This window comes from Cricetulus griseus, chromosome 2 (assembly GCF_003668045.3).
Source record: "Cricetulus griseus strain 17A/GY chromosome 2, alternate assembly CriGri-PICRH-1.0, whole genome shotgun sequence".
Classification (NCBI taxonomy): Eukaryota; Metazoa; Chordata; class Mammalia; order Rodentia; family Cricetidae; genus Cricetulus; species Cricetulus griseus.
The window spans coordinates 443,909,198-444,047,957 of record NC_048595.1 but is presented as its reverse complement, the minus strand read 5'-3'; the positions used below and the strand labels follow the sequence as shown (position 1 = coordinate 444,047,957).

The 138,760-nt window shown below is 45.7% G+C and overlaps 4 protein-coding genes and 1 long non-coding RNA gene across 6 annotated transcripts; all 5 read left to right on the top strand.

Annotated features, from left to right (window-relative positions):
* The first annotated feature begins 53,389 nt into the window (after nt 1-53,389).
* LOC100768038 (olfactory receptor 6B2) lies at nt 53,390-54,328 on the top strand. The gene has a single exon (XM_027396090.1). It carries the CDS (start codon nt 53,390-53,392, stop codon nt 54,326-54,328), a length of 939 nt encoding a protein of 312 aa, XP_027251891.1.
* Nucleotides 54,329-66,086: 11,758 nt separating this feature from the next.
* On the top strand, nt 66,087-67,025 carry LOC100775036 (olfactory receptor 6B2-like). The gene has a single exon (XM_027396089.1). The coding sequence runs from the start codon at nt 66,087-66,089 to the stop codon at nt 67,023-67,025; it is 939 nt and encodes a 312-aa protein (XP_027251890.1).
* A 7,928-nt stretch (nt 67,026-74,953) lies between these two features.
* On the top strand, nt 74,954-75,892 carry LOC100767747 (olfactory receptor 6B2). The gene has a single exon (XM_027396088.1). It carries the CDS (start codon nt 74,954-74,956, stop codon nt 75,890-75,892), a length of 939 nt encoding a protein of 312 aa, XP_027251889.1.
* A 4,982-nt stretch (nt 75,893-80,874) lies between these two features.
* Ndufa10 (NADH:ubiquinone oxidoreductase subunit A10) lies at nt 80,875-113,951 on the top strand. 2 transcript variants are annotated; one of them, XM_027397623.2, is made up of 10 exons: nt 80,875-81,034; nt 83,522-83,690; nt 84,444-84,659; nt 86,298-86,384; nt 89,136-89,257; nt 90,761-90,840; nt 91,603-91,657; nt 93,566-93,651; nt 103,687-103,795; nt 104,066-104,248. In XM_027397623.2, the coding sequence occupies exons 1-10, from the start codon at nt 80,960-80,962 to the stop codon at nt 104,231-104,233; spliced, it is 1,167 nt and encodes a 388-aa protein (XP_027253424.1). In that variant the 5' UTR covers nt 80,875-80,959; the 3' UTR covers nt 104,234-104,248. The 2 variants fall into 2 exon arrangements, with proteins under 2 accessions (XP_027253424.1, XP_027253425.1); XM_027397624.2 differs by lacking the exon at nt 104,066-104,248 and adding an exon at nt 113,532-113,951 and having other exon boundaries at nt 80,878-81,034.
* A 5,727-nt stretch (nt 113,952-119,678) lies between these two features.
* Nucleotides 119,679-121,280, top strand: LOC118238434. The gene is made up of 2 exons (XR_004768748.1): nt 119,679-120,509; nt 120,751-121,280. It is a non-coding gene; the product is annotated as an uncharacterized LOC118238434 (long non-coding RNA).
* Nucleotides 121,281-138,760: the final 17,480 nt, after the last annotated feature.

Genomic DNA, 138,760 nt, shown 5'->3' with positions numbered 1-138,760 from the left:
TGGAATCTGGGCTGAAAATGTGTGCTCCCTGGTGCAGGTGTCAACTCCTGGGTGTGGATATGTGATCCTAGGTACAGATGTGAGCTTCCAAGCCCTGGGCTAGATCCAGGGTGCAAGACTGAACTGCTGGATACTGGTGTAAATTCCTGGTGCAGGTGTGAGTTCCTGGTTACAAGCTGAGTTCCTCAGTGTGAGCTACTGTGTTTAGGTGTGAGCTCTTCTTGAGTGCATATGTGAGCTCCTAAGTGCAAGCATGGAATCCTGAGAGCAGATGTGAGCCCCTATTGCAGGCATGGACTCCCGAGTGCAGATGCGAGCTCCTGTGTACAGTCATGAACTCCTGAGAGCAGATGTGAGCTCCTGTGTGCAAGCATGAACTCCCGAGTGCAGAGATGAGCTCTTTGATCTTCTCTTATGGTATATGTTGGCTTATTTTTCCCTGGCATTAACAGCATGGCAAAGTGTGTCTCTTGGCAGTAACTGCATAGGCTAGCAATTATGCCCATTCTCTCTTTGCACTGCACATGGCCTTTGAGAGTCCTCCGCTCTTTGCCATGTGCACTTGTGCATCGTAGCACTGCTCAATGCCATCATTTTTGAGATGTCCATGTACCTAATGTGGGGTGATAGGTAGTTTCATGTGTTGGCATGACTAGGACTTCGGGTGTTTGTACCCAAATTGGTCAGATATTATTCTGGGTGTTTCTTTGAAGATACCAAGGATATGTTTGTCACTGCAGCCATGGATGGGGTAAAGAGAACTTCCTCTTTAATGTGGGTGGTCTCTGCTTCACCAGTTACCAGCCTGGATAGCACTAAAGAACTGGCTTTCTCTAACTATGAGGGAGCATATGCTGCCTGCTTGTCTCGGAGCCAATACAATAGTTTCCTTCCTTCCTATCACTTGCAAACTCCAGTTGTCCAGTGTCTCCTGTTTGACTTCTGCAGATCTTGAGACTTGTTGGCCACTGTAGCCAAGGGAGTACATTCCCTATGGTCCCACCGCCAGCACACATACTTCCGTTTAGTGACTGACTTTGCTGCTATGGTTGGTGGTTCCTGCACACATTTGTCATCCACCTCAGCTCCTTTATACTACATGCCCCAGGCAAAGGCGATGCAGTTCTTCTAGGGCGTGGCTACTTTAGCAGATGTGGCCCCTGAGCCACAATAGGAGTATTTATTGCCTTTCCAGCAGACCATGTCCCCAAGCCTAATATCCCATGTTACCAGGTCAGCACCCCACAGTGCTGCTCCTGTGACCCAAGACACAGCTGTTGCCATTCACTTCAGATCCTTCCCAACTGCACCCGGGCTGGGTTTAGTCCCCTGACGGAAAGACAGTACTCAGAAGTCACTATTCCCTCTCTACCTGTTCTCTCTCACTAGCGGTTCATTTTCCCGCTCAATTGCTGAGCCTTTTCTTGTTGGGTTTTGTGAACCCATTATGTATTATAGACCTTTACATCTTTTTTTTATGCAAACTGCACGAGGCTTTATTATAGTTGTTTACCAAGCTAACCCCATGTTAGCTCGGGTCTTCCATCCATCCACCATGGCGGATGGCTAGAAAGACAGCTCGAAGCGTCTGCATAGAGATCTTATAGGGCAGCGTAAGGGGAGTGTCTAGGGGTACGCACAGGCTCAGGATTGGTGTGCCTCCAGACTTGGAGGGTTTGCCCTGTGTTGATTGGTCAATTGGTTGTTATGGCCCATAGGCCCTCCCAAGGTGGTTGCTATGCTCTGAGCATCATTGCTGTGCACTTGTCTGTAAAGCACACCCAGAGCTGTAAAGCATAGCACCACCAGCTAACTTTTGATTGGTTCTTTGCTACGAGGCAGGCATCTGTCCTCTTAGTGACTTAGACAAGGTCAGACAAGCACGTGTTAGGCTGTTATGGCTGCCGAAATGGGGAGCTGGTCCCTTCATTCCCCCATTTTCTTTTTTGGAAATTCCAATCATGGAATTGCTGTCTCTCCAGCATCCCAATCAGAGAGTGAGAGGTATTGGCATCCCCTATGTAAGGGAGTTCCTTTTGACTTAGCATTTTAACCAGTGAAAATGGGCGACATATTCATTCCCATGCTACTTCCTGCTGACTCTGGGACAAAGTTAGGGACCCAAGAAGGCTGAAATGCTAGTCAAAAGCAAAAATGGGAATTTAGGCAATGGGGATTCCATCAGGAGTTTATGGTTGGCAGATTCTGTTGCAAAGACAGGGGGTGTCCACATCAGCTGGACTGGTTCACATCCACAGCAAGTCCAGGGCTCGCAGTCTACTTAGGAACAGCCTGTAGTCAGCAACTGATACTCATGTCTGCCAGAAGCAGAAACCTGTTTGAGACATGTTTAAACTGGGAACAGACGTTAAAACTTATTTACTGAAGCCCACAGTGCAGAAAAAGCAGATATCTGGATATCTGTTCAAACAGCAGGAACATATTTATAACTTTGAGTCCTAGCAATAACTGCAGATTTGGGTTAGAAGCATGTACGTTTTTCTTCTGTCCAGAGAGCCAGGTATGGATTGGACAGAGGTGCCTTTGGCCTGATGAAAAGCCCTTTAAGTTTATACCTAGATGACAACCAGAATAAACCTAAAACCTTGAGCTTGTGCCTGAACAGTAGGTAGTCACTACTTTATCAGCTAACATGCTGGCTATAGTCTATAGTGGATCTGACTGCCTGATGCTGTCAAGTTGACAACCATTAATATTTCAGAGATCTGAGTAGGGTATATTTTATACAGTTTCCAAATCTATTAAAAAGCAACAGAAGCCAGTTAGAAGCCAATCCATATACAGTTAGTCATACCCAAGTCTCTCCATTATTGCTGGAGGCAGAAGTCTCAAAGAACAGCAATCTTCACTAGGCCCATAAGGTGAGAGGTTTTTGTCTCTCTGTGGAAGAGGGACGTGGAAAAGACTGACCTTGTTTTGTCTAGGCAAAGGGGTGCAATCAATTTTCCAGTGTCCAGCAGCTTTGTCCACAGTCTCAGCCAGGTCCTGGCAGGCAACAGGTATCACATTTGAGCATCTCGCTCACTGGTCCAGGTGCAGGAACTGGGGTGCCTCATAATCTTCTTTGGAGACTTTGGGTCACTGTCAGGATCTGGTAGTCTGTCTGATATTATAAACTTTTAAAATAACATTTTAAATGCCATATTCTGCAGGTCTCTGAAACATTAGAGGTCTGTTTGTCTGCTTTAGTTACTTGCCTTAAGCACACATTAAGCACACAGGTGGCTAGGTAAGGTCTTCTTTCTGTAATTAATTAATTTTTAGTTTGACTGTAACTGGTTTTAACTTAATAAAATGTTTGAAACTTAGCACAGCTGTATTTAAAACTGCATAGAGTTACCTTATATTCCTTAAACAGTAGCTACATGTACATATTTTAGCTACTTGCTTAAACTTAACTTCTTTCTGAGACAGCGTTTTTCTGTGACTTTGGAGCCTGTCCTGGAATTTGCTCTGCGGACCAGACTGGCCTTGAACTCACAAATATCCACCTGCCTCTCCCTGGCGAGTGCTGGGATTAAAGGCGTGTTCCACCAACGCTCTAAACTTAACTTCTGAAAACATAAACTGTAGCATCTTATAATAGATTAGCAGCTTTTTATAAAACAAGAACTTTACATTGTCAGGCTTTCCTTAAAAATGATTCTAAATTGAAGCTCTTTAAGTACAAACATTAATAAAAAAAAGACATTAAAACACATAAACATTTTAAAAACTGGTTTGAAAAAGAAATTTAAATTCCCTTAATGTCTTTCTGTAATATATAGAAGTATCATTTTAAATCTTAATTGAAAAACTTGTTTCTAAGATGGTACCTCTAATTTCCATGTGGTCATCTTTAGTCAAGATGGCAGTTTAAGTATCTTTTTTCAACCTTAGCAAAATGGCTACCAGTCAACCATGTGAACAGTTTGCCATGTGACTGGCTACAAAATGGCAGTGACCTGCACCATTTGTTTTAGCTCTATGCTTGTAACAGAACTTAGGTTATGCCAGGAAACAGATAGAACATTTTAAAACAAGCATACATAATTTACTTGAGAAATAAACAGAACTTTTAAAACAGAATTAACTTAATATGGTTAAAATATTAACTTATGTTACCAATTTTTAAAATTTACTATTTGTAGACATGAGAAACCATAACAGTTTACATTTTTCTCTGACATTTAACAACCTTTCCTCTGACCTTCTATGACTTGCTTTAGCCCTCTATAACTTTCTATATACCTTTAGTTCATTCCTCTGATTTTTTTAGACATTCTTAGACAAATTTCTTTTTTCCTTTTTCTCTTTATTACTTTAGTCTCCTACATTTTCTCTCATTTCTTAGTCAACATAAAAACTCTTATCAAAATCCTTTTTAAGGTTTTTAAATAACTTTAAGGTAATTTCTTTAGAATGTCCGGATCAGGCCAGATAGTTCATCCACCCCAGCTCCACATGCTCAGGGCAGATTAATCCCAGACCCTCGGCCAATGCAGGGGTGGGAAAAAGACCCCTCAGCAGCTTCCCTGCTCCAATATTCTGCATACCACGTGTGTGGAGCACAGAGAAGACCAGGCAGCCAGGCAAACTGTGGCCTTTCAGCCATGTGCTCGGGGCAGGGAAACTCCTGCCACAAGCCAGGACCCATGGCAGGATGGCAGTTGGGGCAGAGAAAGCCCTACTTCTCATGCCTCACAGACCGGCAGGTGAGGACAGAAAAACAGACTCACCTAAATCAGCCAGGCTCAGCTGTGAGGGCCACAGCAGTGGTTGGAGTTCAGAGTAGCAGCCTCAGGGGACTCTGCCGCAGCACATTATAACCCATGGCTATGGCAGAGGAACTTCTGTACCGCGCCATGTGCTCAGGGCAGCAAGACCCCTGACCCATGCATGCCACGTGTGTGGGCCATAGGGACAGAAAGAGATGCTTAACAAACACACAGCACAAATGTGAAACCTGGACAGACAACACAGTCGGAAGGCTGCTGCCCGAACCTCCGCCCAAAACAATTCTTGTAGGCCTACTTACAGATGCCACCAGTGACCATATTTACAAAATTAACAGAAACAGCAGACCTGAAAACATAAAACTGACACAGCACCGAAAAGCATGCAGGCAGGGTGTGGATTGCAACAGATCAGATAACACAGATAACAAACCTGCTCAACTGCCCAGTCACCCAGCCCGTTCCAACCCTCCAGGCTTTACAGAGACCATACAGAAACAAAGACTGGAAAAGAAAGTTACCTAGTGTGGGGCCACGTGACTCAATGAAAGGGGGTGTCATAACTTTAACTGACTGACTATGGTCCTTAGTGTCCATCCAGTGGTCAAAAGTCAGACCGGGGGTGGGGGGGGTGGGGGGGTGGTTATGGTCGGTCCCATCATCAAAGTCATAAATAAGACAAAATAGAAACCCAAGACACACAGACAAAATCTAACAGATGTCTGTCACCACCTAGACAGACAAAACCACTCCAGAAATACAGATGGCCGGGAGGGCGTATAACTTCCCCAATCCAGGAGAACTACCATAACCTCACCGGCTCCCAGATGGGAATCTCCCAAGCGTCCCTGAGGTTCCCCCAGACTTCCTGGAACGTCTTCCAGGGTGGCAGTCGGTGATCCCCTAGTATGTCTGCTGAACACACTGTCTCCTCCTGAGACCAGAGCTCTCGTCTCTTCCCGAGACGAGAGAGACTACAAAGCATAGAACCAGAGTTCAGCCGGCACAAAAACACAAAGACACAGACAATGCAGGGTACCCCCTTATCTCCAAGATTGACTCCACTCAGGTGAGGGGTGGTCACAAATCCAGGACAAGCCCCCAAATGTAAGGCCCCCGGAAGCTCAGGCCTCCAGGATCTCAGCCCAGGACCGCGGCCAACCCAATTCCTATTCGGAGTCAAAAGCTTGATGCAAACTGCATGAGACTTATTATAGTTGTTTAATGAGCTAATCCCATGTTAGCTCGGGTCTTCCATCCATCCACCATGGCGGATGGCTAGAAAGACCTGGACCCTTACATCTTACATATATTGAAAATAGCTTTTTGAGTCCACTGCTGGTCTCGGGCCATCTCTCTTTGGCTCCTATAGGACTGTCTCTGTGTGGGCTCTGATGTCCCTTGGTAATGGAGTGTCTCTCATGGCTGAGTACACTTGACAGACTACAGATCTAAACAAGCACAACCACAGAAGCCCTCTTTGACAATATGGAAGCCTCTGTGTGATTGGGTGGTTGTACAGAGGCTGCTTCTTTTGGGCCACTAACCAGCTCCCAAATCAGGAGACAGACTTCTATTAGTTTTGAATGCTTGGCCTAGCTTAGCTCTTTTTTGGCCAGCTCTTTTAACTTAAATTAACCCGTTTCTCTTCATCTACCTTTTGCCTTGGGCCTTATTGCTTTTCATTCCTTTTGTATATCTTATTTTCACGTGTCTGCTGGCTAGCAGGATGCCAGACTTCTGGCCCCAGGTGACTCCCTCAATCTTTCCTCCTCTTTCTCTCATTTCTCCTGAGCCTAGATATCTCTTCTATTTATTCTCTCTGCCCACCAGCCCTGGCTATCCTTTCTCCTGCTTAGCTATTGGCCATCCAGTTCTTTATTAGACCAATCAGGTGCCTTAGGCAGGCAAGGTGAAACAGATGCAACACAGCTTTCCATAATTAAGCAAATTTAGCATAATCAAAAGCAACACACTTTTACACAGTTCAAGTAATCTGCAGTACAAACAAATGTAACACATCTTTGCCTAATTTAAATAATATTCCACAACAGAACATGGTAAAACAAATCCTGGAAAGAACATCCTAAGTATTTCCTGTGAGCAGAATACTCTAGGGAAAACCTTTCAAATGAAGGTTGATATTCTCAAGCCCTTGAACCTGGTATGGGCAATGGGCAGCCAGTTCCTGAAATGCTCCGAAGCTTTTTATTGTCATGATCTAAAACAACAGATTGCTTCTCTATTGTGTAAAAGGACTACACTATTCAGTATTCACTAGTTAGTTAATAAACATCTAGGTTGTTTCCATCTCCTGGTTACTGTGAAAAGACCGGCGATGAGCATGGATGGGTGAGAGTGTCTGGAGTAGAATTACTTCCTCTGTGTCTGTGTGCAGGGATGGTATAGTTGGGTTATGAGGTAGATCCATTTCTAGTGTTTTGAGCAACCTGTGAACTGGTCACCACAGTATCTGGTTAACATCCCCACCAAGAGTGCATCAGGGTTCCCCTATCCCGACAACCCAGTAGGTGCTCGCATTAGCTGTCATTTGTGTTTCTGGTGGGGCCCATTCTGACTGAGATGAGATGGAGGCTGCAAATAGCGGTGATTTGCATTTCCCTGATAGCTAAGGATGTTGAAGACATTTTAAGTGATTATTGACCATTTCTCTTTCTTCTTTTGAGAGCTTTCCATCTAGTTCCCATTTTAATTGAATTGTTTATTTTCTTGCTATTTAGATTTTGTTTAGTCTTTCATGTACTTTAGATGTGATCTCCTCAGATGAATATCTGAGAGGGTTTTCTCCCATTCTCTGAGCTGCCTCTTCACTCAGCTGACAGTTTCCTATGATGTGTGGGAGATTTTAAAATTTCATATGAATGCATTTACCTGTGCCTGGGAGTCGAAGTGTACTTCCTACCTTTTCCTATGGAAGGCCGTGACCCATCTGGAGTTGAGTTTTGTGCCTATCATCTGTAAGTGGGGATACATAGACGTCTCTTCCTTTGTATCTTCCTTGTTCGTATCTTTTATTTCTTTCTCTTGTCTTGTTGTTTTAGCTAAGACTCCAAGCATCATATCTGATAGAAGTGGAGAGAGTGGACACCCTTGTCTTAGTCCCAATCTTAGTATGAATGCTGTGGGGTCCCCTTCACTTAGTGTGATATGACGTCCAGCATAGATTTGTTATTGTATATAGGTTTTATTATGTTGAGCTATGCTCCCTCCAGGCCTTTTCATGAAGAAATGCTGGATTTCGCAAGGCCCCATTTTTGTCTATTTCATTAGCCATGGCAAACCTTTCTACAAATTAAACAAAAGGAGTGGGAAAGACCCAGATTAATAAAATTAGAATGAGAAGGGGGAGATTACAGACCACAACGATGAAATAAAGAAAATCATGATTAAAAACCTTTAAAGACCAATATTCCATTAAATTGGAAAATCTTAAGAAATGGGTGAATTTCTAAATGCATATGACTTACCAAAATTAAACCAAGATGAAATATGTAATTTAAACAGATCCAGATCCATAACCAGCAATGAGATTGAAGCAGTGATTTAAAAAAATATATCCAAGTATGGAGGTAAAGGTGGTGGCGGGAAATCAGAGACAATGTGGAGGAGAGGGAGAGGCAGATGGACTTGATCCCGACATATTTTATATATGCAAGACTATTAAATAAAATATATTTTAAATCCCCAACTAAAGGTGCCCAGTATCCGATGGATTCACTGCAGAATTCCCTAAGAACACACAGAAGCACGAACATACTCAAATTATTTCATAAAATAGAAAAGAAAGGAAGGCTTCAAAAATGTTTTTATGAAGTCAATATTACTTTCATACAAAAACCGGATAAAGGCAACACACACACACACACACACACACACACACACACACACACACACACAATTACAGACTGATTTCCCTGATGAACATAGACACAAATGTTCTTAATAAAATTTTTGCAAGACGAATTCAAGATCACATCAAAAAAGTCATTCATTGTGACCAAGCTAACTTCATTCCAGACATGCAGGGATGGTTCTAACATTATTTTTGAACTGCTATAATCAAATTCATATTCTAAAATATAGCAATCAACCTATCTTATGTAATTCTAAATTCAAGCTAAAAAAAAAAAATAACCTCACACAGCCTCAGCTCAACACAGAAGAGTTCAGGGCCAGTGCTGAACCAGAACCCAGCACATATTTTCTGAACACAAAACCCAGCACAGTTTCCACCTGAAAGCCACCTTTGGCTGCTTGCCCTCTGCTCTGCCCCTGTTGGAAATGAGGCATCCATCTCCCTGGGCTGTGCACTAACAACACATAACTTATTTTCCCTCCCCGAAGTAGATGCTCCCCTGGGTTCCACTTTCAGACAACCTCTGCTAATTTGCAGGAGACTCTGCCTGGTTACTGAGTTTCTAATGAGCTCATCAAACATGAATGACTGGGCCAAGGACTGGGTCCCAGAGGATCTGGCTTCTGAGACAGTGAACAAGGGAAGTAGCCTATTAGGATTCAGTCTGTGCACTTTGGGGATCCTAATGAGCAAATCTCACTAACAACGAGCTCTCTCTGAGCAGACATTATCAAACAGAATTACAAGCAGTTTGGACTTCTGACCTGGCCCTCAATGGCAAACTGTTGCTTCTACAGTTTTCAAGCTTTCTGCCACCACCAAGTGAAACCTCACAGTCCACAGGCCCAGGTGAACACCACACTCTTACCTGTATAAGCTGTTTCTAAACATCTTGGTGCACACAGTGTGAGAATCAGGGAACCTGGACAACTTCAAATGTTCATTTAGTCCAATACCCTCAAATAGGGAAGAGGCATTGACAATGTAGAATTTAGTAAGTTTTGTGAGTTGTTTATAGTAATCACAAATTGAAGATGCATAAGTCATAAAACCTTCACAAACAGGGGTTATTACAGGGATTTGGGAGACTCAACACAGTAGCATCACCAAAAATCCCTACTTAGCAAGGGTGATGATTCATGAAAATTGGTCACCTGGAGCTCCATTCATAAATTGTAAGCAGCTCAGGGGTGGGTCCTTGGGGAGTCTCTTCCCCTGTGTAAAATTGTTATTGTTCATATAACCTGGGGGAAGGGCAGTGTGCATCTTGTAAGTTTCAGGAGCTTCCTAAGACTTGTAAGTTGTTTACTTTCTGAGAATTGTAGATTTTGTTTGATTCCTGGGTCTTAACAAGCCTCTCTCTAGGATAAAATGTTTCACCTCACAGGTAAAAGATATACAGAAATACCATAAGTCATGCATTCTATTATAAAAACCAATGCTGTCAGAATGGGAAGAAGAGCGAGAAACCCTATATGTTCAAGCACTTGAAGAAAGCCCATGTGCTTATGATGCACAGCTGCAGAACCAATGTGGTTAAGGGATTTTAGTAAAACACTTGTTGCTTTCAGTAAAAATACCCCAAGTTATTCGGATACAATAGCTAAGACTGAGTGTTAGTAGGGGTCTACAGAGACACATGTAAATGTATATTTCAAATAAGTGAAATTTGGGACAACTGGCATTTTATTTGGAAGAGAAGTTAAATTCTACCTCAATAGAAAAATAAATTCATCCCATTCCGCCAACCTGATCCACAACGAGGTGAGTGACCCTCTGCTTTTGACCAACTCCTGTCCAAAACACCATTCACCCCAATCTCTCTGGGCCTGTGCCTGCTTGGAGTAGACCCGCCCAGGCAGGGAGGAGCTCCCTGAATCGGGAAACACCCCACTCTTCCTTCCCATTCAGCTGACCTGACTCCTACGGAGGCCTAACTCCTTCAGAGTGAGGAGACTACCAGGTGAGGTAAGACCATCCAGAACTGTGGACATTGAATCTTTGGCCCACACACACCACTGGGTCACAAGAGGAGATAGAGAGACCCCGCCTGAACCTACTGGAAGAAGATATGGGAAGAAGACAGAATAAGAACTCACTCAACAACAGAAAGACTAATGTGACACCACCAGAATCTAGGGACTCCACACCAGCAAGGTCTGAAAAGCTCAACACAAAAGATGAAGAAGAAAGGGACCTCAAAAATTATCTCAGCAAGATGATAGAGACCTTTAAAGAGGAAACAAGAAAATTCCTTAAAGAAATAGAAGAAAAAGCAAGCAAAAATTTACACGAAATGGAGGAAAAGACAAAGCAAAAAATTCAAGAAATAAACAAATCTCTTAAAGAATCTAAGGAAACACAAGAAAAAAAAACCAACCAAACAAGTGAAGGAAGCTCTTGAAACAGTTCAAAGCATGAAAGCTAAACTAGACACAATAAAGAAAACACAGAATGAGGCAATGCTAGAAATGGAAAGGCTGGATAAACGATCAGGAACTAAAGATGTAAGTATAACTAATAGAATTCAAGAGATGGAAGAGAGAATCTCAGTTACTGAAAACTCGCTAGAGGATATACATTCATCGACCAAAGAAAACCTCAAGTCCAACAAATCTCTAACACAGAATATCCAGGAAATATGGGACACCGTGAAAAGACCAAACCTAAGAATAATAGGTATAGAAGAAGGCGAAGAAACACTGCTCAAAGGTACAGAAAACATATTCAACAAAATCATAGAAGAAAACTTCCCCAACCTACAGAAGGATATGCCTATGAAAGTACAAAAAGCTTACAGAACACCAAACAGACTGGACCACAAAAAGAAGTCCCCCCGACACATAATAATCAAAACACCAAATCTACAGAATAAAGAGAAAATATTAAGAGCCACAAAGGAAAAAGGGCAAGTAACATACAAGGGCAAACCAATCAGAAACACACCCGACTTCTCAATGGAAACTCTGAAAGCCAGAAGGTCTTGGATAGATACCCTACAAGCACTAAGGGTGCATGGATGTCAACCCAGACTACTGTACCCAGCAAAACTTTCAATCACTATAGAGGGAGAAAACAAGATATTCTATGACAAAAACAGATTTAAACAATACATATCCACAAATCCAGCACTACAGAAGCTTCTGGAAGGAAAACTCCAACCCAACGAACATGGCTACACTCACAAAAACACAGGCAATAGATAATCTAATTTTACCAAACACAAAAAGAAACAGGAGGGCGAAATCCACACACAATGACACCACCAACAATAAATCCAAAACAAACAAGAACCAATGAACAATGGACATTAATATCCCTAAATGTCAATGGTCTTAACCTGCCCATAAAAAGATACAGGCTAACAGAATGGATACAAAGACAGAATCCATCCTTCTGCTGTTTATAAGAAACACACCTCAACTTCAAAGAAAGGCGTTACCTCACAGTAAAAAGATGGGAAAAGATTTTCCAATCAAATGGGCACAAGAAACAAGCTGGTGTAGCAATCCTAATATCTAACAAATTAGACTTCAAACTAAAATCAATCAAAAGAGATGAAGAAGGGCATTTCATACTCATCACAGGAAAAGTCCATCAAGATGAAGTCTCAATCCTGAACATCTATGCCCCAAATACGAAGGCACCCACATTTGTAAAAGAAACATTACTAAAGCTCAAACCACATATAAAACCACACACAGTTATAGCAGGAGACTTCAACACCCCCCTTACACCACTAGACGGGACCACCAGACAGAAACATAACAAAGAAACAAAGGATCTGACAGAAGTTATGACCCAACTGGGTTTAACAGATATCTATAGAACATTCCATCCAAACACAAAAGAATATACCTTCTTCTCAGCACCACATGGAACTGTCTGTAAAATTGGCCACATAGTAGGCAGCAAAGGAAACCTCCACAGTTACAAAAGAATTGAAATAACCCCTGTATCTTTATCAGATCACCATGCTTTAAAGCTAGAATTCAAAGGCAATACAAATTACAGAAAACCTACTTTTTCGTGGAAATTCAATAACACCCAATTGCACCATTCCTGGGTTAAGGAAGGAATAAAAAAAGAAATTAAAGACTTCCTAGAATTTAATGAGAATGTAGACACAACATACTCAAACTTATGGGACACTTTGAAAGCAGTGCTAACAGGAAAGTTCATAGTACTAAGTGCTCATATGAAGAAACTGGAGGAAAGTCACATTAGAGAATTGACAGAACAACTGAAAGCATTAGAGCAAAAAGAAGCAAACTCACCAAGGAGGAGTAGACGCCAGGAAATAATCAACCTGACGGCTGAAATCAACAAAGTAGAAACTAGGAAAATATTACAAAGAATCAATGAAACAAAGAGTTGATTCTTTGAGAAGATCAACAAGATAGACAAACCTCTATCCAAACTAACCAAAAGGCAGAGAGAGAGCATACTAATTAACAAAATCAGAAATGAAAAGGGGATATAACAACGGACACTGAAGAAATCCAGAGAATCTTCAGGTCATACTTTGAAAACCTGTACTCCACAAAATTTGAAAATCTAAAGGAAATGGACAGTTTTCTAGATAGATATCACATACCAAAATTAAACCAAGAACAGATAAGCAGTTCAAATCAACCTATAACCCCTAATGAAATAGAACAGTCATCAAAATCTCCCCAACCAAAAAAAGTCCAGGGCCAGATGGCTTCACTGCAATTCTACCAGAAATTCAAAGTACAGCTAATAACTGTACTCCTCAAACTGTTCCGCACAATAGAAGCAGAAGGGACATTGCCAAACTCTTTCTACAAGGCTATAATCCAAGCCACACAAAGATATGACTAAGAAAGAGAACTACAGACCAATATCCCTCATGAACATGGATGCTAAAATAGTCAATAAAATATTGGCGAACCAAATCCAAGAACATATCAGAAAAATCATCCACCATGATCAAGTAGGCTTCATCCCAGGGATGCAAGGATGGATCAACATACAAAAATCCATCAATGTAATCTACCATATAAACAAACTGAAAAAGAAAAACAACATGATCATCTCACTAGACATTGAAAAAGCCTTTGACAAAATCCAACATCCCTTCATGATAAAGACCTTGGAGAGAACAGGAATAACAGGAACATATCTAAACATGATCAACGCAATATACACCAAACCAACAGCCAACATCAAACTAAATGGAGAGAAATCTCTAAAATCAGGAACAAGACAAGGATGTCCACTCTCTCCATATCTTTTCAATATTGTATTTGAAGTTCTATCTAGAGCAATAAGACAAGAAAAGGGGATCAAAGGGATACAAATTGGAAAGGAAGAAGTCAAACTTCCACTATTTGCAGATGATATGATAGTGTATATTAGTGACCAGAAAAACTCTACCAGGGAACTCATACAGCTGATAAACACCTTCAGCAAGGTAGCAGGATACAAAATTAACTCAAAAAAATCAGTAGACCTACTATATACAGATGATAAATCTAATGAGAAAGAAATCAGGGAAACATCACCTTTCACAATATCCACAAGCAACATAAAATATCTGGGGTAACACTAACCAAAAAAGTGAAAGACCTGTACAATAAGAACTTTGAGACTTTAAAGAAAGAAATTAAAGAAGATACCAGAAAATGGAAAGATCTCCAATGCTCTTGGATAGGTAGAATCAACATAGTAAAAATGGCAACCTTGCCAAAAGCAATCTACAAATTCAGTGCAATCCCCATCAAAATCCCAACACTGTTTTTCACAGATATTGAAAGAACAATACTCAACTTTATATGGAAAAATAAAAAACCCAGGATAGCCAAAACAACTCCTTACAAGAAAGGATCTTCTGGAGGCAGCACCATCCCTGACTTCAAGCTCTATTATAGAGCTATAGTTCTGAAAACAGCTTGGTATTGGCCCAAAAATAGACAGATAGACCAATGGAATCAAATTGAAAACCCTGATATTAACCCACACACCTACGAACACCTTATTTTTGACAAAGGTGCTAAATCTATACAATGGAAAAAAGATAGCATCTTCAACAAATGGTGCTGGCACAACTGGATTCGGACACGCAGAAAATTGCAGACAGATCCATACCTGTCACCATCACGAAACTTAAGTGCAAATGGATCAAAGATCTCAGCATAAATCCAGCCACACTAAATCTTCTAAAAGAGAAAGTGGGAATTACCCTTGAACAAATTGGCACAGGACACTGCTTCCTGAACATTAAGCCAGTAGCACAGACATTGAGGTCTGCAATTAATAAATGGGACCTCCTGAAACTGAGAAGCTTCTGTAAGGCAAAGGACACAATCAGTAAGTCAAAACGACCGACCACAGAATGGGAAAAGATCTTCACCAACCCCACATCTGACAAAGGGCTGATTTCCAAAATATACAAGGATCTCAAGAAGCTAGCCACTAAAACACCAAACAATGAAATTAAAAAGTGGGGTGCAGAACTAAATAGAGAATTCTCAACAGAGGAATCTGAAATGGCTGAAAGACATTTGAGAAAGTGCTCAAAATCCTTGGCCATGAGAGAAATGCAACTCAAAACAACTCTGAGATACCACCTCACACCTGTCAGAATGGCTAAAATCAAAAATACCAATGACAATCTATGCTGGAGAGGATGTGGAGAAAAAGGAACACTCCTCCATTGCTGGTGGGATTGCGAACCTGTAAGACCACTCTGGAAATCACTATGGCAGTTGCTCAGAAAAATAGGAATCAGTTTACCTCAAGATCCAGCCATTCCTCTCTTGGGTATATACCCAAATAGTGCATGTTCATACAACCAGGATATATGTTCAACCATGTTTATAGCAGCATTGTTTGTAATAGCCAGAACCTGGAAACAACCTTGATGCCCCTCAGCTGAAGAATGGATTGAGAAATGTACATTTATACAATGGAGTACTACTCAGCAGAAAAAAGCAATGGAATCTTGAAATTCACAGGCAAATGGATGCAACTAGAAGAAACCATCCTGAGTGAGGTAACCCAGTCACAAAAAGACAAACATGGTATGTACTCACTCATATATGAATTTTAGACATAGAGCAAAGGATTACCAGCCTATAATCCTCTTCACCAAAGAAACTAGGAAACATGAAGGACTCCAAGGGATAAATGGGCCCCAGGAATGGGAAGTGGCATGAATTCCTGAGCTAATTGGGAGCATGAGGGTAGGGGAGAGGGAGCTGCCACAATAAGAGCACAAGAAGAGGAGTGGAGGAGAGGAAATGGAGGAGCAGAAATACTGAGTTGGGGGAAGAATAGAGGAGAGAGAGCAGGATGAAAGATACCATATTAGAGGAAGCCACTATAGGTCTGAGGAGAGATCTGGCACTAGGGAGATTTCCAGAGACCTACAAGGATGACACGATCTGACAATCCAGGCAATGGTGGAGAGGATAACCTAAAAGCCCTTCCCCTAAAATGAGATTGGTGACTACTCTTTATGCCATCCTAGAGCCCTCATCCAGTGGCTGGATATACACTGAGCTGAAATCTGGAATTTAGTTGAAGAGAGGGAGGAATGAAGAGCGAAGGGGTCTGTACCAGGTTGGAGAAACCCACAGGAACATTTGGCCTGAACAAGGTAGAGCACATCGACCCCAGATGCTGTCTTGGAGGCCAGTACAAGACTGATCCAGACCCCTGAACATGGATGTCAATAAGGAGGCCTCTGCACTCCAGGGAGCCTCTGGTAGTGGATTAGTATTTTTCCCTGGTGCAAGAAGGGACTTTGAGAGCCCATCCCACATGAAGGGATGCACTCTGGCCCTGGACACATGGGGAAGGGCCCAGGCCCAGCCCAGGAAGATTTGGTGGACATTGCTGAGCCCCCTTTGAGGGCACTACCCTGCCTGGGGAGTGGAGGGTGGATGGGGTGGGGGGTAGGTCGGGGGTGGGGGAGGAGGGATGGGGGTGAGGGGAGGGAGAGGGAGTAGGGATTTACATGTGAAACAAGCTTGTTCCCAACTTGAACTAATAAAAAAGGAAGAAAAAGAAATACAGATTGATTATAATCAAAACATAAAAATACTAAAAGTTCACATGGAAAATGTTTTATACATGGCTAAGGTTGGTTTTACTGACTTAATATTAGAGATGCTGTCTATATAAAAGTACAAACCTTAGAAGTGACAATGCAACAAAAGACTCCACAGACAAAGTGATGAGCAATGCAAAGCATTGGAAAAGTGTCAAGATGCAAGTGCAAGTTGTAAAAAAAAATGACCCAGCACATACAAAGAGATGATACATGGCAAGGAAAGTATTTCAAGGCTGGGAAATGAAACAGGATTGGGCATGGCACAGAAGATAAAATTCAAATGAACAGTCAACATGAAGAGATTTTAAATCACAACGATTAGTTATTGGTCATCTGTGAAAAACTGGACTGTGATGCTGAGTATTGTTTTTGTTTCCTTGTTGCTGTGGTAAAATACTCTGACAGAGCAAACAAAGGAGGAATAATAACTTGCTCCGGTTCACAGCTCAAGGTGGTTAATCATGGCCTCAGAAGTCCAGGCAGAGGGAGGCTGAAGCAGCCATCACATAACTCCAGATCCAAATTCCAAATGTTGCTTTCAGCCCAAAACACCGTGAAACATTCAGATATGTTAGCTAAACCTTGTGTTGGTGGGGGTTGCACAGACAGCTTGGCACATCCCTCTATGAAGGGGAGCTCCCAGTGAGCAACTGGCCTATTGATGATGTGGTTGCATTGAGTCTCCCATATCCTTGTAATAGCCCTTCTTTGTGAAGGTTTCATGATTCATAGATCTCCTCTCTATAATAAACGGAAAACTTATAAAATTCTGCATTATCTGTGCCTCCTACCTATTTGATGGTATTTGACTTAATGAACATTTGGGGTTGTCCAGGTTCCCTGATTCTGGCCCTGTGTGACACAATCAGGAAGCAGGTGTTGATGACTGCTTGTTGCTGAGAAATCCCTTGTACAGTCTAGACTCTCACCTAGGGAATGGTGCCACCCACAGTGGGCAGGTCATCCCACCTCAATTAATATAATCAAGATAATCTCTATAGATGCTTGAGGCCCATCCCCCAGGGGATTCCAGATCTTGTCAAGCTGACAACACTAACAACCATCAACATGTCTAACCTCAATGAAGAGAAATTCAAATTTCAATGGTTAGTTTAAACATGGATGGATTAAACACTTACATTTTATTGATAATTGTGGCTGCTCTTGGCCACTAAGTCTGAGTATCTGGCGAAATCCTGGAGATTTGGATGAACCACAAGACTCCTGGTCCTTTTCTGAGAGAATGTCTCCCACCTTTATTGTGGAGCAGCCTTATATACAAACTTACAAAAAACCTAGGTCAAAGGGTTCACAACGGGATATTGATCCCAGTAGGGTGAGGTCAGGAAAACAGGAGGTACCTATGGTTATGCTGGAAAACAACTCTTAGAGACCTCATAGGGGCTGGGTTTCAACATCTCCCCCTTCTTTATATATAACAAAACAGTTATCAAGTAAGAACTATAAGATTTTAACCTTTCTATCTTAGTGTGTTACTATAACTATCTATCTTCAACTCCATCAAAGACCATAGAAGGATAATACATAAACTCTAGAACTGACAGAGACACCTTGCTTCCTAGACAGTCACCCAAAGTTTCTTGGTAATCTTGGGGCATCCATCCTTAGCCTACAGGCCACAATGTATCTGGCAGACTTCTCAGCAAAGCAGGAAATTCTAAACTGCCCACCTGCATTGGCAGTTTGTCTGTCATCTTTCTTCTGTGTCCTGTAGAATGTATGGCAGACTCTTTCATGAAGCAGGAAATTCTAAACTGTCCTGCATTGGAAACAGTTTAGGCAAGAGTAGCTTCTTACCCAAATGGCTGGTCTTGCCATGTCAAAGTCAAACTCTGTAAGGATGTAATTGGTGTCCCAGGAGCAGTTGTGTCTCACTGTCAAGAAAAACCCTAAACCATTTAAATGCCATATTTTCTGTAAGTCTTTGAAAGGTTTGAAGAATATCTATATATCTAGAAAACCTAACTAGTATCAACAAATGAAGATCCATTCCAATACAAAGTATCAACAAATGAGGATCCATTCCAATACAAAGTATCATTTCTATATCATATTCCTTTTTCCTTTTAAAAGTGAATGACTGTGACCACTACCATTTCTAACTGACCAAATTTAAATGAAAACAAATATTTGGATCACCTGGGCACTGCTTCAGGGGGTCCTGCTCCATGAAACTATACCATACCAGCCCTTCACCCTCCATGGAAATAAAAGCAGACACCCCCCACCCAGTAACCTGTACTTTAACAACTGTTGCTTCTTCCCCAGCAATTAACTATTTAAAGACAACACAATAGCATTCTTTTGTTAACAGTCACACATTTACGATCACATTTCATACATACATATGTGGCCACACCATACATACAGAACATATATATATATATATATATATATATATATATATATATCAAACTCACAAAGGAGAGGAGGTGTGAGGGAGGGATGGCCATCCTTACCATAGCTTGGCATCTTTGGAGGGTCTTGAGGACTGCCGCATCTTTGTCCATTCCTCTGTGGTCTTTTGTAGGGCCTGGGTCTTTTCTTTATCCACTTGGACATATTCTCCTTTCTCATCTGATGTGTCAGATGATGTGGATGGCTTTCAATGAGGGCTCTGGGAGACTGGCTGAAAGTCCTGGGCTATGTAATTCACATTGCCAGTACTCGGAGAGAAGCTGGCATTCCTTGCATTTTCTGTCCTTTGGCTTATGCATTGGTGCAAGTGTTGATACTCCTGAGGTACACTGCAAGGCAGGCTGGATGTGGCTTGGCACAGGTAGCTGGCTAGAGTGTGAAAGGGCTGAGGACTTTCTTACTCGGAGCAGGTGATGACTGGAGCTGTTAAATTCAGCTGGAGAAGAGCGGAGACTATGACTGACTGAAGAAAGGTTTCTCAGGGCATCAGTGCTCTCTTTAGTCTGACTGAAGCCACAGATCTGGCAGATGCTCTGGACTCATCTATTCATGTCAGCCTCTGTCTCAGCCACCAGGTAGAAGGTACACTCATTGGTCTTGATATCAATCATAAACCTCTTTTGGAGCTCTTTTTTGTTGAAGGTCAGACCTACATCGAACTGCTTACAGAAGTTTAGGTTGATGATCCGAAGGGGTTTCTTGGAGTGTTCATTCTTATAGTGTTCTAGAGCATCAGGCTCACCACTCATTTGACCACTCCGCAGGATAAACCAGCATTTCTTCCAAGCAGAGTGCCCCGACTTTTTCTCAGGAGGCGATTTCTCCAGCCAGCCTGTGCACACCACATTGTTGCTGGCTGACTGGAGCCCGCAGCAGGCTCTACTGGACAAGAGCATGGGCTGCTGGGTCAGCTGGCTGCTGGTGCACAGCTCAAGGGGGAGGGATTTCTCAGTGGGGGATTTCCCGTGTTTCTTTAATGATTTTCTTAGCATTATTACTTGATCCAAAGTTAAAATGAATCTTACCAGTACCTTGTCTCTTGAAACTTTCTGTGTGATTGATTGTGATCTCTATTCCAATCCAACTCTCTTAGGAGTTGAAGCACCCCATTTCAGTGCTTTTACAATCCAACTCTTTCAGGAGTTGAGGTACCTATTTTCTAGTACATTTTGCAATCCACCCTCACAACTCCTTACTTGTCTTACCAGCCTTCTGAGGGTGATCTCTCAGGGTCCCCTTTCTTTCCTGATCTAGGTGGAACCTCCATCTGTGGCTGCTCTTGGCCACTAAGTCTGAGTATTGGAGAAATCTAGGAGATTTGGATGAACCACAAGACTCCTGGTCCTTTTCTGAGAGAATGTCTCCCACCTTTATTGTGGATCAGCCTTATATACAAACTTACAACAACCCCAGGTCAAAGGGTTCACAACAGGATATTGATCCCAGTAGGGTGAGGTCAGGAAAACAGGAGGTACCTGTGGTTATGCTGGAAAACAATTCTTAGAGACTCCATGGGGGCTGGGTTCCAACAGATAATGTAATATTTACAAGATAGGTAGCATCCTGTATGGGACAGGAATGCCATCTTTAACTGGATACCTCACAAGAACACTCAAAACAAAAATATTTAAAAGAAACCCTTTAGTTTTCCCTTCTCAGCCTCCTCTTTCCCCACTTCTGACTTCTCCACTCAAGTCCGGCACTGATTCTCTTCCCTTGAACTTTCTTTTCCATCTCACACAGTCCTCTCACATTTTCCCCATCATTATCTACATCATAGGTACAGGTTTAAGATGGGAACTGATGATATGTGTTAGAATATATAACGAAGTCTTCCTCACTGTTTCCAGAGGACCGCCAGGAATGTTGCTTTGCAGCTCAACAGTGGTCTCTGTAGATCCATAACAGTAGACAAACGTTGTCTGATTTGAGTTGACTTCACTGTTCTTCAAACACAGTCAAGTTGACACTACAGTGCCAAGATGACCCATTTCCCACCCCTGCAAACCCAGGGTCATTGCACTTATTTTTTTTTCCGACTTTAAAATGTAGTAAAATATACATAGATACAATTTATTCTTTTAACTATTTTAGAGTGTCTTTTATGGGATTGTGTGCATTCCATTGTTGTGCATCCACCATTACTAACCATCCCTAGAAATCTCTCTCCTTCCCCACTAAAATTTGTATCCATTGAAAAGAACATGTTTACTCTGTAGCAACCAAAAATCATGGTACTGGAATGAAAGAAGTCACACAGACTAGTGGGATGAAATAGGAAGCCAAGTAATCAACAGAGAGAGAGGGGGAGAGAAAGAGAGAGAGGGAGAGAGAGAGAGGGAGAGAGAGGAAGAGAGAAGGAGAGAGAGGGAGGGAGAGGGAGAAAGAGGGAGAGAGAGAGAGAGAGAGAGAGAGAGAGAGAGAGAGAGAGAGAGAGAGAGAGAGAGAGAGCTCCAAATGATTTTCAACAGCTGCACCAAGAGTCTGTGGGGTGTGGAATGTTCTCATTGGTGAACAGTATGGCAAACTGGATGTCCATATGCAGACAGACACAAAGGCCCATTCACTCACAAGCACACAAGTTGTCTCAGAATGAGGAACGGTGTAAGTGTGAGGGTGACAGCTGTGAAGCTACTAGAGTAAAGCTAAGGAAGAGTCCTCAGGACATGGGCTCCGGCAGAGATGTGCTGGATCCCCAAAGATAAACAACAAAAGCAAAACAGACAAAGAGCTCCAGACAAACTCAATTCCATCAAACTGAGAAGCTTCTGCACAGCCCTGGGAACAATTGGAGAGAGAAGAGGAGGCATGGCGTGGAAAGGGCAGCTTCTTTAGTAAGTGCTGCTGAGAAAACAGGATCTAAGTATAGAGTACTAACACGGGCTCCCACTCTCTGAAGCTTTACAAAAGTCAACGGGAAATGCAATGATGACTCTAACAGGAGACTGGAAACTGAAAACATACTGGAAATCACAGGGTAACGCCTCAAGATCGAGGGAAGAGCAGTGACTCTCTGAATGGGATGCCATTGTCCACAAATAAGGGCAAGAACTGGCAAGTAGAAATGGATCAAATTAAAGCAATAATAATAATAATAATAATAATAATAATAATAATAATAATAACCCCAAAACCAAAACAAGAAGCAGAGTGAAGAGACACCCTACAGAATGGGGGAAAATTTGATGGCATCTGTTCATCTGGCAGGGGATTCATTTCCAGAATGTGTACAGAACTAAAAATATTAAATACCAGGAAAGTCAATAAACCAGGGAGCGAACCAGGCAGACAGTTCTCAAACTAAGAAATCTAAATGGCAATAAATACATGAAAATGATCAACATCTTTGGCCATCGAGGAAGTATAAACCAAATCAAGAGATTCTATTTCAGCCACTACACAATCACTGTTTTCAAGAAAACAAACAAATACCAAGTGCTGACACAGAGGAAGGGCTGCGGGGGCAGACTTAGACACGGTTGGTGGAATGTAAATTAGCCCTGGCGCTATGGAAATCAGTGTGAAGTTTCTTCAAAAACTAAAACTGTAATTTGCAGATAATCCAAATATATCACTGCTGGATACAGAATGAAAATAACCAAAGCCAGCTCACTGGAGACACCTGCACATCCATGTTTATCCAACACTGTTCACAACAGCCAAGTCGTGCAATCGGTGCACAGACACATCAACAGCTTGTGGTATATACACACCAGGGGTTTTAATTATCCACAAAGAAGAATGAAACTATGCTGTTTGCAGGAAAAGGAATTGAATGAGAGGTCACATGGCTAAGTGAAACAAGCCACTCAGTCATATACAGTATATTATGTTTTGTTTTGTTTTTTCTCACAGGTAGATTTGGAGGAGGAATGAAAGTAACAGAGGGGCCCCTGGAAGTGGAGAATCACCGAGGGAGTGAATGTGATCAAAACACGCTTTGTTGTATGGTCATGTTGTAATAAAGCCCGCTTCTTTGTATGGTTAATATGTGCTAAAAGAAAGATGCTTACCCTGAGAGTCTCATCACACAGAACCCTCAAGAGAAGTTACACACACGCTCCAGCCACTGGATCTGCCCAGGATTCAGCTCTGCTTTGTGGAATTGTGAGGACGTTTCAGCTTCCACAGCAGTACTCTACAAATACCCGACAAGATCATCTTAGAAAGAGAGGAGAGTTTGTTTGGATTTTCTCTCTCTCCCTTAAATTTTTAAAGTAAAAGCTTAATTTTTATTTTTACTCTTTATTCTTTTTAATATTTGAAGCTACAAAATTCCCACAAGCAAAGATTTAGTTGAATCCCTTGAACCTTGATACATTGCATTTTCAATTACATTGGTTTTTTTATTAATATCTTTATTTTTGGAAAGTTCCATGCAATATATATAATATATGCAGAGACACTAACCCACTCCAGCAAGTGGCTCTGGCAGGCCTTGCCCTTCTCCGCATTCCCCCTGCCTTGCTAAAAACCATTAGATGACATTCCTGAAGCTAGCCACCAAGGTCTATTCTCTTATTTGGCCACTTCCTCCTCCTGAGGCTGACCACCAAGGTCCAACTATGGAAGTAGGGAAGTCCAGAAATCGGAAGGCCCCTTTGGTTCACTTAATTAACTCGCCCAATTAAAATTAAACACCTCATCTTAATTCGGGGGTTTCCCCTTTACCTTTATAAGCCACCATTTGCCCAAGTGCCTGTCTCCCCTCCATCCAGAGGCAGTCCTTTGTCTCCCCAGGACAGATACCCCTCCCCCTCTCCCTTACCCCTATCTCCTTTCCCACTGCATCCTAGCCCATTCTAACACAGACCTCCCCTTCTGCTCTTAGAAATTGCACCTGCAAGGTCATTTGCTGCTGTTTTCTGCCTGAGTCAGAAAGCAGCCACTTTAACTTTTCTTTCCGGCTTATAAAGGATCTCTCCATGAAAACAGGTGGTTGGGTGTAGTTTGTGCCTAATCCGTGGTCCAGGAGGGACCACTGCTGTGTGCCCGTCCCCTTCAGGGTATACTGATCGTATCTATACACCACTATTCATTCTGACTCCTCTGCTGCCCCATCAGTCTCTGTCTCAGCTTTAAGTCCTCTTTTTATTTTTATTTACTTATCAGGAACCCTCTGAGTCCAATTAGTGCTGCCCCTACACACTTGAATGAATCTCTTTCCCTCGGAGAGTTTAAAAATACTTTCTAAATCCCCCTATAATTTCTTGACAAATACTTTATTTGTAGTTTGTGTAATAATATAAAATTTGTATTGCATTGCTACATCATTGACAAATCTCTGTGAGTTTTCTAACATTTCACCTATTGCTGATTTTTTTGTGATAACCAGAGTAAACCATTCATATGATTTTAAACTTTTAAATATGTTTTATGGCTTAGCATAAGACAAATCCTGAATAATTTTTCATGTGGGCTTGCAAAGGATACTTACCCCTTTGATGTTGGGTCTAGGGTTTTATACAAAGCTGTTAGGACACATTGGGTGTTGTCTTGTTACCTGCGTGTGGGTGCTTTATAAGGACAAGGGATTCATTTCCTGAGCAATTTGAGGAAGTGAAATTCACCCAAGAGCCCCATGTCCAGCTTTTGTTGAGGGTCCTTTAGGCTGGGTCACCACATGACAGAGAGGAAAAGGAGGGAATCACCTCCTGCAGAAGTTGTCAGGGGCAGGGAGTGGCTTCACTTTATAGTAACTTGTTCTTAACAAAATGTGACAGCAAATGCCTTCGATTCTAGAACTTGGCAGGCAGAGGCAGGAAGATTGCTGCAAGTTGTAGGACAGCCTGGATTACATGGAGAGTTTCCAACCAACCATGACTATAAAATGAGACTCTGTCTTAAAATATTAAAACAAAACAAAAGCAAAAACTACTCTCGTGAGAACTACCTCACAAGCTGGGCATAATTCATCCCCAGGGCCACGTCCCACTGGCCCAATCATCTCATACTCAAAAGTCAAGAACAAAAGAACAAAGGGGCCAGAGAGAGTGAACTCCATGGTGGGAAGAGAGCTGTGGACTCTAGCTGAGAAACTGGCCCGCTTTCTCCCACTTCTGGAGGCTCCCATGGTCCTGCATGTTAGAGACTAGTCCATCCTCGTCTCATCTCCACTCTCTGCTTCCCCTTTCATATTTAGTAAATGTCCTCACACAGAGTGGGGGCTTCATTCTGGCACGCCACAGAAGTTTACCATGTATATAGATCAACTCCTATTCTTCAGACCCCTTTCCCTTTCCTGTCCCCATCCTTCCTGCCGGCTCCTGTCCCCTCCTCACACAGGCCCCTTCTACTGCCATGCCTTTGTTATTAAATCTGAGTCTTGCATGTGAAAGAAACACACTTGTTAGTTTTAGTCTGGCTTATTTTGCTCAACAGCTCCAGTTATATCCGTATTTCTGGAAATGATATAACTTCATTATTCTTTATGGTTAAACAAAACTCTGTTATGCTAGAAATGATGAACTTATGGGAGCAGAGAGCAGAATTGTGGCTATTAGGCTTCAATGTGGGTCTTTTAACAATGGGGAAACGATTGGTTTAAGGATATAAAACTGCAGTTGGACAAGAGTTGTACATGGACTCTGTGAAGTCTTGAGGTCTACTGAGAGCATGATAAATATGGTTGATAACAATATGCTATATTTTAAAAGTTGTGAGATAGTATACTTTAAGTGTTCTCAAAACAAAAATGATGAATATGTGTGATATAACATGTTAATTGGTTTAATTTAGCCATGCCATTGTGAACATACTGTATTATGTATCATAATTGTGCATGACTTTATTTATGAGCTAAATAAATGAATGAAAAAAAACTCCGTTATGTACTTATATCACATTTTTAAATTTATCTGTTGATGGACTTCCAAGCCAATCACATAACTTGGCTACTTTGAACAGTGCCACAGTGAACACAGAGCTGCATCTCTGTGGTAAGACTTAGATCCCTTCAGATGGACACCAAGAATAGTTTGTCTAGGTCGCATGGCAGTTGTATCTTTAGTTTTTAGTTATAAGGATTGGTTTTTCTTCACATTCTTATCAGTATTTGTTGTTGTTTGTTTCCTTGATAATGCTGTTCTAACTGTAAGATGGAATAATATTCCTATTTTTATTTCCCCAATGGCTAAGGATGCTAAACATATTTTCACGTATTTATTGGCCATTTGTAATTCACCTTTGGAGGACTATCTATTCAATTAATTTGCCTCTTTATTGGTAGTGCCATTTGGGCTTCGGTATTTTAAGTTCTTTGCATATTCTATTAACCACTGTCACAGGCATAGCTGGTGGCCTTCTTTGTGACTCGAAGCCATCTCTTCACTGTTGGTTGTTCTACATGTTACCCATGAACCCTTGAGTTTTACACAGTCCAAAAGACCAGTCCCTGCTCTTGTCATCTGGACTGTTGGAGCCCTCTTCAGAAAACCTCTGTCTCTGCTATGCCTTGAAGTGTTTTCCTAGAATTTTCAGAATTGTTGGTCTTTCGTTAAGGTCTGATCCACTTTAACTGGTTTTTATAGGAGGTAAGATTCAGGATTGAGGAGCATCCCATACATGTGGATATCCAGGCTCCAGCACCATTGTGGAACACTCTTTCTTCTCCAGTATTTTTGACAACAACATCAAATATCATGTGACTACATCCATATGGTGTTCTTTTTGAGTTCTCTACTCCGTAACCTTGGTCTGTATGTCAGTTTTGTGCCCATAACATGCCAATTTTTGTAACTGTGGATAGGCAGTATAACTTGGAGTCAGACATTGTACCTCTAACATTGCTTTCTTCTTAGAATGTCTTTGGCTATTTGGGTGTTTTGTGTTCCCACCTGAATGTTAGGTTTGTTTTCTCCTAGTTCTCTGAGGCATGTCATTAGAACTTTGAAGGGGCTTCAGTATATCTTAGATTGATTTGGATTGTACATGTCTCCTTTTTCACATGTTGATCGACAGGCATGGGAGGTCTCCCCATGTTCTAGGGTCCTCTTTAGTTTTCTTTTTTTCAATGTTTTAAAGTTTTCATTGTAGAAGTTTTATTCCTATGTACTTTTGTGTTTTTTGTTTTGTTTTGTTTTTGTTTGTCAAGATACGGTTTCTCTGTATTGCTTTTGGAGCCTGTCCTGGAACTCACTCTGCAGACCAGGCTGGCCTCAAACTCACAGAGATCTGCCTGCCTCTGCCTCCTGAGTGCTGGGATTAAAGGTGCGCACCACCATTGCCCAGCCTCTTTTTCTTGTTATTTATGAGATTTTTTTCCCGGTTTCTTTCTCCATAAGTCCATTACTGGTGTATAGAGAAGCTGCTGGATTCTGTGTGCTGATCTGTCTCCTGCTACTTGCAGAAAGTGTTCATCAGGTTTGAAAGGTTTCTGGTAGAGTCTTTAAATATAGGTCATGTTGTCTTAAAAGAGTAATAATTTTACCTCTTCATTTTGTTTGTATCTATTTTCTTTCTTTCTCTTTCGCTTATTACACTGTTAATGATTCAATTATAACAGCTAAGAAAAGGGGAGAGGTGCATACACTTGTCTTGTAAATTTGAGAGGAAATACTTTCAACCTCTCCTCATGGAGAATAGTGACACCTGTATGTTTGTTTATGTCCACTGCTACATTGGTGTGTGTTTCTAATACTCCTAGTCACTTCTAAGGTTTTATTATAAAGGGATGCTGAAGTTTTTCAGACCTTCTCTGCATGTATTCAGATAACCAGCAATTACTTTCTGTAGATCCTTTCATGTAGTATATTCTATTTCTTTACTTGCAAATGTTGATGCATCCTTGCATCCCTAGAATGAAACCAGGCTGGTCATGGTGAGATGCTTTCCATGTGTTGGAGAACTCAGGTTTGATTCTCTTTGCATCATGTTCATTTTAGAAGCTACCCCATAGTTTTCTTTTCTTTTCTCCTTATCTAGTTTAGGTATCTGGTTAGCCCTGCATAGTTTAGCAGTGTTTCTTCCCTTCATGGCTTCATATTTCCTGCAACATTTTGAGAAGGATTGGTGTTAATTTTTTAAAGATGTTGGGAATAAGCTATGATTGCCACAGCCTGGTATCGCAGAATACAAGTGGAATCAGAGAGAGGCTAATAACTGTTAATTTATTAGGGGTATACTCACACAAGGGAACCAGTGAGCAGGTAGGCAGCCTGAGCAGGACGAACCCAGAAATGCTTCCCAGTGTCGGCTCAGCCTAGCGAGAGAACGAGTGCTGGCCTCCCTTGATCTTATACACCCTGCTACACACCTATGACCACTCCCAAACAGGCGTGGTCAGCGGTACCTGTAATCAGGGTCTCTCCCTACAATCCCCCTTTTAGTTTAAAGAGGATTTAAACTCGAGACAAAACTAAATTGTGTACAAAACGTGTTAACACATGTAAGAGCATACATTATCTTAAGTAGAGAGAAGACTTTACAGAGTAAGAGGGTGTGTGTCAAACAAATTATACATAAGTTATATCATACAAGATCTACAACAGTGTAAGTTATCTATAATTAACAATCATAAAGGTGAATCATAAGAAGATATAATAATCTACTTATATCACATCCTAATTATGTCTATTCCAACTAAACCCTAAAGTCATCTGAAAGAGTTGTCCAAGCCTGAACACCTCCTTACAAACCCAACCCTAAACAATGGGAAACTAGCCCTAACTAGGTGTACATTATCCTTAGTGTCAACAGTGGGGAAAGGGGGCGTAGTATTCTCTGAGTTACTTCCTGCTGAAATAGGATGGCGATAGCCTCATGGGGTCCTGTAGGAAGAAAATGTTAGAGTAGTGAAAGTCACATATATCCAGTGCGTGTTTGGTGGGAGATGCTTGATTGCAGGTCTAGGTTGAAGTCCTTATCCTGAGTGAAGTCCCCCTGTTGATTGAAGTTATTATCTGAAGCTCTGGCCAGCGTGTAATTGGGACGTGCATCATCTCAGTCAGATGATCTGGAGTTGTTTAAGCGATGTAGTCTAAACCAAGTTTAGAGTGGAGATTGTCAGTTCAAACACATCCAGTTGGATCCAGTAGACTCGCCCATTTTCTTTCTGGAGAGTTCAAGGATTGCTGTTAGGAAGTTCTTTATTGGCTGTGGAGAACTTAAACATTAATGTCAGCAGAGAAATTTTAACTTTTATATGTATATATAACAGGAAGGGCAAAAATAGGGAAAATAACAATTATAAGGGAATTTATGCTTTCAGAGAAAGAGCCGAGAATTGGCTTCTTGATATAATACAGAAACTTTGAATTTTACTTTAACAACATGCTTGAATTTAGAGGAGGAAAGCCAAATCCAACTCTAAAGCCAGCATTGATTTAATTGAATAGGGACTAGGAAATAAAGAGAAATAGATTTAACTGAGAGACAGCTGTAGAGTTTACCATATGGCAAATTCCTTTTGTTTGATGGTTCCTTTTGGAAAGCTATCCACTCTTCTTTACGTACCCATCCATGCAGTGTCCTTTTGCTTTCTGGATATGAGTTTTCCTGAGAAGACAAAAACAAAACACTTCCCTTTCCTTTGTGAGGTTTCTATACAGTTCAGGAGATATACCTTGGTGGATGACTTGTCATTTCTCCTCATCGACTCGAATCTTGATCACCTTTGATGGTATCCAAAGCTTTTCTTCTCCTGTGGAAACAAAGGCGAAACCTCTTCCCCAATGTAACACATGTCCAGGTCAATACATCTTTGAAGTATACTGGCTGATTCAGTTCAGAAGATTTTTCTGTAGTCCAGTGTCTTTCTGCAGCTGTTTGTCCTTTCTCATTAGCATTAAGAAAGTTCAGTGTTAATAAAGTATTATGTAATGTGTGTTTGGGGTATTTGTTCCCCTGCCTGTTTATGGAGCATTTCCTTTAGTGTGGGATTAGATTTCTCTACTATTGCTTGTCCTGTGGGATTGTGTGGTATACTGGTTACATGCTTTCTGTTATAATATTTGAAAAACTGTTCCAGTTTGGTGGAGACACATGCTGGAGCGTTGTCAGTTTTTATTTGTGCAGGTATACCCATAATGGCCATTACCTCTAACAGGTGTGTTATAACAGGTCCTTTTCAGAGCTAAGGGCAGTAGCCATTGAAACCCCGAAAATGTGTCTACAGTATGATGTACATATTTTAAATTTCCAAATTCTGGAGAGTGAAAGACATCCATCTGCCAGACCCCATTTCTCCTAATGCCCTTTAGATTACAACCTGCTGTTAATTGAGCTTGATTATAGAAAGAACAGGTAGGACAGTTTCTCACTATCTCCTTGGCTTGCTTCCAAGTGATGGAGAAATCTTTTTTTAAACCTTTGCTATTTACATGGTGTTTCTTATGAAATTCTGAGGCTTCTAGTATACTTCCTATTAATATATATATATATATATATATATATATATGTCATCAGATGTGTCCTATTCCTGATTGTTTCTTGTAAATGTATGAACAGCTAAGTTAATTCTGTATCATCAAGAATGAATTCAGCAGTCTCTATGTGTAAAATGACTCACTCTGCATATTGAGAGTCAGTAACTATATTGAGGGCTCTGTAAAATCCATAAGTACCATAAGAATTGCATATAATTCTGCCTTCTGTAGGAGTTATACAGACTTTGTACTACTTTACTTATATCTCCTGATTTATATCCTACCTTACCTGATTTGTTTGCATCAGTGTAGAAGGTAGGGACTCCAGAAATAGGTGTTTTTCTTACAATACGTGGAAGGATCCAAATTGTCTTTTTTATTAATTTAATTCTATCAGTTTTGGGATAATTGTTGCTAATTGATCCCAAAAAGTTAGCACAAGCTGTCTGCCAGTATTCATTGTCCTTCCATAAGGAGGAAATTACTATAATTTCTGCTGGGTCCCTTCCATTCAGTTGACAAAGTCTTAATTTGCCTTTTAGAATCAAATCAGAAATCTTTTCCATGTAAATCTTTAGCTTTTTATTATGTTTGTGTGGCAGAAATGCCAATTCTAATATATCTTCCCTCTGCATCAGAATCCCTGAAGTGTATTCTCTAGATGGTAAAATAACCAGAATACAGTCTAGATTAGGGTCTGCACAATCTATATGTGAATCCAGTATTCTGTTTTCTACCCATTGTAATTATATTTCTGCTTCAGCTGATAATATTCCTGGACTGTTTAAGTCCTTGTCCCCTTTTAGGGCCATTTTCAAATGCTCTAAGTCATGTCCTTCTACTCCAATTATTGTCTGCAGTTGAGAAATTTCCCCTAGCAATTTCTACAGATCATTAAGAGTTTGAAAATGATCTCTTCTAATTTGTACTTTTTGTGGCCTGATTTTTTGTAAGTCTATTTTATAACCTAAATAATAGAATATCCTCTTTGTATCTTTTCTGGGGCAATCTGTAATCCCCAGTGGGGTAGAACTTCCTTTACTGTCTCAAACATCTTTTCTAATGTTCCCTTCTTAGAATCCGACAATAATATGTCATCCATATAATGGTATATTATGGAGTATAGAAATTTCTTACAAATTATTTCCAAGGGTTTTGTGCGAAGTGTTGCCACAGGGTAGGACTATTTAACATTCTCTGTGGCCAAACCTTCCACTGAAATCTCTTAACTGGCTGTGGATTATTATAGGTAGGTACCATGAGTGCAATTTTTTCCCTAGCCTTTCCTTGCAATGGTATAGTAAAGAAGCAATCCTTTAGATCAGTGGCTATGACAGGCCATCCTTTAGGAATCACTACTATCATGTACATGATTATCTATCCCCATATGATCATTATAAAACTGATGGCTCATTTGGTGATATACATTTCCAACAGTTTTCCAACACCTCTTCCTCCTCTTCTACCTCCTCCTCCTCTTGCTCCTCTTTTTTTCCTCCTCCTCTTTCCCCTTCTCCCCTTTCTCTGTGTTGTGTTCCTTTAAGTATTTTCTGCAAAGCTGGAATAGTAGTCATGAATTGCCTTGATTTATGCTTTCCTTGGACGGTCTTTATTTCTCCATCAATTTACAAAGGTAACATTGCTGGCTGTGGCAATCTTGATTGGCAGTTGTCTACTCTCAAGTCATTTCACCCCCTCAGGACTTTTAGCGTTTTTGCTAAGAGGTCTTATGCTTATTATTTGCAATTTTCTTTTGCATGTATTAGTGTTATTTTTTATTTGTAGGCTTAACAATTTAAAATAAGGTACCATGGGCAAGTTCTTTTCTGGTCATGTTCTTGGGATTATAAATGGCTCTTATTCTTGGATGACCAGGTCTTTCCTTGGACTCGAAAGTTTTTCTCCTATAATCTTATTGAATAGACATTTATCTGTCTTTAATTTGTGTCTTGCCTGTGGATTCTTAGCTTTGGATGTTTGTGTCATAGTTTTGGTCATGCTTGCTTCTTTTTTGTAAATTATTTGAATATAGTATTTTCTTCATTATGTTGTTTTGTTCTATCTAGTTTATTAGTGGTGCCTGCCATTGTGTTTTTATTTAGTTGAATTTTTATTTCCAACATTTGTTTGCTTTCAAAATCAACATTTCCTTGCCCATTTTTCATGCATGTTGCTTATTTTCTGGTTCAAGTTCTAAATTAACTTCTTACTTTCTTCATCCGCTGAGCTGAATCCTGTGTGGTGGTATTCATCAGTTTAAAATTAGACTTTTCAGTTCTTTGTTTGGCACTTCAATCATTTTGGTATTTTTGAATTCATTTATACAGTTGTGAAATTTTTGAGGCATTATGTTGCCTTGACTTTTTGTGTTTCTGAATTGTGATTTGTTCATCTTTTGGCATTGCTATATCTTCTGATTTTATCATCTGTAGGATTAATATATCTTCCAATTTTATCATCTTTTGGAATTGATACATCTTCTGATCTTATTTGAGGACTTAGTGAGCAGCTGTCTCATGAGTAGTCCATGCTAAGTACCACTCAGAAGACCAAAGTTTAACAGCAACAATACTAAACCATATAGGACATAAAATACAAATAGAAATCAATTAAATCCAATTCCTACACAACCACAGAAAATAAAATTAAAATATAATGTGGAGGAAGGTGTGTTTAAAAGTAATAAAGTCAAAATTAGAAAATATAAATTAATAAAATAAGAAAGTTAGCAGTGAAGGGAGAAAAAAGAAGAAGCCAATGTTAAATAAGGCAGGAGAGAAAGGGATAAGAATGTGAGAGAGAGAGAGAGAGAGAGAGAGAGAGACAGAGAGAGAGACAGAGAGAGGGGGGGAGGATTACAGCATAGAGGAAAATATGTAAGTAAAAACTGGAGAAATGGAGGAGGACAAATAAAATTCAAAATCTTTTTAAAAATAAAGTAACAAGGCGGCCCTGCTCGGAGGCATCTGACGTCAAGGGTTTGCTCACCGGATCTGAGATCGGCAGCAGGACCTGACACACCCGGACACTGCCGAGGTCCCGGTGGCAGTTCTGCCTCCATCCACGACAAGACGACAGACATCAGAGTATTGGAACTGTTTGCATCTGCCAGAAGGGAACCTTAGCTCCATACCCACCAGGAGAGGAAGAGACTCCTGCTACACCCACCAGAAGAAAGGAGAGAAGAGGACAAGGTAAAAGCACATTCAACAACAGAAAACCCAATATGATACCACCGGAGACTAGGAACCATACACCAGCAAGACCTGAACATCACAATGCAGATGAAACAGAAAAGAATGACATTAAAAACATCCTCATGAAAATGATAGAGGACCTCAAAGAGGACATGAGAAAATCCCTCAAAGAAATGGAAGAAAAAACAAACCAAGAAATACAAGATATCAACATATCTCTCAAGGAAATAGTTCAAGGCCTAAAAACTGAAATAGAGACAATAAAGAAAGCACAATCTGAGGGAATGCTGGAAATAGAAAAGCTGGGTAAATGATCAGGAACTACAGACGTAAGCATAACCAACAGAATACAAGAGATGGAAGAGAGAATCTCAGGAGTTGAAGATACACTAGCAGAAATAGAATCATCAACCAAAGAAAATCTTAAATCCAACAAATCCCTAACACAAAATATCCAGGAAATATGGGACACCATGAAAAGACCAAACCTAAGAATAATAGGTACAGAAGAAGCTGAAGAAATCCAACTCAAAGGTGCAGAAAACATATTCAACAAAATCATAGAAGAAAATTTTCCCAACCTAAAGAAAGACATGCCAATGAAAATACAAGAAGCCCACAGAACGCCAAATAGAGTGGACAACAAAAAAAGTTCTCCTCACCACATAATAATAAAAACCCCAAAAATACAGAATAAAGAGAAAATATTAAGAGCAGCAAAGGAAAAAGGTCAAGTAACTTGTAAAGGCAAACCTATCAGAATTACACCTGACTTTTCCATGGAAACTCTGAAAGCCAGAAGGTCCTGGATAGATATTCTACCTACACTACAAGACCATAGATGCCGTCCCAGACTACAATACCCAGCAAAACTTTCAATCAATATAGATGGAGAAAACAAGATATTCCATGACAAAACCAGATTCAAACAATACATATCTACCAATCCAGCCCTACAGAAAGTTCTGGAAGGAAATCTGCAACCCAAGGAAATTAACTACAACCAGAAAAATATAGGCAACAGATAATCCCACTTTACCAACAGTGAAAAGGAAAAAGGGATAGAATCCCACACATAATTTTGCCACCAACACCAAATCAAAACAAACAAGAATGAACAATCAATTGTCATTAATATCCATCAACATTAATGGTCTTAACTCGCCTATAAAAAGACACAGATTAGCAGAATGGATAAGAAGACAGAATCCATCCTTCTGCTGCATACAAGAAACACACCTCAACTTCAAAGACAGACGGTACCTAAGAATTAAAGGTTGGGGAAAGATTTTCCAATCAAATAGACTGAAGAAACAAGCAGGGGTAGCAATCCTAATATCCAAAAAGTTGGACTTTAAACTAAAATCAATCAAAAGAGATGAAGGAGGTCACTTCCTACTCATCACAGGAGAAATCCATCAGGATGAAGTCTTAATTCTGAACATTTATGCCCCAAATACAAAGGCATCCATGTTTGTAAAAGAAACATTACTAAAACTCAAATCACACATAAAACCGCAAATACTTATAGTAGGAGACTTCAACACCCCACTCTCACCACCGGATAGGAATACCAGACAGAAACTGAACAAAGAAACAAAGGAACTAATCAAACTTATGGCCCAATTGGACTTAACAGATATCTATAGAATATTACATCCAAATACAAAACAATTTACCTTCTTCTCAGCACCACATGGAACCTTCTCTAAAATTGACCACATACTTGGCAACATAGCAAACCTCGACAAGTACAAAAAAATTGAAATAACCCCCTGTATCTTATCAGACCACCATGCTTTAAAGTTAGAGTTCAACAACAACACGAATTACAGAAAACCTACAAACTCATGGAAATTAAGCAACACCCAATCCCACAATTCTTGAGTTGAGGAAGAAATAAAAAAAGACATTAAAGATTTCCTAGAATTCAATGAGAATCCGGACACAACATACCCAAACCTATGGGATACTCTGAAAGCAGTGCTAAGAGGAAAGTTCATAGCACTAGGTGCCCACATGAAGAAACAGGAAATAATCACACTAGAGAAATAACAGCACAACTGAAAGCTTTAGAACACAAAGAAGCCAATACACCCCGGAGGAGCAGACGCCAGGAAATAATCAAATTGAGGGCTGAAATCCAGAAAATGGAAACTAGGAGAACAATACAAAGAATCAATATAATGAAGAGTTGGTTCTTGGAGAAAATCAACAAGATAGACAAACCTTTATCCAAACTTACCAAACAGCAGAGAGTGAACATGCAAATTAATAAAATCAGGAATGAAAAGGGGGACATAACAACGGACACTGAGGAAATCCAGAGAATCATCAGGTCATACTTCCAAAACCTATATTCCTCAAAATTTGAAAATCGAAAGGAAATGGACAATTTTCTGGATAGATATCACTTACCAAAATTAAATCAAGAATGGATAAGCAACTTAAATAGACCTATAACCTCTAATGAAATTGAAGCAGTCATCAGAAGTTTCCCAACCAAAAAAAGCCCAGGGCCAGATGGCTTCAGTGCATAATTCTACCAGAAATTCAAGGTACAGCTAATACCAATTCTCCTCAAAGTATTCCACACAATAGAAGCAGAAGGGTCATTACCAAACTCTTTTTCTGAGGCTTCAATAACCTTGATGCCCAAGCCGCACAAAGACACAACTAAGAAAGAACTACAGACCAATATCCCTCATGAACATTGATGCAAAAATTCTCAATAAAATACTGGCAAATATAATCCAAGAACACATCAGAGAAATCATCCACCATGATCAAGTAGGCTTCATCCCAGGGATGCAAAGATGGTTCAACATACAAAAATCCATCAGTGTAATCCACCATATAAACAGACTGAGGGAAAAAAAAACCCACATGATCATCTCACTAGATGCTGAAAAAGCCTTTGACAAAATCCAACACCCATTCATGATAAAGGTCTTGGAGAAATCAGGGATAACAGGAACATACCTCAACATAATAAAAGCAATATACAGCAAGCCGACAGCAAACATCAAATTAAATGGAGAGAAACTCAATGCAATTCCTCTAAAATCAGGGACAAGACAAGGCTGTCCACTCTCTCATACCTCTTCAATATTGTCCTTGAAGTTCTAGCTAGAGCAATAAGACAACAAAAGGAGATCAAGGGAATACAAATTGGAAAGGAAGCAGTCAAACTCTCACTTTTTGCACATGATATGATAGTCTGCATAGTTGTCGAGACCACCTCGACCAGCAAGGATGACGAAACACCGGAGTTCTTCTTGCAAGCAGTTTATTCAGGACCTTGTTAACAGCGATCTCTCTCTCTGCTTCTTCTATATCTCCCAGCCCCCTGGCAAGCCCTTAAAAGCAAGCTCATCACCCAATTAGCTCATGCCATCTGGCGATCCTGGATAGGTCACAGCTGGAGGAGGCACACCAGATCCACTAAGCGCTTCCATTTAAATAAGGCTTGTTTACAGCTAAGCTCGGTCTCCCTGGCATCCAGCCAGGCGCCATCTTGGGGCTGTGGCTCCCCACAATTAGTGACCAGAAAAACTCTACCAGGGAACTCCTACAGCTGATGAACACCTTCAGCAAAGTGGCAGGATAAAAGATTAACTCAAAAAAATCTGTAGCCCTACTATATACCGATGACACATTGATGGAGAAAGAAATCAGAGAAACATCACCCTTTACAATTGCCATAAACAACATAAAATACGTTGGGGTAACACTAACCAAAAAAGTGAAAGACCTGTACCATAAGAATTTTGATGCTCTAAAGAAAGAAATTAAAGTAGATACCAGAAAATGGAAAGATCACCCATGCTCTTGGATAGGTAGGATCAACATAGTAAAAATGGCAATCTTGCCAAAAGCAATCTACAGATTCAGTGCAATCCCCATCAAAATCCCAACACAATTCTTCACAGACCTTGAAAGAACAATTCTCAACTTTATATGGAGAAACAAAAGACCCAGGATAGCCAAAACAACCCTGTACAATAGAGGAACTTCTGGAGGCATCACCATCCCTGACTTCAAGCTCTATTACAGAGCTATAGTCCTGAAAACAGCTTGGTATTGGCACAAAAATAGACAGGTAGACCAATAGAATAGAGTTGAAAACCCTGATATTAACCCACACACCTACAAACACCTGATTTTTGACAAACAATCCAAATTTATATGCTGGAACAAAGAGAACATCTTCAACAAATGGTGCTGGCATAACTGGATTCAGACATGTAGAAGACTACAGATAGACCCAAGCCTTTCACCCTGTAAAAACTTAAGTCAAAATGGATCAAAGACCTCAACATAAACCCAGCCACACTAACCCTATTAGAAGACAAAGTGGGAAATACCCTTGAATTAATTGGTACAGGAAACTGCTTCCTGAACATTACACCAGTAGCAGAGACACTGAGATCAACAATCGATAAATGGGATCTCCTGAAACTGAGAAGCTTCTGTAAGGCAAAGGACACAGTCAGCAAGACAAAACAGCAGCCCACAGACTGGGAAAAGATATTCACCAACCCCACATCTGACAGAGAACTGATCTCCAAAATATACAAAGAACTCAAGAAGTTAGTCTCCAAAACACCAAAGAATCCAATTAAAAAGTGGGGTACAGAACTAAATAGAGAATTCTCAATAAAGGAATCTAAAATGGCTGAAAGACACATGAGAAAGTGTTCAACACCCTTAGCCATCAGGGAAATGCAAATCAAAACAACTCTGAGATACCATCTTACTCCTGTCAGAATGGCTAAAATCAAAATCACTAATGACAGTTTATGCTGGAGAGGATGTGGAGAAAGGGGAACACTCCTCCACTGCTGGTGGGAGTGCCAACTTGTACAGCCACTTTGGAAATCAGTATGGTGACTCCTCAAGAAAATGGGAATCAGTCTACCACAAGATCCAGCAATTCCACTCTTAGGCATATACCCAAAAGAAGCACATTCATACAACAAGGACATCTGTTCAACCATATTCATAGCAGCATTATTTGTAATAGCCAGAAACTGGAAGCAGCCTAGATGCCCCTCAACCGAAGAATGGATAGAGAAAATGTGGTACATTTATACAATGGAGTACTCCTCAGCGGAAAAAAAACAATGGAATCTTGAAATGTGCAGGAAAATGTATGGAACTAGAAGAAACCATTCTGAGCGAGGTAACCCAATCACAAAAAGACAAACTTGATATGTACTCACTCATATGTGGATTTTAGACATAGAGTAAAGGATTACCAGCCTACAATCCACACTGCCAGAGAAACTAGTAAACAAGGAGGACCCTTCAGAGCATTGGAAGTAGGGGGAGGGAGCTAAGAGAATGAGAAGGGAAGAAGAGAAGGATGCAGAGGTCATGAGGGAGCAGAAAGGTTGAGTCAGGTGAAGAATAGAAGAAAGGATAAGTGATAGGTAGGGTTTTAGTTGGGGGTGGGGTGGTAGGGGAGGGCAGGAGGGAGAAGGGAACTGGGATTGTCATGTAAAACAATCTCGTTTCTAATTCAAATAAAAAATCTGAAAAAATAACGTAAAAACAATATTAGAGATCAAGTAAAAGTGGGGACACAGTGTAGAAAAATGAAAATGTTAGCAAGTAGCCAGTGCTTGGCTGTGGGTCTCTGTGTCTGCCTCCTTCAGTTACTGGATGGAGGCGCTCTGATGACAATTAGCTGGTTACCAATCTGATTCCAGGAGAAGGCTGGTTCAGGCACCCTTTCCACTATTGCTAGGAGTCTGACCTGGGGGGGGCTGGGGGAGGGAACAGGAAGAGAGGAAGTGGGGACACTGTGGTTGGTGTGTAAAACAAGTGAACAAATTAATAAAAAAGAAGTAGCAAAGCATTGGGAGCTTCTTCCTGAGACCCAGAACAGTGCAAGGTTGAGGGGGGGGGGTGGCAGCTGCAGTTGGCGCTTCCTACCTTCCCTGCCATTCATGGTGCTGAGGCTACGCTGGTGCTCTGTCAGTTGTCTGTCAAGGCTTCGATCACCTTAGAGCAGTGGTCCTCAACATCCCTGACCCTGAACCACAACTACAACCTTATTTTCATTGCTACTTTGTAACTGTAATTTGCTACTATTATGAATGCTAACATAAACATCTGTGTTTTCTAATGGTCTTAGGTGACTCCCCCTCTCCACAGGCTGAGAACAGCTGCTTTAGAAGCTTCCCTTCTCTGTACCCCAAGAACTGTTGCTGACTGCACCTCACTTTGTGTGGTCTATAGTCTCAAAAGGTTCGAAACTGTCCCACAGACTGTCTAGAGGGTGTGCCCAGAGCGGTGAATGTTTGTGCTAGGAAGTGTCCCCCAAGTGTGTGGGTGAAGCATGAGAGCACCTGACATCTGCTCTGGAGGGGAAGAATTTAGGGGAGCCCGACCTTGTGCCCGTCAGTCTCAGTGACTTCAGACCCTGTCCAGCAGTGAAGGAAGGAAGGGGCTGTGGAAATCAAATGACCCACCAGACCTGGACTCCAAGTTCTCAGTCCTGTTGGTAACAAAGCACACATAGCAGGAAGGAACTCAGTCCGCTGACCCAGCCTAGCCCTCAGGGCTGTCAGTCTCCAACATGAATCTCAGGTGTGGTTTCCTCATTGCCACGGAAGGGAGGCACTGTGCTACACACAGCCTAAGCTCTCTGCTACCTGAACTTTTCAGCTTGTCCACACCAATCATCCCCCTCTTCCCTGTGTCTCACAGCCACCTCACACCCTGTCAGCATGCCAAGGTGTCCTCAGGCCCCCTAAGTTGTGATATTAGTATGCTATTTGGGGGATGAATGAGAAAGAAAAGGTTCTAGTTTAAAAGTGATGTGTTTGTGTGTCAGCTTCACAGGGGTCCATTGTGATGACTAGTTTTACGTCAGCTTGACACAAGGTAGACACACATGTTGGAAAAAGGAACCTCAGCTGAGAAAACGCCCCCACCAGAATGGCCTGTGGGCAAGCCTGTGGTACATCTTTAAATTGATAATGGGTATGGGGTAGTTCAACAGCAGGCTGAGAGAGACAGACAGATCTCTGTGAGTTCGAGACCAGACTGGTCTACAAGAGCTAGTTCCAGGACAGCCTTCAAAGCCACAGAGAAACCCTGTCTCAAAACACCCCCTCCAAAGAAAAGAAAGCAGGCTGAGCAAACCATGGAAGTAAGCCAGTAAACATCACTTCCCCGTGGCCTCTGCATCAGCTCCTGCCTCCAGATTCTTTCCCTGACTTCCCTGAATAATTAATTACAAGCTGTAAGATGAAATAAACCAGCAATTGAATGCATCACAGCAATAAACATGCGACTAAAACATCCCCTTGATGACTTTTGTTGTTGTTGTTGTTGCTTTCATGTAAGTTTTTCAGAGGAAGCTTCTAATTCATCAATTTATCTTCAAGGCTAGAAAGCATTTCTTCTCCATTTTTTTTTTGTTTTTTTTGAGACAGGGTTTCTCTGTGTAGCTTTGGAGCCTATTCTGGCACTCGCTCTGGAAACCAGGCTGGCCTCAAACTCACAGAGATCCACCTGCCTCTGCCTCCCGGGTGCTGGGATTAAAGGCGTGCGCCACCAATGCCCGACATGCATTTCTTCTCCATTTTTAAAAGATTTATTTATTATACATACAGCATTCTGTCTGCATATATACCTTCAGGCCAGAAGAGGGCATTCAGATCCCATTATAGATGGTTTAGAGCCACCATGTGGATGCTGGGGACTGAACTTAGGACCTCTGGAAGAGCAGCCAGAAGCCTGTGGACTCACTAAGGTAACCCAGGACAGCCTCACTACCTATTAGTCCCATTAATCTCTGCGACTGTCATTTCTTTGTCCCATGGAATGACATTGATAGATCTCAGAGCTCAGGATGTGGACAAGACTGAGAGGACTATTCTGCCCTGCACTCTACCCCCCCCCCCAAATAGCTAAAATATCGATAGAGAACAAAATGAATATTAAAAGCACATAATTCACCCAAAGAGGGAAGGGTGAAGGAAGCATCCCAGGGGAAGTGTTTGGAAACAGAAGGCAATGCAGGGGATTGCACACACCTCATAAGCTATTGTGTGTAAGGGGAATGAATGCTCTAAATAGAAGACAAGGTTGGCTGAGTTTTTTTTTTCTTATGTGTGCTGTGATCTAAAAGCCTATGGTTTGCCTTTTAAAGACAAGTTGCTTTGCAAATGTTGGCTTAGAATCCATGTAGTTGCTTGTCCAAGGATCCTGGAAGGCTGTCTCATTTCCTTCATGGTTTCCTGAGTTGTCAGTAAGAACAAACCCCTTTCTCCTCAGACAAGTGTCCATTGCAAAGGCTGGAAACTGTTAAGTCAGCATCATTCCTCCCCAGGAAGCGGGGCACTGCAAGCCAAGGAAAGCAGAAGTATTTTCCTAACATTCCTGACTGCACAATGGTCCAATACAACTTGAACAATCAAAACAAATTTCACCCTGTGGTTAGCTCCCAAGCTCCAGACCCCACACCTAACCTGAGGCAACCTTTATGATTCCTGTCACCATTGCATTTCTCAGGGAGAAGGCTGTCCAGCAGGACTGTTTCAGCTGAGCACCAAGGACTTCACAAGCATCCAAGGAGCATTTAAAGTTAGCAGAAAACTACCCCAGACATTTGTGGCACTTCCCATATTTCTGTCAGTGTGACTTGGCTGATCTAGAGAGCATCCTGCCCAACATGTGCTTTTAAGAGCATGTTGCTGTCCTACACATACAGAGTTCTCGTTCCTCTTGTTTTGTTAGGGGGAGGCACTGAGCAGAAATGGGGACGGAGCCTCACCTCATCCCCAGGACTTTTAAAAGCTGTAACCAGAGAGGGGACTACTGCAGTGGTGAAGCAGATTGGGAATATGGACATTGCTGGCCACGGAGGACACTGGGAGCATGGACACTGATGGTCATGGAGGGCACTGGGAGCATGGACACTGATGGTCATGGATGACATTGGGAGCATGGACACTGATGGTCATGGAGGGCACTGGGAGCATGGACACTGATGGCCATGGAGGGCACTGGGAGCAAGGACACTACTGGTCATGGATGACATTGGGAGCATGGACACTGTTGGCCATGGATGACATTGGGAGCATGGACACTGTTGGCCATGGAGGACACTGGGAGCATGGACACTGATGGTCATGGAGGACATTGGGAGCATGGACACTGATGGTCATGGAGGGCACTGGGAGCATGGACACTGATGGTCATGGAGGGCACTGGGAGCATGGATACTGATGGTCATGGATGACATTGGGAGCATGGACACTGATGGTCATGGAGGGCACTGGGAGCATGGACACTGATGGCCATGGAGGGCACTGGGAGCAAGGACACTACTGGTCATGGATGACATTGGGAGCATGGACACTGTTGGTCATGGATGACATTAGGAGCATGGACACTGTTGGCCATGGAGGACACTGGGAGCATGGACACTGATGGTCATGGATGACATTGGGAGCATGGACACTGATGGTCATGGATGACATTGGGAGCATGGACACTGTTGGCCATGGAGGACATTGGGAGCATGGACACTGATGGTCATGGAGGGCACTGGGAGCATGGACACTGATGGTCATGGAGGACACTGGGAGCATGTATACTGCTGGCCGTGGGTGTTTGCTGTGTCAGGAAGACCATCTGAGCCAAGAATCCAACAAACAGAGGCAGCAAGCTCAAATGTCCCCAACCTGAGCCCAGGCCACCTACATCTACTCTGCATGTCCTTCCACCAACCCTTTTAGAAAGCCCCCATGGCTGCATGTATGAGGGCTGGAGAGGGCTGGCCCAACTCCAGCTACTATGTGATAAAAAGATAACCAGACTGTACCTTGACCTGAGGCACTCCACTTCCCAAAATGACAGTTTTGACCTGAGTCATTCTAGTTTGAGTACAAGTGACAGGTAGAATGACACGCTACTAACACATGTAAAAGCCGCCACGGTATATGCCAGGAGGCACAGACAGACCAGTTATTGATCTGTGCCAATAAAAAGTGGTACCTGTGAACAGATCAGATTCCATCAGCAATGCTAGCCACGGTCTTTAATCACACCAGAGGCAACCTCACCTGCGACCTTAAAAACAGGAGGAGTCTTTAAAGCATAGCAACACTCTGACCCATCATGTGGCTACTTGTCCTGTCTTCAACCAGGAAAATTGTCCTGTCTTCAACAGTGAAGAACTCTACCCACTCATCTCCAGCTCCAGCTCAAGCATGGCTCTGCCTGCCTGTGGCATGCTGCACTGCTCAAACGCTCGACACTACTTGGACCTTCCCTCGACTGCTCTGCACTGAGCAGCTCTGTGTCCAAGCTCTGTTGTGAATCTCTTATCTGGCCACTGTAAGTGCAGGGACGTTTCTCCACTCTGTTTTAGCTTTGTCCCTTTGGAGCCTCTGTGTCCTGCTCGGGGCCATTCTAGGAGAGCCTCAGTTATATTGCTACAGGGAGTGTAACATGTGATTGAAAGTTCTTAAAATTAGTAATGAAGATTAGGATGGCATAAAAGAACCTGTGCTGGCCAGGTGGCCACAGACACAGAGTGAAATAAAAGTGCTCACGAATAGCAAATTAAACTGACAGCCCATGAAATAAATAAATAGTTGTTAAATAAACTAAAACTGTACAGAGACACAAATGTGTCCCTCTGTTGTTGGCATAGCTTGTCCATGACAGTGACAGCTGAATCACTCTCCCTTCCAAGGAAGAGAACATCTGTTCTTTACTGAAGCGTCTCCACAAGCCTCCCCTGGCATGATTCTTCCCTAGCCTTTAACTGTTCACTGCTCTCCAGCTGGAGCTGAGGTCCCCACTAGGTTTGTCCTGCTGGTGTGATGTCACCTCCTGACTCCAGACTCACAGTCAGCAGTAGCGTCACTCCCCCCCATTTGTAGCTGTTGCTGTGAATCTGGCAATGACAGTTCCATGGGTGTCTCCGGTTGTGGCTGTCATGCAAAGTGGGAACAAGTAAAATGATTTCTGTCCTTGTCAGAGACAACTGTTCTTGGAGACAGCTGTTGCTGTAAGAGTACGCCAGTAAATGCTGCAACTTGTACGTAAGTCTGGATGCTCGAAATTCAGCTCATCAAAGCTGATGCAGGATGTGATGGAAATCTCGAAATCCATGTAATCTGCTGAGTAAATGAGAATTCAAATAAGAATCCCTCAAGGAAAATGCCAAGCTAGCAAACTTCATGGAAGTTGCTATAAAATACAGTAAGAACTAATTTCCATTTAGAGAAACACTGTTTTCTGCAAACAAAGGAGGGGTCCATGTTCCATTTTGTCATTGTAGTAAGACCCTGTTACCAAACACAGAGGACCTTGTAAGAACACAGCTGACAAAGTCCTTGTTAACTAAGATCACAAAGTCTCTAAAACATTAATACACCTGCAATGTAAAAAAAAAAAAAAAAAAGGATACCATATCCTCACCCAGAGAGTGGCGACAAGCCAGGGATGACAGAAAGGGTGTTAACATGCTTGATCACATCGTGAACATCGCACTTGAGGCTCTACCCACAAGTGCAAACACTTGAGGTGGCTGGCTGTTCAGCCTGGAACCCGGAGGATGGGCAGAGTGTGCATTTCAACAAGCATCTTCATCCCTGAGAATATGAGACTCTCCTGTCCAAGAGACCGCCTGTGGGAAGGCCATGTGTGGGATCTGAAAGGAAGCAGGCTACTGCTGACTTCCAGAAGGAAACGCAGTGGCTTCCTCAGGGTTTGGGGTCGCATAAGGAGTATCTGCAGCAGCTGTTTTGCAAATCCAAGTGCCCTGGGTGTTGGTGGCACACCCTTTAATCCCAGCACTCAGGAGGCAGAGGTAGGCGGATCTCTGTGAGCTCGAGGCCAGCCTGGCCTACAGAGTGAGTACCAGAACAGCCAGAGCTGTTACACAGAGAAACCCTATCTCGAAAACCAAAAAAGGAGAAGCAAAACCAAGTGCCCAGCTGAAGCCCGCAAGTGCCACCCAGTGGCAGGGACTGGAATTTGGGACCCCCCCCCCCGAAAAAAAGAAAAAGAAAAATGTGTGATGCTATGACATAGTCTATCGTTCAAGAAACAATATCCAGAGTGCTCTACTATGGGGCAGGGACACTGCCTCTAGTTCTGACCAACATTAAGTGACCCAGGAACCTGAAATCCCCATAATGCCTTGGGCGAACATGTAAAATCCGTGCCTAGAGAGTTCAGACAAATGGGAGTGGCTATCAGGATCCTGGACCAGGGCTCGAGGGAAGAGTTTTTCCTCCAGACCCAAGAAAAGCTACCTGAGAGACTGCAATCTTGTCCTCACGTGGGCAGTGTCCAGGAAGCGGCTCTCAGAAGTTTTCGCCTGTAGCCAGCTGGTGACACTGCCCATGGAAGAAGGGAGCGTCTAGAGGCTGAGCAGAGTGCGGGACAAACAAGAGCCCCATATGGGGATCTGTACTGACACAGGACCAGGGACCGTGGGAATCTGGTCTACCGAAAGGAGGATGCCCACTGAGGGTGCGGTCCTGCTGGGTCTGAGTTCTTCCTCTAGTGGGATTGGGTGGGTGAGTTTGAGAGTGGATGTCAGACAGAGTGGGTGTCAGAGGGTTAGAAGCTGAGCCTGGCTCCACACACACTTGCACACTCTTTCTGCATGCCTGCCGCTTGCCGCCTCAAAAGCACTCTTGTTGAGCAATACGCTTGCCCTCCTTTGCCAGGTAAGATCCCCAATCTTTTAACTCCCTCGACTGGTGTGATATTCTGCTAAGCAATCCCTTTTCTTTATACATTACTCGGTGCCAGGTGTTCTGTTGCAGCACCCGAGAAATGGACTATGACACGATTTTCAGGCCGGGCTGGGAATTTGACCAAAACCACTCTCAGCCTTAATCTGCAAAGCCTCTCTTTCCAGTGAACAGTGGTGAATGCAGACTCGTGGCTGCTCAAGGTACTGGGAATAAATAACGGGTGAGTGACAGGCCCTAAACAAGGCATCGATACCATCCCCTCCACGACTCAGGGAACACTGTAGAAGAAAGGACAGAGAGAACGCTGGAAGATAAAGACAAGGACTGTGAGGTGCCATCTTCTGGGCAAGACAGAGCGGTGGGAATCATGAACTCATACAGCTGTGAATGCCTGCACTGGGTCTGCGTGAGAATGGATGGCAACAGACAGGCATGGGTGGAGGAGGGTCCCAGGGGCTTTATCAACCCCCGACACACATACACACACGCACGCACTCACGCACGCATGCACACACACACAGCTGAACTATTTTATCCTCGTAGATTCAGAGAGAGGAGTGGGGGGAATCACTGTTTCCAGTTGCTCGTGCACTGGTGACCCCACTGGGCTCCAATGGATAGGTCCAATCCAGTGCTCACAAATAGTCTGTGTTAAATGAAATGGGTCACAAAATAAAACATAAAAGCCATGAATCTGGGGACGGGAGTGGTGGAGAGGAGGTGAGCTGATAGGGCTGGACAGGAGATTAGAGGGGGAGAATCAGAGTGCATTATATACATGTGCGAGTTGTCAGTGAACCAAACTAATCAACAAAAGTGATGTCCGGCATCATTTAACAGAGCATCTAAAGGAGGCAAGCAGTGCAGAAGACATGGGTACAGCAAGAGTCTCTCTTGCTGCCGGTGAAGAAGACCTTCCTGCCCGGCGGTGGGCGTGGCCACACAAGCCATTCACCCCTCTCAGGCAATGTCAAGAGCTGGTCTTCTTGACTCTGGGTACTTACGACTTTATGAAGTATAAGGGAGATGTTATAACCATGATTATTTTAGAGTCTTGGGTTGGTCATTTGTTCCCCAGGAGCTGGGAAAGACCATCTAGTTTTGAGTTCACGGACTCTAGAAGGGGCAGGTGCCCAGTGCTTTAGTTCTTTCTAGAAACCTAAGCAGATGCTCACATGGGCAATGAGCACAGGAGAACGTGAGACCCACCCCCACCGTCCTGTGTCCAGACAGCTGAATAGGGAAGGGCTCCAATCAGCTTAGCCAGCAATACATTGCAGGACATCTCACTATTTCCAGCTTTTGAGAGATGGTGAAAGGAACCGACACACACATATGGTGTATGGAGTTGTACATGAATGTGCACCTACTTTTACAGTGCAGTAAGAAACTGCTTCTTTTGCAGAGCGGCTGGACCATCTTGCTCACCCCAGTAGTGTATATGAGAGCCTGGTATTCCTGGACCCGCCATCCTTCGTAGCTGTCTTGTGTTCTGTTTTAATCTCTCTGAGAAGCCTGTAGGCCGACTTGGTCATGATTAATTTGTGTCACCTACTGGCTGATGGTAGGTTGTGACTCTCCTTTGAGGAAGGATTGGTTGCATTATCTGCTCACTTCTAACCTGGGTTGAGCTTTGTCTTCTGGGTCAGCCTTGCTGAAGATGGCTAGGCTGAGCATTTCTTTGCATGCTGGTCTTGCTCTCCTGCCTGGGCTCAGTGGCTCTCATTACTTTGTCTACCTGGCAGGTCTGTTTGCTTTAGACTTACGCTGTGGAACTTGTGCTGGCCATTCACAAGAAAGATGGCACTGCCTATGTCATAGCTCAACCTTCCTTTTCTCCTCATGAGTGACAACACTCACAAATTGTAGGACTGGGTAGGGCTCTACCTCATCCTCTCCTGTGCTAGACCTGGTCATAACTCTCCAGAGTCATGTCCCTCTCTGCCTTGAAGAGCGAAGGTGGCTATGGTCAGGACAGGGCAGGACCACGTGGCCAGAAAATGAGTGAATGGAGAGGAAGGCTCTGCCAAGGGCCTGGAGACTTAGACAGGGTGGGGACAAGCAGCAATGACACTAAAAGGACTGAGTTCCTTGCCAGCCCATGTCATTCAGCACAGGAGACCAGAGCTAATTGGTGGTGTGGGGCAGATCCACTTAGCCAGGGGGTAATTGGGCCCTGGAGTCCCACATCCTTGCTCCCGGGGAAGGAAGCTTCCCTTCTTCCTCGGTGTCTCCTTTAAACCAGCTGAGGCTCAAGCCGGCCAGCTGTGCTCAGGCTTAGTCAGGCTGCAGCAGAGGCCAGTTGTCTGGGGGTGACAGTGGGCAGGGAGGAGTGACTCTTCCGGTTTCAGCAGACTGAAGACAGCTACTCAGACTCGGCAGATCACCAAGGTAGGGGATCATGGCATCCTTCCTTCTAGGTAAAGGGACCGCTGTTCTCGGAACTGATTGTGCCACAGAGGGGCTCCTGGCCCCCCAGACCCCGTTGGTATTTGCAGGCGCTCTCTAGCGCCCCCACACTCTCTGCATGTAGCATACTCTCCAGGTACTATTCCCATTGCCATTCCCACACACACACTCCGTTTGCGTGCCCCTTAGGACACGTCACCTTGAACCTCATGCCAGAAAAAGGGAAGAAACTTCTTGAGCCTCAGCAAGTGCTGACGTCTGCTCCGAACCCCACTTCTTCCTCACCAGAAGATGGCCTGTTCCCTGCATACTCCTCTCCCTCCCTCTGCCTGTGGTCAGCTGGAGGGATTCATGTCCCCTTCCTCGACATACCCCAGGGGCATTTCTCGTCTTTCTGAGCCCATCAGATTCACATCTAGTGCCAATGATTCATCAATTGGTGTCATCCTTGACTCTCAGGGTCTGGGTCAGGGAAATGTGTCAGGCATCATTCATAACCGAACCCCACCACCTCCTCCCAGAGGGACCAGCAGCTTCATACTGGCTTCCTTCCTCCGCTGGGTCTCCCTGCACCAATCATTTGGAATGTGGATCAGCCCTGCCATCACCCTTCAGAATGATGGCCAACCCATCAGCCTCACAGGTCCCTCAATCTCTCTTCCCTTAGCCCACACCATCCTCCAGCTGGACTTCACAGTCCTTAGCCACGTAGTATGTAGTCTCTGCCTTCTTCTTCCCAGGGAGCCACACAGCTGATCCTCACCTCTTGGAAACGTTTCCCAAGTGTCACTTCTTGCTGCTGCTGCCACCCAGCTGTGTCCAGTCCCACCAACCTGCTCCCTCCAGCTCACTAACTATTCCCAGGCTAGGAGCTATACATCTCGACTGCTTCCTACTTTACTAAAATTGACATCCCATGTAGGTGGTGGATCGGGGCTGGCGTTTTCTCCGGATTCATCCAATTGATTGGAATGACTGCTTTATAATGGGTGCTCAGAGAAGCTGGATGGACGATTAAATGGTGAAGATCCGCATCCCAGGTTTGCCATCTGCCTCCTGCCTCCTGGTGAGTCCTGTGTATCGCTGATTACTCCTTGCACGTTTCGTGGTGATCATGGGCGGCAAAACACAGCATGTCTCTGATTTCTAGGTCCTCTTCCACAAGGACATTTCCCAATACCCAAAGCCCCAAGAAGGCAAAAGTCTTCATTTTCAGCCGGGAAGGTCCTAGTTAGCAGGGACATATGAGAAGACTATTTCTTTTTAATTTTGAGGCAGGGTCTCACTGTGAAGTTTAGGCTGGCCTCAGACCCATGGTGATCCTCCTGTTTTATCCTCAAGGAGATGATTTTTTTAGCATCTATTTAGAAATCTCAGTTGCGACCAGTTATGACTCAGTGTTATGGACTGTCTAGATGTAAAGATCACGTCTTCCGGGAAAAAAAAAAAAAGGGACGATTTGTCTATATCTTTATCCCTTTCATAGCAGGTATCACAGGGAGCATTGGTATACAGGGGCCACAGTGAAGAGCCTGCTGTACCTCGCCATGGTGGGGTGGCGGTGACTCTGAAGGCTGCGGTTGCTTTGATCACATTGTGAGAGCCAACTTCCCTGGGTCAGGAGATGTGTTTCAGTGTCAGCATTTTGACAACTGACCATCTAGTCCTGACCTTGGAGGTGAACTGTGCTCCTGTGCAGCTTTTGCTCTAACCAACAGCACAGTTATTTCCTGGGATCTCTCAAGTTCCGAGAGTATAGTATAATATGAGATCAGGGTGCGGGCTTTCCCTCTGCAACCTTTGTTAAGTGTTCCTGTTAGGAACTGGCTACCACTGGCTACCACCAGGAAGTAGAAGAATCTCTCATGCTCAGAATTGTCTTAAATCAGCTCTGTTGTCACCATGTCTGCATTCTCAGAAAAGAGCCCCTCACTTGAGCCTTCTGCTTTTAACACTGTGGGTGACAGGGTGCCTCCTCTCACTTGTGAGGGGAGCTGTAAGAGAACTGGGGTGGTGTACCTGTGCGGTGCTCACTATAAGATGTGTTGACATTTGCTGTAACTGCTTCCCCTTTGCCTCCTTCTCCTAATACTGTTTTTTTTTGTGTGTGTGTATGGGGGGGGAGTAGTTTCTGATACTAAGTTGAACTAATTATTTTTGGTAAAAGGTTATGTAAGTAAAACTGTTTGGGCATGGATTTTACTTGACAAGACTCCTGCCTTCTCTTCACTTTCATGCTCCACTCCAGCAGAGGCTTCAAGTCCGTGTGTGTAGATGTGTGCAGCTGACTATCCACTGGGCAGAAACCTCCTTGCTGGGCGACCCTGTCCTATTTGCATTTTGCCTCACAGCTGGTGTTTTCCTTAATCCAGTACTTGTTCTGCACCACCCTGAGCATTTTCTCGTTTCCTTTATTTCTATACTCTTTTGTTGCTCTCTCCACACTTGAAGGATTCCTGTTAAACCCCGAGTTACCTTGAAAAGATTCAAGAATGTGCTAGTTACAAACTCTAAGGATAAAACAGACTTCTGGCTTTCTCCTGTGATACAAGGCCAAACATGCAGTATGCTTATGACAATCCCAGCCTCACCCAAGTTTCTCTCTAGTATTAAAACATGGCTTGTCATTTTCCCAAAGAAGTGTCCCCTGCGCTGGGTACCTTCTCTGTTGGCAAGGGATGATTTGTGCTGCATTGTCAGTGTGACAGCACCACCTGAAGGACTGAGGGGTCTTTAGAAGGTGTGTTCCCACCACACACCCCTCTCCTGTGGCAGTCCTCTCCTCTGGTGATGCTTTTGGTCCAGGATTATGGTTTTGTCTCTGGTTAATGGTGGTGACGCTTGAGTTTCACACTGAGGGAGGGCGTGTGAGCACCTGTTCAGAATAGGTAGTCAGAAGTCAGGCCACAGTCACACGCAGGCGGCTCCAGGTCTGGGTACAACTGGTCACATACTCTCACCCCTCCATGGACATTGCCCTGTTGTGTTCTTCATTCTCAATGTTTTGGCCTGGAAGCTAAATCTAGCCCAGTTGGTCTTCTGTTTTATAAAATATTTATTGTGTCTGGATGCTTTAGGATTCTTCTGCCTTGAAGATGCATTTGTGGTGTGTGTGTGTGTGTGTGTGTGTGTGTGTGTGTGTGTGTGTGTGTGTGTGTGCTGTTTGTCATTGGAAGCCTTCACTGTGCATCTTGGGGAGTCATAGGCAGACTTTGTTATGTGTATTTTTCCTCAAGTGTCCACCTCATTAGTTACTTTTCTCAAGTGTCCACTGCAATGATCAGACCTGACTGACAGGCCTGCCCTTTCTGGATGACTGAAAAAATATTCCATAGTATAAAGCAGTCAAACTCAGCCAGGCCCTTCCTGAAGGAGCACTGGGTGGTTTGTTCACTCAAATATTTGTTCTAGGCTAATGAACCAGCCTTTTGCCTGTAGCCCTGCATTTCTTCCTCAGAGAGGAGTCTCTGCCTTTCCTTGTGAAACTCCTGCTCACCCTGTGACCTTTGTTTTCATAGTCCACAGTAGGAATGCCAAGCGGTACCAGCCAGTGAATTTCACATCTTAAAATCCCAGATTTCTAGCTGGCATGCATATGGGCCTACTCTTTCTGTTGTTGGTATCTCATGAAGAGAGCAGCAGCCCTGGTGTTAGAAGACCTTGTTTTGCGTCCTGATGCAGCTGTGGCCTCAGGTAAGTGCACAGACTGAAGGTGGAGACATGCCACATTCCCAACTGTGGTGAGGGATGAGGAGATGATCCTTGTTACACTTGGACATGGTAAGAGTAAAGATACTCATCTTGTTGAGTCTGCTTCTGGTGACCTTGGCCGAGGGCAACCGCTAGACTAGTGACTGTAGCTTCTCCCCTGGCTGACTCCTCCATTAACTGTGGGCACCTCCATACTGAGTGGACTTGCTCCACTCAGCTGCCTTTAGACCCAGGTGTGCTGGCTTTCTCTGACCCAAATGGCGCCAAGTTCCTCCATTGTTGATGGCTCATGTGGCCTATAGGGACAGGAATGTAGCCACTGCCCTGTGCCTGAAAGGCAGTCCTGATGGAGGGCCAGATGATAAGGTCTCTGTAATCTGAACCCACCATCCCAGGAGTCCTGCTGATGTCATGTCTGTTTTAAAATCTTTTCTGAAGCCAAGCAAAGGCCCAACCTCGGCTAATATGGATGGAATGCTTAGCTACAAAACAATAACCCTAGATGCCCTAGTCATCATGGGTCACTTGCCTGAAGAGCAGGCACAAGGAGCCCACTACTCCGCCATGTTCAGAGATTTGCCAGAGGGCTCCAGGCTGCAGATTCCAGTCTTGTCATCACCATGGATAGAAGCGAGTATGAAAAATATATTTTTGAGCCCAGTATCAGAGCCAAACCTTCTGGCATTAAGAATTAACTACACTTGTAGTGTTTTCCTCCTTCCCTGGTGTTTGTAATAGACAGGTGTGCCACTGTCTGCAGAACTGGCTGCCTGTTTTCCAGGCCAGCTGCCCTTCGGCCTCTGCCAATGCCTTCTTGATTCTTTCAGGTGCGGAAGGATGAGGGGAGAGAACGTGACCAAGGTCAGCACGTTCATCCTGCTGGGCTTCCCCACGGCCCCCAGGCTGCAGTACCTGCTCTTCCTCCTCTTCCTGCTCATCTACCTCTTTGTGCTGGTGGAGAACCTGGCCATCATCCTCACTGTGTGGAGCAGCGCCTCTCTCCACAGGCCCATGTACTACTTCCTGGGCATCATGTCCACCTTGGAGATCTGGTATGTTTGTGACATCATCCCCAAGATGCTGGACGGCTTCCTCCTGCAGAGGAAACGCATCTCCTTCATTGGATGCATGACCCAGCTCTACTTCTTCAGTTCCCTGGTGTGCACGGAGTGTGTTCTCCTGGCTTCCATGGCCTATGACCGCTACGTGGCCATCTGCCATCCCCTACGCTACCAAGTCATCATGACCACGGGGCTGTGTGTCCAGCTTGTGGTCTTCTCCTTTGCTAGTGGCTTCACTATCTCTGTGATCAAGGTCTACTTCATCTCCAGTGCCACCTTCTGTGGATCCAATGTCTTGAACCACTTCTTCTGTGACATCTCCCCCATCCTCAAGCTGGCCTGCACCGACTTCTCCACTGCAGAGCTCGTGGACTTCATCCTGGCCTTCCTCATTCTGGTGTTCCCTCTCCTGGCCACCATTCTGTCCTATGGGCACATCACCCTGGCTGTGCTTCGCATCCCTTCGGCCACGGGACGGTGGAGGGCCTTCTCCACCTGTGCCTCCCACCTCACTGTGGTCACCATCTTCTATACAGCCTTGCTTTTCATGTATGTGAGGCCCCAGGCCATTGATACCCGGAGTTCAAACAAGCTCATCTCTGTTCTGTATACAGTCCTCACACCCATCTTGAACCCCTTGATCTATTGTTTGAGGAACAAAGAGTTTAAAGATGCCTTAAGAAAGGCTTTGGGCTTGAGTCAAGCTCCATCATAGAAGGGAGGGGACCTTCTGATTCCAGAGCATCTCATGAGCATGCAACCTTGGCGATGAAGAGGTGGGAACACTTGACATTGCTGTAGTACTGAAGGTATTTATAGCATCATTTTTTTTTCTTAGTAGACATAAAGGGCACTGTGTGTTAGTGATGCCATTCTATCACCTTTCGTAGATGAGCAGAGCTGGACCTGGTAAAATTGAATGCATTTCCCATCCCTTTAACATTATCACCCACATTTCAGAAGACAGCAAGCCCTGCTGGGCCAGGATGGTGAGGTCTACAGTCTCAGTTGGTTTCAGTATGTGAAAGTATGGAAATACTGAAACATGGCAAAACGAGCCCCAAGCATCCCCAAAGCGCAGTGTGTTTGGGAACTGTGAGAGTCCACAGACTTGTTATAACTCAGAGGGAATGATTTGTGACAGTTCTGGGGAACTAGCTTTAGCCTTTTCTCTTCACAAAACTCTCCTTGCAGCTCTTCTGCTGCTGAAGAAAAAAAAAACAATAAAGTCTTTCTACTGCTTGAGTTGATTCGAGTAAACTGTTAAATGTGGACTATGTTTCCCTGTTGCTGTTTCTTAAAACGCACCACAGTGCCTGCTGTCTCTTAACCAACCAGGAGACAGACTGGGTGTGACAGCATATGGCATGTGAAGCAGGTCCCTGGGACAAGAAGACAGAAAGGAAACCCATGGGAGTCAGGTTGAGGAGAACCTGGGTGGTGTGGCTTCCACACTTTAAATTAGGAGTTGGTGTGATTTCCATTAAAAGGTAGAGAAGAAGAAAGGGTGTCCAGAGAACCCCGTCAGCAGCAAAGTTCGGAGGCAGGAAGCAGCTGTAAAGGTGCAGAGCACAGAGATGCTGATAGGTGTAGAGTCTGGTGTTTGCAAACGAAGGAGATGCTGGCTTCCCAGCATGCACAAGGCTGGCCACTAAAGTTGGACCATTCCTATGATAAAGGGCCCTCTGCATGGTGGAGAAACTGTGCAGGAGATGTTGGCCTTTTCTAGGAGTGACGAGCAGTGAACACATGGGTGGGATGGGATTGTTGTTGGTTGTTTACTCTTTACTCTTTTGGCTCTCTTGGGGGCCAAAACTCCACTCCCAAATAAATCACACATAGAGGCTTGTTCTTAGTTATGAATGCCCAGCCTTAACTTGGCTTGATTCCTGCCAGCTTCTCTTAACAATTATTCTGACTACCATTTGTCTCTGGGCCTTTTCCTTTTCTTACTTCTGTATATCTTCCCTTCACTCTTACTCCCTGGCAGGCCCCAGTAACCTCCTCTCCTTGTTCTCCTCTTGCTCCTCCCTCTTCTTCCCAGATTTCTCCTTCTATTTCTACTCTCTGCCTGCCAGCCCTGCCTATCCTTTCTGATGCCTTAATATTGACTGTTCAGCACTTTATGAGACCATCACATGTTTTAGACAAAGAATCACAGCTTCACAGAGTTAAACAAATGCAGCATAAACAAAAGAAACACATCTTTACATCATTAAATAAATGTTCTGTAGCATAAACAAATGAAACACACCTTAAAATAATATTGTACAACATGGGGTGGCCAGGGTTCAAGAGAGCATGGGCTTTTGGTGGAGAGAGCACTATGTCTCTTGTAAAATAGTGTCTATTAAATATTTATCCTTTTTGTTGTTACTATGGTAACAAAAGTGCTACAAAGAAGCCCATCTTTTGTGTACACTCTCCTCACACACATCTTCAATAAATCAAAGTTTGTCTATCCTATACATTTTTCTTAGAGTATATGGATTGAAAATATCCCTTCGGCCTCTTCTAGTTGCCTTTTCTATTTCTTGATAAAATATCCAGATAAAAACAACTATCAGGGAGGGTTTATTTGGCTCCCAGTTGAGGGTTATAATCAATCAAGTCCCAGTGGCAGGAACTTGAGGCAGCTGGTCACATTGCACTAGAAATCAAGAAGAAGCAAGCTGATGTAGAGATCCTAATATCTAAGAAATTAGACTTCAAACTAAAATTAATCAAAAGAGATGAAGAAGGTCATTCCATATTCATCATAGGAAAAATCCATCAGGATGAAGTCTCAACTCTGAACATCTATGCCCCAAATACAAAGGCACCCACATTCGTAAAAGAAACATTACTAAAGCTCAAACCACACATAAAACCGCACACACTTATAGTGGGAGACTTCAACACCCAGCTCTCACCACTGGACAGGAACACCAGACAGAAACTTAACAAAGAAACAAAGGAACTAACAGAAGTTATGACCCAGTTGGGTCTAACAGACATCTATAGAGCATTCCATCCAAACACAAAAGAATATACCTTCTTCTCAGCGCCACATGGAGCCTTCTCTAAAATCAACCACATACTTGTCAATAAAGCAAACCTCAACAGATAAAAAAAAATGGAATAACATCCTGTATCGTATCAGACCATCATGGCTTAAAATTAGAATTCAGCAACAACACAAATTGAATAAACCCAAAAAACTCATGGAAATTGAACAGTGCTCAATTGCACCACTCCTGGGTAAAGGAAGAAATAAAGAAAGAAATCAAAGATGTCCTAGAATTCAGTGAAAATGAAGGCACAACATACCCAAACCTATGGGACACTCTGAAAGCAGTTCTAAGAGGAAAGTTCATAGCACTAAGTGCTCACATGAAGAAACTGGAGAATAGCCACACTAGAGAATTAACAGAACACCTGAAAGCTCTAGAAAAAAAAGAAGCAAACTCACTCAAGAAGAGTGGATGCCAATCCCAGTTCCCTGGGATTGTCTTGTAAATCAATCTTGTTTCTAATTCAAATTTTAAAAAAGATAAAAAAGAAGAGTAGATGCCAGGAAATAATCAAATTGAGAGCTGAAATCAATAAAGTAGAAAAATACAAAGGATCAATGAAACAAAGAGTTGGTTCTTTGAGAAAATCAACAAGATAGACAAACCTTTATCCAACCTAACCAAAAGGCAGAGAGTGAACATGCAAATTAAAATCAGAAATGAAGAGGGGGACATAACAAGAGACACTGAGGAAATCCAGAGAGTCATCAGGTCATCCTTTGAAAACCTGTACTCCACAAAATTGGAAAATTTAAAGGAAATGGATGGTTTTCTAGATAGATATCACTTACCAAAATTAAATCAAGAACAGATAAACAATTTAAATAGACCTGTAACCCCTAATGAAATAGAAGCAATCATCAAAAGTCTTCCAACCAAAAAAGGTCCAGGGCCAGATGGTTTCAGTGCAGAATTCTACCAAAAATTCAAAGAAGAGCTAATACTAATACTCTTCAAATTGTTCCATGCCATAGAAGCAGAAGGATCATTGCCAAACGCTTTTTATGAGGCTACAATTAACTTGTTACCCAAACCACACAAAGACACAACTGAGACAGAGAACTACAGACCAATCTCCCTCACGAACCTATTAGAAGAGAAAGTGGGAAGTACCCTTGAATGAATTGGTACAGGAAACTGCTTCCTGAACATAACATCAGTAGCACAGACACTGAGATTGACAATTAATAAATGGGACCTCCTGAAACTGAGAAGCTTCTGTACGGCAAAGGACATAGTCAATAAGACAAAATGGCAGCCCACAGAATGGGAAAAGATATTCACCAATCCCACATCTGATAGAGGGCTGATCTCCAAAATTTACAAAGAACTCAAGAATTTAGTCTCCAAAACAACCAATAATCCAATTAAAAAATGGGGTACTAGATGGGGAATGTACTGTGTATGTTCATCTTATTGATTATTGAATAAAGTACTTGTTTGGCCAATGAGACAGCAAGTTAGACAGGACTAGGAGTCAAAGAGGATTCTGGGAAATGTAGTGGAGAAGTGGTGTTCCAGGCAGGAAGTGACATAGCAAGGAGACTTATATTTAAGCAAGGAGAAACAGGAAATGTCCCCTTTCCCCTTCGCCTCCTCCAGGGGTGGGATGTGAGCCACTGGCAATAGAGGGTGCCTGAGCAAGGCATCCTCTATAAGATAAGTCTTATAAAATATATAGATTTATGATAATTAAGACTGAGCTAACAGATGAGAATCCTAGTCATTGGTCAAGCAGCTTTGTACCTAATATGTCTCTGTATTATTTTGTCCATCCATGTGGTGGGCAGAACTTGGGTGGCTGGCGGAGACCACACACATGGCGGTAGGGCTCAGGTGGCTTTTGGTGGAAAGATTTATTGTAACAGGTACAGAACTAAATAGACAATTCTCAACAGAGGAATCTAAAATGGCTGAAAGACACTTAAGAAAGTGCTCAACATCCTCAGCCATCAGAGAAATGCAAATCAAAACAACTCTGAGATACTATCTTACACCCCTTAGAATGGCTAAAATCAAAAACACCAATGTCAGTTTATGCTGGAGAGGATGTGGAGAAAGGGGAGCACTCCTCCACTGTTGGTGGGAGTGCTAACTTGTACAGACATTTTGGAAATAAGTATGAAGATTCCTCAGGAAAATGGGAATGAGTCTACAAGATCCAGCAATTCCACTCCTAGGCATATACCCAAAAGAAGCACATTCATACAACAAGGACATCTGTTCAATGATGTTCATAGCAGCACTATTGTGTAATAGCCAGAACCTGGAAGCAACCTAGTTGACCCTCAACTGAAGACTGGATAGAGCAAATGTGGTACATTTACACAATGGAGTATTACTCAGCAGGGGAAAAAACAATGGAATCTTGAAATTCGCAGACAATGGACGACACTAGATGAAACCTTCCTGAGTAAGGTAACCCATTCACAAAAAGACAAATACGGAATGCACTCACTCATATATGGATTTGAGACATGGAGCAGGGGATTGCCAGCCTACAATCCCACCACCAGAGAGTCTGGGAAACAGGGAGGACCCTAAGAGAGACATGAATGGTACCCCAGAGAAGGGGAATGGGACAAGATCTCCTGAGCTAATTGGGAGTATGGGGGAGGGGAAAGGGAGCTGGGAGAAAAAGAGGGGGAGAAGAGGAAGGGAAAGGAGGACATGGGGAACAAGAAGGTTGAGTCAGGGGAAGAATAGAGGAGAGTGGGATGAGAGATACCATAACAGAGGGAGCCATTATAGGTTGAGGAGAGATCAGGCACTAGTGAGATTTCCAGAGATCTACAAGGATGACACCAACTGGAAATCTAAGCAATAGTGGAGAGGCTACCTTAAATACCTTCCCGATAATGAGATTGATGACTACCTTATATGCCATCCTAGAGCCTTCATCCAGTGGCTGATTGAAGCAGAGGCATTCACCCACAGCTAAACACTAAACTGAACTCCTAGAACCCAGTTGCAGAGAGGGAGGAGTGATGAACAAAGGAGTCAAGACCGGGCTGGTGAAACCCACAAAAAAAAGCTGACCTGAACAAGGGGGAGCTCATGGACCCCAGACTGATGGCTGAGAGGCCAGCATGGGACTGATCCAGACCCCTTGAACGTGGGTGTCAGTGAGAGGGCCTCAGCAATCTATGGGGCCTCAGGGTAGTAGATCAGTATTTATCCCTGGCATAAGAATGGACTTTGGGAGCCTATTCACATGGAGGGATGGTCTCTCAGGCTGGACATATGGAGGAGGGCCTAGGTCATGCCCCAGATGATATGACAGACTTTGGAGATTTCCCCCATGGAGGGCCTCACCCTCCCTGGCAAGCAAAGGCGGGATGGCTTGGGAGTAGGGAGTGTTGATGGGAGGCAGGGGAGGAGGGGAGGGAGAAGGAAGGAGTTAGGATTGACATGTGAAGCAAGCTTGTTTCTAATTTAAATTTTAAAAAATAGAAAAAAAGACATCAAATGCAAACACTTGTACTCAGCTAGCTTTTTCCTCTTCATACAGTCCAGGACTCATGCCTGGGGAATGGTGCCACCCACTTTTAGTGTGACTCACCTCATTGAACTAATCAACTTAGTCCCTCACATGCATGCACAGAGGCTAAATATCTCCTGACAGCTGTGCTGGAGGCCTGTCCCCCAGACATTCCAGGTCCTTGATGCACTAAACATCACACTATCAAAATCAATCTACAGATTTAATATAATCCTCATCAAAATTGATATACCATTCTTCACAGAGATAGAAAAACAAGAGGTTTTGGATGACCAAAGCAATCCTGAGCATAATGAGTAATGTGAGATGGTTGCCTCCACTGGCTTCAAGTTATACAACAGAGCCATAGTAACAAAAGCAGCATGACACTAGCACAAAAGTGGACACACAAATCCATGGAGCAGAACAGAGAACCCGTGCAAACACACACACACACACACACACACACACACACACACACACACACACACACTGGAGAAAAGACATATTCAACACATGGTTCTGGGGAAAACGGATATTTACTTGTAGAAGAATGTGGTTAGATCTCTATATCTCACCCTACACAAACAGTAACTCCAAGTAGATCAAACATCTTAAGCTAAGATCCAAAACTCTGAAACCATGTAGGTATAGAGAGAACCAAATAACCTAAACAACAAATCAAACAACCCAACAAATAAATCAGCTCCTGAGATGAACAGACAGCTCTCAAAATATTACACATGGCTATAAACATATAAAAATGTGTTCAATGAAGCCAACCGTTATAGAAATGCTAGAAGAGTGATTGCTAATGCCTTTTCCCCAGACTTCCTTGTATCTTGGCATCTCTTTGGAAGTTTCCCCCGCTCTGAGGAACAGACAGTTTGCAGTTCCTATAATTAGCCAGAAATCATCCAACACACGCCCTTGTTCTATCTCTGAAATCTGTGAATGGTACCTCACTTGGAAAAAGGCTGTGGATTATCTGGTTGTCTTCAAATGCAATGACAAGGGTGCTTACAAGGGGATTTAAGTATTTAACATACCAAGAGGAAGAGGTGAGTATATAATAAAACAAGGCTACCAAAGTCCCAGGGTCCAGAAGCCACCAGAGCAGGGAGAGGAAGAGACTGCTAATCCAGAAGATTGTGGGGAGTAAAGAAGGGTAGAAAAATGGAGGAAAAACAAACCACAGGGAAGAGCTTGGCCAAAACCCAGGGAGGATTTAAAATACATAGCGGAGGGAAGGAAGGAAGACAATGGAGAGTTCAGGAAAACTGAGGCCTGGGGGCAGTAAATATGACATATCCATTAGCTCCTTCCCTGAGCATGAGGTCCAAGGGCTCTTGACATGAGTCAAGATCTCCTGTGATACCCAGTACCTCTGATGCTTTATGGTTCCTGGTTCCTGAGGGCTCAGCAGAGTCACCTCTGTGTTTACCCATTTCCCCTTCTCCCACCTTGCTCCGGCACACAGGCCTGGGCTCCCGCTGAAGACCAGCCCTACTCTCAACACTAGCCCTTGCATAATTGTTGAGCCCATGGCCACAGGTGACACATGAACCATCAATACAGTGCTCCTTCATTTGGGAGTGTAGCAGCCAACCAGCCAGACATGTGGGGAGGTAATATATGAAGCCAAGACACTTCTAGGGTTGACAGACATAGGCAGTAGCGGGGGCAGCCTGCCCCAGAGGCTCCGATCCAGCTCATTACCAGTGTGGGCAGGTTCACCAGCTGCAAGGGGGTAATTGGGCCCAGGAGACACTGGGCTCCAGCTAAAAAGCCATAACTGTTGCTTCTCTCACTTGAGGAGCCCATGTCCTAAGAATCTGTCTGAGTCTCATCTGGTCACTGTGGTCAGCCTGGGAGTCACCAGCCAGGAAGAGGCCCCTCCTTGTTCCCAAAGTCTGTCCAAGTGAGGCTTCCAGAGCCCCAGGTAGGATGAGTGCTCCTCAAGCCAGGATGGATCGGGCTTTGTTTTTAGAGTGTGTTGTATAATGTGACCATTGAAGAGCTACGTGTGCAGTGTGACTGAAACTTCTTCATGCGTGTCCACATTGAGGCTGGGGTGGGATTCACGTCCACAGACACAGTGGCCAGTGTGAAGGCTCACAGTACTGTATCAAAGGGTCTTGCATCTGTAAGTGCTATGCTGAGTGGTCATCTTTGGGTACTGCAGTGAGTGTGCATCAATGAGTCCTGTGTTGAGTAAGCATTGATGGGGGTTGTGTTAACTAAGCACCAATGGGTGCTGTGTTGAGTATGGAACTGTGAGAACTGTTCTGAGTGCATATTTGGATGTCGACGCTGCATGCATTGATTGGGGTACTGTGCTATGTCCCCCCTTTAGCAGCACACAGTCTTAGTCAGCATCCTCAGGCACTGAGCACATCAGAACACATCTGCTCCCCACCATGGCTAAGTCCTTGTCCACGGGTTCTCCCAGGTCAGATGGCAGCCTCTGAGGTCACGACTGCAGGCTGACAGGGGTCAGGACCCTCTCACAGACTCCCAGGGCACCTCCAGTCTGCAGAAACCTTCTTTCCTCTCTTGGGTTTTTGCATGGACCTGAATTTGAACTCTACCATGCAAGGGCATTCAATCTGGGGCACCTGGAAGACCTGGCTTGTGATGGGGGAACTCCTGGCTCCTCATCAGAACCCGGGTGCCCCCTCATCCTCCACCAGAACAATGAAATCAGTCAGGAAAATGCAGTCATCCTCAGAGCATCTCACATGTGGGATAACCTGTGTTCTGGTCCACTTCTCTCCTCAAGATCACTGAGGGTCTCAACACAACAGACATCTATTCCCTCACAATTAGGGGACCAGAAGTTCAAAGTTAATGGGGATCTGGGGCAAGAAAGGACATGGGAAACAGGAGGTGGGGGTTGCACAGTGTGGGTGATGCTGTGAGAAATGTGCCTGCCCCACCCTGTCTCGGACTGCTATTAGCCTTAAGGAAGATGAACAAAAGGTCCAAAGGCTTCTGTAAGTCTTTCTAAAATAGAAAGTTTTGTGAAAGTGCACACAACCATGACCAAGGTTCTATTGAATCAAGGATGCAACTCTGAAGGGACTCAGTTTTCAGATCAACCTTTATCCATCCCATTAATCCATTTTTAATTATCCCACCTGCAGTGATGGGGAGCCACGTCCTAATGTGAGCACAGGCTATGGGTCTGTGCTGTCCCGGATGGGGACATGAGGCACAGGACCTCCAGTCTACAGACAGTCCCTGTCTATAGGAAGAGTGTTGATGGCCCTCCACTGAGTGCCTTATGTGTACTTCAAAGCCCTCTGTGACCACTTAGCTGAAAAGGTACACAGATACACCCTGGATCATGTCCAAGACCAGATATTCAGATCCCAAAGGCAGTGGCTATTGCTGAACTGACTTCAACGAGGCTGCACCATGTCCTGGAAGGTTGAAACACACACTAGTGTTTTACAGCAGGAACAGCTGCCTTAATGGCATCATAAACCCCCAAATTCAAACCTGTCTCTGAGAAATTGATTTCTAGAAGTTTCCTTGCAGGCAGCTGCTAGCTGATTCCCTAGTTAGAGGGGATACAGCTTCAGAACCTGCCCACCTTGGTGGGTGTTTCTCTGAGAGGCTGTGAAGATTCAATAGAGCCTTCTTTGATGTCTGTTTAGTTTGTGGACAGCCAGACCTTATGCTGAAACTCACTATCCAACTGTAGGAAACTTGCAAGCCTGCCCTGTGGATATTCATTTGGCCACCTTCATGTCTGTGCCCCACTGGTATGCATGTCTGCTCTAGCCACTCTTGGACCATATCATTCCCCTAGTCTGAGAGCAGTAAGCTCTGCCTACCCTAGAGTCCATGACCAACTAATCAGGGCTTCTAGATCCCCTATCCTATCCCCTGCTCCCTTGTGCCCTCCTTTGGGTCCCTTGAAGTGATTTACTTCACAAATGGCAAGACTCGTCTTTGACCATTCAGCATGTACCGTATGCAAGTTTCTTTAATCCACAGTGCCAGCCTATTCTCACACATGCTATTTAAAATCAGGGCATATGTGTCGCCACACAGTCCTGGATTCACTTTAGTTTCCATCATCAGGACCAATGCAGGTCCCGTGAGTTACTCTGATTCTCTCCCACCTACCTGCCAATATAAAGAGCCAAGGCCAGGAGATAGCACCAGCACTTGCCACATAGGTCGTTGGGTGTACCCCCATCTCACTGTCCCCACAACTCCATCTTTAGACTCACTAAACCCAATGCTCTTGGACACATCCAGCTTTGGGACATCCCTCCCTGAATCTGAAAGGGGTGCTACATCCCATCTCCCTCTCCAGCTCTGGATTCTGTGTTCCTCAAGATTATAATCAAGGTCCTGGAGGAGATCGTTCATCTATTTTGAGACCAACCTTCCCCTCTGTGACTTCAGGAATTACCCTAGACCTCCTCAGGCCTCAGTTTCCAAATGTTCAAGTTAAGCTGGTTTCCCAGCCACCTCTATAGACACAGGCCAAGGGAGGCAGTGATATTATCAACAACATGTGGAATGTGTGTCAAGGAGTGTGAGCAAATATGTCTGTGTCCGTGTCTGTGTCCTGTGTGTGTGTGAGTGTGTGTGTGTGTGTGTGGTGTGTGTGTGTGTGTGTGTGGTGTGTGTGTGTGTGTGTGTGTGTGTGTGTGTGTGTGTGTGTGTGTGTGTGTGTGTGTGTGTGTGAGTGTGTGTGTGTGTGAGTGTGTGTGTGTGAGTGTGTGTGTGTGTGAGTGTGTGTGTGTGTGTGTGTGTGAGTGTGTGTGTGTGTGTGTGTGTGTGTGTGTGTGTGTGTGTGTGTGTGTGTGTGTGTGTGTGTGTGTGTGTGTGTGTGAGTGTGTGTGTGTGTGTGTGTGTGTGTGTGTGTGTGTGAGTGTGTGTGTGTGTGTGTGTGTGTGTGTGTGTGTGTGTGTGTGTGTGTGTGTGTGTGTGTGTGTGTGAGTGTGTGTGTGTGTGTGAGTGTGTGTGTGTGTGTGTGTGTGTGTGTGTGTGTGTGTGTGTGTGTGTGTGTGTGTGTGTGTGTGTGTGTGTGAGTGTGTGTGTGTGTGTGTGTGTGTGTGTGAGTGTGTGTGTGTGTGTGTGTGTGTGTGTGTGTGTGTGTGTGTGTGTGTGTGTGTGTGTGTGTGTGTGAGTGTGTGTGTGTGAGTGTGTGTGTGTGTGTGAGTGTGTGTGTGTGTGTGTGTGTGTGTGTGTGTGTGTGTGTGTGAGTGTGTGTGTGTGTGTGTGTGTGTGTGTGTGAGTGTGTGTGTGTGTGTGTGTGTGTGTGTGTGTGTGTGTGTGTGTGATGTGTGTGTGTGAGTGTGTGTGTGTGTGTGTGTGTGTGTGTGTGTGTGTGTGTGTGTGTTCATGCCAATGTTGGTGGTAACAAAGTAAGCACACCAGCAAGACAACATGGAGATCTCACTTAGTCTCATCAGGCCCCAGGGCCTATGCCGTTATACTCATACCTTCTGGAACATGAGGGCATGATCCCAACTATACTCACCAAAAAGAAGGAAGGCTACATCCTCATCAATACTCACACTTTCAGGATGGGAGCATGGAATAAGGATTGAGGTAAAGCACTTTCTATACTTCTGGATCCAGGGTAGTGGGTAAGGGCCCATCAATAGAGTAGGGGGCATGGACCCCTCAAAACACAGCACTCCAGCCTGGGACCAAGTGGACAACATAGACATCCTGAGCACTTAACCTCAGACTTCCAGTCCCTGTTCCCTCTTCATTATGCCCCCAAACACAAGCGCACAGGCCTTCCCAGTGTGAGACCTGGCAGGAGAATGAACTCCTTTCCCTGATGCTCACAGGACACAGGGGTGTTGTCCATCTTCCAGCTGAGGTGACTGGCTGCTCCCTCTCCTCCCCTCAGCTGACACTTGGCCCTTCCCATTGGCCTGTTGATCTTTTGCAGGTGCGGAAGGATGAGGGGAGAGAACGTGACCAAGGTCAGCACGTTCATCCTGCTGGGCTTCCCCACGGCCCCCAGGCTGCAGTACCTGCTCTTCCTCCTCTTCCTGCTCGCCTACCTCTTTGTGCTGATGGAGAACCTGGCCATCATCCTCACTGTGTGGAGCAGCGCCCCTCTCCACAGGCCCATGTACTACTTCCTGGGCTCCTTGTCTTTCCTGGAGATCTGGTATGTGTCAGACATCATCCCCAAGATGCTGGACGGCTTCCTCCTGCAGAGGAAACGCATCTCTTTTGCTGGATGCATGACCCAGCTCTATTTCTTCATCTCCCTGGTGTGCACGGAGTGTGTTCTCCTGGCTTCCATGGCCTATGACCGCTACGTGGCCATCTGCCATCCCCTACGCTACCAAGTCATCATGACCACGGGGCTGTGTGTCCAGCTTGTGGTCTTCTCCTTTGCTAGTGCATTCACGGTCTCTGTGATCAAGGTCTACTTTATCTCCAGTGCCACCTTCTGTGGATCCAATGTCTTGAACCACTTCTTCTGTGACATCTCCCCCATCCTCAAGCTGGCCTGCACCGACTTCTCCACTGCAGAGCTCGTGGACTTCATCCTGGCCTTCATCATTCTGGTGTTCCCTCTCCTGGCCACCATTCTGTCCTATGGCTACATCACCCTGGCTGTGCTTCGCATCCCTTCGGCCACAGGACGGTGGAGGGCCTTCTCCACCTGTGCCTCCCACCTCACTGTGGTCACCTTCTTCTACGTGGCCATGCTTTTTATATATGTGAGGCCCCAGGCCATTGATACCCGGAGCTCCAACAAGCTCATCTCTGCTGTGTACACTGTCCTCACACCCATCTTAAACCCCTTGATCTATTGCCTGAGGAATAAAGAGTTTAAGGATGCTATGAGAAGGACCCTGGGATTGGGTACCACTTTAAAGTAGAACATTGCGTGTTCTAGAATTTAATTTGTGGTGGAAAAGTCTCCTGTATGACACCCAATGTTCTTTACATTTTTTGTAAAATTTAGTACTAACACAGAGCTAGCTATAATAATGAGCTTTCATCCAAATGTGTTTTTTTCCCTCAGTGTAGGCTCGGGTAACTAGTTCCTAAGTAGACCAGGGATTGGAGTCCACCCTTCATGAGCCTCTGTCTCGGGAGAAGCACTATGACAGTTTCTAGTCCCAGAGTGTAACCTGGGTGTTGGAAGGTTGTATGAGTGCAATCACGAAGCACTTACACTTTGATGTTCTGCCTTGGCTCAGCATCATGTGTTTGAGTCTTCCTGTCTTTGTGTGTAGCAATGATTCATGGGTTGTTGCTCAATAGTATTCACGTATGTATCACCATGCACTCATGTGTTTGTTATTGGCTGGCAGTATTGTGGCTACTCTCTAGTCGGGTAATGCTGCTATGCGCAATCCAGGTAGTATTTTGTGCTGATGTCCATGCAGTTTGGAGAGCTACACAGAACAGTATCTAGGCTAGACCTAGTTACATACAGGAACATGATGAAACACAAGGTCTGTGTATGGCCAGGTTTAGTAGAAACTGAAAAACTGTTTTCTAAACTGTATGTACCAGTTTTACTCCCATTAGTAGTATAGGAAAATCCCAATGGTTTCATACCCTGTCTAAAAGGTAGTGTTGCTCATATGTTTCAGTTTAGGCCTTCCTCTGTGCTCCAAAATTATCTCAATTTGACTTAAATCTTCAAATATCCCTTTGTCCTAGTTTCCTTCCATGTTGCTATGATAAAATACTTTTGAGGAAAATAGGTTTGTCTCTCTCATTATTCCAGGTTACAATCCATCAAGGAGTCTAGGTGGCAGGGACAGGAAGCAGCTAGTCACTCCACTGTCCAGAGCACAAAGAGAAGGATGTGTGTGTGTTTGTATTCATCTCATTTTTCCCTTTTTATAGTTTAGGATCCAAACCTAGAACATGACCACAACTCAACCTGATCAAGAGAACCCCTTATCAAGACTCCCATTAAGTTGATTCAACTTGTGTCAAGTTAGCAGTTGAAACTAACCATTACATTCCTCAAGGGGCAATTCAATAGTTTACATCTGTTGGTGGGCAGATACCCCACAAGAAATGAGGACTGTCTTCCCAGGGTGATGGGTCTCATAAACCTAACGTTTCTTAGGAGCTATGCTAGTATGTTGGGAACAGTCACCTCACCATTTGTTCTATAACCTGGATGATTTTCCTGTTTCCAAGTTTCACAGAGTTGGGCTTTTAACAAAAAGAGCTTCAAGAGCTCTGGAATGACCACTCATTGAGCCCTCTGTGAGGCCATGTTTACACATCCTTTCAGATAGAAATTTTTTTCAAATCAGGGGCACCTGTTCTGCTTATTAAGGAGATGGTTCTTCCTGAGGAGCTTGGAACAGAGCTGTGGAAAGAACCAGGTCACTTCTCATCAATGCCAACACTGGCAGATGCAGCACAACGCCCTGCCTTGATGTTGACTGAAATGTGGAGTTTCATCTCAACGGTGGCAAAGTGACACTGATACAAAGGAAAGTTTGTCGGAACTGTACCAAAGAAGTTCTTTGTTTCCCTTACATATCCAAATTCTTCCACACCTGTAAATGTGTGTGGACATTGATGGTTTGCCCTGAAGGACTATGGCACATGCAGGGCAGGAAGCTCCACAGCTGAGCTGGCGGGGATCCTGAAAGATTTTCTTTTGCTATTAACTTGCTTGGGGCTTGAGCATCTAGTCTGCCTGGTGGTCTTGACACAGGACGCACCACAAGAATATATAGCTGAGAACTGTCCAGTAAAATATCTCACAGAGCAACACTATGGGCCTCCGCTTCCAATCCAACACTTGCTGAGCCAATGGCCTCTCCATCATCAGGCAGCGGTAAGAAGCAGGGTACAGTTGGCTGCTGTGTCTTAGGCAAAGTCTCCTTGGATACTTTCCACTCATGATTTCTTTATGCGTGAGAAATTTTACACGACCTTCAGAACATAGATATTTAAAAATAAGTTCATTTATGCTTTATATCAAGTACTTGGTGGTATAAAGGATAAATGAATTTATTTTTAAGTAATCTTCGAATAGAAGAATCCCCTATTTATTAAAGGTAAAGGAAGACTTGCATATTTAACCACACGAATGTGTTCATTTCTTTTTACATGAGAAGTAAAATATTGGCTGAATATTTGATAATGAAAGACATAGAGAATCTTTAACTTCTTCAGTGGGTTGATATTTTCATTTTAAAATTGCCAATATTGAGAATGCAGCTTCATATAAATAAGTAGTACAAACATACATTTAGCACCATTCCATAAATTGTTGGAAATTCTTGGTCTCAGAACAAAATCAATTCAGCTTTTTCTCATGAAACTCAAATTGGTGACTCAAACAGCAATTTTATAAATAAAACAGTCTAACTCAATACAATAGAAAGATAACACTAATTTGATTCTTCTATGCTGAGGAGTGGCAGTAGAAATACTTGTGTTCTATGACTAAAACATTACACCTCTAAAAGAGCAGAAAAGTGTGTGCCCTCACAGTAAAAACATGCAGTTCCAGCCTGGTGTGTCAGGCAGAGTTCTTTGGTGTTATGTGGCATGAGGACATACATGTCATTCATGTTGTGTTCAGAAGGAAGGCTGCAGTGAGGCCACATGATGCAACCCTGGCCAGAGCTGTCAGTCACTCTGTGTTCATTCTTATTTAATTTGTGGTTAATTCTTTGTCATGCATCTTCAGTAACCACTTAGTATTGTGAAATCTTTCATGATCTCCATGTTTAGTTGTAGAAGATTGTCTCATAGGTGAGGATGGAAGAATTCTACAAGATAGTGGTCTAGCTGATGAAAAACACTGGGTTTAGTTGGAGAATGGAGCAACCAGGCATATGGGGAGGCAACAAAGAAAGGCCACAGGCTGCACAGGCTAAAGGGCAGTGCAGTCTGCTCCACAGGCCCTCATCCAGCTCATTACCAGTGTGGGCAGCATCACCAGCTGCAAGGGGGTAATTGGGCCCAGGAGACACTGGGCTCCAGCTAAAAAGCCATAACTGTTGCTTCTCTCACTTGAGGAGCCCATGTCCTAAGAATCTGTCTGAGTCTCATCTGGTCACTGTGGTCAGCCTGGGAGTCACCAGCCAGGAAGAGGCCCCTCCTTGTTCCCAAAGTCTGTCCAAGTGAGGCTTCCAGAGCCCCAGGTAGGATGAGTGCTCCTCAAGCCAGGATGGATCGGGCTTTGTTTTTAGAGTGTGTTGTATAATGTGACCATTGAAGAGCTACATGTGCAGTGTGACTGAAACTTCTTCATGCGTGTCCACATTGAGGCTGGGGCGGGATTCACGTCCACAGACACAGTGGCCATCGTGAAGGCTCACAGTACTGTATCAAAGGGTCTTGCATCTGTAAGTGCTATGCTGAGTGGTCATCTTTGGGTACTGCAGTGAGTGTGCATCAATGAGTCCTGTGTTGAGTAAGCATTAATGGGGGTTGTGTTAACTAAGCACCAATGGGTGCTGTGTTGAGTATGGGACTGTGAGAACTGTTCTGAGTGCATATTTGGATGTCGATGCTGCATGCATTGATTGGGGTATTGTGCTATGTTCCCCCTCTAGCAGCACACAGTCTTAGTCAGCATCCTCAGGCACTGAGCACATCAGAACAAATCTGCTCCCCTCCATGGCTAAGTCCTTGTCCATGGGTTCTCCCAGGTCAGATGGCAGCCTCTGAGGTCACGACTGCAGGCTGACAGGGGTCAGGACCTTCTCACATACTCTCAGGGCACCTCCAGTCTGCAGAAACCTTCTTTCCGCTCTTGGGTTTTTGCATGGACCTGAATTTGAACTCTACCATGCAAGGGCATTCAGTCTGGGGTATCTGGCAGACCTGGCTTTTGATGAGAGAAGCTCTGGCTCCTCATCAGAACCCATGTGGCCCTCCAGTCTCCACAAGAACCTGAAACAAGCATGAAAACCTATTCTTAGACAGTGGGACCTCAGACCAGTTGGAACATGGGAGCCAACAGGTGACAGTCACACAAAGTGTGTGCAGCTGTGAGCAAGTACCTGGGTGTAGCGAGAGACCCTGGATACCTGTACTGCTGACCACACCCTTTTTGGCATGGTCACAGGTACCTAGAGAGGTAGGATAAAGAGTGAGGAGGAGAGGTGCTTTCTCTCTCTCGGGGTTCAGGCCAGCTCTTGGAGGCATCTGGGACTGGGCTTCTTGGAGTGCCAATCTGGTTATCGGCACCTCATGTGAGTATTCCTTCTTAAGGAATATACCAAGTAATAACCTACCCTGTGTTCAATCATGCTCCTTTTCACTTGGGCCCACCCCCTCGTCCTGGTAGCTTGCTCTATTACCCAGACCATTTGCCTTGGGAGAACCGAACAGGAGGTCCATGGTCTGTCTATCTAAAGTGATTCCAAAATAGAAAGTCTGTTTGAAAGAACCCATAGCCATGGCCAAGGTACAGATGAAGAGGGGCACGCAGCTCTATGGTGCTCAATGGGCAGATTGAGATCCTATCCAGCCTACCATCCATCATTAATTAGCTCATTCACAGTGATCAGGAGCCATGTCCCAATGATAAGCACAATCTGTGGGGATTGCACCATCCTGGAGACAAATCAATTCCAGGCAAAGCCAATGAATGCCAATGGCTCCCGTAGGTGCTTCAAAGCCATTTGTGGCCACTCAGCCAGGAAAGGACACAACCTGGCTCTGGATGGTGTCCAGCTCCAGATGTTGAGATTGCCATGGCAGGGCCATTGCTGACTTAGCTTAAAGAGATCTGGGCTGGATGACACACTGGAGGACATTGTGAGTGCTGCCGAGGTTGATGCTCCACACTGAACCATTCTCTGGCGTTTTAATGGCATGAAAGTTTTGTTACCTTGGGATAACTCACAGCTGTGGCAAGTTTGGGTTTTCTTACAGAACACCTACCTTTGGTGCAGGAATCCCCATCCCAAGTGCAAACTTGCCCTGTGCCATGTCTTTCCTAGATGTTTCTTTTTTTCATCCCAGAACCTCTCTGTGGATCCCAGGCTTGCTGAGCCAACCTTACAGACAGCCACCCAATAGATACTCACAGCACATCTGCCCAAGCAGAGATGCTCCTAGACATGGAGCAGCCCCAGGACCCTCTCTTCACTTCCCATCACTGCAATGTCCTGGGTATGCTAGACAGCTCGGCTCACCTGAGTCTCTTCTCCTCTCTCTTTGTTGCCAGGATCCAAGGGGCTACCAGAGGACCACAGCCTGTGGCTTAAAACGTTCTTTCAACGTTTTGGGGACCAGACTTTCAAAGTCAAAGTGTGGCAGGGTTGTTCTCCCACCTGATCTCTTTGGAGAATCCTCCCTGCCTCTTCCTGTGTCTGGTGGCTTGAGGGGTCCTCAGGCCTACAGCTGCATGGCTTTGACATCTGCCTGGGTTTCCATGTGGCTGTCCCTTCCTAGATGTCCATTCTTTGCTGTCTTTCAGAAAGCCATTGACATTGGGTTAAGGTCCACCAAAAAGGAGGTCAGAAATTAGGGAAATCTGAGTCTGCCTTGTGATCATTATGTGCATGTGATGATAACCAACAGGAAGTAGAAGACCCCTTTTACACAAAACCCCCTTACTGGGGCTCCAATGGCACAGCCTTCCCAGGAGACACTGCCCCTTCCCAGCAAACCACTGGTGTCAGTTGCACACCTAAGTATTTATTTACACGATGTTTTTTTCTTTTGCAAACCAGAATTCTAGGACTAGAACTCCAGCGCCACAGGGAGCACTCTGAAAACTGCTTCCCCAGAGTTACTTTACCCATAGCCTGCACACCTGTAGCTGGCCAGCCATCAGCACTTGTATAGTATCAGCAGCCTGAGCAAGCGCGCGTCCACCTCTCTGGTCTACCTTCAGATTTGGTGTCTACCTCATCTTAAGTGCTGCAGCATGGCTGGGCAGACACACAGCCTTACTGTGAGATACCAGGGGTCATTCATGGACAACTAAACAGGAGAGGCTCAAGATGAGCAAGTACCGCTATCAATGGGTGGTAGCGGAAAAAGCAGGAGAGCAGACTCAGTCACTGTCCCAGAGGCCTGAAGACACAACGGGATAGGAAGGCTGCCGGCCTGCAGCTAAGGGGATGCGAGCGCGGTGCTGGTCGGTAGCTCTATGATTAGCACCCCACACAGTCTTCTACACTAGAGCTCGCCTGTGTCTTGAGTGGTTGTGAGAAAAATGTCTGTGCCTGTTTGGTGCTATTCTGCTATCTGAAAGAACCATCTGCGACTATGGGGGCTGTCTATGCCCATACCCATCCTCCTGAATGAACAGTAGTCTTGACTTTGGGTTCTCCATGGTTGTGAGCTCGTGGGTGTTGGCTGCTCTATGACTCCATGCCCAGGATCCCTAGTTGGAGGGGCCATGGCTCCTGACATTTCTCTTGCCGGCCAGTTTTCCAGGGTCCTGAGCAGTCTCTGGATCCTTTAGTTTAAGGTTAGCTTGGTTGCCTGATATCCAGAGCTCGTTCCAAAGCTTTCTGTCTGAGCTGCAAGAATCTTGGAGGCTTGCCCCATGGGAATTCATGTGACTACCTCTATGCCTGCTCACTGTCCACCCTGAGTAAGGCCTGCTCTGAAAACTGTGTCCAATTCTATCAGTGCTTCTGAGATCTGGTCCTATTTCCTGTTCCAGGAGTGGAACAGCTTCTGCAAATGCTCAGTCTTGGCATTCTTTATTTCTCTTTATTGCTGGAGCTGCAATGGGCCAGCATTTGTCTCATGGGTCTCTGACAGCACCTCAGCTTTCTATCCCCACAGCTCCATCCTGCCCTGTCCTCACCTCCACCCAGTGTTTCTGGTCACACCACGAGGCCTTCCTGACTCAATCTGCATGGGGCGCTGAACAATCTCCTCCCTCTCCAACCCCCTAAGCTGTGTCCTTCACAACTGCAGTTGTGGCCCTGGCGGGTTTTGTTCTTTATCTGCTGAGAGATTCTCTTCCCACTAAGTGCTTCCAGGACCTTTCCCTGACCTCCTTTGCCCTCAGTTTTTCTATGTTCAAATTAAGTTGGCTTCCCACCCCTATATTCAAATTGAGCCAGCTTCCTAGGGGCTGCTCTAGTCTGTAGCCAGGAAAGGCCTTGATGTCATTATCAACATGTGGAGGGGCAGATGTGGGGGCAGATGTGACTTCCTCCTTGTACATGTGGGGGTGGGTGGGGTGGAGCTGGGCACAGGGAGCCTTGGAGATCTCACCGAGTCATAGCAGCAGCCAAACCATTACACTCACGCCTCCAGCAAGGCAGCACAGCCCCTTTGTACTCTTGCTTCCAGACCAAGGAGCAGGCCCTGGCTATAGTCACCCCTACAGGGTAGCACACAGCCCTGGCTGTCCTGCCTTTCCCCATGGTAAACGTTTATGATAAAAGCAGGGCAGAGCAGAGCAAACACCTGCTTTGGCACCTCTGATCCAAGGGAATATATATATATTCTTGCCATGATTGAAGACGGGGTGATGCTGATGGTGGCTGGAGAAACCAATGCATGCCCTTCCTAGAATATAGAACCTAAGCCAGCAGCACAGCAAAGAACCCCATTCTGAACCCAGCTACTCTCCCCATGGGCAATGTAGACTTCCTACATCTTAAGCATCTACCCTCAGACTTCCAGTCCCTGTTCCCTCTTCATTATGCCCCCAAACACAAGCGCACAGGCCTTCCCAGTGTGAGACCTGGCAGGAGAATGAACTCCCTGATGCTCCCAGGACACAGGGGTGTTGTCCATCTTCCAGCTGAGGTGACTGGCTGCTCCCTCTCCTCCCCTCAGCTGACACTTGGCCCTTCCCATTGGCCTGTTGATCTTTTGCAGGTGCGGAAGGATGAGGGGAGAGAATGTGACCAAGGTCAGCACGTTCATCCTGCTGGGCTTCCCCACGGCCCCCAGGCTGCAGTACCTGCTCTTCCTCCTGTTCCTGCTCGCCTACCTCTTTGTGCTGATGGAGAACCTGGCCATCATCCTCACTGTGTGGAGCAGCGCCCCTCTCCACAGGCCCATGTACTACTTCCTGGGCTCCTTGTCTTTCCTGGAGATCTGGTATGTGTCAGACATCATCCCCAAGATGCTGGACGGCTTCCTCCTGCAGAGGAAATGCATCTCTTTTGCTGGTTGCATGACCCAGCTCTACTTCTTCAGTTCCCTGGTGTGCACGGAGTGTGTTCTCCTGGCTTCCATGGCCTATGACCGCTACGTGGCCATCTGCCATCCCCTACGCTACCAAGTCATCATGACCACGGGGCTGTGTGTCCAGCTTGTGGTCTTCTCCTTTGCTAGTGGCTTCACTATCTCTGTGATCAAGGTCTACTTCATCTCTAGTGCCACCTTCTGTGGATCCAATGTCTTGAACCACTTCTTCTGTGACATCTCCCCCATCCTCAAGCTGGCCTGCACCGACTTCTCCACTGCAGAGCTCGTGGACTTCATCCTGGCCTTCATCATTCTGGTGTTCCCTCTCCTGGCCACCATTCTGTCCTATGGGCACATCACCCTGGCTGTGCTTCGCATCCCTTCGGCCACGGGACAGTGGAGGGCCTTCTCCACCTGTGCCTCCCACCTCACTGTGGTCACCATCTTCTACGTGGCCATGATCTTCATGTATGTGAGGCCCCAGGCCATTGATAGCTGGAGCTCCAACAAGCTCATCTCTGCTGTGTACACTGTCCTCACACCCATGATGAACCCGTTGATCTACTGTCTGAGGAACACTGAATTTAAGGATGCTGTGAGAAGGACCCTGGGGTTGGGTACCACTCCTCAGTAGACATTAAGTGTTCTCGAGCGTAATTCAAATAAAACCTCCTATCGCCTAATTCTATCATTATTTTTCGTGGAATTTAACACTGTCAAGCTACCTACAGGAATGAGGCTTCATCCAAATATATTTTCTGAGTGTGGACTCTGGAATCTATCTCCTGGGTAGATCAGGCACTGGAGTCCAGCCCTAGTCACCCTCTCTGCCTCAAGAGAACTAATATGTTGGTTTCTAATGCCAGAATAGCCTGGGTGTTTTGAGTTTCATTAACGTGATCATGAAGCACTTTCATGTTCTGCTTTGGCCCAGCTGTATGTGTCTGGGTTGTCTCCCTCTCTTTTCATGTAGTGATGATTCATGCACGGTTGCTTGGTAATATTCACATGTGCACCAGGATGTAGTCCTGTGTATTGCTATTGGCTGACAGTATTATGGATACTGTCTAGGATGTGTAATGCTGCTATATACAATCCAGAGTATTTTTTATTGATATCTATGCAGTTTAGTGAGCTATACAGAGCTGTATCTAGGCTAGACATAGGTACACATAGGCTGTATGTTTCTATAACTGCTGAAACATGACCAGGTTTAGTAGAAACTATTTTTCGTACTCTATGTACCATTTTTACTCCCATTTGCAGTATAGGAGAATCCCAGAGGCTCCCAATCATGGCCAACATGTAGTTTGTTCCTCTTTCAATTCAGCCTTTTCCCCCTGGGCTCCAAAGGTATTTCTCTGTGACTTAAATCTGTGTTTTCCAAGTGTAAATGGTGTTCTTCAAATACTGACACTGAGTGTCTCACTGTCCTTTTGGATGTGACCTTCCTGGTGAGCTGTCCACATCTCCTGCCCATTTTCATATTGGTCTCTTTCCTTACAGGGCTTCTTATAACATCTAGATCTGAGCTCCCTGTCAGATCTGAGCCCTTGGATGAAAAAATCTTCCAGTTTATTATATGTTCTGTCCTAGTGTGTCTTACAATGAGAAGTTCTTCATTTTCATGTCTAACTTGTACAATTCCCCTTATAGAGATTTTACATTTAAGAAATGTTTGCTTTCCCTACATTCATGAAAATGTTCCCCAGTGACATTCTAGAAGCTATTTTAAAAATTTTTAATCCATCTGAAACTGAAAACATTTTCCATAAGGAGCTGAAATTGGTCTACCACTCATCCATTGTTTGAAAGGCTATGCCCTTCCCTAGCTACTGCCACCATCTAATAAAACAAATCACTGAACACACACATCCTTGCGCCTTAGACTCCAGCCTGCTCTTTTGTATACCTGGTTTTGGGAGGCAGACCCACTCAAGACTTTCTCAGAGGCTGTGATAAAAGGACAAATGAAACGTTAGTTCTGTGTCCTTGTACAGGAGTAGACTTCACAAGGATGGTCTGGGACTCAAGCCAGTGCCTCGAAGGATTCAAGGTTGTGGTTTTTGGGGACCAAATTCTTCTCCCTGGGCTGTGTTTGTCTGTCCTAAAAAAGCTGTGTCTGAAGGATAATGTGTTCTCTTGCCAACATGGTCTGATTTACCTCTCTGTTGACCTTAGCCACATCTCCCCCTGAAAATAGTATATAAGATGCCGTGTTTCTTAATAAACTTGCTTGGCATAGGTCATCAGTTTATGCAAAACCTCAGCTTTTATTTCATCTATCTTCTACCCTCCCTCTCTGCCACCATCTCCTGGTGCTTCTCTCTCAGAACTCTGTCGATGAAGAAGGACCTGGTCCAGCCTGTCCTCCTTCCATGTGCTTCTAGGCTAGGTTGTCTTGGTTTCTCTTAGGTCTTCCTGGAAGGAGTTACACATCTTAGAATCTGATTGTCAGTGTCTACAAAAGAAAAGCTTGCAGGTTTTTGTTTGCAGGATTGTGTTGAATCTACAGATTAATTTGGAGACAATGTCATTGTCACAAATTTGAGATTTTAATAAGAAAAAAATGAGCACCTGTCTTCTGTTACAATTTCAATTTCTTGACACTACCTTGTAACTTTGGTTAGCAGTTCTTCTTTCCCATGCTTGAATTTCTAAAAATTACAACACAAAAGTGTATCTCTTAAGCTTAAATTGTAAAATTCTGTTACTTTATTATACTGCACACAATGTAATTTCAAGCTTTCTTTTAGAGATAATGGTAGATTTACATAATGTTGCAAAGAAATAAACCTGGAGTCCCATGTGTCCCTTGCCTGCTGCTCTTCCTGCTAGTGTCATCTCGCATGACTAAGATACAGTTTGGTGACAGGACATTGACTATGGCACACCCTGCAGCACGTGTTTAAGTCCCATCAGTTAGGCAGATTCACATGTCACATAATACACACATTTGTGATGACTGTAGCCAGGGGGCAGAGCATTTTCATCACCAGCAGACATTGCCTGCAGTCACATCCCTCTGCTTAGCCTCTAGAAGCCTCTAAGCTGTTCTTCCTGTCACTTTATTTCAACACATAATATAATATAATATAAATGGAGCCTCACCACTTGACCTTTGGAGTGTGCCACCACGCCAGATGCTGGATTATTTCTAATGTGAATTTAGCTACTTATATAATCTAGACACAGGTCTGTTTTCAAATATGTGGCTTGTAAATATTTTCTCTACCCGTAGTTTGTCTTCTCATCCTCTTAAGGTCTCATGCAGCAGACAGTTCTGCATTTGATAAAGTCTGGTTAACCTGTTTCCTATTTTGAATTATGCTTTCGATATCAAGTCGAAAAAATTATTTTCTTAGTCCTAGGCCCAACATCTTTCTCCCAATTTTTCCTAAAAGCTTTGTAATTTTACATATTACATTCAAATACACAATCCATTTTGATATGTTAGGCTTTTTGTGTGTGTGTGTGTTAAGGTTAGTGAGGGTTTATTTGTTCCTGCATGGCTAGCCAATCACTCTCACACCATCTACCATGGAACTGTGTTTGCACCATTGTAGAAAGAGCTGAGAGTATTTATATTGGTTCTTTTGTGGAAGTTCTCTCTGCTTCATTGGTTCTTGTTCTGTGAACACCATCGCCTCCATAACCACTGCACATTTTGATTTATAGCAACATGTAGTAAAGCCCAACAATGGAAGAGTAGTTCCTCTGACTTTATTCTTCTTTTTCAATTCATTGTGGCTAATCTAGCATCTTTACATTTCTGTAATGCTATAAAGTTTGTCTCTACCTATTAAAATATCTTTGTGGAGGTTTTAGTGGGAACTCCATTAAACCTATAGATAGATTGGCTTGGGAAAAATTGGCATTGTGTATTTCTTCTGATCTGTGATATTTTTTTATGCATTTTATGAGTGCTTCTTTGATTTCTGACATCGTTTTATATATTGCAGCCTACAGATATGTGATATTTAAACTCAAGTGTTACAGTTTACTTAGACCAAGAATAAATTGAATTCCATCTGCTATTCAGTTCTGGCTTATATACTGTTAGTATATAGAATGCTGTTATTCTATGTGGGTTTTTTTTTCCTTGTATTGCACAACCCAGCTGAACTTATTTATTCAAGGAGCTTTTTCTGAGTAAAAATATCATCATCTACTGATAGTTTATTTCTATCTTTCCTATATGTATTCCATTTATATCTTTTGTAATATTATATGAGTTAGGGGTTTCATTGTTTTGTTGAGTAAGCCTTGCTTTTCATTCAAAAGGCAAATCTCATTCTTTCTCTACTTGATGTTAGCTTTAGGGTTTTGTGGGCAAGCTTTCTGAAGATGAGGCAATTGCCTCATCTTTGTTGGAACAGATGTGCTCTTTTATTATAAATGAATATTTAGTTTTGTCCAATACTTTTTATCACTCTGACCACATATGTTTTCTTTGTTTTGTTTTTACATTAGTGGATATTTAAACAACAGATGACTTTGTGTCCTTTGACTACATCACATTTGCTCGTGGTGTGCTCCTTATTTTATACATCGCTGGATTCATTTTGCTAATGTTTTCTTGAGAATTTCCCTTTATGCATTCGTAAGAGACACTGATCTATGGAGGTCTTAAATTTTTAGGATGTCTTTACAACATGGCATCACAACATGTGATGGTAAGCATTCGCTTCTGTTTTCTGGAGGAGACTGTACATATTTATGTATTAAGTAAAATTCTTCACTAAAACATATATGTTTAGAAATTTCATTTTTGGTTGTGATTTTTAAATTAAAAATCCAATTTCTTCAACATAGAACTACTAAGGTTGCCAAATGGTTTGATCAGGATGCAAGAGGAATGTGGAGAGGGTTCCCACTCCCATTCTCAATACACTGGAAAGAGCACCGGGCTTTCTAGAAATGCGGAAATGCGGGGGGGGGGGGGGGGGTTCTGTGGACGTGGTCCACGGCCAGGCGGGACTCCCCATTGCTTTGGGAACCCTCTTCCTAGGATCACTTTGCTAGCTTTCCCAGACTTTTCTTCCTCAGTCTCAGAGGGTTTTGTAGCTGAAGAAGTTTCGGGGAGGCAGCTGTGGTAGTGAGGCAGGGAGCTCTGCACTGGAGACCACGGTGGCTCCGGACCTGAGGCCACCTCAGCACTCAGCAGGGCAAGGGCTCAGAAACGAGTCGTGCGCGGGTCGCGGTCGCGGTCGCGGAGCCCCGGCGGGTGGCGGGGAGTGGGTGACGCCGCCGGCAGAACCCCGGAAGCGGGTCTTCTCCTCAGAGGTGGGGCTTTGAGCCCGGAGGCGGGTTCTCACCACAGAATCTGGGAGCGAGGGCGTCACACTCCCGCCCCTGAGACCCGCAGCCCAGGAGTGGGCAGCCTCCGTGCCATCCGCAAGCCCTGCAGCGCCTTCTCGCCCTTCGCCACACACGCAGCTCTGCTGTCTAGGGTCCAGCCGCGCTACTCGCCCAAAGGAGCCAACCTGTCCCCATGGCGTCAGCCTAGGTCTAAGCACCGTCTCTTCCCTAGGTCCCTGCCCGGTCCCCTGTCTTCCTCTGCAAGATTTTTTTTTTTCTTCTCTCCTACAGGCGTCACGGACGCCTCTGCTGTGACGTCATGGCAGCGCGCCGCAGACAGGCTAGGACCCCGTCGCGCTCGCGTCCCTCTGGTCCTTGAGCCGGCGGGGACGGCGGAGCTATGGCCTTGAGGCTGCTGAGACTTGTCCCGGCGACGGCTTCCGCGCGCGGCCCCGCGGCCGGAGTCCAGCGCGTGGTGAGCGGCGGGCGCCTCCTCTTGCTTGGGTCTCGGCCTGTCGGCTCCGCGCCCCGACGCCCCGGCATTGCGGGTCAGACCCCGGCGCCGCGAGCCCCTGAGGCCCCAGCCGCAGCTCCGGGCTCGCTCTCCCGGCGGCACTCGCGGAATCGGGATGCCGGAGCCCTGGAGCCTGGGTATCCGCTTGCTCGTCCGTTCAGTGACTGGCGAAGCTGCTTTGTCGAGCGCCCTGTAGTCGTGACGTGACGTGGAGCAGTAACAGACTTGTGTGGTAGATTGGGGGAGGCTTAGGACTTGCTGTGGTGCATGCGGAATACTGGGTGATACTGGGTGCCCAGGGCACCGTGGCTGGAAACGGGGCACGTTTTATGGCGGCATCATAACTTTTTTTTTTTTTTGCTTTCTAATAGCTAGAGCTACAGAGGTGTTAAACTGTGCTAAGGATTTTTATGTTGAACAGAAGAGTGGTGTGTGTGTCAGAGAGGGAGAGAGAGAGGGAGGAGAGAGAGAGGGAGGGAGAGAGAGAGAGAGGGAGGAGAGAGAGAGGGAGGAAGGGAGGGAGGGAGAGAGAGAGAGGGAGAGAGAAGGAGAGAAACGGGGAGTGCTTGAATGTGAACCGAATCAGCGCTGTCAGCTTACGCCCCATTGGGACCACACTTACCAGCTAGAGCCCAGAGAACATTCACAATGCACTTTCGCTTTGACCTTGACTCACAGGTTACGTTCATTTCCTTGTCCCTTCATCACCCCCTTCTTTCGGTGAGGTTGTTTCACATATGTATATTGGAAGTCCAGTCACATTCTGTGTCCCATCCTAAGTTTTGCATGCTCTTAGTTCATGCCTCATGCTGTGAAGTCCTATGGTTTTTCGCAATGGACAATGACATATCTCTCTGCCTTCATAGTACCACACAGAATAGTTCACAGCCCTGAAAAAGTCCATTGTGCTTAATATTCACTTACTTTCCACCCCCTACACTGACAGCCGCTGCTCTTCTGATAATTTCTGTCATTTTAACTCTTCTAGACTCGTGGAATCAGTTACACATTCTATTGCTGCCATACTGTATACTGTGTTTGCATTTACTTTTACAGTGGAGTCCCAAGTATCCATTGCTCTTCTCTCTCTCTCTCTCTCTCTCTCTCTCTCTCTCTCTCTCTCTCTCCCCCACCCCAGATGTCATGGCACATACCTTTAATTCTAGCATGAGACAGACAGATCTATGAAATCTAGGGCATCCTGATCTATACAGGGAGTTCCAGACCAGCTAGGCCTACATAGTGAGACCCTTATCTCAAGACAAAACCCCCAAAAACAACAAGAAAAAAAAAGAAAAGATTTGCTCATGTCTTTATGGCTTGTTTAGTCATTCCTTTTAATTGATGGATAATGCTCCTTAGTTGGATATATTATCACTTACCTATTTACCTATTGAAGACCATCTTGGTAGTTTCCCCTTCGAGGCAATTGGTGGTGGTGGAGGGACTGCATTAAGTATATACACCTAAATTTCTTGTGGGACTGTTTCCTATCAGTTGGATGATGTGGTTGCCAGGTCTAGAGTGGGACGGTAGTTTTATAACCATCTGTCTTCCACTGACTCCCATTTGCACTACTCAGCAGTGCAGACCATCCTGCCACACACTGCCGTGCTGGCCTTGGTGCTGGAAGTCATTTGCATTTGTGGGCGTCCTATGAGCACACACAGTGCATCTCCTGGTTCTCATGGGAGCATCTTAGTCACTTACTTGTCATCCACATCATTTCTGTGAGATCAGTTAACTTCTCATTTTAAACATTGCTGCCCTTTCAGTTCCCCCACTGGTCCCCACTTGGTGACCTTTTTGTTTGTGTGATTGGGGAGAGTAGATTATTTAGCTTCAGTTTGGTGAATAGACTGGAGACAGCTGGGAAGATATCTCTTGCCTTGAGAATGAACTTAGCATCGGGGCAGCAGGAGAGGTGCTTCTTCCACAGAGCCTGGGAGTTTCGCTTCTGTGGTGATTGATTATGGAGTTGAAGGAAGACAAAGATGCTTACGTTTGCTCTATTGTTCGTTGGATCGTGGAAAGTTTCCACGGTAAAGGGCATCATACTTGGGGGTTAGACTCTACTTTGGTTTAAGTCTACTAGCTTTCTCATGCTTAAAATGTGTACTCAGTGGTGGGGTAACTAGGTAACAGGCTGAAGATAGAAGCCTAAATCAGAGAGGTGCTTTTATTCTGTCAGGTCCCCCTCTCCTCTGCCATTTGTCCATCCATCTGTCCATCTATTTATCCATCCACCAAGTTTTCATCACCATACCAAGCATCATTGTTTCAAGCCCTGTTGTGAGACCTAGGGAGGCAAACAGTCAACTCTCAGAGAGCTTGCTCTAAGAAAGAAGGGAGTCAGCTCATCAAACAAGAGGGTCCTCCTCATATTCTACCTAATAGTTGTTAGTGCCTGTAGTAGCCAGAGTGGTGATGTGATGTTGTGTTTTTCAGGGACAAATTCATACCAGTGTGCAAAACCAGATGAAGTATGGAGCTTTGGCCTTCATGCTTGGTGAGAAGACAACCAAAAAACTGACTGAGTACAGCCGAGTGATAACGGTAGATGGGAACATATGCTCTGGGAAAAGCAAGCTCGCCAAGGATATCGCAGAGAAACTAGGTATGGACATCATGCAGAATGGCCCTGGCTTGTCGGGCATGTGGCTGCTTATCCCACCTAGAATTTGCTTGATGGTTGACTAGGTAAATTTAGGCCTAAGGTAGGTCTTTTACATTTTTTTAGTTGCTTATTTAATATATGCCTATAATCTCCAGTGCTTGAGAGGCTGAGGCAGGAAGACTGCCATGGAATATGGGCAAGCTTGGGCTATAGAGTGAGAACTGGGCCATCCAAAGCTTCATAGGAAGACCCTATCTTAAAAAGACTGAAGGGGGTGGGGGTGTGGGTAACCTTTCAAATTAGTGCATTTAAAACCGCATGGCAGTTACCAGTCGGAATAGCATTTTCCCTGGAAGTGCAGCAAGGCACCTGCCTGAGCTGTGTTGCCGGAGGAGCCGTCACTGCATTTGCTTTCACATGGGATGGTAGGGGGATAGGCTGACCTGCTCCAGTTCCGGTGGAGCCATCTGCTTACCTGCCTTTTGGTGGTGGTGGACAGCACCAATGGGGTGAGGGTTGGAAGGACTGCCATGTACTGCTTGATTGCTGGAAATGGTGACGCATGCTCTTCAGCCATTGTCTATGGCACCTCGTGTGCTTCTTGAGCATGTGAAGAAGTGTGAGCTTCCCTTGGATTCTGGTGCCCAGCCCTGGCAATAGCATTCCCATTTTCTTTTGTGTTTTTGTTCAACCACATACTTACAGTAGTAGGAAGTGGTCAGCCCATGCTTCATCTAGGTGTTCTCTCCTTAGGCATGAGGCACTTTCCTGAAGCAGACGTGCAGTACTCAAGCAGCACCACAGGTGATGGGAGGCCCCTCAGTACAGAATTTAATGGCAGCTGTAGCCTAGAGAAATTTTATGATGACCCCAAAAGCAACGATGGCAACAGCTACCGCCTGCAGTCCTGGCTGTATGCCAGCCGCCTCCTACAGTACTCAGACGCGCTGGAGCACCTATTGAGCACAGGTACTGCTGGTCCTTGGTCAAGGGTGGTGGGCATTCTCGGTCTTGATCCCGTTCTGAGTAGAGGTTTTCTGGAAAGGTACTTTAGTCAAGTTCTGTGTTTCCAGTAAGATCATAAATCCTTGAAATCCTTGTTGACACTGGCTCACAGCAGCACAGCCTATCATTGCTGCCACAGCATCTGCAGCTTGTGGAAGTCACTTCTCTGCTGTAAGCATGAGCATGATGGAGGACGGAGCATGCGCGTGACTGGGAGGGTGTGGAGTCAGACCCGTCAGGATGCACTGTGTGTCCTAGGCAGACATGAATGGATGGCAGCCAGTGAGCCACAGAATAAGAGTTAAACCTTGATAAGATGTAGAGATTATGGGGAGGCAAAGCATGCCGGGTCTCAGGGGCCCCAGCAATTAGGAAGAGTGTGTCCTTAGATGCTATCCAAACTGAGTACATTTGGGCAAGTAAAGTTCAGAGTGGGAGACTGGCAGCAAGAACCTGAGGGGAGAGCAGATGACAGAACAGGAATATATGTAAGTGGGTCAGGAAACAGGAAGGGTGTGACTCGGAGAACCTGGAATATCCTGGAAGCATACTGTGCCATGTGCTGGGCACTGTACTCACAGTGGCACATTGCACATTGCCTGTGTGTGGTGGGAGAGAGCATGTGGCCGATATTGGCAGCTGTGTCTACTTACAGCAGTGGCTGCCCTGTGGTTGATGAGTGGACTGCGGGGAGAGGGGTGACTGCTGTTTAAGGCTGTGTCTGCTTTCTGGGGAAGTGGCTGCCCTTGCAACCATGGGCAGATTGTGTGGGAAACACTGGGTAGTTTGTGTTTAAGGCTGTGTCTGCTTCCTGTGGCAGAGATTTCCCTGTGGTTCATGGTGGTTTAGAAGCAAGTTCAGCTGCCCTGGGAAGTTGGATGAGTGTTTCTGATTCTGAGCTGTGAGAACAAGGGTGTGTTTTCAGCAAGGCCTTAAGATACCTGACGACACTCCTTCACAATTTAGATTTGGGACCCATTGCCTTGGATTCTTGGGTTCCTAAGTACACAGCGTGTGTCCACAGCCCCTGGGTCATGCTGAAGTTGTTACGTAGGTGTCTGGTTTTTATTTCCCAATTTTATTAGTGATTATTTCCCTTCCGTGAATGGAAGCCCTGGTCTTTATTAGTATTATTCTGGGAACTTATGTGGTCTGGAGTCTTCTTCATGGGTTCTCTACCAGGACCTACCTCAGGGAAATCCAGTCTGTTTTCTTTTAGAAGCATATTCTAGCCTATTTTCTAACCACTTGTTTCTTAAATTAAAAAGAAACACTTTACATGTTAAGTAAACAGTGATTTATTTAGTTACTAAATAGTTTGTGAGTAAGTACCTGCTGTGTGCTAGGCATGTTCCAAAAGCCAGGAATCCTGCAGGATGGAGGCTTACATTTTAATAGGAGCATAAAGACTGGCTGGAAATATGTGTGACAGGAGTTAGTTGGTGGTAGGTGCTCTGGGGAAACTGGTTCTTTGAATGTGTTTGGTAAGAACTGGAACTGTAAGTGACTGGGTTTTTTCTTTTCCATTTCTAAAATGAAATTTTTAGTTAGCAGTACTTTTTAGCCGTTTGGTTTAAATGTTTTCTTTACTTGTTTCAACAGGACAAGGTGTGGTCTTGGAGCGCTCCATCTACAGTGACTTTGTCTTCGTGGAAGCAATGTACAATCAGGGCTACATCCGAAAGGAGTGTGAGTTGTATACTGTGCCCTCTGGTGTGCTTGTTCCTCTGCTGATGGGGGTACCTCTGCAGAGGCTGAGGGGAGGGTATTTCATGCTATTGTATACCATATTCCCAGGGGAAAGGGAACTCAGGAAGCTCCCGTTGTCCTGGTCATCCCAAATGGGTATCTTGTGTCCCTTCACTTACCCTAGAAGCAGAGTGGCATCCTTGGTGCTCAGGAACCCTTAGGCATCCCACAGCTCCCCTAGCCATACCCTAGGAGACCCTCAAACCTCAGGGCAGCCCTACAGCTTCACTAGTTTTCCTTGGCCTGTATAGCTAATTGTGCTAAACTCTCCAGTTCTAGTGTGTAAATTTTATGAAATTGGGCCATTTTATTTTCCCCTCTGTCTGTCCCTGTACAGTTGCTCCTCCAACAAATTGGTAAGCCTGTTTTGGCAAATGGCAAAGGAGAAAGAATAAAAGGCTGTTGGTTAAAGTAGGCTGGCCTGGGAATCCCGGGGAGGTTGGTGTATCTGTAAGAGAGTTTGGGCCGTGCTGTGCTTTGCTAGAGTCAGTTTTAGTGGCAGGTTCTTGACTGTGTGCTTGATGGCTGCACCAGTGAGTACTGAAATACGACAGTCAGCATGAGTGTAGTCAGTCAGGGAAACTGAGGCAAGCAAAGGGATGGTTGTAATGTGAGACTTGGGCTCTGCTGTATCATGGTGGCTAGAGGTCACCCATCAGTGTGTGTGGAGTGAAAAAACTGGGCAAGGGGCAGCCTGCCCTGTACATGCCAAGCAGCAGTTGAGGTTGGCCAACAGATATTTCTGGGGGCCACTGTGTGTACAGCGCTGGGATATCAGGGAAGGCCTTTGTTATCCTCAGGGCAAGGGCATTAAGCCAGCAGAAGTGATGAGTGGCCACACAGAATCCCTAAGTACCCCTCAGCTTTGCTCTAGAGTGCTATGGAAAGAGCACACCTGAGAACTGGCAGCAGTGGGAGTCATTGCCAGGGACAGCTCCTGTGGTGAGTGGCCCTCAGGGAGGGAGAGAGGACAGGGACATTGTCAGCAGCAGGCTAGGGCGTGGGCTGGGGATTGGCCAGTGGTGTTGGAGTGGCAGTGCGTGGCAGGGCATGCACAAGAAAGGACTGGCCTTTTAGGGTAGGACACTTCTGGAAGTCCTAAGGGACCACTGAGGATCTTAAGCGTGAGAAGGAAGATTTGATAGTTAGATGGTCACAGAAATGTCTGGAAAGAACATATATGTATATGGTAAGGAAAAGTCCAAGGAGAGGAAGCCAGTTGTGAGAAAGTAGGAAGGGAACAGATTGCTCTAGGTTAGAGGATACACTGGCAGCAGGAGCTATGTGCTGAGGAGGCTGAAACTGACGAGGGAACAGTGGTCACTCTTGTCAGAGTACAGCAGGACAGTAGTGAATACCAGTTTCTAGAATGAAGAGGAGTCAGTAGGCTGCAAGGCGAGTTTCTGTTTGGGTGGGAGATTCTCTGAAATGGGCTCAGGATATACCTAAAGGCAGATTCATGCTGCAAAGGCCTGAGGAATAGAGGCCAACAGAGCCTGTTTTGACTTGGTAGTGCTCATGAGGGACAGCAGAGTGGTGACCAGGTCTGGGATACAGTTACTGAGGAGGTGGAAACTCCAAAGGTTAAAGCTCCATGGCTACATGTGCATAGAGATAGCTGAAGGGTGTGAGGGAGTTGGCCATGCCACATGGGCTCTAACAGGTGACCATTGGATTTTACATGTAATAGGTTGGTGACTATAGCCAACATATTAGTACCAGGATAGGGAAAAGTGCATTGGCTAAAGTCAGTGGCATCCAGTGAGGAAAAGGGGCCAAAGGAATGGGATGTTGACAAAAATAAGCAGGCAAATCGAGATGGAACAGAGGAAGCAAGGTAGGTTATTACCTTAGCAGAGGACAAGGTTGGTACATTACAAGTCTAGCAAGCAGGACAAGGCCTGACTTTCTATTTGGGCTTATGTGGGTGTGGTCAGGGCAGTCCGTGCAAGTGCCCTATACCCATACACATGCCTCCTCCATCACACATCTCTTATTTGTGTGTGGTCCTCCTTGGTCTTGGTCACAGACCAGTCCAAAGATAGCCTTTGACACGATGACCAGGTGGGTCACTGGGATGTTCAGTGAAGTGAAGTAAGCGTTGTTCTGTGGGCCTTCGTGTGAGCACCGACTTGTCATTCTGGAAGATTTTTACCATACAAACAGTGCTTTCTCAGCACTGCATAGAGGTGCCCTGTTGGGTGCTGGTATGGATAGGATGGGTTGTTGCTCTTTTGAATACCAATCCTTCATTCACCAGGACTGTTTGACATCTATATGTTGTTTGCCAAGGTGACTGCTCCAGTCTCAGGGCTCCCAGTTTATCTGGGTGTGAATCTGATCCAGTGAGGAGTTAGGCATAGTCTATTCAACTCTCTGAAGTATTCTGAACCCAAGGGAAGTGTAGCTTATGTTTTAGGTTGAATTATTTGAGAAATACCTTTTGAACGCCCTATAGACCAGACTCTGATCTGTGTTCCATAAAGAAATAGATACACATCAGGTGTATCATGCATCCCAGCTAAAGAAACATAAGGAGAACACTTGGCATGCCTCCAGCTTGCCCAGGAAGTCAGGTTGACATACTCAGGGTCTGTCCTGTGCCCAGCAGTTAGGGTCATGGTTTAGATCCCCATGTGCCAGAAGCCTGTAGCTGCCTAGAGTTTGATGACCATCAGCTCTCCCCTGCAGGTGTGGACCACTACAATGAAGTGAAACAGCTCACTCTCCCAGAGTACCTGCCACCTCATGCAGTCATCTACATTGATGTGCCTGTGCCAGAAATAAAGAGCCGGATCCAGAAGAAAGGAGATGTAAGTCAGTACCCATGAGAGCCAGGTATCTGCGTGTTTTTGTGATCAACATGTGCCAGTTCCCAGTGGCCTTCACAGGGCAGGAGACACGTGCAGGAGGTTCCAGCCAAGAGCACACATTTGTCCCCTGAGCCATTCTGTGGGAGGCAGAGTGACCATCTCCTCTGCCCTGCTTAGACCTTTCTCTTCTAAAAGGGGTCTCATGCCCTGTTGTCCTAGAGATGAAAGTGATTTGGATGTCTTTTCAATCATCAGGTAAATTCAGTGGGTGTTTTGTGTTGAGTAGTTATGTTACAAGCAAGATAGGTTATTACCTTAGCAGAGGGCAATGCTGGTACATCACAAGTCTAGCAAGCAGGGCAAGGCTTGGCTTTCTCCTTGGACTTATGTGGGTGTGGAAGAATGAACATCTTGTTTCACTTTGGCCGTGGCTAGTGATTCCTTGTTGCCTCTACAGTGCTTTTTTGGCCCTTCCCCTGTTAATACTAAGTGCCTGTGTCTGTCAGACAGAAGTGCCGGTGGTTCCTGCATGGCACCTACTGTGCTGCAATAAAGTTCCCAGGTGGTGTGAATTCTCCAGAGAAGTCAGTCCCCTTCACCTTTGTAGACAGAATGTACAGTTGACTGTCACATCCTCCTGTGCCTAGTATAGGTGCCAGGGCTGCAGGCACTCAGGAAATGAGTGGCTCTTTCCCTTTTCTGAACAGTTTTAGTGAGATGGGATTTATACTTGATTACATGCACCAGTTGAAATTTGCAACTGATTTTTAGCAAATTATGGCAACTTCTATCACCGTCCAGTTTTAGAGTATTTTCTTTATTTCTGTAAGTCAAAATAGTAGACCCAGTCCTTTCTTTCCTCCCTCTCCTCTTCCCTCCCACAAGTGTTTCTTGAGTACCTCTGTACCAGACTACAGGGTGCTAGGGCTGTGTGTTAACTGGATAGGTGAGTTCCCCATCCCAGCAGCTCACATTGTGGTCGAGGAGCCCTGTAGTGAGCAGGGAAATAAGCAAAAGCCACAGAAGACGAACTAGGGAGAAAGAATGAGTCTTAAGCTTTGGCTAAACTGTCCACCCTTACTTGAATTTTAAAATTATTATGCTTTAAAATTACCCTCCGATGACAGGAGCAGTGAAAGGGTGTGTGGAGGTGGGAGAGAAGGGAAAGAGCAGAGAGGTAGAGAGGGGTCTGCAGTAGGAGAAAGTGGAGGCAGGAGGGAGAGACTAGTCTGCACTTGATGTCAGGTGCAGCAGAAAGACAGGCGGAACTTTACAGAGGGACCTCTTTCCTGACTGCTCTGTGTAGAGGAGGGTCATGACTTGGCTTCCTCTGTAGTCAGAATAGTTCTCTCTGGTTGTGCCCCCCCACCTGTCCCCTGAAGCCCTTGCAGCTTGTCAGTCTCTCTCTCTCTCTCTCTCTCTCTCTCTCTCTCTCTCTCTCTCTCTCTCATGGTAAGAAGCGGTCTGAATGCCTCCTGTGCTGTTTTCTCTGCTTTTGTTTAGCCACATGAGATGAAGGTCACCTCTGCCTATCTCCAGGACATCGAGAATGCCTACAAGAACACCTTCCTTCCACAGATGAGGTGAGCCCAGCTCAGTGCTGACAAGCGAGACTCAAGCTGCCTTACAGAGACTGGAGGGAGCCCCATAACCCAGAGGGTTTTCTCTCCCATTCACTGCCTCAGGCTGCAGAGCCAACAGGAGACTTTTCAGTTCAGGGTTTGTGAATTTGTTTGGATGTTCTTTTAAATGCGCCCCCCCCCGCCGCCTCCGCTACCCCCATTATATCCTTAAGATTCTTGGTGCTAAAAATAAACTTATGCTCAAGTCCATGTCAAATTTTAGCACTAGAGGTACATTCTTATTCAGGCAGCAGCTAGATATCTAGATAATTGCTGGAAACAGCACACCTGTGGAGGAAATGCGTGAATACACAGTCCCATAGATCCTTTCAGTTGGCATCTGTCATCAGCATCACCATAGCTGTCTTCCATTCCTGTTCCTGAGTTGAAGCCTGAGGGAACTGTGCTTCCTTACTCCACAGGGATCTCGGGTCCTGGGTGTATTTGTATGTAAGGGAAGATGTGACGGTTAAATTGTTGGATACTGAAAAGGTTCAGGGCATTGTTTAAGTTCTCAAAGAAATTAAAATTATGAATGAAAACAAAATTAAGTAAGTGATTTTTGCCTCCTGCACAGTCATACTGTGGTGGCATGAACACAGAATACCCAGGTCACAGCTGTGGGGATGCTTGTGTCAGAGAAGGGGCTCTAGTGGCTGCTGGCATTTGTCCAGACCTTCTGTGTGGAAGTGCTGATCATGTGTCTCTCATCCTGTCTTACAGTGAGCAGTGTGAGGTTCTGGTGTACAATACCTGGGAATCTGAAGACTCAACCAAGGTGGGGCAATACTCGTCAATGGCCTATGTTTTTAAACTTGATGCACAGGGCTCCTCAGGCCACAGGATGAGTTTGATTCCTACTAGTTACAGGAGCATTGGCGCATCATAATCAGACGGCAGGGTCTGCCCTGCTCATCACCCTCCCTGAGCCATCAAGTTGTTGATTGTTTTAAAAATTAGCTTTGTTCATATCATCTTAAAATCATAGATGGCAAAGATGCAAAATGCCTTGGAACATGTATGTATCACAGAGTATGACAGCTGCACCTTGCATTAGTTCAGAGGAAAAGTTAGTTACTTTTTAAGGAGAACTATTTTCCTTGAGTCTGAATCTTGTGAAATTCCAGTTAATCTTAATGGAGTTTTCAGGAAACCTAATGAATACCAGCCAAAAAAATTCTGAAAGGAGTAATTCAGGACATCTGCTCTCCCAGTATAAAAGTGTATGCACAGTAACAAAAAACTCTGTGTTGTTAATGCAAGAAGTAGCAAGTCACCCAGTTAGCGTGAGTTCTAAATTTTGTTTCACCAGACTCAACACAGAGACCATCTTAGTTTGGCAAAGCCAGTTCCTTCAAAATAATAATAATAATAATAATAATAATAATAATAATAATAATAATAATAAAGTGAAATAGGAGGGAAAAGATCATTTCTTAAATGGTATTAAGTAAGTAAATATCCATCCAGTGAAAAACATAAGGCTAAAGTAAAGAAACAGAAGTTCAAGGCCAGCCTAAGCTACATAGTGAAGTCAAGACCAGCCTGGGCTGCATCATGAGATCCTGTTGGCAACGACACAAACTAACACCATTCCCCTCACAGGAATTCTGCTTTAAATTTATTCATTGTATCTAAAGCTTCAATTACCAGTGTCAGGTGAGGCATGTTTGTAGTGCCAGCACTTGGGAAGCAGAAGCAGGAAGATTCCTTCAAGTTTGAGGTCTACATAGTGAATTCCAGGTTAGCTACGGCTATTGGGGGATAAAACGTAGAGTCAGATCAGATAGATAACAGATATTTTATTAAGAAATAGTTCTCACAGATCCACCTAGCCAGGCAGCAGGGAGCAGGGGATGAAGGGAACCACGTGCACACCCCTGAACTCTTTAAACCTTCCTCATGTCACTCTGACCACGCCCAAACGGCGTGGATTTCCTCTACATTGGGCCGTATATCAAGACCTTGTCTCAGAAAGAAATGAAACATAGGGATTCAAGACTTGAGTGCCACCTCTGGCCCCTCTGTCCTGCAGAAGGATCTTGCAGAGCTGGTGGCTGTGGCATGCTCAGTTGCTCTGTACAAAGGACAGAGGAAGGGAACCTAGTGAGCTGTCTCGCTAGGGAACAGCATTCTGCCTTCAAAGGAGCCTGTGTTCTGGTGTGGCTCTGCTGCTTCCTGCTGTAAGCATCTTTTCCCAGCTTGTCCTACATGGTCTGAAAGACTGCTTTCCTTATCCTCCCAGTCCGGTGCCACCTTGTTCATGATCAGGTTATTTTTGTGTCTTTCGATTGGTGTTCGGGTATCTGTTTAGATGGTATGTATCTGAGAATGAGCTCTGAGCATGAGAAGATTTGCTCAGAAAGGCAGGACTGGAGGCCTTAGCTCTCCAGGAATGTGTTAGCTTTCAAGTTCCTCTGCTTCTCTGCACGACTCTTTCCTTCTGAAGGAAGTTTTGGGAAGACAAGGGTAATCTGTCCTTACTGTTGGCTTTTCTGTCCACTCTTACTTTTCCTCCAGTCTTCAGAGCAGCTCTTGGTATTTGGGGTGTTGGTGAGGCAGGACCATGCTGAGCAGCACTTGGGTCCTACCATTTTGTTCGTGACTTATATGCCAATAGTTTGTGACTTCCACTGTTGCCTCATTCGAAATTCTAAAATGGGGTTCTCTGTTTCTGTTGTTTTAGGTGGTAGAGGACATTGAATACCTTAACTATAACAAAGGGCCTTGGCTTAAACAGGATGACCGAACCTTTCACCACCTGCGGATGCTGTGAGTCATTGGGGGAGCTGTTGGGGCAGGAACAAGCTATTCCTTGGAGTATACCAAATATATGCAGGGGTCTGTTGCATGCTGTAGAAGTAGACAATTTTTAAATAATTAATGCTTCAATTTAGCTGTCACCTGCACCAGCTATTACTGAGGTGTTTACCCTTTTCCCTTCCAAACAACTCTTGAATTCTCTAGTGGGCTCAGTATGTAGTTACTTGGTGTTACTAATTTCATCATTATTTTGCTTCTACCCTGTGCCAGGTTTGGTTCTAGTTTGAAAGACTATAGGATCAAATACAGTTTCTGCTCTCAGCAAAGACACATTTTAGTGGGAGAATGCAGAGCAACCAGGGGCATGGAACTATTGAGTCATAGAGGTCACTCCTAGTCCTGGAGTGTGAATGACCAGCGTGTGTAGACTTTGGCATGAAGAGGCCTGAAGGAAGTAGGACTCAACCCTTTGTGTCTGAGGCTTACTCCTTCCCCATATTAGCCTTCCCCCAATTAGCCTTCTGTGGCATGTCATTGTTAGGCTCTCATAGGTGACATATATGCACTAGGCCTCCCATTCCATCCTCTTTTGAGCCACAGTGTCTTGACTTCTTAGACTCTGTTCCCATGGACACTTCAGGGGTGATCTCTGCTCAGTATGTCCCCTGACCTCGTAGATTTCCAGCCAGTCCTGATTGCCGCCTAGCCTGTGCTGCTGGCCATCAGCTGTACTTGGTGCAGAGAAGCTTACCTGCCACCCCAGGTCCTGCCAATGTACATGCTGGAGAGATTCCTGGAGGAGGTGCTTTTTATTGTTTTGTAGCTATTTCTACAAATTCAGGAATGACTCTAAAGAAAACAGTTAATTTTGCTTACATAACAGAGTATTTCAGTACTTAGGGTTCCCCTTTTTAAAAGGATTGCTTTGTGTTTCCTAGCTTGGTCTCACACTCCTAGGTCCAAGGGATCAGTCATCTCAGTGGTTGGGAAGACCAGTCTACAGCAGCATTGCTATCTTTTGGTCTATTAACTTACAATACTGGGGCACATGGCGTTTGGGTTGTGCCTTTGTGTGAAGTCCTGCCACTGCCCTCATACTGGGCCCAGAGCTTTGCACTCTGCCCTGCAGCTGTGGTCCCTTTGGCTCTCCCTGGGCTGCCTACACCAGAATGGCTTGGTGCTCAGGTCTCTCTTCTCAATATTCAGAAGTAAATGACTGACTGCTTCAGAGGCCCTGTCTGGTGCTATGATGGGGTGCCTCCTCACTAGTGCCAGTGTCCTTGGTCCTTGAGAGTGTGCCTGATGAATCAGCTGTGCTTTCTCCACCTGCTGGGTTAAGTGGAGCTGTGGTCTCCTGTGTTCAGGGCACAGCCAGCTCACTAACATACAGTTAAGAGGCCATTGCCCATGGTGACTAGCTCAATGGTAGAGCACTTGTCTGTGATGCTGTGGCATCAGTCTCCAGCATGGTTGTGGGGTGAAGCCTGAAGTAGACGTACTGCAGCTTTTTTCTTCCTTCCATTACCAGAGCAGCAGTCACAGCAAAAACAGATTCACGTGGAAGGAGGAGTCAGTGTACTGAGGATTAATTCACAGCTCGGTGTTTAAATGGGATTTCAACTGCTAATCAAACTCAAGTGTTGGGTACAAATTACTTTTCTTGTTGGTTGGAATAGATGTTGAGAGCTGTAAGGTAGACACAGCATAGTGTCTCTGCACCAGACTGCAGGGGTGGGGTAGGGTTTGGTTTAGCTAGAATGTGGGCAGGTCACTTGATCCCCTGTGCCTTGCTTTCTTCATCTGTAAAATTTTAGCACTGAAGCAGAACGTGAGGCCGAATTTGCTGACTAGAAAAGAAAAATAAGTGTAAGTATAGAGTTCACACATGTTCCATTCCATAGATTCACTGACCCACTGTGCAGCAGTCTTAAGTCAGTGAAAGAAACCCGCTGATAGAGCCGCATCTCTGAAAACGTCTCTTCAGGAATCTAGGTATCCTCCATCACAGCACAAGACAAAGCCTCCTTCTGAATCTTGCTGTCGAGGGGAGTGAAGCTTCAGCCACTCTGCTTGTGGGTCCTGCCTGAGTGCTCTGCAGCCTGGTGCAGTACCTGCTCAGAATGTATGCCACAGTTTCTCACTGTGCCAACAGACACAGTGAGAAACAAACAATAGGGAGCCTCTGGTCCCTCAGAAGTGGAGCTCTCTCCCATGTTGATGTCCGATGGGAAACTCCTGAGGCTGTTTTTGTTGTAGTAGTTTGGGCTTTGCTGTAAATGTGTGAGGGCGTCAGCACGGTACTCCCAGCAGTCTCAGCTGCTGCATGTACAGAATGGGAAATGGAAAGAAGCAGATGCCATAAGCAGACACGTAGTTTAAAAGTCTCCAGGAGAAAAGAGACTTTTCTTCATTAAAGAAAAGACACTTGATGTCAGAGAAAGCGCATCTCAGTGTGTCAGCTTTCTCTCATAGTGACAGGTAAAGGGAGAAAGACTTATTTTGGCTCAAGGTTTCAGAAGTTTGGGACCATGGTCATTTGGCTATGTGGTGTGGGCATGTGTCACAGCAATTCAACATGATGGATACACGTGGTAGAATAGGCCGTCAGCTCTTGGTGGCCAGGGAACAGGAAAGGCTGGGTCCTGAAAAGCACATAGCCATGGGCTGGTGACTACGCCATGAACATAGACCTTTGGAGGAAGATACTAAGAATCTAGCTGTTGGTGGATGGTGGGGCACACGGCCTTAGTCCCAGCACTCAGGAGGCAGAGACAGGCGAATCTCTGAGTTCAAGGCCAGCATGGTCTAAAAAGTGAGTTTCTGGACAGCCAGAGTTATTACTATTTGAGACAGAAACACTGTCTCAAAACAAGCAAGCAAACAAACAAAAGAGTCCAACTGTTATGCTTGGGTCCTCATTGTAGGGTGGAGAAAAAACCCAGTACCTGCCTCAGAATTGCTGTAATTTATAAGTCCCTGAAGTGCCTAGAGCTGGGTGGCCCCAGTGCTGATCTTTGCTAGTTTATACATTGTATCCCATAGATTATAGTTATCTGTGTTCCTCCTGTTAATATTGTTCTTTAGTACTTTGCTTGTTTCCTGATTCCTTTTTATCTTTTGTTTGTTTTTCTCCATAAGCAGGGCTTCTTTCCCTCGCTGGAGTGTAACAAGCTCCCTTGGTGACAGGGACACTCTCCTTTGTTTTTGATTCAGCATCCCAGGGACCTCGGCACCTGCTCATTTGTAGGAATGCCTGATTTCCCATCTCAGCTGTGAGCTCTTCAAGCTCTTCAAGCACTCAACTTTTTATGCTGTGTGCTCCCATGTGCTCCCTTGATGCTTGGGAAATGTTTGCTTCGTGAGTGGTTTGTGATCACATGAGCTTCAGAGGAGCTGTTCCATCAGCTACCCTAGTGTTTCCCGTCCTCTTCTCTTGGTCGTCTTCCTGCCCTCACTGTGATGGCTGTAGGCACTGAGGGTGATATCTGGTGTTGCTTTTCCTCTGATCTCACATCTTTGTAAAATTGGATCTAGGCTTAGTGCTCCTTGTGCATTTTTTTCATCTCTCCTACTCACAAGCATAGATTAAGTGGTCGTCCTGCCATGTGCCACACTGTTTACACATCCTTAAGCCATGCTTAGAAGGACAGGAGTATTTTACTATTTCAAAAGTTAGTATATGTGGGTTGTGACTTTTTTAGTAGAATACTCCATTTGTTTTTTGTTTGTTTGTTTGTTTGTTTTTTTAACAATAGTATAGTTTTTAAGGAAGGGTCAGCTGTCAGGCTCTTGGGAAGTTGTAGGGTTCACGATGCCAGTGGTGAAGAAAGATGAGGCAGCAGGCTCATCCTAGCAACATGGGGCAGCACTATTTAAGCTGCTGAGGTAGGTGTACAAAAAGCAAGGTGGAATAACCGGAGTGCTTGTCTTGGGAAGTTAGAAACAAAGATCAAAATCCAGATGACCTGCCATTCTACTGTCACAGGACCCATATTGACATTTTAGTGGGGTTTTCAGTCAATGCAGTGTGTGCTTATGTATTTCTGAATGTTGTCTTATAGTTTATATCCTATTTTAATGTCACATACATGTCCCTAGTTTACTACACAAATAAGTTATTTTTAGTGGCTACCTGTACATGCAATGTCTATCAGCTAAGAAATGAATCAGGTTGGCACATTGTGGTCTGTGCCAGATCACCCCAGAGCTGCTCAGACTGTCCGTACATTTGCATATTAGGTGGCAGAAACTAGAGCCCCTCCCATTTGTGCGTGAGAAATGTCTCAATGAAAGCCACTCATAGCATAGTCACTTTGTAATTTTAAAGCCTCGTTCTTACTATCTGGTCCTCAATATTAACCTCTGGGATAAAGCAGAATTCATTGACTACTTATTGATACTGGTCTTTCTGATTATTTTTATTTCTTCATATTCACAACACAATAATGCACATATTATGCACCTTCTTTGGTTCCATGTTACTTCCTTAAGTTGTAAGAATTGTTGCTGGTTCAGACTGTACAAATAAATACATTTTACAACTTTTTTTTGTTTGTTTTTGTAAAACTGTTTTGTAGAAACTGTTGCCAGTGAATAGTTTATGTTAAGAAGTGCATTTTTAGGGTTGGGAGATGACCTAGTTAGTAAGGGACCTGAGTTAAGATTCCAGGCACCCCTATAACAAGCTGGGTGTGGTTGTGCGTGCTCGTTTGGAGGCAGGGGGATCCCTGGGGCTTGCTGACTAGCCAGTCCAACCAAATCCATTGCCTAAGAGACCCCATCCCAAATAGCAAGATTGAGAGTGATTGAGGAAGACTGAGTCTCCCTGGCCCTCTGCTCACATACCACCATTCACATGTGCCTTTGCACACACAGGAACCTCAGCGTGTGCATGTGTCTACACCATGATGCAGTGTAATTAAATAGAAAGCAAAACCTGCCATTTGTTCCCAAAGGAAAGAAAAGAATTTCCTTGCTGTGCAATTCTAAGTCTTAGCTAATGTTCCTCTTGGTTGCTTATGTGCCTTGGTGAGTCTCTTTTTCCTGCTGGTGACTTTTTCAAGAACCAAGAGTTGTCTGTTCGTTTTCTGCTTTGTTTTCAGCTGGTGATTTTTGCTTGTTTCATTCTTCCTGCTTCCTGAGGTCTCAGCTGCTCTCTGCAGCATCCCAGGGAAGAAGTTCAGATAGCTGAGTTAGACCCTCTGTCCTAACAGCCCTGGTTCACTCAGTTTCCCTCTAGTACAACTTTTCCTGCAGCCTGTACATTTGATAAGGAACATTCTCGGTTTCATATAGGGAAAATAAGTTCAATTCCTTTGAGACTTCCTTGGCTCACATGTGATTTGGAAATGTGTTGTTTGTTGTATCTGGAGTTTTCCAGCTATCGTTCTACACCTACCCCTAAACCTAACCCTAGTGTGATCTGCAAGCATTCTGCCTGTTTCTCTTACCTCCATTCAGGTGTTTTACGGGCTGGCCTGCCTTATTTCTGCCTTGGTACATGCTCCATTGAGCAAACAGCATGGGCTCTGCTGTGGGAGGGAGTGCTAAGTCTGCCTGTTGGTGACACTGAGGCATGTGAGGACCGGGTCATCTGTCCTCTGTTGGATCTGTCAGCTCTGAAATGGGTTAAAGCTCAAGCAGTGCAGCTCTCCTCCATCTCCATTGAGCCCCGTTTTTTTTTTTTTTTTTTTTTTTTTTTGTCTTTTGTTTTTTGCCTTGTGTTTTGATTCTTGTTGCTGAGAATCTTATGTCTTCTATTTAGATAATGCCTGTCTGTATGTGCCTGATATTTTACTTTGTTCTGAACTCTGCTCTGTCTGAAATATTATAGTAAAGACACTTTTGCCCTTAGCATAGCCACGGTATCTTTTTCTTCATTCTTTTATTTTTAAATTGTCTCAATTTAAAATCATTTTCTTACACAGCAAATAGTTGGGTCTTGTCTTTCATATATCACCTGACAGTTGTGTCTTTTATGTTTGGATCTTTTATGTTAAAGTGAGCTGTAATATTGGAATCCATTTTTCTGTGTTTTGTGTTTTCTACTTGTGACATTGTTTTCTCCTCCCCCTCAAAATTAATTGATCATCTTATATAATTCTACTTATGTATAAGTATAAGTATAAGTTTAGAAAAAAAAATAGTTTCTGTGTGTTCCTGTCATTCCCAGTTCATCCATGTCCACTGCTGTTCTACAGGAGGGCAGGTGGCTGACAGCAGGAAGCACCCTCTGTCCCTAACAGCATTGCTGGCGTTATTCCACTCCCCTGCAAGCTGTAATCTCTCCGGATATCATAACTGGCATTCTAAGAAAAGTGCAGTCAGCCTATCCTAGCCATAACACCAGCCAAGTTATTTTTTTTAAAGTTGTGATTGTGCTGAGTATGTGGAGACATTTCCCTTTAAGCATTGTGGGTATGACAGCTGTGTCCAGAGTGGAGATTACTGAAGTTTGTGGCAGTGACAGCACTGTGCTTTTTAAGTCCTTAGAGTTTGTTATCCACAGAGTCCCTGGAAACTTCCCATGGATAGGGGGTGGGGGGTATAATACTAACTTGACCCCTCTCTTTCATGCCATCCCTCCCTTCTCCCTAAAGTCCATTCTGAAGCTGATGCCCTCTGTTGTGGTTTCAGGCCTGTCCCTCTTACTCTCTGCCTTGCTGATTTGCTGCCTTCGGTCACTAATTGCTCTCAGTTGTCTCCAGTACACCTCCAGAGTGTAGTTTGCTTGTTAAGTTAAGAAAGGTCCTGTTTCCCCTTTAGGAAGAGTGTTGCCAAGCACTGGCATTTCTGTTCCTAGAGTAGCTCAGGAATTGTGCTCTATGTCCTCCTGGTCCAGCACCTAGTAATTGTATGAATCCCAGTGTTCTTTACAGCCTGCCCAGTTGCTCTGTCACCGTCAACACTTCCTCTTAATGCTGTGGGTCTGTCACACAAGTGTCCGTGACCCTTGATTGTTTGTTAGGATCAATCACTGTGGGCAGAGTGTGAGCTAGCGTATAGGAGCAGAGGACATCTAAGATCCAGACACACTTGCCGAGACTAGGGAATATGTCTGGCTTTTGACCTCCCACAGATAATACCATGTCATTTTCTAAATGTGATCTGGAACACGTGTTGATCTGATCCATGCTTTAAAATCATAATTTTGGTAATTACTTACTTATATGGTTACCAGGGTATGGAGTGGTGTCCTGTAATTTTCCCAGAGTTTGTGAGTTACAACATCCAATTGATTGCTTTCATTCCATTTACTGTGGCTTTGTCCTTTCCCTGTCTTGTGTTCTCTCCTCAGTTTCATAACCGTTTTCAATGGTAATTGTGTTGATTTTAATTTCTTGAGTGAAAATTATGATCTATTTTCTGAGATGATTATTGTAAACATGCCACTTGCCAGTTATACTCATCTGGCCCAAAACTTGACCAAATTTTTGCTTAGGAGCATTTCTTTTTCATTTCGGTTACATTTGTCGGTGCACCCACCCCTACCCAACATCCCAGCTTCCACAGAGTCTCACCTGCTGCCCATGAGGCTCATAGTGGCTGCCGGGAGCTCATTTCCAAAGAGAGTTCTAGTACTGTGGAGACAGATGGAAGCTCTCCGTGTAGTTTCAGGCAGAACTGCAGTTTAGGAGGAAGCAAAAACAGTTTGTGAAAGGTGGGGGAAGGGTACATTCTGCTGATGCAAAAGTCTTTGGTCATAAAACCTCGATTGCCGTCTTACTCTTCTGTCTTCTTCCCTCAACCTTCTGTTCAAAGCTGTCTGTCCACAGTGCTTCCACCAGACTGTGGTCACACATCACAGCTGGACACTGGTGTGGCAGGTACATTGTTCTCAGCAGGGTTTTTCCAACCGCAGAGTTGAACCAAGTGTTCTGTGAGTAGATCTCTCCTTTGCTGCTCTGTGTTCTCATGCATGAAAGGCTTCCTATGTCTTTATTTCTTCAGTTATCTCTGATCAAAGAGATGTATTTACTAGAGATATGCTATGTGGCTCTCCTGATTTCTGTGAGCTCTGCTAAGACTTGAACTTTTCCAGGTTTTAAGTAAGGTGAAGAGTAGAGCAATGGATTACTTTTAAAGCCTTCTTATAACTTTTTCTGGGACATGTGGAAATTGTAATTTGCCAAGTTAAACGTAGATGGCACTGTTGCTCTGTTTCATATACTCCCAAGACACGCTCTTTATTTTCCAGCATTTTCTAAGGATTTTCAGCTACAGAGAAAACCAGGTACCTTCCTACTACTTTGGTGTTTGTTAACATTTACCATGTACTTCATCTTTAGTTGAAATGTTTTGTTACCACTTCAACAAAATTAAACGGTAGCAGGTACAAAATAAAAATAACTCTGTGTTAGAGAACTGTGTGCTCATGCATTGCTGGCATAGAGTCAGGTAAAGATTCTGTGAGAAAGTTGTCAGCATGTAGCTATGGAGAGGGATGCTAGAAGGCAATGCTGAAGATGGGCTTTGGTACTGTAGGGTTTTATCCAACAGCTAAACAAAGCAAGCTTACAGAACACAGCTACTTTGTGTCCTTGTAGACTTTACTGTTTGCAAGCTTGAATTGTTTTTAAATGTTTTCATGTTTTTTTGGCAGATGAAAACAAGTGGATATAAAAGCTAAGAAAAGCAATCTTAATCTTTGACTGTGTCAAGTATGGCCATTTACCTAAACAAGTGCAAACCACATGGAAGGATAGGCAGGAAGGGTTACCTTGACAGCTGCTGTTTGGGGTGGATTTGGGCCACTGAATCATTAACTGTGGGAGTAATGCCCTTGTGCTAGGACAGCAGGCCATGCTTTGCTGCTGTCTGCTGTCCATGAAGCTTAGTCTGCCACAGCCCTTGTTTCTCTGTGGTTTCCTATGGAGGCATGACCCATAGATCTATGTGCCTTGCATTCCTCTTGAGTTGTCCTAGTCTTGTGGGGTCCTGGCTGCTTGCAGGTTTGCATGGTGAGCCTGGATGCTTCTTACAAGGTCTGGCTACCGGGAGCCAGATACAGTACAAAATCTCCACTTGGAAATTGCAGAGAAGAAATGCCCTCTGTTGCCTTTACAACTTAGATATGGCTAAGTATCTGTTGAAAATAATTACTTTGTTTCTTGAGCCTTTAAGAAAAGAGTTAGTGTCTTTTCCCCTCAGTCAGTTGTCTCACCAGGTAACTCTGACTGGACTCAAACATGTGGCAGTTGTCTTAGCTTCCCAAGTACAAGGATTTCAAGTATTCAATGTTTTAAGCCTACATGACTGGGCCCAGCTTTAATGCTTCTTCCTAAAAAAATAAAAGTTTGTCTCCTCAAGCATAGTGGTTATTTTGAGACCAGCCTCAAAGTGAATGAGCTGTAACAACAGTTAAACATTCTCACATCAGCAGAGGGAAATGGTAAAGCAAGGACAAGCTCACAGTTGGTATTACCAGTACCAGAAATGAAGCTGACTGCTGATAAGTGCGGCCTGCCTCTCCATTGCTATTAACATTACATATTTTTAATGAGGCATAGTGTGCACAGCATAGTGACCTACCATCTGCTCTTGTGAAGAACACATTCTCCATCTCCCCAGTTCCCAGACTCTGAAGGTGCCAGGGCCTCACAGAGCTCCCTCACTTGTGGAGCTGTTTCAGCAGTGACTACTACACAGCCCCGGGGATCTTTGAGAGAGGTGCTGCTTCAGAGATACCTGCTTCTGAGCAGCATTTGTCTTAGGTTTTTATTGTTGTTTTGTTCTTTTAAAGATTTACTTATTTTTATTTAATATGCATTGTTGTTTTGCCTGCATGTCTGTCTGTGTGAGGGAGTCAGATCACCTGGAACTGGAGTGACAGACAATTGTGAGCTGACATGTTGGTACTGGGAATTGAACCTGGGTCCTCTGGAAGAGCAGCCAGTGCTTTTAACCACTGAGCCATCTCTTCAACCCCTATGTTAGGGTTTTTTGGGTTTTTTTAATATGAATACTTGAAGAGTCAAAGATAATATTTGCCTAGAGGTACGTACTTTGATGGCTTGTGTAATCCATGTTTGTCTTACTTTTCAGGGTTCAGGATAAGATGGACGTGCTGAATTACACAACCATTCCCATCTACCTCCCAGAAATCACAGTTGGACCGCACCAGGGTACCCGGATCTACAACAGCTTCAAACAGGTGAGCCCTGGTCCTGGGGGCAGAGTCTGGGGTACTAAGTAAGCCTCCTCTGTGAAGATGGATCTCCTGCTGTTGCTCACTGCCAGTCATGAAGCAGTGCGTCCTCAAACGTGCACCAGACCCAGGGCCCTTGCTCAGTGCTTATCTTGATGGACACATGTCCTCCATTCTTTAGCTGGTCTCTCCAGTTCTTCACAGCTATATCTGCTATCTGCTGTCACCTTACTCCCCACAGTGCATCTCTAAATCATTGGGCTTACATTTCTACAGTGTCCTCCAACCAAGCTGTACAGTGCAGCAAGGATGGCAGAGAAGACAGTGGAGGCAGCGGACTCCAATCACACCTTTCTCTGTTTACACATCTTCCTCACAAGCCTTTGTTCCTCCATTGGTGTGAAGAGTCATTTCCAGCCATTCAGCCAGGGATCTGAGGCCTAACAGGATTAGTAGCCTGCACCAAGCAGCATCGTGGAATGGGAAGAGTGCACAGTGTTTTCTGACCTATTGTAGGTTTTTGCTCTCTGTTTTATCTTTTGGGAAATAAGTTTTTTTCTGGCTTATTTATTTCCCTCTGCTAATAATCACTGGCAATTAAAGTGGTCATCTTGGTTATATTTGTGTCTGATAGCAGTAGTTTTCCAGTTGCAGGCTATGTGACATCACAAACTGCTGTTTGCCCAACTCCTCCTGGGGGTTGTTGTGACTGTGTGTCTTAATTCTCTGTACATTTGAAGTCCCTTGAGTCATGATGGGGACCGTAGAGATAGTACTGACTCCAGATAGATCTGCAGCACCCGACACTTAACCCCGCTGTGGCTCACATCCTTTCATGGCTCTGCTTCCACTTAGGATCGTTCTTGAGGAATAATTTGCATGGGGCAGAGAATTCTGAACTGCCAGCTTGATTTCTTTCAGCCAATCCAGACTTGAGCACCTTAGGATTCTGGCTTTGTGTTCTAAAAAGCAGTTTGCTGTTTCTGTGGAATGGTTCTTGTTTCTCTATGGGGTCTATGTTTTCTCTGGTTCCTGATGTAGTCTTAGCTTTGCCAAGGGTGTGTGAGCCTGGGGGCCAGGCCATGTACCTTCGTCCTCACTTGCCTTGACGTTTGTGAAGCCCTGTGTCCCTGTAGCTGGTTTCCACAGTCAGTGTCAGTCCTCTGCTCTCTGCATTCTCCCACTGTGCCCATGTGCTAGGGTTCTGCCGTCTTCTCACGGCCATTCTCAGTATGCCTCAGTGTTCTTCTGCCATCTTCCAGGCTATTGATGGATCCTCTTTCCAGCTGCTGTTCTTAGCATTGAGCTTTCAGTTTTAATCATCACCTTTTTTGTTGTTTCTAGAGTTTACACTTTCATTTCAACTTTGCAAAATTATTTTTGCTATACAATTTTCTGAAACAATCTCAAATCAAATAATCTGATGACTGCTGTGTCTGTTGTGGGGTGTCTGCTGCACTGCGGGGCTCACTGCGGCTTTTGATCCTTTTGTCTCTGCAGCCTGGCAGGTGCTTCCTGTGTTTTATCTCACGTTTTCTCTCATGGTGACTGTTACTTGCCCTCTTTGTTTGTATTTGATTAAGAATGTAAAGGTAGTTTGGGACTTTGACAGTGCTACTCACCCACACGGAGATGCACTGCACAGTTGCCTGGTCAGCAGTAAAGTGAAGGCAGACCACCAGAATCCATTCTAAGACCACGCTGATGGCTGGGCTGTGTGTGGTTCCGTGAGGTCTGTTGTGTTTACAGCTTGTCTGGCTTGAGAGAGCATGTTTAGCAGGGGTGCTCCTTGTAGGTCTCATCCCTACCATGTGCACTGCTTCTAGAAGCTGTGTTCAGTGCCTTACTGCTGCTGCTGCTGCTGCTCATGAGAGTCAAGGAGACCCCAGGAGGCTGATGTGGTGACTGTAAGACCCCTTTGGTCTTTGTCCTGACACCCTAAGACACAGCCCCTTCCTTGCTGGATCCCTGTAAATGAAGGACTTTATGTGCCCGCCATCTGCCTCTGCTTGTACTACGGGAGGGCAGAGTTGGTCTGAGCCAGCTAGTCGTCCAAAAGCTAGACATAGATAGGTGGTTGTATGGTGGTCTTGACACCATCACTGTCCTTGTGTTTTTATGGCTTTCTGTGTTCTGATACTCTGCTGGGTGGTGTCTTGTCAACTTGATACAAGGTTTGGGGAGAGGAAACCTTAATTGAAAATCTTGGGGCAAGCCTGTGAGCATTTTCTTGATTGATGATTAATATGGAAAGGCCTAGCTCACTGTGGGTGGTACTACCCCTGGGCAGGTGGTCCTGGGTAGTATAATAAAGTAGACTGATTGAGCCATGTGCAGCAAGCCAGGAAGCAGCATTCCTCCCATTTCCTGTGCCTCAGTTTTTGCCCCTAGGCCTTGAGTTCCTGCCCCGACCCTGGGGTGATGGACTCCCAACCGTAAGATGAAATAAACTCTTTGCTCCCCAAGTTGCTTTCGTCAAGGTGTTTTACCACAATAGCAATAAGACAAATGCTGAATATCAAATAGAGTCTATGGCATTGGACATGCAGATTTAATTAAATGTTAGAAATGTTGAAGATTTCAAACAAATGATTGGAGAAATCTATTTCTGAGTATCTTTAAAAATAAATTTAGTTTTTAAAAAACACATATGCATACGTATATATGTATATGTATGTATATCATATGTATGATGGCTGTGATGTCACCAGCTTTCAGGTCATATGAGGCATGGACACTGAGTGCCAACTGAAGTGTCATCATGGTCTCCCAGCTTTTCACTCTGTCCTTCTGAGCCAGGACCCCATCCAGAATTCATGGCACAGACGCTAGTGCTCTGCAGGCTTCTCTCAGCAGTAATGCGTGTGTTCCTTGTTCCTAGTCACAGTTTAAGGAATCTGCAGTACAGTCTCAGGTGCACTTTGGTGAGGTGGTAAAGGTCAAGGTGAATGGTCAGCATGGCCACTGGTTGGCCTTAACCTTGATTGCCTCGTGTCTTTCCCCTGCAGAGTCGCTGTCTGTTCCAGAAGTACCATGTGTTCCTCAGGCTTCCTCTTTGATGACTGAGAACTGTGTGACCATTAAGAGGAATGTTGGCTTTGTTTGTCTTTTAAGGGGAACTAAGTTGCTTTTATTAACAATGGGTTGAAATGAAGCATGGTAATAAGTAATAATGACTTTCTTCTTAGAGACAGAATTTACTTTGCTATTAAAGACAGCAACAGTTATCACAAGATTTCCCTCTGGAAGTTTCATTATGGGTGAGTCAGAGATGAATGCACGAAGGCCCCTCTGTCTGTTTCCTACCTAGCTGTTGACAGTCTGGAAATCTGTGGCTTTCATGAAGGTGTTACTCTGGCAGCAGAACTGTCTTCCAGCCACTGTGCTCAAACCTCACACAACTCTGACTTAGTGATCTGCTTGCACTGCACTGGCAAGCACTACTGTCATTGCTGTCTGGGAGCCAACACTGCCCTCACCCCACTCCTGGGATGCGTAGGAGTGCCACCAGCAAGGTAGTGAGTCCAACCAAGCACTTCAGACTGCAGTGTCAAGACCCTTCACATCAGGAGAGGAGGGAGGCCGTGAGAGAGTGCGCTCTGGCTGAGTATAAGGAGGTGGAACAGGAGCTATGCACCTTGGGTACTGTGGGAAGGTCAAGGAGGTGTAGTTGGGCTTTTCTTTAGGTTGCCAGCTCACAAATAGCAACATGGAGACTTAAGACAGCTCAGCCTATAGCTTAGGCTTGTTCCTAACTAGCTCTTATAATGTAAATTAACCCATTTACATTAATCTACATTCTGCCCTGTGGCATTCCCTCTCTTCCTTCTTGTACCTCCTGTTTCCTCTTTCTGTCTCCTGGAATCTTCCTGTGCCTGGATTCCTCCTCTTCCTTTCCCTCACCTGAAATCCCGCCTGTATCTCCTACCTAGCTATTGGCCATTCAGCTTTTATTACACCAATCTCAGCAATACACCTTCACACAGTGTATAAATATCCCACAATAAGGAGGGGCACTCAGGATGCTGCTTTGATGACTGCTTGGGTTCTCAGGTGAACCTTGAGAAAAAGTTTCAGCCAAGTGTGGGAACTGGCTGGCCAGTATTTTATTAGTTTGTTACTTGGTTTTGTCATTAAAGACCAAGACTTTTTGTGAATTGATAGGAAAAGAATAAGTGCAGTGGAAACAGGAAGAGGAAGTTCAAGAGACTGGGGCAGGGGACAGAAAGAGGAGTAGGGCTGGGTCCCAGGCCACACTACACAGAGACCCAGCTGTTCCCCTGGGGCCATGCTTGAGACTACCCCTGCTCATTTCAGAAGACTTAGTTGCTGGTTTTGTAGCTGCAACAAAACACTTAACAAAAATCAATTAGGGAAGAATTACTCATTTTCCTGTGAGTTTCCTGGGTGGCAGTCCATCCTGGCAAGGAAGACAGAGGGATCAGCAACTGATACAGCAGTTAAATAAACTAAGGAAGGAGCCACACTTCCAAGGACTTTCCCATGGACGTCACTTTTTCCAGCTGGGTCCCAACTCCTACTTTCTACCACCCCCCAAACATCTACCCAGGCATCAGTCTACTCACGGATCAGAACCTTTGTGCTCTCCTTGTCTCTGGAATCATAGGCACACCCAGAGGTGTGCTTTCTTGTCTTCTAGGTCATTCCCAATTCAGATTAATTATCACAAGTCTGCCTTCTTTGGTTTGGCACCCAACAATAGCTCTAAACATACAGTAAAACCCAGCCTCTCCTCTGCATGTGTGTTTACCAGTACTTCATCCACTTAATTCAGTATGATTCCACAGGTCTGGCTGGCTCCCCAGCTGGCGGTTATCTCTGCATACATGGCTTCTGCATGCAGAGCAGTTTGTCCCTAGCAAAGTCCTTGACATCTCTGTTAGCAGCTGCCTTCAGAGGGGCTTGGTCAGGTGGTGTGGGTCTCACTGATTTTAACAATGGTGTCTGTGGGACCATGGATTTGGAACTATCACAGTTGGGTAGACTCCTGAAGACAGGAACTTCCAGAATCTGTCAGTAGTTCAACAGGGACTGTAGGGTCCATGAGTCCTTCCCTGGTGTGTGGTTTACCTCCTCTCATACAAGTGCAGTGCAGGCAGCCACAGCTGGAGTGAGAACATGTTTACAGTGGCTGTGTCATACTTCAAAGACGGTATTTTGTAGCCCTTTCTCCTTTCTTCCCACTTTTACATTCTTTCTGTTCCCTCTTCCATGGTGTTGTCTAACTAAGCCTGAGAGAAGGTGTATAGTGGGATGAGCACTCAGCCATCCCTTCTTAGCACCTGAGCAGCTATGACTCTGCGTTCACTGTCACTCGCTCACAGAGACAATTCTCTGAGTGAGTCAAGTAGCATTTATCTATGTGTGTAGTCTTAAGTATTTAGAAGGCAGCTTGGTGTCACATCACACAACAGTGGTAAGTTCCCCCCAAGACAGTGGTTCCCAACCATGAGTTTGAGTTTGAGAGCAAAGGTTTATAGTACCAGACATTAATTCCCTCCTGTGGAGCAGGCCTCAAATCTAATCCAAGAGTTGTTAGTTACCCATAATGGTAATGCCGCTATTGCACTAGTGGACCCATCTTGTCTCACAAGGTGGCTTTATATTTTGTAGGGTTCACACCTGGGTAAGACCACTGATGCCTTTTCTCACCCTTAAGTCGGCACTAGGAAAGCTACCTGGCAGGGAAGAAACAATTAGCCAGGTTCCAGCTTGCTTTCTTTGTATCTTGCAACCAAGGCACACGGTGTCTTACCTTTTAGTTCTGGTGGGTATCTGTTGTGGAATATTCCTTTATACTATGTGAAGGTGTGTCACTGTGATTCGTTTAATAAAGAGCTGAGTGGCCAATAGCTAGACAGGAGATATAGGCAGGACTTCTGGACAGGGAGAGCTCTGGTAAGAAGAAAGGCAGAGCAGCCAACCAGACACAGAGGAGGCAACACTGGCTTTTGTAGAGTAAAAGTAACCCGTCTTCATAAAAGAATGAAGATTTAAAATATGAGTTAACGTAAGTTATAAGAACTAGTTAGGAGCAAGCGTAAGCAGGACAGAGAAAGACTGGCTACAGGTGACCAAGAATGCTGAGAACCCATATTGGGCCCTCCATGACCAATAGCTTATAAGGAGAGATTTGGCATCCGGCACTGGGATTTTTGTTTAGGCAGCCTATGGAATAGTAGAAAATATCTGGCAACTGCACATCTGACAGGACTAACAGATTGTACAAAGAACGAAAAACCCAGAACTTCAAGAAAACAGTTCAATTTAAAAATGGGCTTTGGAAATGGGAAGAGAAAATTCTCAAAATAAGAAATATTAATGGCTAATAAATACTTAAGAAAGTATTCAACATAATTTAGCCATCAGGGGAATGCAAACTGAGACAGCTTTGAAATTCCATCTCATCCCGGTCAGAATGGCTGTTATCCAGAAGTCAGATGACAGCAGATGCTGTTGAGGTTATGGGGAGAGAAGATCTCTCATTCACTGTTGGTGGGCGTATGGACTGGTACATCACTATGGAAAAGAGTGTGAAGGTTCCATAAAAAACAACACATGGGCCTACCATGTGACCCAGCTATTACCACCCCCCCACCCCACCCTCACACCCCCCCACCGCCCCCCACCCCCCGGCATAGACTCAAAGGACATTATATCCTCCTACAGAGACCCTGGCCCATCAGTGTTCATTGCTGCTCTTTTCACAATAGCCAGGAAGTGAGTCAGCCAGAATGTCTTGGCAACAGATGAGTAGCTAAAAACAATGTTGTATATACAAAAGGGAATTGTACTCAGCTGTAAAGAGAAATGGAAGTTGCAGGTATATGGATAAAACTAGAAGTTAAGTGTGAGTGTGTGTCTGTGTGTCTGTGTCTGTGTGTCTGTGTCTGTCTGTTTCCCGAATGAGATGACCCAGGGCCAGAAGACAAATGCCACACCCTCTTTCATATGCAGATCCAGCTTAGACCCTTTAGATCTGTGTGCTTAACTTGGAGCATATGTAGAAGGAGCCAAAAGGAGTCATCAGGGGACACCTTAAATGAGGGTGTCTGGTTGAACATAGGTGATAGGAAAGTAGAAAGGGCTGATGCTGGCTGTGGGTTCGCTTCAGCCAGGGTAGGGAAGATAAGGGTGTGGGATAGGAGAGTTAACAAAAGCAATGGGTTTATGAAAAAAAAAAAAAAATCAAGACCTCTGATTTTGTAATTCAATTAGAAAACATACATTTTAAAAAGAAAGAGAATGGGGGTCTCCTGCATGGCTATAATGTTGCTTCTAGAAACCATTGTATAGTAAACTATTGCTTTTTAAGGAGATTTGGAAATGGCTTTTACTTCCTTCTTCCTGGACTGTCATTTTGGGTGCATTCCATACCTTTGTTTGGACCCTGGTTTTGCCTGACTAATTTAAACAGTTTTTACAGTACAGATCTGACAGTGACAAATTCCTTGGGCTGGCTAGCTAAAAACTTATTTCAACTCAATCTGAGAGGTGTTTTCACTTGATACAAGACTGCAGCTTGACTGTACGATACATGGGAGGTTCTCTGTGCCTTGTGCTTGTGTTGTTTCTGATGGGAAGTCTAGTCAGCTCTTGTCTTTGGTTCTGGTGCCCCAGGACTCTGAGGATTGTCTGCAGCCCTTTAGTGCTTGTTTGTAGGGTTTTGTTGTGATTTGCCTCTGTGTGGTTGTCTTTATAGCTTGCAGAGGTTTTCTGAGTTTCCCAGTGTGCTGTCTGTACCTTTGAAAGCATTTGGAAAAGGTTTAGCTGGTGTTCTTAGGGGTCTCGGGCATCTGTTTCTATATGGTACTGCTCCTTCACGCCCAGCTGTTGACAGGGAAGGTGTAGCCTGCCATGAGCAGGATAGTGAATCCGAGGACAGGCCCTTCAGAATCCCACAGCAGCAGCCCAGCATAGCACATTGGCTTGACCCCCACACCCATCCAACAGAATTGTACTTCAGGAATCTTATTTTTAAACTTGGACTTCTGCCTTTCTGTTTTCCAGTTCTCCCTTACTTCTGTCATCTGTCATTTTGTTCCCAGAACATAGCGAGCACTTTCCTACCAGATGCTTTAACGGCCCGTTTCCAATCCATCGTCCTCGTCATTTCTGAGTCAGCCTGATTTCCCGCTGGTTGAGGGTCACATTTTCCACTTGCACGTGTCTGGAAGTGCATCACTGGCTGCAGTGCACTGGGAGTTTTATGGTTTGGAATGCTAGATTTTGTTCTATTCTGAGACAAGTGTTAGAAGTTTTCTGGCTGGAGTGCAGTGACTTGTACATCAGCATTAACCCTGTTACAGTTTTCGAACACGCATAGCTTGTTTTGGGAGCCGGTGTGGCCTGAGATCTCTCTTGTTCTCTGAACCTGTCTGACCCGCTGCCTGCAGTGAGTAGCCCTGGATTCATCCTGCTCACGGCTTCTGGGGGCTTTGTCCAGCCTTGCGGGACATCATCTGTGCTGCCTGGGCATTGTCTTCAGCTGAAGACAGTGGCCCTGTGACAAATCTGGAGCTCTTTCTCTGCCTGTGTCCCTCCCTCAGCTGCGTACCCTTTGGCCTGTTGAGGTCAGGTGGGGCTCAGCTTCCAGTTTCTAAATGCTCTGCTTGGAGGGGAGAGCCCGGCTGCAGCAGCATACCCTGCTGGGGAGCTGTCCTCACTTGATGGTGGTTAGTCTGGCGGCTCTCAATTGTCAGGCCCCAGTACTGGAACCCAGGGCCTGGAGGCCACCGTGTCTAGCACATGGTGAGGGGAGGACTTCTCTACACTGGCTGTTTTGAGACTGAGGTGTCCACTCAGCTGACTGGCATGTAGAGGAGGTACCTTTGACAACTCTCAGAACCCCATTTCTTCTTGTTACTTAAATCCAGAACCCAGCAGCTTCACTTGGGATACACAAGATGACACTTGCCACTGCCTGTCAAGCTCCCAACTGGACCTTGGTGAAGCCACCATAGCCACCTTGTATACAAGTACATGGGAGTGGTGCCTTGTTTGCAAGAACAGTCAGTGGGGTAGGCTCGAAGTGCAGCCACTTTGCTCATCCTGGTGTGCGGGAGCCCTAGGAGACCAAGAGCATGGTTAGATTTTTAAGGAGAGGAGGTGCTGAGTCAGCTCCCATGCCTAAGCCTCAGCACAGTAATCCAGACCAGCTTCCCCACTGTCAAGTTAGACCCATGCAGAGGGTGCTGTCTACACCTGCTCTTCAGACTGTTTTGCTTCCGCAAGCAGTTCTGTTTCTGGGAGTTTATCCTAAGTACATACAAAGGGGAAGCAGCATGCGGGGGTGGGGGCTGGAAACAGCAGGGCTCGGCAGCACAGGTCGACTCTCGGGCTGGAGTGGGTAGACTCAGGCTCAGAACTGGGGACAAATACACATTCTTGCTCTGTAGATGGAATGGCAGTGGACTCACCACTCGCAGTAGTCAAGCAGGCAGGCAGGGCTTCAGAACAAGGCACTTCCTAGGCCCAGTCCCTCTGCCAGTTCTCGCTGAATGCCACTGCTGTGTCTTGTCCCTCCCTCCCTTATTGACGTCAGGGAGGATGCTAGGGTTTGCCTCATCTGGGTCTCTGTCCTGGACACGCAAGGCTGCTGTGCTGCAGGGGATCGCTGCGCTGGGCTGCTCCCCTGGGTACTGATGGGCAGTACCTGACTGGCTCTGGGGTTGGGAAGGTGGTCTTTACTCAACAGTGTTTTAATGCCCTCCCTCCACAGCTGCCAGGCCGCAAGTACAACCCTGGGTACAATGCCGAGGTGGGTGACAAGTGGATCTGGCTAAAGTGAATGGTCGGTCCCCTCTGCCTAGCTGTGTCACAGCCATGAAGATGTCTGCTCTGCCCAACTCTGAACTCTGGAGCTTTACAAGACAACAGGAAAAAAGCAATGATCAAGAAATTGCCCCCCCAAAATGGTCTAACAAAAACAGTCTGCCCTGGGCCTAGTCAGTTGATGAAAGATTCAACTTTTATTGAAAAGGTTCTGGAAACTTCCAGTTTTATTTTGGAATCATCTGGAGAAGGAACAAAACAAAGCTGGTCTGCTCTGAAAGAGCAGCTCTCACTGGAAGCCCCACGTCCCCATGTCCTTCAGTCCTCTCAACTTCAAGAAATAAAGCCAGCACCATAGCTCCTCCTCCTCCTGTGTTCTCTCTCTCTCTCTCTCTCTCTCTCTCTCTCACTCTCACTCTCACACACACACACACACACACACACACACACACACACACACACACACACACACACACACACACACACACACACCCTACCTGCTGGGTGGTGCTGCTCAGCCCTTTTGTCCCCTGTAGTTCACACACAATGTTGAAGCAGTTTTCTGAAGCATCCGTTCCTCTTTTAACAGTGCACATTAGAGTAAACAGGGAAAGAAGAGTGTCCACACACTAGTGAGTGCTGTCTTCTAGAGCAGACTCACTTGATGAGTGTGGGATGTGGGGATGTGGGTACAGACACAGGTCTGATGCTGTTACCAAAAGTCAGGGTACCAGTCCCAAGCAAAGAAAGCAACCTCATTTTGTCACCTATATTGGAACCTAGGGGAAGAGTCCTTATGAGCTAGTGTCAATCCATGTTGCTGTCTGGGAGTTCCTCTGTAAGTTGTCCTAAGTTGTGAGTTTGTCCTCCTAGTCCATGTGATTTACATTTAACTTAATTAAAAGTGAATGAAAATTAGCATTCAGTTTCCTGGTAGCACTGGGCTCCATCAGGTTCACACAGCACACGGGGGCTGGGGGATCAATATTAGACTGTACTCCCTGGGTGTGGTGTGATGCTTGTGATCTGCGCTGCTCCGGAAGTACATCTTCCCATTTCCTGTGTCCACTCTTGTGTGTTGGGCAGAGGAAGGTGAGTCCACTTTCGCAGTCTCCTCCAGGGTGAGGGCCTGCAGGGGGGGACTAGTGCGTGCTCTAATCTGGTCCCAGTGCATTACCTCGTTAATTTCACCAAAAACGCTTACTGCCCTTTAAAACATACAGGCTGAGATAAAAGCACACACTTTGGATAGCCCACACTGGCAGCCTCAGCACTTTGAGGATCAGGAATTAAGCACTGTCTCAACACTTGTTTTGTGTGTTTTCTGTTGAAGAGGAAGTCCTTGAGGACTTAACTGTCTTGTGGTTGTTGCCTACCCCCGCACCCCACTTCAGCAGAGCAAGGCTCAGCGGGTGGCAGCTGGCATGTTCCCCAGGCATCAGCCTGCTGCCAACTGCATGCAACCCACCATGCCATGGAGCCATGGCACATAGCCGCCTCACCAAGCAAGGCAGTGCAGTAAGGACAGTGTGTAACTGCGTGGCCATTTGCAGGATGTGGGATACTGGACCTGCAATCAGGCCACACAATGATTTTAAGGGTGGGTTATGCAATGCAGCAGAAATGAACACCTCTTCTCTCTTTACTTGGGGCCCTCTTCTAAAGCCTGCTGGCTCCTAATTGCTTGGACACATTATATCCTGTGTTCTGACTTCCAGAAAGGACTTCTGCCTTGGCTGTTTGGAAGCAGGTTGTCATGGCGCCAAGGAGACAGGCCTGCTCTGGGGCAGCTCTGCAAGGCTAGTGCTGCTGTGCAGTAGGCAAGATGGTGCTGCACTTACCACCCTACACAGGCTTTGAAAGGAAACAGCTCAGAGCTGGAAGGGAGAGCCCGACTCACCCTGGGCTTTACATCCACATAGATAAAGCAGCCCGAGTGCTGCTACTCCTGGGGCCTGCAGCCCTCAGGTCCTTTCATCCTGTGGGCTCTTTAGAGGGATGCTCCCCTGCAAGGAAGCAAGTCCAGGATTTGACCAGAGAGTTTGAGGGGAAGTGACTTTTTCAGGTAAATGATCCCGGGGTCCTTGTTGGGAAGCCTAAGCTCTGAGTTGTGGTGCATCCCATTTTCTCAGGAACTCTCATCTGACACCCTAGGACCAGACACCTCCAGTACAGGCTTACCCCAAAGGATCAGGCACCTCAAGTATAGGCTTACCCTAAAGGACCAGACACCTCCAGTAAAAGCTTACCCCAAAGGATCAGGCACCTCCAGTATAGGCTTACCCCAAAGGACCAGACACCTCCAGTAAAAACTTACCCAAAGGATCAGGCACCTCCAGTATAGGCTTACCCCAAAGGACCAGAGATCTCCAGTACAGGCTTACACCAAAGGACCAGACGTCTCCAGTATAGGCTTACCTCAGAGGGTCAGTGGCAAGGGATCTTTGAGACAGGGTATCACTGGCACCTATGAGATGTTGGCCTCTTGGATTTTTTAGTATTCTTAAGACAGGAAGCTGGGCAAGTACCCTTTAAACCTGCATTTTCTTAGGAAAGGGTGGTGCCAGCAGCCATGGGATCTTTCTTTTGCTAAGTGCATTGGAAGCAGAGGATTCCTGTGTTTCTGCCAAACTCAGTAGCCTCATGGCAGTGAATAGAACGAGAGCCCAGGGGTAGGGGGATAGTCCGTTAGGATGTGAGTGAGACCTCAGCCAGCAAGAAATTAAATCATGCCACCTTGGAGGTGACCTGGGAAGCAAACTATGAGACAATGCAATAATAATGACAAAGACACATGTACTGGCTTCCCTCCTCTCAGTCCCAGGTGGTCACAATCACTGCTTGCTAAGCCTGGGGCCACTGCAGTGAGCACAGCCCAGTCGATGGTAAGATACATATGTGGGGATCGTTCATCCCGGGCATTCCTAGCACTCCCACACTGTACCTTCAGTCCTTTCCACCGCCTGCCCCAGGGAAATGTATATTAAAGCTCTCTGTGTTTGTGGGCCACTCCTTGTCTGTAGGAGACAAAGTGAGCCTGAGTGGTTGGCCTTCCCTGCATGCAGGCTCTTCAGGGTGTTCTTTAGAGGTCCAGGCTGCTCAGAGCAGAGCAGAGGCCTAGAAAGGCAAAGGGTGAGGCAGAGATGGAGAATGAACTTCATTGGGGGTAAGAGCTGGCCAATGGGAAAAAAGCACTGTCTTGAAGGGCCTTCCAGTTTGAAAACTGATACAGGTTATACAGGAGATGGGTGTCACAGCCAGTAGGTGGGGAGATGTGTGCACCTGCCCTTAATCACCTAGTGAGATTCCCCCGGCAGTGGCACCAGGACCTAAACAAGGGGCATGACTGGCTTTTTGGAGCCATTCCCTATGGTGGAATACCTTGCTCAGTCTTGCTATGGGATGAGTTTGGAGGCTTGGTTCTGCCTCAACTTGGTATGCCAGGCTTTGTTGACTCCCAAGGAAGGGCCTTACACCTTCTGAGGAGTGGGTGGGGGTTGGAAGGGGGGGAGTCAAAGGGGGGAGGGGGGACTGGGGTTACTATTTAAAATGAAAAATAATTTTTAAATAAAAAAATACTTTCATATCTTTAAAAAAATTACCTCATTGCAACAAGCCCTCAGTCAAAACAGTCATTTTGAAAGGGGTCATTTTGTCCTCAGCCTTTTGATCCACTTGCTGATCCCCCACCCTGACTTTCCCAGTGCCCAGTCTGGAAAGAATGGCTGCCCCAAGCAGCCCGGGTAAGAAAAGAAGTGTTCCTTCTTCCTTGTGAGAGATCAGACTCTCAAGTGCAAACTGGAGTGGGCATGTTAAGGGGGAGCCCCCTCACTGACCAGCATCCCAGCCAGCCTCCAGGCCCTGAGCTCCCTGTTGTCATAGTACAGGAGAGTGATCCTGCAGCCACAAAGAGAAGGAAGCTCCTGCATTCTCAGCTACCCCTTGGCACATAACTGCTTAGGGGTCCTGTGTGATGTCTATAGAGACACCGAATGTGGATTGTTGTGTGTTCTGTCCACTGTCTTGTGAGGGGCAAGGAAGCACCACTGATATCTCTGCCTCGGTGGCTCCCGCACATCTCGCATGTGAGCTCTTAGGGTAGCAGTAGGAGGTAAAAGGCTTCCCATCATGTTACATCCCTGCCGCTGTACACACTCCGCATCAGCTGGACACAACTGTGGTGCCTGAGCACAGGGCCCCCACCCAGGACCAGGCCTGTATGCCGTATTACGACCCCAGGATGAACAAACCACCCATGCCAAACACACCTCTGGCTACTGCCTGCAGGAAGTTTCTCTGGGGCATGAGTGCCCTGCTGGTGTGCAGGCCTTGCTTCAAGGGCTCTTGCTGCTGTCCGTGGAGCTTGTTTTCACACAGCCCTTTCAGAGTCCCGAAAGCCTGTGGGCTGTGCAGTCTGAGGACAGAGCCTGTGGAGGTCTGGGTACCCAGACTGCTCAACCTGGAAATGGGCTCTGGGTGAGGGGAATCGTGAGGTTCACACAATGCACTGGACCCTGATGCTCAATGTGAGCTACAACTTGTGTTTTCCCACAGCCCGAGATCTCACGAGGCAGACCCCCCCACCCCATCCCTCAGGATTCCCCATGCAGCTCCCCTGCCAACTGCCTGTTGTCAAGTCTCTGCAGCCCTGAGGTGCCCTGTGGCCAGCAAGGTGATCCTGGTGAGCCCCAATGTCCATGCCCAGTGCTCCCTAAGTCTAGGAGGCACCCCCTTTCTCTGGTCTCCTCCTTGGCCTAAAGTGAGTCTTTTGGCAGGGCTGGTTAGGAACCAGCAGCTGTTGAGGGGGAGCCATCTGGGAGAAGGGCGAGCTGGCTCAGGGAACCCTGGACAATAGTAGGGGAAATTGCAGGAAATGGGAAGAAACAGCAGATCCGGGCCCTATTTTCCAAGCTGCCAAGCTTTTTGAATGTACATATAACAGGTATAATTACATCTCTTCCTTCTAAATACTTCCAGATCTTTTTTCCCTTTTTAAACTGGCCAGCATCCCACCCTTGTTGTCAGCAATGCTCAGGCCTCCTCTCTGGACTTACAGGCTCCCAGAAGCATCGACGGGGCCAGTGGGAAGCCAAGACAACAGAGCCCGTGGGCTGCTGCCGCCACAGATGCCTCTGGTGTGTGCTGGCCTGGCAGAGCTGCTGTCCTTCCTGGCCACCTTGAGGCAAGATCTGGCACTTGTCTCCAGGCCACCAACTAATTACCTTGATCACACACCTACAGGTGTTCCAGGTTCAAGGCCTGTGAAAAGTCTGATTTCCTAGGTACCTGTGTCTTAGTGAGAAGGGGCCAGAGTGGTGATCCGGCTTTGACCTAGGAAGCCTTAGGGACAAGGCAGCATCACCAGGCTAGCAATCAAGTGACCCGGGCCAGACAAAAGGGCTTCTTGAATCCCACCTGCCCCCATCTAGCCATTCAGACTCCCGGGGTAGGGTTCTTCATTGATTAAAGAGGCACATGACCAGACAGAAGAGCGTGTGAATGAATGAATGAATGAATGAATGAATGAATGAATGCAGTTCTGAATGCTAACGTCGCTGGTCCCAGTCTTTTCTGCTTCCCGACTGCAGGTGCAATGTGCATGGCTGCCTCAAGCTGTTGCCAGCACGCCATCCCTACCAGGATAGCCTGTACTCAAACTGTGGGCCAGAATAGACCCTTTTCTAACTTACTTTATTTAACTGAGTATTTTATCACAAAACAAGAAAAGCAACTAATCCAGTCAGTCCAGACATTGCCGACAGGTGGGACGTGGAAGGGACTACAGCGAGACAAGGTGTAGCCAGCCCTTAGGAGGCCTGGTTACAGTGTCTCCCTACAAGGGTCTGTGTGCACTAAGCTGCACGGGGCCTGTCACTGTGTTTGGGCCTGACTGGAAGCCGTAGGGCCTCCTCCCTCCCACTGCAGCTCTGACTTGTGCCGTCTTGGTCCTGGAGTTAACTTGAAGCCAGAGGAGGCCTCAAGTCTTTGGGCCTCCCAGCAGGAAGGGGTGCTTACTGCTTGCTCACTGGAGGCTGGGTGATGGGCTGTTCTCAGAGGGGGCAGGTAGAGGAAGGGGCCGAGAGCCTCAGAAGCCTTGGATTCCCTCCCTCTTCCCTACTCTGGAACCACTTGTGTGGCGGCAGGCGTCTCCAGTCCGGGCTGGATTCCAGATTCCCAGCCTGTCTGTTGCCTGGGGTTTGCCCCACAATGTAAGATCTCATTACAGGTTCCTACTAGACCTTGTTAGAGTCCAATGCCTTCTTGCCCTCCTGTCCTGCACAGAACCTGGGAGGGCAGGTGACAGGTCTCGTCTGTGGCCTAGAACAGGATCTTAGAGTCCAGGATGTCATGCAAAGATGACATCAGAACTCTAGACCATAGCCCATGTGCTTTTGACTAAGGGCACAGCCAGGAGGCCACTGGCATGCCGTCTTTGAATCCAGCTCTGGTCGACCACCCCTTAGCATCATGAGCGGAGGACAGGAAGTTCTGGGCTTAAGGAGTATCCTGTGACACTGGCCATTTGTTCTCCTTAAAGGTGTTTCCTCCTGTGTACTCAGGGCCAGGGCCAGGGCCAGGGCTACAACAACTGGCCCCTGGCACACAGCACAGCACCCTACAGTGGAGCAGCGGTATTTTGGCACACAGAGGTTAGAGCCCACTTGCCTCCCCTATCTCCAGCCTGTCCTTCCTGCCTGCCGGGAGCTGCGTCTGAGCCTCCATCCCCCCCTGTCCATCTACTGAGCTGCCCTCTGGAACCTGCACTCACCCTGAAGCCAGCCAGATGATGCTAAGCCCTCTCTCACTATGGAATGGCCTCTCCCCATCCCTGCCTGATTAGGTGTTCAGCCTAAATGCCCCTGATTCAGCAATGTGAAGCATCTTCAAAGGTCACCAGGATGAGCTGTTTGAAGCCACGTCTACTGTAAGTACTTTTTTGATGTCTGCATCAAACATGGATGGTTTCCAGAATTACATCACAGGGGTTGAACAATCACAGTCAGCTTCACCCTTTGGTTTTTTGAACTCGAAGCCACAGTTGGCTGAATTCAATCTACTCTCGTTGAAACTTGTCTCTCACTTGTGTATTGTTGGGGCCTGTTTATTTTTTTTCTTTCATTTTAAGAAAAAAAATAACATAAACACTTTGTTTTTTTTCTTTATAGAGACATGGAATCAACTTATTACCAGAAATGCTAGTGACAGAATTTCCAATAAAACTTGGATTTAATTTGTCATTGATAAAAACTCACATAATTAGCTATTTAAAGCTCTCTCTCTCTCTCTCTCTCTCTCTCTGTGTGTGTGTGTGTGTGTGTGTGTGTGTTTACATTGTCAAGCAAAAGCCCTTATTATTAAAGCCTGTCATATATTTTGAAAACACATCTATGTTGGTTGCTCTGAGCATTAAAAAGAAGAGGCATATAACTGATGGAAAAAAAATGGTTTCATGCCAAAGTCCTCTTGGAGGATCACAGAATTCAAATGTTTTGTTAACTACCCTGTAATTTGTTGCAAAAGATAAGTCAGTATTGAAAACAAAATTCCTTATAATTTAAAAGACAAAGAATAGTCCTCGTTTGACATTGGCCAAGAAATGGAGACACAATTAGAGAATATTCTGTAAGTCAATATTCTGTTCATACATACATTTATATGTGTAGAGATAAGTAATATATATTTTGTTTTCCTTCTCTCCAGCATAGAACCTTTTCTTAAATATTTAGAAAAGTAGAGAGAATAAAATGATTAACCTTTCACCCAGATTCAAAGATCTTTGAAGTTGACATGTAGCTTGGTGATAGAGTTCTTGCCAACCATGCTTGGGGTCCTGGGGTCTATCCCCTTTGTTGAAAAGAGAAGAAAAAAATGTTTTTCAGTCTTTCAACTCCAGCTTGCTGGGGAGCCCGGCACATAGTCTGCAGCATGCCCAACTTGGATGAGGTGGGCTAGTTCCTTTGTTCTAAACTGTGATAGAGCAAACAGCTTGTCATTTGGCTTCTGGCACATGGGCCGGCATCCTCCAGTGGTGAGGCCGGTCCCCATATCACCCCAGATCTGATGCTCTTTGGCTCAGATAAAACACAAGTTCACATCTAGATATGGCGTTGAGTGGTGCCTCACCGGTGGATATTTGCATCAGGAGCCATCAAATCCACATGACACCTGGTGTCTCCCACCCCCACCCCCACCCCCACTGACACAAGGCACTGGTTTGCTGGAGAGCCTGGGATATAGACTGCAGCGCCCCTAACTTGGGTGTGATGGGCCATTGCCTGTGAACGTTCTGACAGTCTCCTCCATTCCTGGACCCTTCGTGTGCAGCAAGAGGCTATTGTTCTCATAGTTGCTGAGTTTAGAAGTGAATCCGGCTGTTGGCGTACCCCTGTGAGTGAAGCATTCAAGAGACTGATGTGGGAGTGTGGAGACCTTCGGGCCAGCCTGGGGTACAAAGCAAGTCTCAACCTCCAAAGAACTAATAGATAGATAGGATAGATATTTAAATAGATAGCTCTTACATAGAAGATGGATGGTTAAATAGACAGGCTTACAATGGAAGCCATATTGTTTTTTTTCTGAATGTGTTTTTTGGAGACAGTTATTGGTTTTGCAGAGATTTCGGGCAGGATGGAGATAGGAAGGCCTGGAGTGTGTGGGAAAGGAAGGCCACAGAACTCCTGGAGGATGAAGCTTCACAGCAATGGCTCACCTCCCTCAAGTTAGGGTTGATACAGACTATGTCCCAGGCTCACTAGTGAGACAGTGGCAGGGGTTAGAGGGAGAGGGAGAGGGGGAGAGAAGGGAGACTCGGAGGCATGTGGATTTGATGGCTACTGATGCAAGCAGCCGGCTGTGAGCACGCCACTCAGCAGACAGATCTGGACGAGTGCTTTCCGGTTCTGAGTGGGAGGAGGGGGCTGGGCCTGCAGTAACAGGCCTGGTGAACACAGAAGCCAGGAGTTCAGTGTCACGGTCTGTGAATTCACAGAAGGGAAAAGTTAGTGGGCAGCTCAGACTCTTCTCAGGCCAGTCCAAGCAGTGTGAGTTTGTCCTGAGAGTAGCAGGCTGCTCTTGGGGACTTCCATAAGGAGAAACTTGGCTATGGAAGGGTGGCAGGTGTCCAGCCTCAGGGACCCTTCCATGTCACCCAGCTACTTGCTGACTTCCTCTGCAGGAAATGTCCCACCCACTCAAGGGTTCCATGACAGCCTCTCAAGCCCTTCTAGAACACAGTCCGGCTCCCCGGTGCTTCCCAGGAGCTCAGTGGCACAGGTATGCCGCTGCAGCTTCCCAAAGGCTTCACACTCATTAACTTGCGCACGGTCTTCTTGCATCTTGGTACTTTTATCCCAGAATTCAGGTTTTTGAAGGCCAGCAGAGTAGACACAGGAGCAAAGAGCCACTCACTAAGCCTGCCCTCCATCCTTGCCTCACAGGTAGCCATGTGGTGACGCCAGCTGCAGAAACTGAGTGTGCCCTGTGTGGTGTGCTGGAGCCCAGATAAACCTCGGGCAGGGAAAAGGTGACTGACTGTGTCCGCAGAAAGCTGAGGACCAATGCCAGGTGGCACGGGCAGGCTGAGGGTGGGAGGTGGGGCTGCGACAGGACCACCTGTTGTCTTCAGCCTTGAGTTGGAGGATTGCTGCCCTGGCATGAACACTCCCTGCGTGTTTAATGTATCTGTGTGCAGAGCTGAGCAGCACCCTGCCCTCCCCCCCCCCCGAACCTAAGCAGATAGGTGTAAAATGGCAGAAGAGATGTCAAGCTTTTGTCCTGCTATTTGTGATCCCCAGGACATCTGCAGGCCCAAAAAAGACTCCGCCAACCTTTATGAACAGGGTCAGTGGAGCCAGGATGAGCCTGGCCCTGTGGTAGCAGGAACTGGGCAGTTGTGATCTCTCCTCCAGGTGATCAGAATTTCAGGGCAATTGCAGGCTGACACTCAGCACCCCTGGGCTGGGCTGCTGCCTGAGATGACGTCACCTTTGGGTGACTTCCATTCTCCTTGCTCTACCACAGGAAAATCTCCTTGTGGAAACATAGTTCCAGCTACAGGCACTTTCCAGGACAACCATGGGCAGTCAACCACAGCCTATTTGCCCCACGTGACTGCTGCTGGGATGTAGATAGGTGTTCTCTGACACATTTGAGAAGCTTCCGACAGTTATTTCTTCAAACATTTTCCTGTTGCCCCCACCCCATTATCCAGATACCCAACACTTCACGGGCCCTCAACTCTTTTACCTTGACCCTTCTCATGTTTACTTTGTTCTTCAGATTTCATAGTATTTGTTTTCAGGCCTAATTCTTCCATTCTTCCATTCTTCCATTCTTTCTTTACCCTTTCCCCCACTAATAGGTGAGCTTCCATAGGTGCGTGCATATGTCTGTGTGCGGATGGGCGCACATGTATTTATGCTTGTGTCAGTCAGAGAACAACCTGGGTGGGTGGGTACACATGTTTGTTGGGGATGGAAAGGTGCACATGCTTCTGTCGGTCAGAGGCTATCCTGGGGTGGGTGCTCCTGTATGTGTGCTTGTGGATGTCAGAGGACAATCTCAGATGTTTCTCAGGCATTAGCCACTGACTTTAGAGACCGCCTCTCACCAGCCTGGAAAGTCATCAGGTAGGCTAGGCTAGCTGGCCTGTGAGCTTCAGGGATCCACCCTCCTTGCCTCTGTTGGGATTAAATGTGAGCCATTGTGTCCAGTTTAACATGTGCTCTGAGGACCAAACTCAGTGCCTCACACTTGCAAGTTGAATGCTTGGCCGACTGAGTCATTTAAATTAACCGTCCAGTGTAATTTTAAAAACTCTTTTTATTGATATTATCTACTTGATGAGACACCATCTTCAAATCTGTATTTTCTAATTTAATCAAGGCTTTCTTTGGTTATTTGAACATATTTATAATTTATGATGACTATTTTGAACTCTCACTGTGAAACCTGAGTTTGTGTGCCCTCACTGTGAAACCTGAGTTTGTGAACCCTCACTGTTAACCCTGAGTTTGTGTACCCTTACTGTGAACCCTGACTTTGTGTATCGTCACTGTGAAACCTGAGTTTGTGAACCCTCACTGGCATCTTTCTGAAAATTCATTCTATTTTTAATTCTGAGAGCTGCAGAGGTAGCTCAGTGGTTAAGAACACATGCTGTTCTTGTAGAGAATCTAGGTTCAGTACCCAATGCTCACATTGGGTGGCTTTTCACTGCTTATAACTCGAGTTCCAGGGGATCTTCTGACCTCCTCAAGAATGTGCACACACATGGTGCACATACATGCACTCAGATACGTATATACATAATAAATAAATATATCTTATTTTTAAATGAGTGGATGTTTGTAAGAGTGTGTGCTCATGAGTCCAGGTGTCTTTGGAGGCCAGAGGCATCAGATTCTTGGAGCTGGAGTTGCTCAAGGCTGCCTGACATAGGTTAGGTCCTCTGCGAGAGCTACAAAAGCTCTTAACTGCTGAGCCATCTGTCCAGCCCCTATGGCTTGTCTGTATCTTTTAAGTCTGTCTCTGTCTCTGTCTCTGTCTCTGTCTCTGTCTCTCTCTCTCTCTCTGTCTCTCTCTCTCTCTCTCTCTGAAACAGCACTTTTAAGATAATATATTAAAGAATACATCAGAGGCCCATGCTCCTCTCCTGCTGACCTAATTGGAGCCATGCTGTGAGCTGCCAGCATACCTCAGGGGCATGTGTCAGGAACTTGAGGTGAAGGGCAGCCCTAGCTTATGGCCAGCGAGAAACAGAGTCCTCGATCACACAGACATAAGGAGATGAACAAGGTCACGACCTGACGCTGGACAAACAGGGTCTTCCTCAGAACATGGACTCTTGATGAACTCTAAAGTCACCTGGGAAGTGAGGCTCTGGGATGCCTGTGAAGGATTTTCTGGTTGGGTTCAATGAGGAGGGATGTCCCACCCGCTGTGGTGGCACCATCCCTTGGGATGGGGTCTCAACTGGACAAGAAGGAGAAAGGGAGCTGAGCTCCAGCACCCATCTCTCTGCTTCCTGACTGTGGATGCCACGGAATCAGCCGCCTCCTGCTCCTTCCACACCGTATGGACTGCAGCCTCAGACCAAACTAAACCCCTCTATTTTAAGTTGTTTTTGTCACCAAATATTGAACTTTAAACATTTGGAAGCAGTCGGCTAGTCAAGCCTAGGTAAATAGGCAAACAGTGCTTCAGGAGGAGAACTCAGAATGGTGCCACTAACACAGTGGGCAGTGCAGATGGCAGCCACCCCAGCTCACTGTGGGACAAGGCCCACAGGCTCATTTTGTTTGGCCTATGAAGAAGCCATCATCCATCTTACAGAAAGGACAGATACGCATCCTGTCCAAATGAGAGCCGTGGAACTACAGAACATGTTACCCAGCCAAGGCACAAACAAGCCAAAGAGGACATTGCTAGTGCCTTGCTGTCCTCACCAGTGAGGGCAGGAGAAGGCACAGTTCACTCAAGACTCCCTTGAGATGAGCTGCAGTTAGGAACACTGTCCTTGGAGTTTGGGTTCCGACCTGCCTCAAAGTGTGCATGTGCAATCTTCCCAGGTCACTTCAACAGCATGGAGCAGAGTAAGAGGTACTCTACCCATTATTGGTTCATCGGCGGGCAGAGATGGAACTCTGAGGTCAGCGGGACCCTCTGTAGTAACAACACTCAGAACATCTGGACATCAAATAAGACATGCCACTTTAGTGACAGATCCACGTGTGTGTGATGCATGCCCGTAGAGCCCTGTCCTGCATGCCAGGTTCCCTGTCTCCATTCGAGACACTGTGTGTCACTTGTGTAACTGCCATAAAAATGAAAGAAAAAAATCAAATTTGTTTTCGAAGGCAAAATCCTGGCTGTGATTCTGGAGGTTTTGGTGAATTTATTAGTAATAAAAAAAAGATCCTGTAGCTCCATTGCCTGTAAGTGGGGGAACTCAGGTGGCAAACACGCCAGTTATTTAAGTTAAACACACTGCTCATAATGCATTTTCCTGCAGTTACAGCAAGCTGTTTCTGCTTGAGTCAGAGAATAATCACTTAATAGCAATAACACTAAAGACGTCCTCAGACTCATTTCAGCAAGAGGAAAGGTGTCTCTTGTTGTAGATCCAGAGTTCAGCAGGGGCTCACTGCATGCTCACTGTTACTTGGAGGTGACTCCCATCTGGGATCAGAGTGCAGGGACAATGCTAGGTGTGGACGAATGTCTCTATGGGGGAGATTTAAGGCTGGGGACACCCTAAATGGGGACTCACATAGGCCATGTCTGCCTCCCTTTCTAGAATAGGGGAACAGACAGAATCTACCTGGAGTCTGTCCCACAGCCCCATGGGACCCTCTGATGTCAGACATGGAGGTGTGGAGAAATGGCCAGTGGTGCCCCCTATGGGACAGTTGGAGTAAGGTGACCTGGGCCATGGATTCCAAGGCTGCAGGGACCACGGGCATCAGAAAGGCAGAGGTTATGACCCGCTGTGGTACAGCCTCTACACTGCATCTGGGGACCAATAGAGGCTCTTGGTTCTAGGCTTTACCCTGGGAGGAGCCGTCAATCTCTCCTCGACTCCAACCCCATGTCTACCTGTGTGCCCCTGCTGTTTGCTGTCTGTCTGTCCTGTAGGTTCTCTAACAAAGCCCCCAACGCAGCACGAGGACCACAAGGCACAGCAGAATCCTCCTCAGTGGGCATCTCCACCAGGCTCAGCCATCTCTTTCCAAAGCTGTGCAGGTCTCAACCCAGAGTTTTCGAAACATCATGGCCAGGACTGAAGGAACACGGCCCATGTCCGGCAGGTGTCCATCTCTTCCCCTGTGGCCTGGAGGCTCCTGTATCCTGTGATCCGAGAGGCCATCCTTACTCTCTGCAGGGCACAGCCTCTGCATTGACGATCAGATGGGCGTCCTTTCTTCTTGGTGCAGGCTGGAGAAGTGACATGTGACAATTCCCTTTTCTGACTGTAGTGAGGTTTTGAAGTTTGGGGCTCCCCCTGTGAGCATTGAGGGCCTGGCCTCCATTTTCAGCAGTGGAGTCTCCCCTCCCAGAGTGTGCATGTAGGTAGATACCTCGCTGTACCAACCCGTGTTCTTGGAGCCCGGCAGGTTTCTGATGAATTTGTCCTGTAGAATCGGGAGCTTCACCACCAGCCCCCTCGGCCTCTGCCCTCCCTGAGATTCCAGGGATGGGGGGGGGGGACTCTCCTCTTCATGGGCATCTGATTCGCTCTCTGCTTTTCAGAGCATACACTGCACTCCCCTCCTTGGTTCCCCCGAGGACAGGAATTTTCCCTCAGAGCTCTGGCAGTGCGCCTGGGGCTGTTCCTTGTCCCTCAGATGAGCCCCGAGGGAGCCTGTGCCAGCTGCTAGATTCATCCTCTGTGTCTCAACAGCCTGGATCTTTCAGGAAATATCAGCCATCAGCACAATTTGCTTTAAATGCCGAGAATTGTCTCCTTCAGGTCCTTGCAGAAAGTGCTCACATTTTGTCCCGAGGTGGATCTTTCTAGGCCCTGTTGGCCTCCTGGTTTTCTTTTCTTTTCATTTCTGAAGCTGATTTTCCCAGAAGGCAACTAGTGATGTGGATGTTCATTCCCAATTAAGCTCCTCTTCTAAACACTGCAGGTACTTCAGGGCCACTTTGTGTCTGCGTGAACCAAGCTGACCTCGCCTCAGGGACACAAAAGCCCACAGCAGGTGTCTCCAATCCTGTTTTACACAGTAACCAATCCTGAGGCCACTAGACATCTCTGTCCCCTGGTTCTGTACCACCCTGTACCCCAGAACATCAACTTTGCAAAAAGTCATGAGGCCTGTGCAGAGTCTCTCAGAACCCTGCTGGCCACAATGGAAACTCTTCACCCAGAGCCAGACTAGTGCCAGGCACCGGGCAGTTCCTTGAGCTGGGAAGAGAGTGGCGGTGGGAGCAGGGCTGAAATCTTGGGATATCGGCAAAGTCACTGGAATAAACGATGCCACCATGGGCTGCCGACTTACAATGTGGTGCAGTAGCCCCTGGAAACATATGAGAACCATGCTGTTCATTTTTTTTTTCCAGCTGGAGACTCTGGCCTTCCTGCCTCTGGTACCCCAGCATCTTCTGTGGTGAGGCCCAAGCAGGGTTTGGAGAAAGCTGCCCTGTCACTTACCTTCTGGTTTAGCCAGAACTGTCTCACAGGCCTGGACACACTCTTTGGCGTTCATCTCTGGAAAAGTTGACTGCTGGTCAGTTTCCCACCATTGTGGCAAATAGAGAAGTGATGTTAAGAGGAGGACAGGTTTACCTTGGTTCATGGTTTCAGAGGCTTCAGGCTATGGTGGTTGAGAGGGCCTGGCAGAGTGAGCCGTTTACACTGTGTACCCAGGACACAGAGAACGCAAAGGCCTGCACTATGGGGTTCCCTCCTCTCTCCCCCTTTCAACCCCTCCTGGCTTCCAGCCTGTGGGGTGGTGCCATTCACACTCGGGGCAGGTCCCCCAAAGTCTCTCTGGAAACTCTAGGAGTGTGCATTCCTGCCCTCCTGGCAGTTCTCAGTCTAGTCGTGTTAATATTCACTGAGTCAGCATGACACTGACTCAGCAAACACGGCCAGTCTTTGCCTCTGACATCCAAGACCTATATGCTGGAGTCCACTGCTCCCTGACCTCAGGTGGGGACCCCTTGCCCTTTCCACTGAGGCAGCACAGGGCACACACCATTCACTCTGTGTCAGCAGCTTCTGGAGCCCGGGCAATCACCTGAAGGACAGCAGCTCCTCCCTCCTACTTGGGCATAAGAGGGTTTATTATCTGCATAGTTTGTTTTTTTCATTTTTTCTATTTCTGTTGATATTTCACTTTATGTTTACCTTACTCCTGTTGCTTCCTTGGGGACATTATTTTGAAGATTCTGGAGGTCACCTGCTTTAGTGACAGACACATACCGCGTCTCTGATCACCCCCTCCACCGTGAAAGCTATGTCTCGAACACTGGAGTCCATGTGACACCTTTCATAAAGATGGCTTCTATAGATTGAATAAGTCAAACAGGCTTAAGATAAGGGTCTGGGAGGATCCAGCGTGGTCCCTGGCTACATGGATAGTGTAAAGGTCACCAGGCTATTAACCACGTCTGCTCCCAGCCTTCTGATGTGTAACAGGTTATGCGTCCCTTCCTTTGAAGGCCCAGCCCCGTGTGTCTCACACTCCAGGTTCCCTAGTGCTTATCTGTGAGCACAAGGACCTTGTGCCTCCTACAGTTTTGAACACTGGTTCAAACCCAACTGCCGGAGGGACACAGCAGTCTTACCACTTTGTGGATTAAGATGTTGGCATGTAGCGCGTGAGGGAGAGTCAGCTTTTTTCAAGGATGCAGACCCCAAGAGGCTGCCCATGCTCAGTAAACAGTCCTACACTATGGACATAGAAGCAGTAGAAACTGGGCTCAGTGGGTGTTTTACAGCAAAAGCTTGGCAATTTGCAATGAAAAAATGGACAGGGGAATATGTGAGGATTTTAGGGAAGGGAATGGGGTGGATTTGATCAAAACCTTCATGAAATTCTCAAACAGACAAACAAGACGCTGACGTGACCCAGGGAGGAAACTGTAGGGCCACATGCCCTAGACCCAGAAGCCGAGTGCCACAGGACAGGGGTGTCTCGCTTCCTATGTGATGGACAGCCCTGTCCACCAGTCTGGTGAGCTGGTGGTGGGCTGATCAGAGCACCTGCCTTCTAGGGGCTTTGCTCACAATGAGTGCACAATCATCCCAGTGTCCCCCAGATTCCTGTTTCCACCCAGGTATGAAAACACCCCACAAGTGCTAATGTAAGGTCTTTCCGTCCTAAGTCACAGGCCAGGCTTTGTTCCACCATGTGAAGGGAGGCGAGTGGGCTTCAGGAACCACCCATCAGTTCCTTGTGAAGCTGACGACACTAGGCATTAAGGGAAAGCTGTGTGCCAGCCTGAGTGGGCCACAGGAAAGACGAGAGATGGCCTAAGAAAGGAAGGAGGGAGGCGTCACTATGTCGTGGGGGCTGCTTTGTGGAACTTTGGTCCTGCCAAGCACAGGTCTCTTTGTGACCTGTGTCCTTGGATGGCAAGACTCCTGCCTGGTGACGCTGGTCCCCTGTGGCTTTGCCCAGCCCTGTGCTGCCTCTGGATCTTATCAGGCTCACATAGCTTTGGAAATCTCAAGGAATCTGCGAGTCCTCCTCCCAGTGCCTGTCCAGGTGCTCTGGGAATGATCATGAAGTCCAGCTGGGCCTCACCTCACAGCTAGATTGTACCCAATGTCCCCATGTCTTGTGCTGCTGGACACAGCTCTCACTGAATTTGGGCCACCTGGGGTTCCTCTGTGCCTACTTACAGAAACCCCACTGCACTCCTGTTCTGACCCTTCCCAGTCTGTCCTGATGGGGGTGGGGACCGGAGTGTGCACAAGATCAAGTCTTAGCTGTGATAGACGGAGTGACCACATCCCCCTACTCTGGGGAGCTACTGCTGCCATCACATTAGTGTGTGGCCTTCATGGGTCCACCTGCCACTGTAGGCTCGCCTATCGACATCTGGTGGGTGTGGCCTATGTGTGTCACACTCTTTGGCAAGACCTGAGACTCTGCCCTCTATTCAGGTGCTTCCTAGGAAGGCATTACCCTAGGAAACACACCCTCTGAGGCACCAATGCTGAGGTGTCCTCATGACTGGGTGACTCCCGCCTGTCAGCTCACAGCCCTGCATTCTGATGAAATAGCCTCGGATCCTCAGGAGGGGAGCCTCTTCCTTCTGACCTTGTGGTGCTGCAGCCTGGCATGTTTTCCTTCAGTGGTGACAAGCTGCAATGCTGTGTGGAGAATACAATTACTTTTCAATCCAGCAAGAGAGCAGGACAACCGAGTGTGCGGCTTGTGCCTTGGGCAGCTCCAGTGGCTTTAGGCTCTGATTGGCCCTGCATGGCCACCGTCTCCATGGCCCCAGAGGAACGCTATGCTTGTCCCTGCACATTCTCTGGCATGGGGAAGCAGGATTTCTGTCAGGATGTGGATCTGCAGCCGAACCAAGTCCAACACACACACACACACACACACACACACACACACACACACACACACACACCACCTTCCCTCACTGCACATGACATCTGCCCAACTTTGTGGCCTGTGACTTGGAAGACATTTTTTACTTACTGTTGAGTGAAAATGGCCTTTGTCCTGGGTGATTGCAATTCTGGTCCAGGCAATTGTGCCTGAAATGAATTGTGACTGGATTTTTGCAGTCCGGTGCACAAATCCTGTGTCATGGGGTCAGCCATGAAGGGTTATTTCCATCTGTTCTGCTGTCCTGGGGTGAAGAAGAGTCCTTTCCAGAGAGCAGGCTGAGGGCATAGGACTGGGGGGGGGGCAGGCAGCCTCCTTCCCGGGTGTGTGACCCTTCTGGTGTTTTCTGTCTTGAGGAGAGCCAGGGCCTGAGTGTTTTCACCGTTGCTGGTTCAGCCTAGGGCCCCATCTAGTAGCATTGTCTCTTGTGATGGCAAACTTTTACCAAGGCAGAGGCCGAGCCAGGCTAGGAGGAGCAAGTGCAGGAAGGGAGAGCTCCATTCAGGAAGGACACAGGGGCTTCTCACACAGCTACAAGTTCACTCACCCTACCAGCCTGTCACCTGTGTCCCCTGGAGGTGGGCACACTCTTGCCCGGCTCTGCTCCGTCTGGGACCCTTTCTATCTCAGAGTCATCAGAGTGGCTTCCCCTCTCACTTCCCTGCATTGTCGGGATTCAACCCAAATTCCCCCTTACCCGAGAGCCTTCCCCGAGAGGCGTGGGCAAGGTGGTTCCATCCATGTCTCCTTCCTATCTTCAGCTTTATTTCCCTGGCCAGCCTGTGTCATAACTCAACAAGTTAGGTATTTGTTTTTTTCTGTTTATTGTCAGCCTTGTCCACCGGTGTATTCTCTTGCCCAGGAGAGACTGCCTGGCATACAATAGGTCCCCCATAAGGACTTGGTGCATGCAGTTTGTCATAGACAGCCCACTCATTTCTGACCTCTGACTGGTGCCACACGGTCCCAATGCCCACACTTGATATGCCTGGTGGCTGGAAGGCCCCCAAAGGTTCATGTGTTAAAGACTCAGGCAGGTTCAGTGGATCAACCCACTGATGAGTTTATAGCAAATGGACTACCAGGATGTAAGGCCCTAGTTGGAGGAGGGAGGTCACTGGGAAAATGTGTGTGTGTGTGTGTGTGTGTGTGTGTGTGTGTACATATATATGTGTGTGTATGTATATGGATATATATATATATATATCTGTATATATGTATATGTATATTATCTATATCTATGTATATGTTCCCAGTGGTCTCTCTGTTTCCTGAACACCATGAGCTGAACAGCTGTGATCTTTCACATGTTCCTACCATGACAGTCTGCCTCCCCATGGCCCAGAAACAGCCCAGTGACCTTGGGCTGAAACCTCAGAAACCATGAGCCCAAACAAACCTTTCTTCCTTTTAGTTGGTTTTTCTCGAGTAGTTTGTTACAGCGATAGCTGACTGCCACAATGTGGGACAGGTCACATGACCCTGAGACAGTTGCTGCCACAAAATCACCCATCTCCCTGCACTCCTGTCTCTGCTCTCGACTTAAAAACTTAAGTTGTAGCTGGATATGGTGGTACACACCTGTGATCCCAGCACTTGGAAGATAGAGGAGAGTCAGAAGTTCAAAGCCATCCTCAGCTATGTAGTGAGTGGAGATCAGTCTGAGTGACATGAGATTTGAGAAATAAAGATCAAAATTGAGACATAGCAAAATAGAACCATTTACATCACTTTATTGATGCTGAAGTCATTTATAATAAGGCAGAGTCCTGACTGGATCATATCCAAGGTGCTGCCACCCCAGAGGGGCCTCAAGCTGCTCCCACAATGTCCCTGTTTCTTGGCTGTCATAATCGCCTGTCAGCACCAGTTATAGGTCTACCATCAGAGGGTGTTTTGCTGGTTCTAGACTGTGTAACCCCGAATGGCCTCAGTTCCTAGCCTCTGACTTTCAAAGTCCCCACATTATGTGTGGTGGCATTTCCTTCCTCCTATTGCTGAGTGGCATCAGCTGCAGTGTGCTGGCTAGTTTATGTCATCTCAACACAAGCTACTGCTACCTGAGAGGAGGGGAGCCTCTACTGAGAAAATGCATGCGTGAGATTGGGCTGTGGGCAAGCCTGTAGGTTCTAAATGAAGCAGTGTTCAATGATAGGGCCTTGCAGGTGTCTGGACCATGAGGGCTCTGCCTTTATCAATGGAACAATCTGTTGATGGAGTTATAATCTGATGGTATTACTGCAGGGAGGTAGACCTGTAAAGAGGTGGAGCCCAGGTGAAGGAAGCAGGTTGTATTTTTGCAGAATGTATCTTGCCCCATGCCCCTTCCTGCCTGGCCCCTCTGATTCCTGGCTCCATGAGGCTCACCTCACAGGGTGAACAACTCTCTTCCACCGTGACGCTCTGAGTCAACAGAGCCAGATGTGTGGGAACCAAGCCTCTGAGACTATGTGACAAAACAAATCCTTTCCCTTTTCAGTGTTTCTCTCAGATACCATGTCACATTTGTGAGAAGCTAACACACCCACCTGTGGAAGTGAAACTCCATCACACAGCTACGCCCACCAGCAGGCTGAGGTGAGGTGAGTGGTTGGACAGGCCATGGTGCACACTCAGCCCAAAGTGTTTACCATCTGCCTTTTCGGAACAAGAGAGCATGTCCTGCGGTAGGTAATGGGAAGGAAGAATTTCCTTAGCATCTAGGTAGTACCGCCCAGCAGCTGGGGAAGCATGTTACGTGTCCCACTTTGCTGTGGTGGTGCTGGGTTTCCTTCATTCGGTTTTGGAAAGAAATATCATGGGCAGCCTGGCCAGGAGGCACTCAGACTAGTGTGGTCATGCTCTTCTGAATTTGACGAGGTCCAAACAGGAGGGGGATGTTCTCTCTGCTGATTCAGGTGCTTGGGAACTCAGTCCTCCATGGCAGGACCTCTGTGGGCTTGGAATCAGAGCACTGATGGTCATCCACATGATCTGAGGGTGTCATCAGACCCCTCCGATTCCAGCCACCCACTCACTCCTGGCCCCATCTCAGGCTGAGTGTAATGCTGCCCCTGGTTACACTTGGCTTTGAGGTAATACAAGACTTGGAAGGTTGACCAGGGTGGGGACGCTGGTGAGGTTCTCATGAATCACCCCATGCTGGGGTGGGCTTTTCGTGATGCAGTTGCCTCAGGAACTCTAGTAACGCACTGGCTCACCAAGCTGGGTCTGGATGGATCCCTTTCTTTGGTCTGTCCAGGCCCTCTCTAACTGGGGTGAATACAAACAGGGACTCCTCAGGAAAAGTCACAGAACAACAGGCTAGGGCTCAGTTCAAATACAGGTCTCAACGATACTTCTCTGTCACTCTGTCAAGGAGAAAGCTGCCACTGCCACACTGATGTCCTTGCACTCGAACTTCATGTTCGAGCCTACTGGGATGTACAGTTGAGAGTAGGTATGCCCTGAACGCAAGAGCATTTGCCTGTGTAGAGATCCCTGCCGCAACCCAGCTTTGCAGCTGTGTTTCAAATCAGTTTATTAAAAAATTCATTATAACTGAAAGTGGAAAATAATACACCTTTGGAATGGCGTTGGGAAGTCTTCCTGTAATGAGTCTGCATGGGGAAGGTTTGTTTCTGCTCTGTTTGGTTGTCATGGTGACAGCCTGTATTAGCTAATAAGTTTGTTTTGAGAATTTTAACACCAGTTTGCCAATTTTTCTCTTTCTGCTGTGACTGTGACTTACATTGTTACCCCCTCATGTTCCTATGCTCTGTCCTTAGGCTCCTGAGCTGGCCAGGTCAGAGCTTCTCCAGTAAACTCCACCTGAGGGAGGCGCTCAGCACACATGGAGCCGAGCTGACGGACTTCCAGGCTTGGTGAGATTGAACAACAGGGTCACTGCTCTTCACAGGAAAGAGGGGATGGCTCTGAGGAAGCAGAGTTAGGCATAGGAAAACAGAATTGAGCCCCCTTTGGTCCTCTTAGCTGTCCAGAGAGAACCATGCAGGTGGAGGCAGCAAAGAAATGTCAGGACAGGTGGCAGGGCAACCAGGCCCCAGACCAGGCAGACACCAGTGAGGCCTGCTGAAAGATTTCCACTCTCCACTTAGGTTCAGAACCTCCAACAGGGACCCTGCCAGCTCAGCAGACCGGGTGCCACTGAGAGGTAACAAGGGGTGAACATGGGGCCGGCTGAGCCCGTGCTGACTCTCCGTGCCCTGGGTCTCCATTTCCCCTGCTTGAGCTATCAGGGAGGACTGTGACTACACAGCAGGCCCATGGGAGGAGCCCAGGATCTAGGTGCTGGCTCCAGGCTGCACAGGGGCTGTGGTAGGGGGCACAGGGAGGGCTCTTCTGGCGCTCACAAGGGAAAGCCTGGGAGGAGGACCTTCAGGGTGAGGGTTGGGAGCAGCTGAAAACAGCTGGAAGCTGAGCAGACCAGGGAAGTACCTGGGCAGCAGACAGGAGCTCTGTGGTTCTGCTCTCTGCAGCTGAGGGTGCAGTCACTCTGACTAATGGGTCAGACAGCCCCACCTTCTCTGGAGAAGAACCTCAGCATGCAGGAGTGAGGGGAGACGAGCCCCTTTGGCTGTTGGTGCAATGACCAGGAGCTGCCCTTTCAGAGTTCAGACCTCAGTTTCTCAAATGCAGGGCTGCCTAGACCACTCATTTCGACCTCACAAGCTGCTGTTCAGAATAGCTCACTCAGTCCCGACCTACCTCAGTTTCCCTAACTATAAAGTAGGGTTTTCACAGTAGGGGTTGGAACCTCAAAGTTTAACAAGCAAAAGAAGAGGCCAAGTGTGGTGTCCTGATGCGGATGGATCTGGGCTGTTTGTAAGGAGACTTCTGAGTGAGTTGAACTCTAACTGGTGCGAGCACCCCCTCCCACGTGCTCAGTTATTTTGAGCAGGTGTATGTGGAAGGTAATAAAACAGCAGAGAACTTGGGTGAACCCTTGCAGTGTGTGTCTATGAGCGATTGCTTGCGTATGTCTGAGTGACGGGTCTGTATGTTTGGGCTGGCATCTGTCCTGGCATTCAGTGGATTCCCTGAATGTGCCTACTGTAAGCCAGAGCCTGGAGCATCAGTCACTTTTCTGTTAACATTCTGGAAACCAACAGAGGAAAGACAAAGGTTGGTGAGTGTATGGAGTCCTCCAAATGCTCTCTCCCTCAGTGCAAACGTATCTCCTATCTGGCTTCCTAAAGCACAAGTGTAACAGCTACCTCAAGCAGAGGAAGAAGGTGATTAACCCTGTGACATTCAGAATAGCCCCCATGGTTATAGTAACAGGAGCATGCAGCAGACGAGGGGTCCTCAGAGGCTGATTGGATGGGTAGGGCACAGGTAATAGTCAACACGGGTCAGACAGAGGAGGGAGGACAGGTGCCATAGGAAGATCCATGCCCAGTAAGGGGACAGACTCAGAGTTCAGCCAGCTCTGGTCATCACAAGCAGCTGGCTTTGCACAACCCTGACTCACAGCCATGCTGGTTATGAGTCTCAGAACGGCATCCAATACTTTCCAGTCTGGCAGTTTTCAGTGGGGAAACAGGTTTGTAGACAGAGAATTTGAGTGCTGCTATTGGGGTAGGGGGTAGAGACCAGTAGCCTCTTCTATGACCATGCCAGTGGACCAAGGCTGGGCACACATCTGTGAGGGGTAGAGAGAGAGAAGGGTCAAAGCCAGGCCATTTAAATGGGAGGATTGAAATGATAGAATCCCATGACAGTGCAGAAGTTGCCGATATGGAAATTCCTGCTTCAGGAAATAGCCCGTTCTTGGCTCACTGCTGACCAGAGCAGGCACTGCTGCCAGCAAACATCACTGTCCTCATGTCAGAAATCCCTGGATTCCACTTCAAAATGACTGGAGTCCCCAGTTCCACTGACTGCTAAACCCTGGCCAGATTTTCTTGATGTTTGTGCTCAGCTCTGTGGTCACTCCCCTGTCTCCACACTGAAGAGTTGAGTGGCTCACAGGGGAGCTCTGAAAGACATTTCAGTCTATGACCTCCACAGACCCCATTAGAGAGAGGGGTGGGTCTTGAGTCCCCCTCAGGGAACAGAGAGAGGTCTGGTGTCATGACTGCCTGCCTCAGGCATGACCAGTACTGCAGAGGTTCAGACCACGGGGACCCAAGGAAGGAGCAGTGCGCCCTTCTGAGATGCTCTTGTTCTCATTGCCAGAAAGAAAGCTAGAGAAGCCAGTTGGTGTTTGTTCTGCATAACATCAAGCTGAGGGATCCTGACTGGGGTAGAAATGAGATCTGTCATGAATATCTGAAGAAAACCACCAGTGTCAGTCCTACGGATTGGTGTCACCTTTGGGCACATACATCAAGCTCTCATGATTCTGTTTTGGTTTTTTTGAGTACATAGTGACCCTATCAGCATTAGCAGTTCTAAACACTGTCTCCATCCATCAGGAGAGGGAGAGGGGGAAGGTTTGGAGAAAGAGGCAACAAAGCGTTCACCTGAGATTGTAATGGCACAAATGAAATATGACCGCAGCCCTCACACATCCAGTGTCTGCATGGACAATGGCAGCTAAGGGCCAAGACCCATCCCTCCGTTTCCTCCCATGTGGTGTATGCATGTACAGGGTCACAGATGTCGGGAATGTGGACCTTCAGGTCTCACCTCAGGACCTTCTGGCTCAGAATTCCCACTTAATGAGGTCCCTGAGATGTACAAATACAGCGAACCCTTCCCTACACAGCACAGAAGAGCCAAAGGTGAACTTAAGGAGACCGCCTTACTCAGGCCTCGGAGCCTCCACAGGCAGCCATGGCTCACATTTCACAAGGAAGGGCTCTGTAAATCTTAATAGATTTGACCACTACTTGTGCTCGGCACATGCTTTCTTTCTCTGCTTCTGATGCAAACTCATGGACTGTTGCTGATGCCAGGTGATTGGAGGGTAAAGGGTCTGGCAGGCAATCTGTTTGCTGATCTACAGGAAGCAGCTGGCACCTTGCCTGGCCCTCCAACCCATGCCCAATTTGGAACACTTCCATGGAAGGTCAAGACATTTGGACAAAGTCCAGCCCATAGCATTGCAGCTATAAGACTGGCCTCAGGAGACAGAAGGGGAGGAGGG

What these genes read in the sequence shown, in the direction of transcription:
- LOC100767747 (XM_027396088.1), top strand. Translation starts at nt 74,954, where the DNA reads ATGAGGGGAGAGAATGTGACCAAGGTCAGCACGTTCATCCTGCTGGGC.
- LOC100775036 (XM_027396089.1), top strand. Translation starts at nt 66,087, where the DNA reads ATGAGGGGAGAGAACGTGACCAAGGTCAGCACGTTCATCCTGCTGGGC.
- Ndufa10 (XM_027397623.2), top strand. Translation starts at nt 80,960, where the DNA reads ATGGCCTTGAGGCTGCTGAGACTTGTCCCGGCGACGGCTTCCGCGCGC. An exon ending in CGGCCGGAGTCCAGCGCGTG is followed by an intron (nt 81,035 to 83,521) that starts GTGAGCGGCGGG and finishes TGTGTTTTTCAG; the next exon opens with GGACAAATTCATACCAGTGT. An exon ending in GGATCCAGAAGAAAGGAGAT is followed by an intron (nt 89,258 to 90,760) that starts GTAAGTCAGTAC and finishes GCTTTTGTTTAG; the next exon opens with CCACATGAGATGAAGGTCAC.
- LOC100768038 (XM_027396090.1), top strand. Translation starts at nt 53,390, where the DNA reads ATGAGGGGAGAGAACGTGACCAAGGTCAGCACGTTCATCCTGCTGGGC.